Source organism: Xenopus laevis, chromosome 7L, assembly GCF_017654675.1.
Source record: "Xenopus laevis strain J_2021 chromosome 7L, Xenopus_laevis_v10.1, whole genome shotgun sequence".
Taxonomy (NCBI): Eukaryota; Metazoa; Chordata; class Amphibia; order Anura; family Pipidae; genus Xenopus; species Xenopus laevis.
This window is the reverse complement of record NC_054383.1, coordinates 108,739,083-108,880,151: the sequence shown is the minus strand read 5'-3', so window position 1 is coordinate 108,880,151 and position 141,069 is coordinate 108,739,083. Positions and strand designations below refer to the sequence as shown.

The 141,069-nt window shown below is 37.9% G+C and overlaps 5 protein-coding genes across 7 annotated transcripts; 3 read left to right on the top strand and 2 right to left on the bottom strand.

The window, feature by feature from the left end:
• Window positions 1–28,331: 28,331 nt before the first annotated feature.
• Window positions 28,332–51,974, bottom strand: sbk2.L (SH3 domain binding kinase family member 2 L homeolog). The gene is made up of 4 exons (XM_018226206.2): window positions 51,870–51,974; window positions 36,014–36,191; window positions 35,594–35,796; window positions 28,332–33,263 (listed from the first exon to the last, which is right to left on the bottom strand). Exons 2-4 carry the CDS (start codon window positions 36,177–36,179, stop codon window positions 32,700–32,702), a joined length of 933 nt encoding a protein of 310 aa, XP_018081695.1. The 5' UTR covers window positions 36,180–36,191; window positions 51,870–51,974; the 3' UTR covers window positions 28,332–32,699.
• Window positions 51,975–62,600: 10,626 nt separating this feature from the next.
• Window positions 62,601–82,875, top strand: LOC108696652 (toll-like receptor 12). Of its 3 annotated transcripts, none has more exons than XM_041569472.1 (4): window positions 62,601–62,701; window positions 72,110–72,341; window positions 74,943–75,141; window positions 79,024–82,875. In XM_041569472.1, the coding sequence occupies exon 4, from the start codon at window positions 79,042–79,044 to the stop codon at window positions 81,850–81,852; it is 2,811 nt and encodes a 936-aa protein (XP_041425406.1). In that variant the 5' UTR covers window positions 62,601–62,701; window positions 72,110–72,341; window positions 74,943–75,141; window positions 79,024–79,041; the 3' UTR covers window positions 81,853–82,875. The 3 variants fall into 3 exon arrangements, with proteins under 3 accessions (XP_041425406.1, XP_041425405.1, XP_018081681.1); XM_041569471.1 differs by having other exon boundaries at window positions 74,892–75,141; XM_018226192.2 differs by lacking the exon at window positions 74,943–75,141.
• Window positions 82,876–86,375: 3,500 nt separating this feature from the next.
• tlr12.L (toll-like receptor12 L homeolog) lies at window positions 86,376–91,793 on the top strand. The gene is made up of 2 exons (XM_018226701.2): window positions 86,376–87,275; window positions 88,707–91,793. Exon 2 carries the CDS (start codon window positions 88,748–88,750, stop codon window positions 91,553–91,555), a length of 2,808 nt encoding a protein of 935 aa, XP_018082190.1. The 5' UTR covers window positions 86,376–87,275; window positions 88,707–88,747; the 3' UTR covers window positions 91,556–91,793.
• A 4,042-nt stretch (window positions 91,794–95,835) lies between these two features.
• LOC108697026 (toll-like receptor 12) lies at window positions 95,836–98,844 on the top strand. The gene has a single exon (XM_018226700.2). It carries the CDS (start codon window positions 95,836–95,838, stop codon window positions 98,644–98,646), a length of 2,811 nt encoding a protein of 936 aa, XP_018082189.1. The 3' UTR covers window positions 98,647–98,844.
• A 16,802-nt stretch (window positions 98,845–115,646) lies between these two features.
• sbk3.L (serine/threonine-protein kinase SBK3 L homeolog) lies at window positions 115,647–124,880 on the bottom strand. The gene is made up of 4 exons (XM_018226191.2): window positions 124,349–124,880; window positions 121,844–122,029; window positions 118,019–118,221; window positions 115,647–116,543 (listed from the first exon to the last, which is right to left on the bottom strand). The coding sequence occupies exons 2-4, from the start codon at window positions 122,001–122,003 to the stop codon at window positions 115,806–115,808; spliced, it is 1,101 nt and encodes a 366-aa protein (XP_018081680.1). The 5' UTR covers window positions 122,004–122,029; window positions 124,349–124,880; the 3' UTR covers window positions 115,647–115,805.
• Window positions 124,881–141,069: the final 16,189 nt, after the last annotated feature.

Genomic DNA, 141,069 nt, shown 5'->3' with positions numbered 1-141,069 from the left:
GTCTTCGAGGTATCCAAGATCCCCTTCCTAGGATACATTATCTCTCCAGAGGGATTTGAGATGGACCCCGTGAAGGTGTCGGCCATCCAGGAGTGGCCTCTCCCACTGAGTACCAAGGCAATCCAGAGGTTCATCGGATTTGCTAATTATTATCGACAGTTCATCCGGGGGTTCTCTTCCCGCATTGCACCTATCCTGGCCCTCATCCGGAAAGGGGGTAAACCCAGCCTGTGGCCTCAATCCGCCATAGAAGCCTTTCAGTCCTTGAAAGAGGCCTTCACGTCCGCTCCTGTTCTCCGACATCCCAATCCTGCACTACCCTTCTGCATCGAAGTCGATGCTTCTGAAGTCGGAGCCGGAGCTATCCTGTCTCAGAGACACTCCACTGATGGAAAATTGCACCCCTGTGCGTTTTTCTCCAAGAAGTTCTCATCCGCAGAGCAGAACTATGATGTCGGAAATCGAGAACTCTTAGCAGTCAAGCTTGCCCTTGAAGAATGGCGTCACCTCCTGGAGGGCTCTGAAATTCCTGTCCAGATTTTCACAGATCACAAGAATCTGGAGTTTATACAGTCCCTCAAGAGGCTAAATCCCAGACAAGCCAGGTGGGCCCTTTTATTTTCCCGTTTTAACTTTGTTTTGACTTATCGCCCAGGTTCCAAGAATCTGAAAGCCGATGCCTTGTCTCGTAGCTTCACTCCGGTGGATCGTGACCCTGAGAGGCAGGAGCCAATCATTCCACCAGTCAAGATCATTGCCTCTCTGTATCCCCAATTTGCCGACCAGATTCTGGCTGGGCAGTCCTCGGCTCCTCAAGATACTCCGATTGGCATGGCCTTCGTCCCTCCAGAACTTCGCCTGGCCATCCTGCAACAAACCCACTGCTCCAGACAAGCTGGACATCCTGGTCCGGCCAAGACCCTTGAACTCTTGAGGCGCCTAGTCTGGTGGCCTGATATCCGCAAGGATGTAAAGGACTTTGTGGCTGCTTGTAATGTCTGTGCCACTTCTAAGCCTAGCCATTCCCGCCCCAGCGGGTTGTTACAGCCTTTGCCGGTTCCCTCTCGTCCGTGGACGCACCTCTCTATGGACTTTATTGTCGAACTTCCTCCCTCCGGTGGGAATACTGTGATCTGGGTTGTCATTGACCGCTTCAGCAAAATGGCCCATTTCATCCCTTTGAAGAAGTTACCCTCTGCGGTGGAATTATCCCAACTCTTTATTAAGTACATCTTCCGCCTGCATGGTTTCCCGGTGGAGATCGTCTCCGACAGAGGCACCCAGTTTACCGCCAAGTTCTGGCGTTCTCTATGTAAAGACTTGGGAATAACACTTAAATTTTCATCTGCCTACCACCCGCAGACGAATGGGGCAGCTGAACGTGTGAACCAAGCCTTAGAACAGTTCCTGAGGAACCACGTGTCTCTTTGCCAGGACGATTGGTCTGACCTCCTCCCGTGGGCAGAGTTTGCTCATAATAATGCATGTCATTCCTCCACAGGAAGGTCTCCATTTATGGTGGTGTATGGACAGCACCCTCAAGCCTTTCCTCAGGACTTCGTGTTGTCGGACGTCCCGGCTGCAGATGATCTGACAGCCCATATGCTTGCTATTTGGGCTGCAACCAAGTCTAATCTGGAGAAGTGTGCTCTAGTCCACAAGACTTTCGCGGATCGCCGTAGAAGGCCCTCTCCTCCCTACAAGGTGGGTGATAATGTCTGGCTCTCTTCCAGGAATATTCGCTTGAAGGTGCCATCTCCCAAGTTGGGTCCGAAGTTCCTGGGTCCGTTCCCCATCTTGGAGATAATTAACCCTGTAGCCATCAGACTTCAACTCCCACCAGAGATGAGAATCCCCAACGTGTTCCACGTCTCCCTGGTGAAGCCCACCGTCTCCAACCGTTTCTCTGGTGTCCAATCTCCTCCTCCTGCTGTCTCTGTGGAGGGTCAACAAGAATTCGAGGTGGAGAGAATCCTTGATTCCAGAATCTCCAGAGGGTCCCTTCAGTACCTCATCCATTGGAAGGGCTTTGGCCCCGAAGAATGCTCTTGGGAGGGACATCGTGATGTGCATGCTCCTCGTTTGGTAAGAGACTTCCACTCCAAGTTTCCCCAGAAACCAAGTCCCGGTGGTCCTGAGGCCCCCCGTGAGGGGGGGGGTACTGTCAAGACCGCCGGGAGCGCGAGGAGTCGCGTCCGCTCCCGGCGGCGAAGAATTCAAGATGGCGGCGCCCAGTCAACCCACGTGGGTTCCGACGCCAGCGCCGTGGCGTCAGCGTGGCGCGACAGTCGCAGGCGCGCTGACGCTGGCGCAAGGGCGCCAAATTCAAACATAAAAGGACGCCTGAGACGCCAAGATGGCGCCCGAAAATAGGATTCTGTTCCCTGAGAGTTTCCTGGGTTCCCTTGCTGTTTTCCCTACTTATATCTGCCTGATTCCTTGTTGTGACCCCTTGCCTGGACCTGGACTTCGCTGATACTCTGCCTGCTATTGACCCCCTGCCTGGACTTTGGACTTTGATTATATTCTGCCTGCCTTGTGACCTGTAGCCTGAACCCGATTACCCTTTCTGCTTAATCCCTGGATACCACGATCCTGATCCCTCCTGAGGGGCTTCCTCCTAGATCCGGACTACTCCCCAGAGGGGGCTCCCGGCTCCCTGACAACCAACAACTGGATCTTTCAGTATGTTAACATTTTTTTAAATAAATATACATGTGAATAATTTAAATACAAATGGTTGTTATAGTACGTGTATAAAGGAAGTTACTAGTTGCTGTAGACAATAGAATTTGCTTTTCATACTCAAGCATGGCCTTTTGTTAGATATAAAGTTGTCAGAACAGAATCCTTGGCCTCCTGCCATGGTCTTTCTATTGCTTAATTGTACAAGAATGTAAGATTATTGTGGGAAGAAGTGACTAGCAAATGCCAAGCAGTGATCTGTCTGTACTTAAAGCTGCATACAATAAATTTGATAAATTAACTCACCTTAGTTAATTGTTACTGAATGTTCATATTAATTCACCAGTTGCCAAATGAGCATATTATTGGCCAGATGGTGGGTCAAATTATACTAACCTGATTTTATTGCCCCCTGTTACATATTAGGGTCCTGGGATAGTTGTATCCACGACATATTGACAATGGTCTCTGTGGAAAGGATATATTGAAGTGGCCTTTGGTTCACTCTAGCTAGTATGGTATCAGTTATTTTAAGGAAATATAAATGTGCCACTGTCCTAATTGAAGCAAGAAACCCTTGAACTGTGAGAATGGACTCAAGATCCCTAACAGTCCTTCTACATTCCTGGGCCACCCAGCAGTTGGAGAGGCTGTTGTTACACCCCTGTTTGCTTCGAATGCCCTATTATTTCTGAAACCATGATAGGATTGCCAGTTTGTCAGTATTACCGTATACCTCCTAGTAAAAGTGATGATTTATGTCTAAAGTTATTAGATGAAAAACAATAATATTAGGATGGCTGGCAGCTTTTACTAAACTGTTTCTTATGACCATTGTGGTTTTTCCAATTCAGCTGTTGAGTCTCTACATCTGACGGTCTTTTTTTCCCCCTTCTACTACTGTTTTCCCATTGATTCCTTTAAAAATAAACGTCAATTGATTGGCTGGGCCAAATCGTTTTATAATCTGATACAAATTGCTTAGAGAATATCTTTAATATCTCCAGTTCAACTGTATGAAAAAAATATACTGGGTTGGAAACAATACAGTGTTGCCACAATGGAAAGGAAGAATGGGAATATATTCTGGTGCAGAGACGTGCAGAAAAGAGTAAATGCTGACACCCTAACACAGCTGTGACTCCCATTACAGGACCTCTGTTATGAGTTTTGGTGCTGTCAAGAGCTTCTCATGCAAGTGTCACATAAAATGAGCAGCTTGTGTCACACATTCTCCCATGACCCCAGTTTGACAGCTTGGTAAAATCATATGATCAACATCTACTTGTAAATTAGGTGATGGCTTACCGACCAGAAATTGAGTTACACTGTTTCTGCAGTAAATGTATCTTTTTTTTATACTTCAGTTTCCCTTTTTTATGTAGTTCAAATTATCCCTTGCAAATCCTTTTTCCTAATAAATATAAAAGGGGTTATTTACTAAAACTGGAGTTTATCTATTTTTTTTATTAAAACAAAGTCGACCATTCATGAAATAAACTCATTTATCAATAATTCTTCTTTAAAAAGTTGGAGCGAAAAAACATCCCAATAAAATCTAGTGTTAATTCGAATCATATCAAATTGTCGCAGGGAAAACTTTAGCAGAGGACTGAATGAAAACAAAGACTTTATAGGATTATCGGATTACCGGTCAAACTGGCCCGGTGGGACACCGGGAAAAAACCTGGTGGGCCCCAGACCTCACGGCCAGAAAAACAACAACAAAAAAGAATTTGCGGCACTGTATGCGGCTTTCGCACATCCGTTCTGGCGTTCGCACATGCGCACCACACGCCAGAGGTTTGTTACCCCGGTGGGCCCTCAATGTCCACAAAACATAAAGGCAGAAGGCGCACACTCCCCAATAGAAAATCAAAAACTAACCAAAATAAACATAAGCGAGGTGCTATGCCTCCAGGACACTACCCATCTGTAGTTTCCAAAAGAATCATGCATGAAAATCAAAAAAGAGGAAAGCACACTCTATAATTAAATAAAAACGAATTTTATTGCATGCTAGTTACCCCACATGGCAACAGCATGTCGCCCTCAATGTCCAGTCTGACCCTGTCCACATTGTCAAGAAACAACTTCAGGGACATCTGCCATTGACTTTTGCATGATCCTGACAGGTTTTAGATGCAGTATTTTCAGATTAGGATCTTTGGAGTATAATAAATCTCTAAAAAGTCAAGTTTTTTTTCTCTACAAATTTGAGTTTTCTCCTTTAAAGACTCAACCAGATAAATTAGAGGTTTAATAAATGGGCCCCCAAACGTTTAATGAAATCCATATGTTAAAACTGCTATGGAAGGTGTATCCTTCTAATTGCTGAGCTTTCTTATCTCAGTTGCTCTGCTATAAGGATGAAGGAGTGTTGGCTCCTTTGCTCTCAGCCTATGGCATTTTTGCAGGCAAATGAGAAAGCAAATCGGAGCTGGGGAAGGGAGCGGATCCACTTCTGTCAATCTGCAAAAAATACACTGACTGAGAGCAACGGAGCCAATGCTCCATGTGCCCTGGCCCTAAGGCCAATGGCTCATTAGTAGTTCTGTTTGCTGTCATATATCCAACAGTGAAAAAAACACCTGTCACCTCCGGGGCCACCTGCTGGTCGGTGACAGGTGGTTGTTATTCAAGTCAAAGGCAGACAGCATGGGCAGTCTGAATGCTCTGTTATAGAAGCTTAGCAATAAAGCATGAAAGCATCATTAAAAAAAGTTTTATCTAAAATTTGTATAAAAATAAAATATATTGCTTTCAGACTCAGATGGAGCCATTAGTTGGTGACCCATGACAAAGACTGAAATGAATGCCCAAAGCAATGAAAAAAAATCATTATACGTTGCTTTTCTAACAACTCCACGATCCATTTATTTCGCATAGTTACTGAGCAAAATGATATATTGTTAAGATGTTCTATTTGCTGTACTTGGTATGGTTGTCCTTTGAAGGTTATTCTAGGACTGGTAGGTAAAAAGCAAGGCAATTACATGGGTATATTTATCCCCATATTTATCCTCTCAATTTACTTGTATAATACAAGTATAAGATGTATTATTCACAATGCTCAGGACCTGGGTTTTTCTGCAACAGGGATCTTTTTATATTTGGATCTCCACTTAAGTCTACTAAACATCATTTAAACACTAAATATACCCAATAGGATTGTTTTGCCACCAATATGGATTCATGCAATTTAATTGCCATTAAGTACAAGCCACTGTTGTATTATTTCAGAGAAAAAGGAAGTAATTTTTAAAAATTAGAATTATTTGATTAATACAATTTCTTCTCTCCTACAGGATGGTCTTGTGGCTTTCACAAAATAGTTCTCTTGGATCCAGATAGTTTATCACATATCAAGAGATGATTGGGCTGTTCCTTTTTTTCAATTGGTCCTCATCTGACTCTTTCCAGCTTTCAAATGGTGCTTTGAACCCATCTAAAAAAAGGTTACACATGTATTGTTAATGCTACTTTTTATTATTCATCTTTCTATTTAGGCCTCTCCTATTCATGTTCCAGTCTCTTATTTCAATCAGTGTGTGGTTGCTTGACCCCCTATCAGATTGCTGACATTGCAAACTGGAGAGCAGCTGAATAAAAAGCTAAATAACCCAAAAACCACACATAAAAAATTAAAACTATTTACAAATTGTCTTAGAATATCACTCTCTACATCATACACATTATAGTACAAGACATCATTCACAAATGCAATCAAGTCCATTCTGATGTTTCTGTACCGTTGTATTGCTTGGAACCTTTTATTACTTATCTTACTTTTAAGACTTTTCAAACGACAGTCAAGTTGCTAGTGGAAATTGGGTCCTGGCTACCAGATAGCTGCTTCAATTCCAACAAAAATAACTGATGAACAAAAAGGTAAATAATTAAAAACAAATAAAGGTAAATAATTAAAAACAAATGAAGACCAGCTGCGAATTGTCTAAGAATGTCACTGAGTACATCAGTGTAAAAGGTAATTTAAAGATGTACTACCCCTTTAATGTAATAGAAAAGCAATATGTTTTTGTTTTTTACTTTGTTCTGAAATAGGGGTATAGCTGCTTTCATTTAATTCACTTTTTACAGGGAGAGAGAATGGGGGCACTGCACTTCAATTGGGGAGGAGCTATAATAAGAGCTGCAACAAATTACAGTGAATGTGCTCAAAAAGCATCCTTATATGAGACAATGTGCATACATAAAACTTGTACAATTAGTGGAACATAAAGCATATGCAATAGCATTATGGGGTTTACCTTGACGTGGTATGGTGGCTTACCAATTTTATGATCATAACTTTGTAACTAAAAACCCTTGTCTTTATACACACATGTACTTGCATGTATATTGAATTATTTGTGAGACAGGGGACTGTGCATTGATTAATAGGATAAATCAGTTGCACTTCCATTGTATTTAAACGTATTATTTTTTATCTGTAGCCTGGAGTGCTTCCACTTTCTCCCCCTTTGTAGTTATGTAGCCAGAAGCAGGCGATGCTCTCAGTGGTTTGTAATAGCACCCCCTACCCACCCCTTCAACTAAAGTGGTCCCATACCTTTAAAAATGGGTGTTGGTTGGGGAAATCTCTCCCTTTAAAAGCCACAGCAGCTAGTAGGAAGGATCTAGCCCTCTCTTTAAAACCAAACTCAAGGTCAGGAGACACTGATCCCAAGTACTACTGCTTTTATATTATTGACCAGAGGAAAACAGTTAGGGACCACTGTATGGGGTTTACCTTGACGTGGAATGGTGGCTTACCAATTTTATGATCATAACTTTGTAATTAAAAACCCTTGTCTTTATACACACATGCACTTGCATGTATATTGAATTATTTGTGAGACAGGGGACCAGGGACTGTGCATTGATTAATAGGATAAATCAGTTGCACTTTCATTGTATTTAAACATATTATTTTTTTCTCTGTAGCCTGGAGTGCTTCCACTTTCTCCCCCTTTGTATGCAATATCATTACCCTGAATCTACCCCTGTCCCTTTATGTAATAAACTGCCCATTTCTACTTAAGCATATCTTTAAAGGATAAGTAAACCTTAAAAATAAGTGAATGTAAAATTGATGAGGGTGCTATTCTAAACACTTTTGCAATGTACATTCATTATTTTTTTTTTTTCAATTTCAAGATATTAAGGGATACATGTACTGTTAATATGAATGAATTTTGTTAGCACCACCTCCTGGTCATTTTCTGACCAGTCTGACCACCAAGTAGTCAAGGAAGAAAGAAATAAGCTGGTCTGATTTTTTTCTGGTTAGGAAAGATTTTTCCTAACCAGAAGAACATCAGAGCAGCCTCTTTCTCCTGACAACTTCCTTGACTACTTGGTGGTCAGACTGGTCGGAAAATGACCAGTAGGTGGCGCTGTTGTAACAAAATTCATTCATGTTAACGGTACATGTAACCTTTAATATCTTGGAATTACAAATAAATAAATAATGAATGTACATTGCAAAAGTTCTTAGAACAACACTTTCATCAATTTTACTTATCTGTTTGTAAGGTTTACCTATCCTTTAACTCTTCACTTCTCAACAACATCACCATCACCCTCTGTAGGCCTTATACTTCATAAACATGTTCACCCTGATCCGCGAGTACCTTCTGCCTTATTGGAGCATTATAGGTGTGTTTATATCAGTAGCACGTACCCTGTGCCCCCCAGATTGGCCAGACAGAGCTGAATTACTGTTGTGTGCAGACCTTATTTCTACGAGACCAATGGGGGGAGGAGTCTACCATAGCATGTAAGTATCAGTGGGCAAGGTGAAGTTCATGGTTATAAAACATTTCAAAACACTAATCTAGATATAGCTGTGCCCTATAATATGTTTATTTGTCCCGCAGCCTGTGGTGCACTAGGTATTTTGGAAGAACTACAAGTTCCTCTGTCCCCTGCTACATCTGTGCACAAGAACTTTGTAATTCCATAACATTGGGGGCACTGCTTTAGGTCGGTGATCATGCAACTTGTAAAAGAAACCTATTACAGTGTCCAAACCAGTGATCCCCCAACCAGTAGATCGAAGCAACACGTTGCTCACCAACCTCTTGGATGTTGCTCCCAGTGGCCTCAAAGCAGGTGCTTAATTTGCTTATTTTTTATAATTCCAGGCTTAGAGGCAAGATTTGGTTTCATAAAAACCAGATGTACTGCCAAACAGAGCCTACTGTAAGCTACCAGTCCACACAGGAGCTACCAAACAGCCCTTATTTGACAACCCATGGACTTTCTCATGCTTGTGTTGCTCTCCAACTCTTTTTACACTTAAATGTGGCTCACGAGTAAAAAAGATTGGGGACCCCTGCTCTAAAGGGTAAAACATTCTTCTTTGTTTCTAATAGGGATGCACCTGATCCACTATTTTGGATTCGGCCAAACCCCTGAATCCTTCACAAAAGATTCGGCCGAATATCGAACCAAATCCAAATCCTAATTTGCATATGCAAATTAGGATTCGGTTCGGCCAGGGAGAAAGATTCGGCCAAATCCGAATCCTGCTGAAAAAAGCCGAATCCTGGATTCGGTGCATCCCTAGTTTCTAATTTAGTAAACAGATTGACCTGACTGAATGCTGTAAATTAACATCTGTATGTTATTCCCTGCAACTTTAACACATCCTACTTCAATAAAGGATTTACCCTATATCCTTTCACTAAGATATAAATCATGTTATTTTTAAACCCCATATGCATAGCCTTGCAATTATCTACATTGGATCTCTGTACATCTGTCTGTTAGATGCCAAACCATCAATCTGTCAAGATCCCCTTGCAGACAGGACACCTTTTGCTTGTATGCTATTTGCCTTCATGCTTTGTGCAATTAGCAAACTCATATAGATCGCTCTTATTACCTGCTTCTAAATCAGGAAAATGAACTTTGGGTTCACGGACTAAGCCCCAATACACTGATATCTCCTCAGTGCTCAAGGTACTTGAACTGTGAATGACTATATTAGGCAGGATGGGATTCCGTCGTTTCCACTGAGGCAATTAATTAGAGGCCACTGTTGAAGACCATTCAGATGAAGCTTTCCACCAGCTGTGTACTGGCTTTTCCTCCAGCATGTGTGTCCTTGTCATAGAAGGTTTGTTCACCTTCAACTCAACTTTTAGTATGATGTAGAGAGTGATATTCTTAGACAATATGCAGTTGGTTTTCATTTTTTATTATTTGTTGTTTTTGAGTTATTTAGCCTTTTTATTAAGCAGCTCTCCAGTTTGCAATTTCAGCAATCTGGTTGCTGGAGTCAATTACCCTTCACAGTGGTGAGGTAAATCATGGAAAACTGATAGTGTGTTGACTTTACTGCAATATAATGAAAATCGTCCACATTCCTCTTCACTTCTGTTATAGAAATGAATGATTCCCGTGGCTTCTAGAGGAGCGTCTCAGAACCCACCCACCAAGTTCCCTTCTGCTTAGAGCAACACTTCTGTATCCTCATTTCAACTCTTCACTGGTAAAGACCGGACTGCTCTGGTGGAAGGCTGGGAACATGCATAAATGACAGTTGAGAACTTTGAACTAAGCACCAGATTGTTGCTAGTATTTTATTCACGGCCTAAACTGTAAATCACATTTATGTGGAATAAAATAAATGTTCTCCATCAGCACATATCATTGTATAAAAAACGGTTACACTGCTTAAATGTTTATATCTGAAATTCCCAATGAGTGAGATCTCTCCTTCCTCGTACTTTCTGTATATAATAATGATCAGTAGGACTTGTGTTGCACTTGTGTTGGGTCCCAGAAGCCTAAAGGGAGCCCATAGGCAAAAAAGTATTTATGTTTAACATTATTGACTACAAAAGGAAACAAACTAAAGCATAAAGGTGTTAAATTTAGGCATTGCTAAGAAATGGGATTAAGAAACTGGACCCCATACATTGTAAAACACCATATTGATTGAAAGGCTCCCATGTAGTCTTTAAAACAATTTAGTACAGGTATGGGATCTGTTATCTGTTAACCCATTATCCAGGAAGCTCAGAATTACAGAAAGGCCGTCTCCCATAGATTCCATTTTATCTAAATAATCCAATTTTTTAAAAAAAGATTTCTTTATTCTCTGTCATAATGAAACAATACCTTGTACTTGATCCCAACTAAGATATAATGAATCCTTATTCAAAGCAAAACCAGCCTATTAGGTTTATTTAATGTTTAAATGATTTCCTAGTATGTTTTTAATGCTAGGATTCACTGGCATCTGTGCACAGTATACTTTGCACTTGTATCACCTCAAATATATTGTTTTTGTCAATAATATTCATATGTGCCCAGTTGGAGCATAACTGGATGGTCCAAATGGCCTTTGTCTGTTTTCAAATTTTATATTTATGCTTCAGCTGTGCCTTTTGAACGTGATGTCATACTCTAACTTTTAACTAAAAGCCAGACTTAGAGGTTAGTTTCTTGGCTCATGGGAAGCCCAATAAAGGTACCAACAATCTATCCCTGAAGCAACAAAAATATTAACCCTTCCATCGTGGACAATGGTTTCAGTAGGATCGCTTGCAAAACTTTTGCTCCCTTTAAACCTACAGTTTCCGAGAAATGATCTGTGAGCAGCTTAATCGTGTCTATCTGAGACATAATTGAGCGACTGATATTTATGGTTAGAAGAGCCTAAAAGAATTGCATGGTGGGGACCAATAACTGGTTTTGATTGACTATTTTGTCACAGTCTTTCTGAATTAATTCTTCTCTTCTGATGCCTTTTTGTGTAGTGTTTCAAGAGCAAAGGGATGGTGAGACAATTTTCATTTGTTATTATTTGTGGTTTTTGACTTATTAAGCTTTTTATTCAGCAGCTCCAGCAGTTTCTTGGTCCAAACTAACCTATTAACCATGCACTGATATGAATAAGAGACTGGGATATGAATAGGAGATGACCTGAAAAGATGAGTAGTAAAAAGTAGGAATAACAATAAATTTGTAGGCTTATAGAGAATTTATTTTTGGATGGGGTAGGTGACCCCGTCTGAAAGCTAAAAACAGAAGAAGGAAAATAATTCAAAAACTATAAAAAAGGAAAAATGAAGACCAATTGAAAAGTTGCTTAGAATCAACCATTCTATAACATGCTAAAAGTTAATTTGAAGGTAAACAACCCCTTTAAATGGTTGGTAACCAGAAAATGGGACCCTGTGTGACCACCTTAAAGGAGAAGGGAAGCTACCAAAGCATTTTATTGCCAATAGCTTTGTCACAATAGTGCAAGCTATAAGACTATATTTATTTTGCAGAATGCTTTACCATACTTGAGTAAAAAGCTCTAGAAGCTCTCTGTTTGTTTAGGATAGCAGCTGCCATATTAGCTTGGTGTGACATTACTTGCCTGAGTCTCTCCCTGCTCACTCATAGCTCTGGGCTCAGATTACAGCAGGGAGGGGGAAAAAAGGAGGGGGATAGGGAGAGAGGAGCAAACTGAGCATGCCCAAGCCCTAGCCCTGGAGGTTTCTGCTTAAAAAAGGAAGTCTGATAAAGAAGCCTATGAATACACAATAGAAGGAAAGAAATGTGATGTTTCTTTTGACAGAGGACTCAGAGCAACCCAACTTTGAGGGTTTACTGGTATATTTCTAATAAATCTTACTTAATTTTAGCTTTTTTTCTTCTCCTTTAAAGAAAAATGTTAATAACTAAAGAGTGCCATTCTATTGGCCACCCACAATGATTACATTGGCTGACCCCAGCCCAGAGCTCCTCTTTGCTGAAAAAACATGCTGGGCCACCGTCTTCTTGTATATCCCAGGTATTCCTTGCAGCTGGCCTGTGCACATGACCAGTAGAGTAAAATCTGAACTATTGTTCCAATCCTTGTCCTTTAATCACACAAGCAAACTTATTGCACAGCAATCCAGCCATGCTTCTATTCATTTTCATTCTAGTGCTTCAGGGTTTTTAAAGAAAGACTAAAGGATGAATAACTGATGTTGCACAGTAATTAAGTAAGAACAATTCACAGTAGGATTCAGCTTATAGTTCATTTGCTCAGGAATCCACATCCTGACCTCTGAAAAATAAGAATTAGCATGTCTATTAACGACCTTTCTGCCTGTGATGTTTCAAGATCTATGTGTTGCAGCTGCCTCAACTGTGTATCACATGTCAATTAGTTGTGAAAAAACCCTCCCTTTTCTGGAAATCCCTCTGGAAAGGAAAGCGTTCTGTTAATTGGCAGAATTACCCAAACAGGACTCTTAATCTGTGCTATTTTACAAAGAGGAACATGGCTTTGCGGTTGCAGTGGTGATGGAATGCAAACAAGGTGCATACTTCTAGTGAGCAGAGCACTTACTGGCTCATAGATTGAACGTCTGTTTAAAGGGAAGAGACTAGATCCATGCAGTATAAAAAGGCACTTTTTCAATACATTGTGTACGATTCTAATGTTCCCAAAATAGTAGGCAGTTTAAAGCTTTGTGGATTCAGGGTCAAAGGGTGAGTAGCATGTACTTGAAACCCAAAATATTTCTTTTTAGCAAGGGAGGGAATTTCTTTTTAGCAAGGGAGGGAATCTTTTGAGCAAGTGAGGGAATACAGGGTTATGGAAGATAGCTCATAGTACAAGTTGATCCAGGGATTAGTCTGATTGCCATCTTGGAGTCAGGAAGGATATTTTCCCCCTCTGCGGCAAATTGGAGAGGCTTCAAATTAGTTTTTTTTGCCTTCCTCTGGATCAACTGGCAGTTAGGCAGGTTATATATAGACTTAAAAGGTTGAACTTGATGGACGTGTGTCTTTTTTCAACCTAATTTATTATATTACTATATGTATAAGGATGGAGCCATTGCATCGGACCCCAGATAATAATGTAAAAAGATCAAATATCTGGAGTACCATTTCCTTCCTTGTACTTAGTTTTAAATGAGTGCAATATATAATAACATTAATCTGTGGGTTAAGGAGAATAGAGGTAAATAAAAAGATTGAAGTGCCAGCCTTCCCAAAGTTAAAGGAATACTGTTTTTTTTTCTCAAAATGCATCAGTTAATAGTGCTGCTCCAGCAGAATTCTGCACTGAAAATCTGTTTCTCAAAAGAGCAAACAGATTTTTTTAATTTTGTTAATCCTACATGGGTCTAGACTAGACGCTGATAAACTTCATTCACTCCTTACTGCTACACTGCAAGTTGGAGTGATATCACCCCCTCCCTTTCCCCCCAGCAGTCCATCAGCAGGACATTGGGAATATAACAAGATAACAGCTCCCTGGCAGCCAGAAGAATCCATCTCCCACTGAGACTCCTTTAGCTACATTGTGTAGGAGAAACAAATAGCTTATCTGAAAGCAGTTCCATAGTGCAGCACTGGCTCTTTCTGAAAGCACATGATCAGGCAAAATGACTTGAGATGGCTGCCTACACACCATTATTACAACTAAAAAAATATGCACTTGTTGGTTCAGGAATAACATTTGATATGGTAGAGTGAATTATTTGCAGTGCAAAGAGTGTAATTTAGAAATAAAAACTACATCATAAAAATCATGACAAAGTCTCTTTAAGCAGAGATGCCAACCTGGATCGGATGGGATCTGGGTTCATCTTGACCCCAAACCTGCCCCTTTTTGCCCTGTCCCTGCCCCATCTCACTCTGGCCCCACTCCCCTATTGTATTCTACTGCTTGTGTTGTCCTATCACCTCCTAATGCCAGTAGTGACATCACCATAAATAAAATGAGTAAGCTGATCAGCTGACCCACAGCAGCCCCAATAGCCAAAGGCTGTTATGGGGCATTGGGAGTTTTTTAAGAACAAAATATGGAGTCTTTCTAGTTGCCCATCATTGGTAATTACCGGGGTTATAAAGGAGTACTGACATCATTGAAATATTGTTTGTAGTGGCAGGCTATGTTTTGCTAGGTAGGTGTTATTTGCCGTAGGATATATTAGAAACTGATGAATAGATGTGCTTTGTAAACGGACACGGGGGAAATGCTTCAAGTGCACTATTCTCATATGTCCTCTCTCTCAGCTGGAAATCTATCTCACATAATCTCAGGATCATGCTGCCATGAAAGGCTTATGTCTATCACAAACAGGCAGAGACAGACAAATTCTTGGGACGCAAGACACATCGCTATTATCGCTTAAGTGGTTAACATGGTGGTAAAGCTATTTAAAGTCTAAAACACGAATGGGTTGTGATTAAAGGAGAGTTGTCCGTCCACCCTCCTGCGTGAGCAGCCAAGATCTCTCCTTCAAGCTACTGGGCAGCAAGCCCCTTTCCTCCCACACACATAGGTATACAGAAGCCCTGTAAACAGGATTAACTCGCCCACGTAGAGACCAACAGATGGCAATAAACAAACATTGTGTGAGGCATAGATACATGCCAAGGAGCAGACATACAGGTGTATCAGTCAGGCAATGCGTGTGTGTTTTTTTTTAACTTTGTGTTGTGTAACAGTACATCTAGTAGCAATTCTGTGCTCCGAAATAGAAGCACTTGGCTATCCAGAGATATAACAAGGATCTGCATGCAACCGATACCCTAAGTTCCACTTGTATTCTGCTTCCTTGTTGTTTTGCAATCTATTCTTACTCACTACAAGCACATTGATTTATGCTCATGAGCATGTACATTTGTTATTTCGTACAATCATTAAAATAAAATAAACCAATGTTAGAGAAATACAGTGACTTGCAAAAGGACAATTCTCTCCGTTTACTGAATTAAGTATCCTACTTACAAATGCTGTTTTCTAAACCCTAAAAACCAATATGAATAGACATGCACTAGCCTAAAGGTTAAGCACATCCAGAACAGTTATGATCTAGGCTTTCAAACGTCTCTAGTGCTCACCATCTTCGTTTTGTTACGAGAGTCAGTGACACTGCACATGCTCAGTGTGCTCAGGGCGGCTGTTGAGATAAGGGAACAGACAGTGCAAATCATCAAGCAGAAGACGAGGTTCACCTGTCACAGATGTTTAAGCTACAGGGCAACAATTTGGGGTAAGTATGTAGCAGCATTCACACTATTTGGGGTGATTCTTTTCTTCTTGTTGGCAGATTAGCTCCAGGTTCCTTAGGTTAGTCTGGTGTTGAGCTTCTCAATTTTCAAATAGTCCCTCTGATTATCATTTGGATATTATCTGGGCTTTGGCTGGGTTATTATAGCGCAGTCATCTTTTTGTCCTTTAGCCTTGTATCTACTGGATCTCCTGATGAAAGCCTAAGCTTCGACCTTTTTTGCTTACTGCAACAGGTTTTGTTGTAAAAGTTTCCTCTTGTTTTTCACCATCCTTTCCTAATTCTATTTCCATCAGTCTATGATGATGCCCCACAAGAATGACACTCACACCACCAAGTCATATGGAGTCAAGATGCATATTTTTTAGAGACATGATATCCAATGTAATTTTTTATAACTCTTGCTATTTGAATTATAATAAAAAGATATCTTCCATTGTGATACACTTTCCCCCTCTTTTTTTTCTCCTCATTTGGTAACCAGTAGGGTAATAAAATAATGAATTTCTTAGGTATCTTATGAACTTGTATGTGTTACGGTACAAACTTGATAATTAGGGCTCATGTGCAGTGAGCAACGTGTGATTTTGAGTGCAATCTCCATGCTCATTTCCCACAATCTAATGTTTTTCCCCAGAACTCCAGTGTCATTGTGGGCCAAAAGGGGTGTTGAATCTGGTGCAATGAAATTGAGTGCATGCTTGTCACAAATTGGTCTCAGTTGCGGCAAATATTTTCAAAGTCTGTCTGGCATCATTTCCGGCATTTGGCACGTAAATGAAGCGTGCACCTTATCTTGGCGCAACTGTGCTGCGGTAATTGATGCAGGGCACTGTGGGAACCCTGAAGCTATTTTCTGGTCTGGAGGTGGCGGTAGCTCCATGTTTCCTCTGCATCAATAAGTGTAGCAGCGCTTTGTTTGGAACAGAAGGCAGGAATGACTGAGCAGCACTGAGCACAACTATACAGAAGTGTAAAGAGCGTGCAAGTACCTTTCATGAAAGTGGTTTAGTGTCGGACTGGCCCGGCGGGACACCGTGAAAAAACCCGGTGGGCCCCGACCCTCATGGGGCCCCGCCAGGCCAGACCCCCTCTCTCCATTTTGCGGCACGCATGCAGCAGCGTGCCGAGCACGCCTGCATGCGTGCGCGCGGGCCACGCTTCACAATAGGGGCCAGGTGGGGAGGCGAGGGGGGCCCTGGACAGCGGGCCCCCCAGTCCGACCCTGAAGTGGTTTTAGGTGCAACTCACTGCGGGGAAAAGCACAAGTTGCCCACTGTACTTGCAGTTGTAAACGAGCCCTTATTTGTTTTGCATGTTTTTATATGGCATATTATTATTTTAGAAACAAGTAAACTATATTGGGGAAGGGGACTTGTCATTTTTTCCTTCTATATAAATGTGTGTTATCATTTAAGCCTATGATTAGGTGCGTAGCACAAAATGTCTGTTGCAGGTTTTAATATATTGTGCCAAAGGAGCAGGCCTGGCAATTTCATTATTAGCAGTTGCTTCCCTATGCTGTGAGTATGGGGGCAGCTGCAACCGATGCACCAGCTTATATGTCATTAAAGTGGACCTGCCACCTACACATAAAAGCTGTATAATGAATGTCCTTTGCAAATTAAACATGAAAACTAAATTCTTTTTTTTCATTAAAATATCCATACTGGTTATAAAGGTGTTTAAATATCTGAGCTGTCAATCAAAATTATCTGCACCACCTCTTTGCCTGAGACATAGAGGTGGGGCAGTCATTTACTTTCCATTTAGCACTTCCTACTTCTCATATTTCCCCTTCCTTTCTCACACTCTGTAATTATATAGGGCACTGGACATGAGAATTAGGTTCTGGTGCATACACAAGAGTTTGGGGTGATACACAATTTATCTTAATAACAGTGTCCACAAAATGGCTCCTGCCTGTTTGCTGTGATAGCGTAATTCCAAGACAGAAGGAGAAAAATGTAAATAATAAATATAGTGCAAGTAAAGTTTATTTTACTCAACTAACATGATAGAACATAATTTGGAATTATTTCTTAGGGTGACAGGTCCCCTTTAATACTAACCCTTACTTGGCTGGATGTTTTGCTGTTGGTAAATTTATTCGGGAGAGATGGGGCTGCAACACATGCCGGACCCCATAGAACAATTTGGTGGGTAATTGTACATTGTACCTGAAACCTCTTTTCCTCTAAAGAAAAGTGTGATTTTTTAATATTAGTTTGTTGTTTTAAAATAATAAATGTGGCGCCAAAAATGAACACATGCATAATATACATTACAGGAACTGAAGCATGGAGCATAGAATGTCATATACAGGTATGAGACCTGTTATCTAAAATGCTCGGGACCTGGGCTTTTCCTCATGACGGATCTTTCTGTAATTTGGATCTCCATACCTTACAGAAAGTCTGCTAAAAGTCATGTAAGGGGTAATTATATCTTAGTTGGGATCACTGTTTTATTATTACAAAGAAAAAGGAAATATGTTTTAATATGTTGAATTATTTGATTAAAATGGAGTCTATGGGAGATGACTTTCCCATAATTCAGAGCTTTCTGGATAATGGGTTTTCAGATAACCGATCCTATACCTGTATTATAAGAATGGAAATCTTGTAACTCTCTATATATATATCTGTAGACTGCTTGGATTGCGGTGCACCTTGAAGCTGGAAGCGCCACATTGTTTGTTATGGTGTATATTCTGTGATAAAAAATATCTATTAGCTTTGTTATAAGTACTGGCAATTTTTTTACTACAAATGTATGTGTCAACATATGACATTCATTTGTAGCCACTTAATGCTGTTTTGTGTAAGTGCGCAAGAGGTTAATTGTTGTGTAACAGAGACCCATTTAGTACTTCATTATCACATTACGGAGCTACCAGCAGAATCTTGGGCTGCCCGCCAGCGTCTGTCAGTTAGAGGACACCAAAGATGTTGATTGTGGTTTCTTTAGAAATCAAATGGTTGAAATCTGCTTTTTATTTTATAAATCAATTCTGACTATATGATTAATAAAACTCTCAGCAGTAACTGGGTATTTTAATACATTTAATGTTGTACTGCAATTTTATTTGGTTTGACATTTTAAATGATAAAAAAGGGACCCTGACCCTGAGAGGGGTTATTTTATGAAATGTAACTGAGCAATGCAGTTCAGTAATAGAAAGTGACATAGTATTATCCTTAAAACACACTCCAAAACTGACTTTTAACAATATGCAATCATACATTATACACCACCACAAATAGAACCATTGTATCTACCCAAAAACATGCTAGAGCTTCTTTAGAATGCTTTGGTCCTGTCCCAGTAAGAGACGTGGATCCAAAGGCAATACCATAGTCAGAAACATCAAATAGTAGGTAGTGCAGGATAAAAAAGGGCTTGCCCTGGACTGTGTTCTCATTGCTTCCACAACACTAAGGTATATCTAGTAGAAGTAAATCGAGAGCAACTGGACTTGCTGAGTAATCATTGAAGACGTTTCACTACTCAATGGAGCAGCTTCTTCGGTTCCACTTGGGTGAGTAGTGAAACCTCTTCAATGATTGCTCTAGATTTACTTCTACTAGTAGTACCATGACCTGGATGAATGAAAACCTTTATAGACAGCTCTAATGTATAATTGGCAATATACTTGGAATACAAGGTCTAAGAAAGTCACCAGGAGTAGTTGCTTGTACAACAGCTTTGACATGCTCAGGGTCAGGCAATAGTCCATCAGGCAATATTATATGTCCCAGAAATGGCCGCTTTGCTTGTCTAAAGTGACATTTAGATATGATGTCACAGTTTTTGCAGTCCTGCAGACCCTGCTTATCATTAATATGCATAGTTGAGCCATAGAAAATTATATTATCCAAATAGTACTAGACATCAAGTATTTCTAAAGGGGAAAGAAGATGTGAGACTTTGCAAACAACTTGGTGCCAAAGTTAGTCCGTGTGGTACATGCTAGACTCAAAATAAACTGTCATGGGTGATAAATGCCGTGAGATCTTTCCTCATGCAGCAACAATAGAAAAGTAGGTATCCAGGGTAGAAAATAATTTGGAGTTCTGCAAATATTTCTCCCTTATTCAGGTTCACAGAGTTCAACACACAATTTAATACCTCCAATTTTTCTTAATCGTTACCACAATTACCGAGGATTCTGTTATTTTTCATTAGCATCTCCATCATGTATTTATATAGTGCCAGCAAGTTATGCAGCTCTTTACCATTGTTTATAAGAAACAGGGGTCTTACAATAATTTAGTGAATGGTTACAGAGTAGAAAATAGGATCAGAGGGTCCTCCTTGCAAAAGCTTACAATTGAAATGATTAGAGTGCATTGGAAACATAAGGAAGATTAAAACAATTCTTGATTTATGATGTCTGATCAGTCTACATGCATTTCATATGTTTCCCTAAACAGGTGAGTCTTTAGATACTGTATGGAAGGAAGGGGAGAATCTGATAACTGGAGGCAGAGAGTTCCAGAGACAGGCAGAAACCCAAGAGAAGTCTTGCTGTCAGGAATGGGATGAAGTGATGAGACGAGAAGGTCAGAAACAGAGCATAGGTTTCATGAAGGAGTTTATTTTGAAATCAGTGCTGAAATATAGGGAGGGACTTCATTTTTAAGGACCTTTAAAAATTTGATTTGAAAAGAGATTGGGAGCCAGTGAAGGGATCTGCATAGGGGAACAGCTGATATGGAGTAATGATATAGATTAATGAGTTTACCAGCAGCATTTAGAACAGTTTGGAGTTCATTGCATTAAAATTTGAGACAAAGGCTCATATGGCAATTTGCTAACTGCACGTTTAGTGCAGTAAAAAGTAGAGCAAAATTGTGATCCTAATTACTGATTTAATAAGAACTTAATAAGCATCCAGGGTCAGTGTTGAAGGATCCCATTTCTTGGCAATTTAGATTTCTAGGCCAGCTCACTTACCAAGGTTTATATTCAGAGGACACAATGTAAAAATCATGACTAAGGTTTTTCGTTTTTACTACAGTTTGATTTTTATACATATATAAAAAAAAACAAATACCTTAAAAAACAATCATGGGGAAAATTTGTGTTGTAGGGGAAAAAAAGCAATCAAAAACATTTGGAGGCTAGTAAATCAGCCCCTAAGTGTTCCAGTGGTCTGCTCATGAAACTGTTAGTCATCAGAGTGTGCAGCCAGTCATTGACACTGCCAAGGCAGAGTGGTACAGGTCAGTGGTACGCACTTGATTATACAAGAAAGGTTGGTTCCTAATGCAAAACAAAAAAAAAAGCCACAGTATGTTATATTAAAATAATGTGCTTGCATGTCTGTTATCTATCTCGGGAATGTATTTAACACTGTATCCATAACGCCAGGATCTACTCCGAAGCAATAACTGAAGGGTTCATTTAACAAATGAGAAAAAAAAAAATTAAACAGTTCTCAAAACCACATGACTTTTATTTTTATCCATTGATAAATATTCCATTAAATTGCCTTAGTTTGCAGGAATAGAGAATTATAGACAGCAATTAAAAAACTTCTGCAGCCTATTATTCTGTTTGGGGCTGGTCCACAGATAATGAGTGCTGATCAGGAAAACCTCAAAAATGTCTACTTGCTATGCTTGTGTGCCTCCTAGGCACCTCTACTTATTTAATATTTGTCACTGTTTTGTCTTCTACTGTTTACTGTCAATGTCTAGCTTCCTTCAACAGGCACATCCTGTAACATTTTCTTTGAAGTGTCTTGAGTAACAATCCTGCTACATACTAAAGTAAGAAATAAATCCCATAACATATCTACTGGCGTGGCATTTCACCCATAGGTCAGTGCAATCTGATGACCATAAACAAAACAAGTGTCTAAGAGAGAACATCTCATATGTCCAACTCATCTTTAGTCTAGTTGACAATACTACAGTTAGTAGCGTTACTGACAGTCTACCCTCATAATTTAAGTCTTCCATCCCTCTAACAGTTTAGTTGCACTTAAGGACTGGAGTCCAAAACTGCACTGCATACTCCAGATGAGGCCTCACCAGGGACCTATAAAGAGGTATAATTATGTTTTCATCCCTTGAGTTAATGGCCTTTTTTATGCAAGACAGAACTGTATTTGCTTTAGTAGCCACAGAATGGCACTGCCCAGAATTAGACAACTTGTTATCTACAAAAACCCCAAGATCCTTCTCATTTATGGAAACTCCCAAAACACTGCCATTTAGTGTATAAAATGCATTTTATTATTTTTGCATAACCTTGCATTTATCAACATTGAACCTCATTTTCCAGTTTGCTGCCCAGTTTTCCAACTTAGACAAATCACTCTGCAAAGTGGCAGCATCCTGCATGGAACCTATAGTTCTGCACAATTTAGTATCATCTGCAAAAATAGAAACAGTACTTTCAATGCCCACCTCCAGGTCATTAATAAACAAGTTGAAAAGCCTTGAAATGAAGCATTTCCTTTTGTTCCTTTTCAACCTTCCTCCCTCCGACATTATGATGTGTCTCCTGGTTTTACACTTCTCCCACTGATGGAAGACATTTCCCTACTGAACTCTAAAAATCAGCATACAGATATAGCAATGCAGTGGAACCCCTGTAAAACGCATATCATGGTGAAGCTGATTGGATGTGGATAGAATTGCTTCTCAGGGAAGCTAATATATATAAAGCTTGTAAGCACTGCTGTATGGTATTTGAGTATCACTGGAGAGTCTGCTATCGCTTTATTTTAATGCAAATATTTAGCATGGGTTATTAATCTTCTTTCTATAATGCCAGCATCTATCCCTGACCCTGTGGAGCTCATAAGTTGACCTGACCCTAAACAGTAGGGGCAATTTAATAAAACTATTGTCCTAGGTTGCACTGGAAACATCCATTTATACCAAAGAAAGCATTTAAAGTCATTCTTTTATTTTTCTATTGCATATTAAAATTGCCACATGCATTTATGGAAGTGTAGCAATAATGGCACATAAATACATGACCTAATACCAACCATGTCAACCAATCCTTTGTAAACAGATTCAGTCTGCTCGGGTTTACAATGATTTACACTGCTGTGCCCATACTAGTAGCACCCGGATTATATTGCTGCGCAGAATGTCACAGGTAAGCCTCGTTTGCTGATCACTCACTTGCTTGTCCACCCACTCATTGCCTCTTGCAGGGACCTTATGTAATGTCCCAAGAACATGATAGATTTAGCTGAAGAGTTGCCCTTTAACTGTACCAGGAGCAATGCCAGGCAAAAAACCTTGTTAAGTGCCAGTGTGTATACAAATACTAGCTTCTTCTCAATGACAGCATACCAACAGCTGCTTGTAGGAGTTTATTACAACCCTGAATTGGTTTCAGCCTGCCACAAGGACCTAAAGAGTGTATCTGAATTGATTCATGTCTATTCCGGGAGTGTGTGTGTGCACCGTGCACATGTTATTTTAATTGGAGCTACCTGCTGACAGCATCCATGCAACACATTCTAATCTCTATTTTCCTTACAGCTTCTGTAACCCACTCATTCCTTTTAATTCATATATAAATGCATATATATATTTATACTATCCTCAGTAACCATCATATGGAAGAAATTGCAACACTTCAAAAATGACAAAATATGATATTAATCATAGAGTATATGTAGGATCATTGCTGTTGAAGGTATCTATTGCACAAAAGAAGTCACTAGAAGGACAGGCTGATGTAACAAATCAGGTAATGGAAGGGCAAAAAGGGAAAAGGCATGGGTACTGCAGAAATTATTAATGAAGCTTTAGTCATCTTTAAATAAATTATAAATATTCAAACAAATTGTATTTTTCTGTGTATACAGTCTATAGCTACAGTGTTCTCGCTGGCAGTTTAAAAAACACTTACAGTGTATTTATGATATTTTTCTTTATATTGGATGGACAAGATCACAGCTATAAATGTTTTTGGGATGTACATGACCCGTTTCTAATAGTAGCTTTTACTATAGGTCTGCTCTGTCTCACAGGGTCATTAAATATATGAAGAATATCACAGCTATATAAAGCCCCACATCGCCTATCCATCACATCCACCCACCATATGTAAACTCCCAAGAGAGGCGATGATGAAGTTATTAATAAAATACTCTCTGGCTTGTCTTCAAAACATATGGAGACCATAAATACGATAGCTTTCTCTTATTGCAAATAAAGTGGACTAGATCAACACATTACACTTTTCTCTTGGGAAGCTCGGCCCATAAACTAATTTGGGAAACCTCAACTTTCACTCACCCTGTCCTTGGCAAGAGGCCTCCGTATCAGGCAGTGCTGAGTATGTGGAGATAAAATGGTATGCATACCATCTGAAGACACTGGAACTGATTTGGTCATGTGACTGGCAGTCTACACCTCATGGAAACCGCTAAATTAACTGAAGTCTCTATAGCCAGCTTGTTGATTAGAATAGAATGTGTGCAAATTCTCTGATGGGATTCTGCTGTCTCTGTCATGTCAACACCCTTGCAAGGGAAAAATACAGTGAAAAAACAAAATCAATCATAATAACTTAACTCTGGACTAATATAGCAAACACCATATCAAAGAAGCTAATGCACCACAAAATAATGCAAAATATCATTAAAAGAATCTTCATAATATGGAGCTGTCTAAGCTGCTGCATTTTGAATTGAAGCTCCCAGCATCCCATTTACAGCTGAGGGCTAAAGCTGGCCATACACTGGCATCAACGTTAATGGACCCCATGTTAGGGCCGATAAGTTGTCAACTGAGACCAAAATGATCATGTCAATAGCATTTGTCAGCCTGCGAATGGCTGCCTTTAGTTGTATGGTAGCAATATCTTAAAATTGTATTTTTTCAATAAGATAAGTCCTTGTCCTTTATTGGTGTAAATGAGACATTAAAAGTAATCACCCTGATCCATGATAATAAAAATAGGCTTATATTTCATTATATTTACTTTATTATGAAGGTGTCCCCCCCAACCCCCAATATATAAGGGAGGGCTGGAGATTCAATAGTTTCTTACATTGGTAGGTTTATCAGTAAACCACAAACCATTTAGTATATGTCATGTTGTAGCATAACCTTCAGTTTTATCTTATCACCAAAGTATCCACCAAACCACTTTTGTAACAAGCTACTCCTCAACACCTCCCTCATTCCCTCTTATGCACAGTCAAGTGTTTGCTAGATCTCCATCCCTTTCCTAGTATTCCTCTCCACGCTCTATCAGACTTTCAGCCAGTCTTTAAACAATCTCCCACAATACATTTCTTTAGAGAAGCTTACCCTCACTTAGCCTAGCATGACTTCATGGTACACTTTAAGCCACTGCCACCTGCTAAGTGCAATACTCAGTGCCACAATCTCTCACTTTGCCGACCCTTGATTTTGACCAACTAACAGCTTGTTCCTCACCCCTTGTTATTTTAGGTTAGAAACCCTAAAATTTTTACCTCCAATATTTGTATTATTTGTATAAAAGTATCTGTGGCATCTTTATTTCTTGTATATACACCTTTACATTTCCCTGCATGTAACGTAATAAATATTGTTTATCAGATAGGTATGCCAACCCCCTCCTTCTGGAGCTGTGGAGATGTTTTCATTCAGTTTTCACAGAACACAATGTCGAGTGACAGGGATTGGTTTGAGTTGTTTTTAGGCAGATTGTAAAATGCTAATTACCCCATGTGCCATAGGCCCTACCGGTATTGCATTCTACAGCTAAGTACCCCTAGGTCGTTCTCCATCAGGGATTTGTTGTAGACCCAATAATGGTATAAATGGCTTGCTGGCCAGTTCTCTGTTCATGTACAAACCGCTTTGCAAAGATCAACATACATTATTTTAAAACAAATATTTATGTATCACTGTATCAAAACCTTTGGCAAAATCCAAGAAGATAACACCTACTGCAACCCCACTCTCAACAACCATCTCTTTACTACTAATGTACTTAAATATCTGGGTTAGCATTTATCTTTCGATTTGACGCAATTAATTCCTAATATTCTATTAATGCCTTCTAGATTGCTGCGAAGCATCCACCCCCTCTGAGTTTATTAATTTTTAAAGCTTTCCTCATCCTTCATATTAACTTCCTTACATCTGAGTTACACCTCATAGGTGGTCTGTAATTCTTTAATATTTATTTCTTAAGGGATTCAATTAATAACCTTAATGGTTTAATATTTTATATTAACACTGTGGGGAGAATGCAATACACGCTTACGAACGTTAGCGACCATGTTTGCATTCATTTTTGACTGATTAAAGACCTCAATGACTTCATCGCAAAATTTGCAAACAAATAGTTTTTGCGAACGTTCGCAGTGGATGTAATACAAAAAATGTGCAACAAAATATTTAATGAAACTCCAGAGCAGGTGTTAACTCCAAACCTTTGCTAAGCACTAATGAACAATGTAATATTCGCCAATGACTGATTTTACATTGCGAGCAGTGCTTAACATTCATAAAGATACCATTTTAAATAACGCTTGTGACTTTTAATTACATTCCCCTATATGTAAATTATGTTAACCAAACCAAGCCCTTTTTGAATCCAGTTCCTCTCCCTTAAAATGAGCCTGTTATCAGAGGCTTGTGAACAATAAAGCTAAATTAACTGATAACTTCAGATGTGATTTGCTTTGATACATTGAGTAATGGGCATAAATGAAAATATTTATACACCATTGCTTTGATTAGCAAACTGCATACACATGTAATATTTTGCAATGTAAATACTTTATGACAGCTGCATGCATATGTAGCTGGGAATGTAATGCTTATGCCCTTATGTAAAATCTGGCCCCAAATAACATTTCTAGTGTATGACGAGTGGGTTATGGTGAAAGACATTCTGAAAGGCTATTCTCATTGATTGACCACAACTGTGCTTTTGGAACAAAGCAAGCTGATTTCACAGCAACAGCAGCACAAGGAACCATACTGATCCTGTTCTGTGTGCTGGACATCTGGACATTCTTTGGGGAAGCCGTTGAGCAGGTGGGTCTGGGTAGCTATGACATCATTTCATTTGCAAAGAGACAAATGGCTGCCTGATTTTTTGGTTGCTTCTGTGTTTTTACTAAACCATTTCTGCATCATTCAAGTGAAAAACATAAATTGGGCCCTTGTCTAATGTGAAATGTTGCAACTTATACAGATGCATATAATTTGCAACATATACATATGGAAAAAACTTTTTGGCATAACAGCAATTATGGTGTCAATGACACAACATTAATAATGATCTGTTTTTTGATTTTTGATTGAGTGATATGGTTGGACATGGCAAGGCTTGTAAGCCAAGTGTCTTGATTGTTTGATCCTTCTGTAAGTTAAAATGTCCATAACATGTTATCCAACGTGATGTGTAAAATGATGCAGAATGAAAGAGCCCTCAACATTTCCTTAAATGTATTTAGACCATTGATCATCAAAGATGGTAATTAGATGAATTCCTTAGTTTTGGTTTGGGTGACAGCAGTTGGCATGCCAAAGTACACTGGGAGCCTTTCTTAATGCAGGATTTGATGTAACTTTGTCCTACAAAACACTTTTTCGGATCACTTTCTTGTTTCTTTCTTGTTTCTTAAAAGGCTGTGGAGCAGTTCACCCAAATAGCTAAGTACTGACCTATAGGAATACTCTTCTTTCAAAACGACCGGATGGAAGCGAGTAAAGTGCATTAGACTTATTTATGCAAAATACAAACGTTTTTCCAAAATCCCTTCATAATGCTTTTCTTATAATTTTTATTTAAAATTCCCAACAAATCCAGGCATTGTGATTCAAACACATTACAAACAAAAATGCATTATCTATAAATCTATGCCATGTCCCTATCTAAGATGTATAAAATAAAAGATCCTCCAAGAAAACAATTCTCTATCCCACCATCCCAAAACTAGATTTGTTCAAGAGGGTGATATTTGGCACCTTTTGTTGGACATAAGTTTTTATGTCAGTAGCACTTGCTGTATTATTAAAGACAAAATATTTATGGTGAAGGACGAAGTGTAACATAAGGTATCCCAAACTCAGAACAGCCAACTTACAGAGGACGAAGATGGATGCGTGGAACTCCGCTGGAAGAATCTGCGCAGAGGGGTAAGTATGGATTATGGGGCATTTCCCCGGGGGGTAGTTAGCATGGGGGGAGGAAGGAGGGGGGTCTACCTGGGGTAGGGGGTACAGGGTTTTTGTAAAAGGGTTTCCTTCTCTTTTAAGGGACTTTCTAAATATATATAAATATAATCAATGAAAGATACTGTAAATTTTCCGAAATAATAATTTTTTTCTGCACTATTCCTCTCTCAACATCTATTTCTCTTCATTCTCTCTTTATGCAGAAGTTGGGTGTCCGATTTTCTTTTCAATATTGGTTTGCCATTAATGTTTTTCTTTTACCTCTCACCTTGTGCTTTGTATGCCCTTCCCTTTCTCTTGTACATTGTCATTCAATCTTTAGCTGGGAAACTCTTTGCAGATCTGAACATACAATTAGTGTTTGTGTGTCTGAGTGAAGGTGAAGGTATCTCCTTTGTACAAAAACAGATTCCTTGGGAGAAAAAGTGTCCATGGTCAAAGCAGACACAAATTTGGGAAACTGGCAGATCCATATAATTTATTGTAATGTTATTACACAAGATCTACATATTTGACAAATATTGCAACAAAAAGCTTAATAATAAAACACTTGTAATAATCTCAACACACAATTCTCCTGCAACTATGATCTGGTTGTTGACCATTTACAAACATAAAGTCCCTGGTAAGTAAGGGCGTGCAGGTTGGTGTGGGGTATATTATTGGGCTGAAATTTCTGTTCACTAATGGAAATGTATCTTACATTTTCCCTGGCTGGTTTGTGCTGTTATGTGCACCCTTGCATATACCTGCATCTAAAACCCAATGTTTTGCAGTGGGTGGCTATGTGTAGTAGAGCCATAACCAATTAAACAATAAAGATGCACAGTGAAGAATGTTTTTTTATTTTTCAATTACTAATTCAATTAGTACACTGCCAGCAAGCATTCTATTTTCAAACAACTTGACTGTGAAGCTATCATTATTATTGTCGTAATAAGACTTATTTTTCTCCCACCCTGTTCTTATATATATTTATTCTATTCTGACATTTTGATTATCACAATGTTTTAATCTGTTTGCAGATAAAATATATAATTAATTATGAATCAACAACAAAAATTAAAAACAATGACAAATTAGACTGCTGCTATCTACATCATACAATATGTACTACAAATGAATTATAAGCTTCCCTTTTAGTTTAGTAGTCTGTACAGGGAGTTTTGCCTTCCTCATCCCAGTGAAGACCACTTAAGGCAGTATATAGGAAACAAACAGGAGCAAATTATTAATGCTGTTTTAGTTAGCAATAGTTAAATATTAAAAATATGGCAATTAAAAGGTGCACATTTAGTCTGGTGCCATAACCCATAGAAACCAGATATTTGCTTATCATTATTGTCGCTTAACTAGGCTGGTTTGCTGCTGTGGTTTATTCCACTGAGCAATTTATGTAATGTGACTGCTTCACCAAATATGTGCACACACACATTTCTACACTACATGCTATACATATTATTCTGCAAGTGCCCAAAACTCTTTATTAATAATAAATAATAATTAATTACTGTTTTTTAAATAGTTAAATAAAAGTTTAATGTGTTACTGTTTATTTAAACTCTATTAATTTGTAATTAAAAAATGTATGAATTGTCAGAACACATCATGTATTTGTGGCATGTTGTACAAGCCTAACTTCTAACATAGGCCATCAGTGCAAATTAGAACATTGTGTAGCTCAGTACTGTGTTGGCCCAATAAGATGACATACTACATGGCCTAGAGCATATCAAAGTCATAATGTCGGCATAATCAGGGGCCATAAATATATATTGGAGAGTAACAACCAACCCATGCCCCCCCCCCGGTACCTTTTTCCTGACCTCTTTCTGCATAAACTGCTTGGACTACAAATGGAATAGCCTTATGATGACTTATATGATGACATATTATGTTTTTTGTTTAGATATACATGTCAAAAAGAAAGGAAAAATGAAAATACACCTCTATTCTCAAAGTTTGCCATTATTCCCTGAAACAAAGAAACGCTTGATTCCTCCAGGTTCATGCTAAGCTTATCTTGTAGCTTTGGGAAGTCACACAATTCTGTTATCTGACACAGAGCAATGGTGGAACCTTGGCAGTGTTTTACAATTAAATATCTAGGTGATGAAGATTTAAATATGTGTCTGCAGAGCCTAATGTAATCCTCAGAGTGTACTCAATGTGCTCCATCAGCTGTTGTGAACTAGACATTAATTGATAGACCTGTTTTATCAACGTTGTGTTAGTAACATTAGCCTCAGCAGCTATTCACTTTTTGATTGGGAACATTACGCTACTGGCTATTGGCAAGATAAATACATTATGTGAAAGGTAACTTAGAATCACACATGCACTGCACATTGTAGAACAAGTTCACTGCTGCATATTATAGTATATCAGATATCATGTTGGATATATATCTTGTGCCTGATATATTCACTTTTATAGCAAAACAGGACAATGCTCTATAGCCTAATCTTGCTGTCAAAGGTTTATGACATTCCGTTTATTTATCTTAGTATAATAAACCTCTCTTGGGAGCTGAGAAAAATTCTCGATTTGTATAGCACTTCAAGCTTGGGCTCTTCAGCTGTCCCTAATGTTTGAGGTAATATATAAAGTAAGGGTTGATGATAATTTACAATTTATTGACCCATCTTCCAATAAGTATACCCCTTTGTTCAACATGAGTGCAATGAATTGGGCATATGCTGAACATACTTTTTGCCTGTTGTTTTAATCATGAAAATTCTATGGGTTATTTGTTGAGCTGCTGCACAGTAGGAGTGGAAGAGAGGTTGGACTGCAATACTCTATGTTATTCAACCACTTGGTCCACAAGCCATACAGACAGATACCATACAAATGGGCATACACATGTGTGTCCAATTCAGATAACCCACCAGCACACCCTGGCCTCTCCCGTCAATTTTCGTCTGGTTTCTCAGCAAAGGAGGGGATCGGCACCCCCAACAGCATAGATAAGAAGAGAAATTACGTTTCGGGGCGTACCCCTTCGTCAGACTCTGAGTCTGATGAAGGGGTACGCCCCCGAAACGTTACGTTGAATAAACACGCAGGGCTTGGCCCGCTTGCATCAAAGTCCTGAGTGACGGTAATTTCTCTTCTTACATACACATGTATGGTCACTTTTCCATTGGCATTGCATACTGTTATATTCCTCTTTAGTATTTAGGTTGCATCACTCTACTTAGTGATAAAGTGAACCTGAGGCATGCACTCGTATTTGGCAATGTGCCCTTTAATCTGTCACTGACTTAATGACAGCATGGCATCAGCTTACAGTGAATAGCCAGAGCTTTGCTATCTTTTATTCAATATGCCGTCATTGATGAGGTCTACAAATATAAATATCGACCACACTTGGTTGTATTTGTATCAGACTAACTTTGGTCTGTGTTTTATTTCCTTGTTTCCATAAAATAAAAGTTATGCTTTATTAGTTGGTTTAATTACAAACCATCTTGCATTCTTCTTTTTTCTTTATGGTATACTTAGAAAACATATCAAAACCAATAAATGTAATTTTCAAAACCAATAAAAGTCAATTTAAAATAGGTGGACGCCAGCCCACTGCATCAGCTGGGATCAGAGCAGCTACTGTATTCCTTGACTATTAACTAGGCTTTTATATTTATTTATTTTTTGCAATTTAACCCCTAATTCTTAGAATCCTACCTAACACCCTGTCCTTATGCCCTGTATTGTACAGCTAAACCATGGCATCTAATGCCCTATTTGTTTAATCACAAACATTGATAGTCCTGATGCACACACATACAGTACTTCATTATTGTAACAAGCTTATGCAGGTAGAAATATACTATAACATATTCAATTTCTTCCACTTGTTGGGACTTGTACGATTGCCATCTTGGAGTCAGGAAAAACAAATTTCCCCTCTGATGCACTCCGTGATGAAGATGCTCAAGTCTAACTCAATCTTAATATAGCTCCAACAAGTTTTATACTTTTCATATAATACTATAGTATAATATTAATAATATATACTTTTCATATAATACTTTAATTTAGACTAGTTTAGTTCCCTTAAAGTCAGAAACTGAATATATCTTTAACAGTTCATTCAATATGTGGTTCTGAAGCTCAAGACAAATAATATAGAAATGCGCAATTCTGAATACTATGTATCAAAAATAAATTTTAGACCTTCATTCTACTTTTAAGAATAGCTTGACACCTATACAAGTATTAAGAAAGGCAGAATTTCACTTTTCTGCGCGTTACAAGACAGAAAGTGTTTACTGTACAAATACATGGTGATTGCACCAAGTTATCCTATTGTATTGCAATAAACAACTACGTAATTATAACCCATAAAAAATATCTTATAACATGAATCTGTAAAGCTGCCCTCTTTGGCTGCTTAGTATTGTTTGTATGGGATTCATTTAAAATGTCCATTCAATGTGTTTTTCTTAAACATTGCATATTTTCTCATCTCTCTACAATTACAAATCCAGTGGCAAGTTTGCAAGACCTACCTTCTATTGCACAATCTATACTGAAATCCTTATTAAATATGAACAAATAATGTGGACACCATCATAACTTGAGACAGTGTAGGTTTAAGTGTGACTGGCTAGAATGCTGTACATCTGCAGGAATGGGTAAAATAATGACTGCCAAAGAAACAGCCAGTTAAGGAAAAGTAATCCAGTAAAATCAATGTAGGAGAAATGAAGCTAAAACTCCTTTTAACTTGGACATAAACTATAATAGCCCTTGATTAATGCATATCAGGTTCAATGAGGCCATATTATATTTAAATTGCAGATGAAGGAAGCCATTAATCCAATCCTTCTATTGCTCTCCAGTTGTCAACTCTCCATGGATAGTCCAAATATTTTAAGGCCTTGTTGACGGGGCTTCTCACTGTTGGATTCAGAGCCATTAAGTTGCTGAGCATGTCCATTGCTTCTGCAGTCAATTTCTTCCAGTGACGGGATAAGTCTTCGCTATTGCCTGTTTCTTGCCACACCACATAGTCTTCAAAGAATGGGTCAGAAGGAAGTGTTTTTTCCCAAGGAAAATATCCTGTCATTAGACAGAAGAGAAGAACTCCAAAAGCCCAAGCATCAAGAGTAAAATCAATGGGCACTCCGTCCCCATTCCTGGTGTTACTCAGTTCTGGTGCAGTATAAGGGATTATCCCGGATATCAGTTTGAGAATTGTGCCTCTGGGCCGAGTTAAACCAAAGTCTGTGAGTTTGATGTGTTGGCAGTCCCTGCCAAAGAGTAGCACGTTCTCTGGTTTAACATCTCGGTAGACCAATCCTCTGCTATGAATGAATTCAAGAGCACTGACCAGTTGCTTAGTACATTGCTTGCCTGCTTGTTCAGGTACTCCTTCCTATGGGGAAGAAAAAAATCTATATATGTACTGTATATTATACTGAAAAGATGTTTTTAATGTATTAAATGTATTTCTTAATATTAGTAGGGATGGGCGAATTTGACCCGTTTCGCTTCGCCAAAAATTCGCCGCCGGCGAAATATCGCAGACGCCCATTAAAGTCTATGGGCGTCAAAAAAATTTTGTCGCGCGGCGAAACTGTTTTGATGCGCGTCGCCATACGAGTCTATGGGCGTCATTTTTTCGGCGAAACGAGGCGAAAAAATTCGACCATCCCTAATTATTAGCGATCTCTTAAAACACACTTATTTCGAGAAGCCTACCCTCACTCTGTTTAGCTACCAAATGCAATACCATATGCTACATCTCTCACCTGCTGATTTGTGATCTTGCCCACTCCCAACCCTTGTGTCTCATTCCCTTCCCCTTTAGATTGTAAGCTCTTTTGCACAGGGCCTTCCTCACCTTTTGTACTGGTACTGGTTGTTATGTATGTAACTCTGTATGTTCTATAAAAGTAATACATGTGATTTCTTTGTATAAACACATTTATTTTACAGTGATGCACAATATGTTGGCACTCTAAAAATACATTAATACAGTTAATAATAATAACAACTTAAAGAAGAATTACCAGACTAGTTATTGCTTTTTATTATTCTACTACTGTAAGACTCATAACTAACTATTTTTGCTTTGAGTTACTGGAACTGATCAATCTATGTAACTATCTGAGCCCTAAAAGACACTATGGGATAGCTATCTACCCAACTATGGACCATGTGCCGTTTTTCTGCCCCACGGTGCGAGAAGTAAAACCATGTCCCATGCAGTTGCTGGCTATACATGTTCTCTTGGCTTCTTGCTCAGGAAGCAAACTATAACATGCCTCACGAATATTTTAAAACCTCTGATCAAGAAAAGTGTAGGAAGCAAGATTAAATCATCTGACACCTTGAGCTGTCTAGTTACCATAGAACCCTACTTGTACTTGCATGCCAAGAAACCTAGCTACTTACATAACGCTACTTACATAAGCTACTCTTCACTATATCCCTCTCAACATCTGGCTTTTTTCATTCTCTCATTCATGCAGTCTGGAGTCAGATTTAGATTGCCAGATCGAATACATCTTTTGGGGGGCTGCCTTTCCTACTAGATTTATTAAAGCAAACTCAACTAACTGATTCCGGCAAAATAAAATAACTGACTTTGGCACAAATCTTGCATGTAGAGAGACACGATTTCTAGTAATTTTGAAAGAGTGAGCTACATCCTGCAGGCAGAAAAGCACCCCTCCCACCAAAGGCTGTTTTAGACCTAAATGTAAATCAAAATCTGACTCCAGACTCGTGCATAAAAGAGAATGATGAGAGATAGATGCTAAGGTGGGATAGTGAAGAGTAACTTGATTATTTCAGAAACACTACAAAATGTATAATTGATTATATTTAGAAAATGTCGTATTTAAGCATGATAAAGCTTTTATTACTGTAGAAATAAGTCAAATCAAATGGACATGCTGTTTTTTTTTTAAGCCGTTTCTCCAGTCATCTGACTGGCTTTCTCAATTCAGAATGATTTGTAAAAAAGATCTTTCTGGAATAAATACACTGGAATGTTACTCCAATCAGCATAATCTGTTCAGCAAAAATCTCATGAAATTAGGTGTTGATTGTATTAGCGCAAACTTTGAGGTGTTATTAAACCTTCCAGGGAGAGGTGGCAAAACAGCATTGTATGTGGCAGACAATAGATGTCGCACCCCCCTCTGCCTCTATTCAAACTTGGTTTTTCCGTTTTTACATTCATGGCTTCTTTAACACCTCTTTTGAACCAGTCGTTCTCTCAGTCTAGAATCTGGATTTAGCAGTCTTTTCCTTTAGATGTAGGTACATGGCTTAGTCCTGACTGTTCTGTGCTGTGCCATACGCTGGTGTAACTGTTGTTTGGTTTCTTCCACATACAAATCAGAATACTCCTCACTACACTGCACTGTATACACAATGTTACTCTTCTTGTGCTTTGGGTTTGGGTCTTTTAGGTGAACCAGTTGCCTCATTGTGTTGCTGGGTTTAAAGCAGACAGGGATGTAGTGTTTATTAAAAAAATGGAGCAACATTATTCTAGAAAGATCTTTTTACAAGTCATAATGAATTGAGAAAGCCAGTTGGATGACCTGGATGAATGAGAATCTTCACAAACAAGCTTTTATTACATTTTCATTTTCGCTTATAGTTCCCCTTTAAGGAACAGCATATTATACATGCAGTATACTGTATATTGCAGGGTATATATTTGTGTGTATATATTAGTGTGATTCTTACTTTTGGTTTAATAATGGAGATTAGATCCCTCTGTAGAGCAGCTTCATACAGAAATCCATAATGTTCTGCAGATTCAAATGCAATTCCGAACATGCCAATGATGTTTGTATGGGCTGAGAGGGTGAGTGCCACACAGTATTCATAGAGGAAATTTTGCTTTTTGATGTGCATCTTTGGAAGAAGCTTCAGGGCCATTGGTGTTCCTTAAAGAAAAAGTGTTATATGTAAGAAGAAGAAAACATATAAGACTCTCAGAAACAGGCAAAGAGTTAACATTCTATGATTTGATTCTATGATTTGTTCATTTGAACATTAACATGACATTGCTTTCTAGTTAGACCATTCAAAAAAAGCAACATGGTAGTCTATTTCACTTTGGACCATGAGATGAACATTAGCCATTGTTGCATTGCATGTTACCTCGCTGACGATGGATCACTAATACCACCTGTCCATATTTTCCCCTTCCTAGTTCTTTTATGACTCTGTAGTGATCCGACACCTCCATCCTGGACAGAGTTTGGGCAGTCAGTTCTATCATCTCATCCAACATACTGGCTGCTTCTAGACCACTGTTGAGATTCATTGTCGATGTGTCCTAGTAACACACAAGAAAGTTAGTATTGACATGGACATTGCTCCAACATCTTTAATTTACCAGTGTTTGCATAAATACTTGTGTCTGTCTATGCCTCTTTGACTAGCATGCAACATTCCCACATCCTTACCCTTCAAAATCCTTTTATCACCAAATTAAAACCACTGAGCATACAGTATGCAGGTACGTTTTGTTCCTTTCATTCATCAATGTTATATTTAATTTTTAAGTTGGTTCATCAGTTCCCATATGTAGCCAAACCACTGGTGAAATAGGAGCAGCTTGCATAGATCTTGTCATGTAGAATCATTTATGAGATTTGTCATGTCTGAGACATTCCTTTCCGCACCTGTGGCAAGGTCAATCACGACTAAATTATGAAATTATAAAAGTGTGTCTTTGTAGGGGGAAATCCTAGTGATAACACTATTTCACTACTAGTTTATAGTAATTAACATGCAAAGCGAAAACCCTATATGAGTCATATAAAAAGTGCAAGGCAGAGTGCAAACTGCAAAAACTGGTCCAACTGGCATGTTTTTTTGCACACTTGCCCTTTTCTGAATTGCCAAAGATCTCAATGCTGCAAAATGGTAAGGACAGGACTACGTTAAGCCTACTGGCATTGCATTCACCAATCCCACGCTAGGTGCAGAATTGCCTTTATCTTGCAACATTATACTGAACATCCCTTTGCGATTTCTATTTATTATTGCAAAGCAATAGGGATATATTGACTACTTCGATGTGACATCACTATGGAATGTTACATGTTTGGTGTGAGAGAGGGGCGACATGAAATGGCCTTTGCATTGGGATTGGGTTGGGGGTTGTTTTTTTTTCCGACTTGTAATGGGAACTATTTACATTGGCACATTCCATTTTCATGTGCTAAATTGTCCAAAGGAAGGTCTTAAGGAAAACTTTGTTTTATAGTCTGTTTATTGCACAGATAGCTAAAAATCTCACTGATTGGTTTCAGAGCATTACACACAGAGACATCCGATAGCTCTACTGAAGTTTACTTGAGCCCTTTAAGTTCACATTCATTATTCGTTCCACATATTTGTTCGCTGCACAAGGACACGATTTGGACAAGCTGTAATTACATTACTGACACATTCAGAAATGTGAAGAATGAAGCACCGTTTCAGTGGGGGAACAGGATTATGTTATGTTTCAGTAGGTGGTTTCATAGATTGTATTTTTCTTTTTTATTTCAGTTTCCCACTATTTCTATAGCGTGCTAATCTCCCATTGTCTGCACCTGATCATTTACCATCTTTCTTCATTCATTTCAAACTCTTCATCTAACACTCTAAAGCTGATCATATGTGCCTAGATTTGGTTGGGCAGTTTGGACCTTACTGCCTTAACATCTTGGCATGTTTGCCTGATCTGGTGCCATTTTGACACACTTGTGATCCTCTTCAGCTGCAGATGATCTCATATGTTTGAAAATGTTATCTTCCAATGCTCCATTGGTGGATCTGAGAGGGTATTTCCAAATATTTGCTGGGGATCCATAGATACAGTATATATTTACTCATCTGCCCCTGACCAGCTAGATCAGGGGTCCCCACCCTTTTTACCCGAGAGCCACATTCAAATGTAAAAAGAGTTGGGGGGCAACAAAAGTATAAAAAGTTCCTTGGGGTGCCAAATAAGTGCTGGGATTGGCTATTTGGTAGCCCCTATGTAGACTGGAAGCCTACAACAGGCTCTACTTGGCACTATACTTCGCTTTTATGCAATTAAAACTTGCTTCCAAGCCAGGAATTCAAAAATAAGCACTTGCTTTGAGGACACTGAGAGCAACATTCAAGGGGTTGGAGAGCAACATGTTGCTCACGAGCTACTGGTTGGGGATTACTGAGCTAGATAGTGGTCACAGTTTACTAAAATTTTAGCACAGATAATGCAACTGATTATCCATATACAGTAGAAGCTCACTGGGCGTCCATGTGGCTGCATAAGTCTCATGATCTGCCTCTGTCCAAAGCTGCCATATTGCTGGACCAAGACAACAATTGTGTTTAAAAAGCCCATTAATACTGAAAGCATAATTCAGTAAAAGCATTGGTACATATGGTTGGCGTGCATAAAATATAATAGCAAAATGATGTCTCATTGGTTTTCTCATCTATAATTATTTTCACAGTTGCCACTGAAGAAGCAAACATTTAGGGGCAAATTCACTAAGCGCCGAAGCACCTAACGCTAGCAATTCGCTAGCGTTGGTCATTTTCGTTACTTCGCAAATTCACTAACGAATGCTGGCGTAAATTCGCTAGTGTTACTTCGCACCCTTACGCCTGGCGAATTTGCGCATCGGACGTAACTACGCAAATTCACTAACGCACGCATTGTACTGAACGCTACCTTTTACGCTAGACTTCCTTCGCCACCTCAGACCAGGCAAAGCGCAATAGAGTAGATAGGGATTGCTTCAAAAAAAGTTCACATTTTTTCTAAGTCCCAAAAAACGCTTGCGTTTTTTCTATATTATGGGTGATAGACTGAAAAAGATCGAAATTTTTTTTGGGGGTTCCCTCCTTCCCCCCTACATTTCCTAACTCACGGCAACTTAACTATACAGTGGGCACATGTGTAGGGCAAAATAACATTTTTATTTGATGTTTTGAAGGTTTGTGTAGTGATTGTACGTATTCCTCCATTGAAATTTGAATTTGGCGCCGTATGCAAATTAACCATCGCTAGCGTAACTTCGCTTCACTTAGCGAATCAACGCTAGCGCAACTTCGCAACCTTACGCTACCCCTGAGCGCAACTTCGGATTTTAGTGAATTTGCGGAGCGCTGGCGAAACTACGCCTGGCGAAGTTCCGCCTGGCGCAACTACGAATCTTAATGAATTTGCCCCATAGTAGGCAAGTACTTAACACATCATATTTACAACATTTGGGATGGAAACATTTGTGCTCTTTATTTCTTATTGGCAGGCACCTCATCCTCTTTAAAATGAAGATGATGTCCTCGTGATTTGCCAGATTTTGTTTCCAACTGCAGTAAGAGCAGCAAGTGAATGTGATTGCTAACAGGCAAGAAAAGACATGTCAAGGACTCCAGCTGGGATTTCTGCCCAACTTGTGTTCCTTTCTTTCTTGCTTTGACGTGAATGCCTCTGATAAGGACACTGACTACAGATGAGCAAAAGATTTTGCTGCCTTTTGCTGGGAAAAAACACCCATAGACTCTAATGTATAGTAAAAAATGTCATATAGTTTGAAAAATGTTGCAAACCCAAAGCGTGCAATATAGAGTTTTGGGTTAATTAATGTGGGGGTTACATTTGGGTTGTTTGCACCTCGTCCAAAAGTTTTGCATATTTTGCTCTATTGTTGGAGTGCCCTCCGCTAAGCTGTATTTTTTGCTCCTACCTTCATACTCATTTCATGGAGTACTGCCTCCCCTGTCACAGTGGTGGGTGTACTCCATATAGCGAATAGGAACAAATACTGTGTGTGTTTTATTACTGTATTCCTAGTGGGGCCACCCGTAGGTACATTCCCGGATCCCACTAGGTGCAGGCACTGTGCTAGTAAGTACCAGGTACCCAGTCTCTCCCAATACCACTGCAGAGTGGCTCAGGTTTGTCCGTGCCATTAGGTAAGCGCCACATGTGGAGTGTAACACCGACAAAAGGCTCTTGAGATGTTTACACATTTACCACATTTGGTTACCTACAAGCAACCTAGATTTTTTCCTATTCCCTCTATTCCCACATAACAACAGCAAATTCAGTAATTCGTAACAACTTCATCTGTGCTACTGTTCCCTCCCTGAGCTGACATCTTATCTGTGCACACAAATGTTCTGCTCCCCATCTATCTAAAGTGATCTCATTGACTTTCCAGACCACCTATTCCTTTTCCTCCCCATCGTGCACACTTCCAGCCAATTTTCTCTTGCTCTAGGGATCCCTTTTCTTTGCCTGAACAGAATTACACAGTTAATTGGCTGTAGAACGCATAGCTAAAATAGTGACTTAATTGCTATGAAAACTGTAAATCTGATATCTCTGGCAAAACAGAATCCAGCTGCTAAACGGAAAGTGTTTCACTGCAAATCTCAAACAGTCATCTAAAACACAAATGAAACTGTCTAATTTTATAGACAGAATAGCATGCAGGAATGCCTGTGTAAAATACTTTTATGGGCAGTTAGATGACATTTGTAAAGTTATACGGTATGCATAATGTTTATGGGAAAAGGGACTTTCATAATGTCTGGTGGGTTTAAAGCTGAATATTGCAACTGTTACCGAAAAGGTAAAATAATATAATCTATTGCACAAGAGCTTGTTCAAATAATTCATAACTCTTTTAATATGTATACCATGTATTTTAAAGGGACCGTTGTTGTCCTTAGCACATTGTCTTGAAACAGTGTGTATGTCACTACTATTAAGAAATATCCCAACATCATTGCACCAAACAGGGAACACTGTATGTGATATGTCTATCTAACTAATACAGGTATGTATCTTATTGTCATCTTCTACAGGCACATATGATAGCTGCAACTGCCGACACCTTGTAGCTCAAGACATCCTTGTGCCTTCAGGGAACGTTACCTTTCTGTGCATGCAAAATGGTAGCACAGCATTCCGAGTGATGCAATGCAATATCAAATCACAAGGACTAAATGTATGGGAACTGCAGGGAACACACAGCTGAAAGACCCATAAGCAGAGCAGGCTTAGCTGTGATCAAATCAATCCTGAAGTTATCCGTTACATTGAGTAACAACCTTTTGGGTTTAAAAAGTTGAAGTAGCAATTGTAGTTCTTGGTGTAGGTTACACATACCTGCACACATTAGGGGCCATTAAGGGACTATTATGCTGTTTAAAATAATATTCGTAGAAGAAACAGTGTAAAAAGTTGTGTATAATAAACAGTTAATTTAGCAAGGTGTGTTTCATTTTATGCCATGTGAATGGCAGATTTACAGCTGTTATGTTACATTGCTTCTGCCATAAGTCACTGTAAGAAAAAATGCATAAAAAATGTACGCCATTTTTTACACAGCAAAGCCTGCTGACGTGTGGTGTATTTTTTTATACCACATAATAAATATGCCCCTAAATTTTTTCTCATTGTTTCAATATTAAAAGCTCGACCAAACTCTCATCCTCTTTTTTATTGATAAAATTTATTGGATTGGTAAAAAACAAGATAAAATCTAGCGAAAACCCGAATGGTACAATTTTTCGAACTCTTTGTACAATACGGCTTAAAAAAAACGGCTTTTTTTTCTTAGAGTGACTTCCTCCGGAAGCAATGTAAAATAACGGCAGCAAATCTGGATCTCACATGACTTAAAATTACACTACGCTGATGGGTGGTGTATCATCCCGCCATTTTTTTCGCCACATAATAAATATGCCCCTAAATGCCCACTTTTTCATTGCCTCATCCAGTGTGCATCGATTTTATCTCATTATTTCAAAATTAAAAGCTCAAACCAAATTCCCATTCCCTTATTTATTAATAAAATAACTGAAATAAATTGGATTGGTAAAAAACTAGATAAAATCGAGTGAAACCCGAATCGTACAATTGACAAGTGAGAAGTGACTTCCGCCAGAAGCAACTTCGCATGACTTAAAATTACACACATCTTGATAAATTCACCACGCCGCACGCTGCATCTTCATCCGACAGTCGGAAAAATGTAGTTTGTACCTGCGATTTCAAGTTCAGTTCCATTATCTTCTTCACATCCGAGTCTTCATATGGTGACAAATCGGACATCAATGCGCCGTGGAGTTCAGCCCTTATTTTACACAGTTTTTTTGGCAAATTTCATTTTACACAGTGTAATAAATATGCCCCTTAGTGTGACTTAGTCACTAACGGAACAAAAGGATGGTTACTAAAGGTTAGTTAAAATCACTCAGGTTTTTGCCCGAAAACCCTAAATTTTTCGGATTATGGGGCTAAACCCAGTGCAAACCACAATATCTTCAAATTAGCATAGGGACATCTCCCATTGACTTATACATGGCCTCAACAGGTTGAGATGGTAGATTCTGGGATTCAGGCTTTTTGCAGCATTGGTGTATAATAAATCTTGAAAAAAAATCAATTTTTTTCAATGTTTTTGCCCCAAAAATCCCGACCAGAAAAATTGAGGTTAAATAAATAACCTCCGTAATATTCCAACTTCATTTGCTGGACTGTTTAGAACATTTGTAAACCATTATAATGCGAACTGAATGTAATTTATCATGGGAGACAATTTCAGTGCTGGCCACGGTTTCCCCTTGTTCATGATGTCTTCAGTTTAGATTTACTGCACATGCCAACAACACGTTAGCCACAAATCCTCGTGAAATCTGAATATGAGCAGTGTTTGTCACTGCAGCTCCTGCTAAACATGCCTGATTAAGCAACCTGCTCTCAAAGGCACAGAGGTCTGTTACGCACATGCCCTGCATTTTATAAATGGGATTGAAAATTCGGTAAAAAAAACAGTGCTATGAGAACACCAGATTGGTCACCATTATTTTATATTGCTTCCGGCGGAAGTCACTCTAAGAAAAACTGTGTAAAAATGTTACGCTGATTTTTATGCCATTTTTTACACAACAAAGCCTGGCAATGTGTGGTGTATTAACCCCCTGTTTTTACACAGCATAATACATAAAGAATGTTCAAGGGTACTTTGATATTGACAAGCCATACAACATGAAAGCTTTTTAAAAACAGCTCTGGGTGTGATATCAAAGGAAAGTGTTTTGCTTTTAAACACTATTTTCAAATACAGGTATGGGATCCGTTACCCAGAAACTCATTATCCAGAAAGCTCCAAATCACAGGAAGGCTGTCTCCTGTCTCATTTTAATCAATTATTTAACATTTTTAAAAAATTGTCTCTGTAGTTATAAAACAGCACCTTGTACTTGATCTCAACTAGGATATAATTAATCTTTATTGAAGGCAAGACATTATTTGGTTTATTTAGAGGCAGATTTATCAAAATGTGAGTTTAGAACTCACCCACATTCTATTTATTCCTATGGGTTTTAAGAATCATATTTATCAATGGGTGAAAGTTAGAACTTACCATTTGATAAATCCAGTTCTAAAAATAGATTTCATTTATCAAGTGGTGAACTCTAACTTCCCCCATTGATAAATATGATTCTAAAAATCCAATTGGAATGAATAGAAAGTTAATACATTATTCTGGGGTGAGTTCTTATCTTACATTTTGATAAATCTTCCCCTTAGCCTAGAACTACACTGTGCGCGTCCTTCTGATCTGACGCGATGAGAGGAAGCACAGGTGTCATGTCGGATGCGCCGAATCTAAATGATACAAATGTCGCATCTTCAAACTGATTGCATCAAACGCGACACGACTGTTGGATGCGTACACTGCAGGTTGCGTCTTCATCGTGTCGGATGCAATCAGTTTGTAGATGCGACATTTGTATTACTTACATCTGCGCATCTGACGTGACGCCTTGGCTTCCTCTCATCCCATAGGATCTGAAGAACGCGCACAGTGTAATTCCAGGATAAGAGTATGGAGATCTAAACTACTATCTGGAAAACCCCAGGTCCTGAGCATTCTGGATACAACGCCCCATACCTGTAATTCCTTGTTTTTATCAGGAAAATCACATTGACTATTTTCTCCACTTTTTTTTCCACTATAAAACCACGGAGATCCGATCATCAGGTTGTTTCTTTATACTTAAGATTATTTTCAGTCAGGGGCAAAAGAACATTCCACACACGCATTATTTGTAGTAATTGTTTCTTTTACATTTAAGAAACCTTGGCTCCTATGTAATTTGCAATTACACTGCAAGCTTTGTATAAAGTTGCATCATTATTCTTTTTGCACAAAAGAACTGCTTTTGCAAAGGCAAAATTATTAGTGCCGAGGAAACATTTATGTGTTGTGCATATTTGTATCACATAGTTGGTTTGTATAGTATATAGGGGGGTATGTAATAAACGGCATTAAGTTTGCCCAGGAGCAGTAACCATAAGCAACCAATCAGAAGGTAGCATTTACAGGTTACCTGTTTAAAAGCAAACATCTTATTGGTTGCTCCTTTTTTCTTTCACTTATTGGGTTTGGTCTCTTACTATTGTCACTTATTACTCTCTCCCTGAACAGTTGAACTTTCCCAACTGTGCCAAGTAGCCAAACCTCACTAGGACTAGAATAATATATTACCTTCAATGTCATAAGCTTTTCTATACAGTATATTGCAAGCTATTGCAAGTATATTGGTAACATTGGTAAAATTATTTTGTTTATAGTATACATATTACTATAAAAGCAATATGTAGTACTAATATTATATGCATTGTGTTTTATTGCATATATAGTGAATAAAGTACCCCCTCTTGTAAAATATAAGGATATTATAAGTTACCGAGGAGTTTCATGACCTGTATAAAAACACTCGGCCTTCGGCCTCGTGTTTTTATATAGTCATGAAACTCCTCGGTAACTTCTAATATCCCCATATTTTGCAACTGGGGGTACTTTATTTATTATAATACACAAATTTCAGTGAGTCATGTGACAGAAATGACATCAGAACTCACCGTTTATAACTGATGACATCAGACCTCACCGTTTATAAGGATATAATTTACAAGATATTCATAGCTTTTGTGTATTATATAGTAATATTTTCACTTTATATAGTTCCCGACAAACAAAGGAGAATAATGTCATGTCAGCAGCAGTAACATTAACGTGGCAATATAAACATCAAGCAGGTGAGCTGACTGTGTTTCTTATAAACCCAAAGAAAAGTACTTAACCGCTAAAAGCTCTGAGGACGTAAATAACGTATTTAAAAACAAAATTGCTGGCAGATATATATTGCCACTTAACAAGTCATTTCCCATAGTACAACACAGCTGAATGACAGACTTGCATTAACAATCATCTCACAGTCTCGCAGCTGCTACTACTTTAAAAGATATGTTTGCACATAATTATAATGGTATGTACAAACCAAGTGTCCTAAATGCTCTAGAATTTGTATCCAAGCAATCTATGAAAAGCAAAGGAGATCCAATACTTGGGTATAGATAATGAGGAATCATATCACAAAATACCAGTTATTTTAAGGAAGAGGATATTAATGATCTCACTTTCCAAGGACTTAAATGGTTCATTAATGCTTCTTGCATATATGAACATAGTCTATTCCCCAAAGGTAAAATTGTCACAGATTATGTTATTCTTAATTTTAAGGAAATAATAAAATGTTGGTTCATTGCCTATTTCTTATGTCTTTGTTTTCTTTTTAAGCATTGATATGGACATTTGTTTGTGTAAATAATCAATATTTTACTATATTTTTCTATCTATGTATCATCTATCCACATATGTATTCTTTGTTAGTATGCTCATTTTACACGTACAAGCTTCTAATCCCAAAAAAGGAATAAGCAGCTAAATAACAAGAAGGAATAGAATACATAACTTGGGTTATGGGCCTACATACGTTTATTTTATTGCATGTCAGCAGCAGACTGCTTGGAGCATTTAATAAATACACTTGGATAGATCTAAATAATGACAGTAACTGAAAACAATAGAGTTTATATTATACATTTATCTTAAATTAATATTTTTTTTAGAGCCATATCTGGTGCAGGTGCCTGGGTCATCTGTAACACCTACACACTTATAATGATAGACAAGTGCCATTGGATATTTTTGTTCCTTAGTCCTGTCATCTATTAAATTTCGTTAAAGGACTTAAACGCCATGTGCAAGTGTGTTTCTCGAGGGGGTGGAACCATGTGGTATAAAAATAGCACCATGCCCATATTAACCTCTATAACACTGTATATGACCATCCTGGTTATCTGTGACCAAATATGTTGCTACGCTTATTACTCATTTTTTTGTGTACTTGACCATTCCCTTTATGCCCTGGAAAATGGTTCCCTACAACAATTTTGTGATAATACAGATTTTATCGCTTTACAAAACAGTGTGCCTTTTCCCCTTGCACGCATTGAACCTTTATTGAACCTTTAACATTGGTAAAATACGGGTAAAATTGAACTTTAATTAAAATGTAATGTTCTTTAGCCACAAATTGTTTGACAAGTCTTCTAATGTGCAAATGCAAAGCTGTAGGGAAGGAAACGTAACATTTAAAAATAGATACAGTTAAATACACCCATAATCCATACTCCTAATGACCTTCTGCTCCCACTGTCATATAGCTGCACTAGCAATTTCAAGGATTACCGTGTCAATCATATAGATGTTTATGTGGGCGAGATTACCTGGTTTCCCATATTATATTATTTATGTCTTCACTAATAAAATAAATAATGCAAAAATATTGTTATATTATTTAAATCAAGGTTGACAGCAAGGTTAATGCCTAAGGGTAAAGTTTATCCCTTGATTTAGGGAGCAAGTCTTTATGAACTAATGAACTAAACACTGAATTATTTGCCTATGGGTATTACTAGTGAATACTGTTATATCTTTATTTCCATTCCATGCTCATGTTTTCCCATGTTCGGGACCTGGGATTTTTCAGATAATGGATCTTTCCGTATTTTGGATATTCATACCGTAAGTCTACTAGAAAATAATTTAAACATGAAATAAACCCAATAGGCTGGGTTTGCTCCCAATAAGGATTAGTTAAATCTTAGTTTGGATTAAGTACAAGATATAGTTTTTTTTACAGGGAAAAAGGAAATAACAAATACAAATTTGGATAATTTAGATAAAATGGAGTCTATGGAAGGTGGTCTTCCAGAAATTCAGATCTTTCTGGATAATGGGTTTCCGGATAACAGATCCTATACCTGTAATTACTTGGTTAAATAATATGCCCTGCAACATCACTCTTTTTTTCTGTCATTTCTTATGAAAATTAACATTTTAACCCGCCATTTGCTATTTTTTTTCCAGATTCCTACAATGTGTGTATTGGTGTTGCATTTTGATTGTGCTTATTTTATATAACTCAATGTACTCTATGTGCTTTTGACCTGGCAACTTATTGAATATCTGCCTTAATTCTTGGCTGATTCACAAGAGCTGGAAAGCCAACAGTTTAATTCCTTAGTCTATTCTATAACAGTCCCATGGGCCAACAATGGCAATGTTTTCTAAGTGTCTCTAATCCATACATTTTAGGGGCAGATTTATCAAGGGTCGTAGTGATTTCAAGGGAATTTACGAAGTAAAAAAATTAGAAATTCGAAGTAATTTTTAAATTTTTTAATTTGACCATCGAATAGGATACTTCGAATTCGATTCGAAGTAAAATCATTCGAATATTTGACCATTCGATAATCTAAGTACTGTCTCTTTAAAAGAACTTCGACTTCAATACTTCGCCAAATTAAACCTGCCGAAGTGCTATGTTAGCCTATGGGGACCTTCTAGAGCATTTTCTAAGTTTTTGGAAGTCGAAGAAAAATCATTTGATTCGAAGGATTTCATTGTTCGATCAAATGATTTTACTTTGACCGCAAATGGTCAAATTCGATGTAAAAAAACTTCAACTTCGATATTTGAAGTCGAAGTATTCCAATTCGATGTTTGAATTTCAAAGCTTTTTCTACTTCGAAATTTGACCCTTGATAAATCTGCCCCTAAGTGTAAACAACTGGCAGTATTTTCAGTGTTACTCAAGTTAGCGATTCATTATTACATTAAGCTTGTTTAGATTACCATTGGATAATGTTTCTTTGCTCTATACCAGCTTGTAAAGCAAGTCTGTTGTTACTCTGGAATACTTGAATTTGAAAACCACTCTAAAAAAATGTATACAGATTTAATTTGCCTATTTTGCAAGCCCAGAAAAACTAAAAATGATCCATCAAACCAATGTTATAAATTAAAATTAAAAAATAATACAGGTATGGGACCTGTTATCCAGAATGCTCGGGACCTGGGGTTTTCCGGATAACGGATCTTTCCGTAATTTGGGTCTTCTTGCCTTAAGTCTACTAGAAATTCATTTAAACATTAAATAAACCCAATAGGCTGGTTTTGCTTCCAATAAGGATAAATTATATCTTAGTTGGAAACAAGTACAAGCAACTGTATTATTATTACAGAGAAAATGGAAATCATTTTTAAAAATTTGGATTATTTGGATAAAATGGAGTCTATGGGAGACATTCCGTAATTCGGAGCTTTCTGGATATCGGGTTTCCGGATAAGGGATCCTATACCTGTACAAGTCACTGTATTATTATTACAGAGAAAAAGGAAATAATTTTAAAAAAATTGGATTATTTGGATAAAATTGAGTCTATGGGAGCCATTCGGTAATTCTAAGCTTTCTGGATATCGGGGATAAGGGATCCTATACCTGTACAAAGACTAATGTTTGTTTCCAAAAAACTTGGCAACCTAACAGAGTTTACTGATCTAGTGTATATCAAATTATAGGTACAGTAGAAGGACATTTATTTTCTTTGCATTGTTTTCTACATGATGAGCATGATTCATGCCATTTTATTGGTGATTTGTGGTTATGCAGGTATGTGACCTGTTATCCAGAATTCTCGGGACCTGGGGTTTTCTGGATAATGGATCATTCCATAATTTGGATCTTCATACCTTAAGTCTACTAGAAAATAATGTAAACATTTAATAATCTCGATAGACTGGTCTTGCTTTCAATAAGGATTAATTATATCTTAATTTGGATCAAGTGCAATGTTTTGTTTTATTATTACAGCCTGTTACAGTTGTTTTTTGTTATTACAGTTGTTTTTTGCCTTCCTCTAGATCATCTGGAAGCTAGGCAGGTTAAAAAAAAAGTTAAAAGGTTGAACTTGATGGACGTGTTTTTTTTTCAACCTAGCTTACTATGTTACATCGAAAAAGGAAATCATTTTTAAAATCTGGATCTGTTATGGATAACAGATTCCATATATATATATATATATATATAGTCCAAGCGAACGTGGAGCGCACACCATAAGTGGAATACAAAAGCTGGGTGCCAGTCTGTAGAAATATACAAATGTCCCATAGGTGACGGCACTCCAAAAGTAATCAGGATACATAGGTCATCTAGTTATAAATCAGGTTTATTGGTGGACCAACGTTTCGATTCCGTATCGGAATCTTCGTCAGGGTGAGGGTTCTCACCCTGACGAAGATTCCGATACGGAATCGAAACGTTGGTCCACCAATAAACCTGATTTATAACTAGATGACCTATGTATCCTGATTACTTTTGGAGTGCCGTCACCTATGGGACATTTGTATATATATATATATATATATATATATTAGCATTAGTCGCTATTTAGTAAAACTATAACTCGCAGCTTAGCTTATTGAGGGTATACATTGTTTTGGAAAAATGCCTTGGTTAAAGAGTTAGTACAAAAGCAAACTTATCAGTGGAATGTTCCATGAATAGAATTTCCATTGTGGTGTCCATGTCAATACAACACAGAGGCACACCAGTCCTGAAAAGAACATGATTCCTTATTATTTTATAAAGCTGTTCACTGACAAATAAACAAATAAAAGTCACTGGTGCTGTCCATTCGTTTATGCTTTTCCAGCAGCCTCATATGGCAGAGGTGACTCAGTAAGTCTGTATTTTATTTTCCAAACAGCATAGTTTGATTTATTTTAAATATAATGTAATGACATAGTTATTAGGAGGAACTGAAACAGTTTAGAAACTTGAGCTATGTTTATTAAAAGGAGGTAAAACACAAATTTACTTTTTATTTTTACTATTAACACTGATTCAGAAACTCCTAAAATACCAGAGTGCAAATATGGGAAGCTAAGAAATGAAATGGCACTAGAATAATAATAATTAAATACATAACCTACAGTTCATTTTCTGCTTCATTCCCACATACCCACTTTTACACAGCACATATAAGATATATATATATATATATATATATATATTATTATCATCATCATGAAAATAATGATGTATTTACAATGTTCTATTGGCTATTCTGTCTGTTATTTTTGCAGGTTCATGTCATGATTTCACTGTGTGACTGAGCACTTCCTGTGTAGGCCTCTCTGTCTCTGCCTTTGCACTTCCTGTCTCTCTAAAGCAATTGCATCTTTTCCCAGACTTTACTTTTTCTCAAAAACTCCATCTAGACTCTTTGTTCCTCTAAAAGCAATTTTGAAGTGTAATGAATCACCTCCCCTTTTTGTCTTTTTTTTATCCAATAAAAACATAAAAGGCACTATTTCAAGATCAACTAATATCTTGCAAATATTAAAACTACTTGTGATCATTATATTCAATGTTTTAATATCCAAATCATTTTAGAAGTTTGCCATTTTATCCCATAAATTAATAATTCAGTCATATTTAATTTATGGGATAAAATGGCAAACTTCTACCACTTCAGTGAATATCTTAAGGGCTCTTTTGAGTGGTTGTTTATAGGGGCATATGGCCTCCATTTGTGTGACATTATTTTGACACAAGAAAAAGTGTAATGCAAGTAACACTCATCTAAATCCCCTGATATAAATGAGCCCTATATTATGTTTAGGGCCTTATTTATCAAAATCCACATTTTTCTGACTATTTTAATTCATAAAGTCTGACCAAACTAGAATTCACGATTGGAGCTTATTTATTATTAAAAAAGCACAATTTAGTCAGTGACAAATCCCAAAAAATCAAGTGAAAATCCAAATTTTAAGAGTTTTTTCCTTAATCGCTCAATTTTTTCAGATTTTTGCCCAAAATAGCCAGATTTTCAGGCTAATTCTAGCTCACACCACAGAAAATTCCAAATAGGATAAGGGCCTCTCCCACTGATATATACAACCTCAGTAGGTCTGAGATGCTGGATTTTCAGATTCAGACTTTTTCCATCTGAAGGGTTTTTTTCCACTAAAAACTTCGGATTTTATAGTAAAAAAACTAGAATTTTTTTTCAAGTTTTTGGCATTCGGCTTTAATAAATAACCCCTTTAATCTGTATTTTTTTTTAAAACACAAGGCAGACTAATAAACAGGTGTTAAAATATCCACTCATGCACATTCTCTGAAACTTTTTCTTTCCCTTGGTTGTCACGCCAGGATTTCTGGAAAACCAGGAATGCTGATTTGCAGCTGACAAAATGATTCCATTCACACAATTCCTATTTCCCTTAAAAATGAAAACACGCGGTAACGATTACTGATGTTAAAAAGCTAAGCACATTTTCATGTGGGTTTTATGTAGAGTTGTAACATATGGGCAATTACATACTATAGCATATTTATGCAAGCAGGAAACCACTTCGCATCACAAAATTCATAAAACGTGACCATTTTAAATTTCATTAATTTCTACCATTTCAGTTGGCAATAGAAGACCAGAAACAGCCCCTGGTGCATGTTCATTATTTTCCAACTCCAAAGAAATTTTAATTCACGCTGTTAAATGCATAAATCATTGGCAATGTGCTCATTTGCGGTATATAATTATGCATGCTTTCCTTAAATCGGCAGCCCAGTACCTATTGCAATAACACTAATACACCATTCCTCATGCCACGTTATTTGCTATGGGTTTTCTTAGAAACACCTGCATGTTCTTGTAAATTGAAATGAAAGCATGCTTCAGTAGTATCTCCCCGTCGCTCTTACTATATGTGTGTATGTTTGTGTATGCAGTCGCCTCTCTCACCTTTTCTCCTGGGGTTCAAAGGCTGTGCTGTGACTTGGCTTGTGCTCTTGTGTGTCTGGTCCTGAGAGTGACTTCAATCTATCTTTCTAAAGTGTGCATTCTGGTCTGCTGCCAGCTTTACCCAGGGAGTGAGGCTACTGACCAGCCCCACCTCCTTTTGCCCATGATTTGATGAGACCCTGTTTTTCAGTTCCTTCGCATGCCACTTTAACTGTGAGGATGCCGAACGGGCAGTTGCACGCATGGAGCAATTTCCCTAAAATTATATGTAATAAAAGCTGGCGAATAAAAAGTGACGCCTACATATGTTCAGAGCATCCATAAACAGCTGTCCCCTAGACAAGAAACGTTAGACAATGGGAATGGCCAGAGGCATCTGTTATCAGTTTTGTAGGCTGTCAAGAGATTTCTGGGAATCGTAGTACAGCAAGAGCTGTAGATCTAAAGGTTTGACATCCCTAAATTATGTATTAACCCCACCCAAAGATAAAAAGCCAAATCCCTCTGCACTGCTACCGCATCTTCTATAACTGAAACCCTGACCAGCAGTTATACAATAGGAATCCAATTTCATATCAGCAGTTACATGGCCTAGTTTTTGGTAAATTTCTCACTGGGGCCAATAATGCCATGTGCTTGAGTAGGAAAATAACCCCAAACTCATATACAAAACACATAACAATAGCTCCATTAGGAATGTTTACTTACAGGCTGCACAAAAATTTTTGGAGTCTGCAGCATGTGCCAACATTACTTTTTAATTAGCAGAATGTGGATTTCTTAAATGTCCACTTTTATAAGGTGAGTTGCCAAATCAGTAAATGCCTAGTCAATAAACAAAGGGATATTTCCAGCTTTAAATTTTAGAGTCACTTTAACTGCGTGGATGCGAAATGGCCCATTGCACGCATGGATCAATTTATCTACCTAAAAAAAATGATAACTACATATGTTCAGAGCATCCATAAACATATATCCCACTAGAGAAGAAAATTTAGACAACGAGACTAGCCAGAAGCATCTAAGCTTTAGCAGTTTGAGAGCTTTCATTTCAGTAGTTACATGGCTGAGTTTTTGGTCAATTTCTCACTGGGGCCAATAATGCCATTAAGTGAGAAAAAACTGCGCAAATACAAAACACATAAAACATAATTACATCTCCATTTAGGATGTTTACCTATGCAGCTAATTCAGATGACTAATAAGCAGAATGTGTATTTAATATGTGTCCACTTTTATAAAGGTGAGTTGCCAAATCAGTATCTCCCTAGTCAATAGACAAAAGGACTTTTTCAGTTTTGGATTATAAAGACCTCATTAAAGGGGTGCAAGTGTGGAACTTAGATGCTCAAACCACAAGGAAATTTGGCCCAAATATCCAGGTTTATTCACACGTGGGGCTTAGATTTGATAACATACCAGTTGTTCCAACATCTCACATTTAAAATCCAGGGGAAGGTTTGCAAGTGAGGCATTTGCCCCTGCTACTCCTATATCAGATAGGGAGATGGCACCATTAGTGTGTAACTTGTTTATTTTGAGTATGTATTCCATATTGAATTTCAATATTATCCTGCTTGGTTTTGAACATTTATGTTGATGGGTGGGTAATGACCACTACTTCCTGTGGGCCACTGTGTTCTCTTTGCCTTAAACCAAGCATTAGCAGCCCTGGCCGAATAAAATCACACGTGAGTGCTCGCTTGCTGTAGACTTCCACTGAAATCACGCATTATTATAGCAATGTAATGCAACTGCATAAATTTGCTACTCGCATACTTCCACTTCATAGATGCCACCTCACCCCTTAAAAACCAGACACAATTTAAATGAGGAGTGAACTCCTTGGTGGTGCGGATTATTTAAGCCATTCCCATATGGTCCCAGTTGCTTTCCCAGTCTCCCTGGAATGCGAGCAGCAAGTCTGTTTAATAAACAACCCTTTCTGTTATATTGAGCCAAAGTGGTGCCATCTTTCTGTGCTGCCATCATTGGCTTGGCACATAGGCGTGTTAGTATGATAGTTTTGAGCAATTTTATGGATCTAAGCAATAGAGATGGCACAGTCCAGAGAGACCTGGTTACCAACTATCCCATAGCTAACTTCCCACTGCTTGCATTGGGGTGAAGTGGCATACATTACTTCAATTTTTTCATCCATATATATAGACAAATTGTAAAAACATTTAGCAGGTGTCCTCAATTCTTTTTTTTACCTGTGAACCACATTCAAATGCAAAAAGAGCAACACAAGCACGAAAAAGTTCCTCGGATGCCCAATAAGGGAGGTTATTGGTTATTTGGTAGCACCTATATGGACTAGCAGCCTACAGGAGGCTCAGTTTGAAAGTGTGCCTGTTTTTTATGCAACCAAAAGTTGCCTCTAAGTCTGCAATTCAAAAAGAAGTATCTGCTTTGAGGCCACTGAAAGCAACATCCAAGGGGTTGGGGAGCAACATGTTGCTCACAAGCCACTGGATGGGGATCACTGATCTAGACAGTATATTAATTGCTTTAAGGGCAGTGTGACTCCTGGGTTTCACCATTCCATTGTGGCCCTCTTCAAACCACTTTTTTGATGTGATGTACATATGGAGCTCACTGTCCGAGAGTGCAAAGTACAAGTGCATATCTTACTACTTGCATCCCTGCACAGTGAATTGCTCATTTGTTACCCCAGGGTGTCATTAGGTCATTGGAAATTGAAGGCAAGTTGGAACAGGGGCTGGAGGTGGTACAGCAACCCTATTCCCTATTATAATGCTACAGATAAGAAATTTAATCTTGGCATAAGTAGTCCATTGACTGATTGGCTTCAGGATTTACACTTGTGTGAAGCTACCTACCAAAGGTATGCTTAGATATGTCTCTTGTATTTGAAATTTAATTTATACAGTGTAATGTTTCTTGCATGTTGTATATTTCTCAGATCTGTCTAGATTTTGTTGCCAGAATATATTCTGTAATTAGGGCATAACTGAAAAGAAGGAAACATTAATTTGTGTGATTTTTTTTTATAAAATGAGTTTATGATCTGGTATAGATTATAAAACTTCTATAGCATTCTCACTGAGAAAAACAAAGTGATCAGAAGCAAGACCATTTACTGTAGCTACGAAGGAGTACACCACTCAAATATGCATATCAGCCAAAGTTTAATGGCGAAAGCATGGGAAGGCATAGACAGCACTGGATGTAAAGAACAGAATATGCTTTAATTTCTAAATTGATATATTGATAAACAATGCTATATGTACTTCATGGTAATTAAAATGCACAAATCCATATTGGCGGCAAAACAATCTTATTAGGTTTATTTCATGTTTAAATTATTTTATAGAAGACTTAAGGTATGGTGATCCAAATTCTGGACAGACCCCTTATCTGGAAAACCCCAGGTCCCGAGCATTCTGGATAACAGGTACCATACCTGCACTAACCTACCTCATTCAGCTTCTTTCTTCCTTTATCCCTCATCCTTTCATCCCAACCAATTTTGCACTTTAAATCTCAGAACTAAGCAATTGCCCAATAACAACAAGGATGTACTTATTCTTGAAAAATGTTTCTTTAATTTCAGTTCAGTATAAACGACATGGTTACATGTGGACGTGTGTTGTATGATTCAATAATTGTTCCAATAAAATAATAACAATTTCTTTATACAAATTATATTTGCTGTTTTATATAATCCAGGGGTGCCCAAACTTTTTGCAACGAGGGCCAGATTTGGTGAGGTGAAAATGTGTGGGGGCCGACCATTCAGCCTGACATTCTTTGAACCATTAACATGAAATTACAGGAATCGAGTAGTCGTGAAATGAGCTGACACTTGGTCTATACTGCTGCCTGTGTGCTGAAGGTGTTAGTAATAGACACGTACTGGCACGTAGTGATGCCATACTTCTTTAGTTTACTGTACCTGCACGTCAGTATGTCTATTGACACCTTCAGCCCTAAAGAAGTATGGGAAAACAGCGCATCTCTACGTTCCAGTACGTGTCTATTGCTAACACCTTCAGCACACAGGCAGCAGTATAGACCAAGTGGCAGATCATTTCACTGATGTGCCTTAATATTACTGCTATGTGCAGTAATATGATCGCACTGTGCTGGAGGGCCTCATTATTATTAATTTCATGATGGAGGCTGAGGGCCGGTGCAAATTTGAAAACGGCCCGCAATTGGCCCCCGGGCCATACTTTAGATATGCCTGATATAATCCATTGTACAGAAACCTGCCACCAGTTAAATCTTTATTTGCTGTAGCTGCCCAGTTCAGACTGTGATTTTGCTGTGTTCTCTTGGCAATACAAATTTAAAACGCATTCAAAAATAGTTTCGAAAATACAATTGCTAGCCTATATTGGGCAATACACTACTGGGATATTGCCCCTGTCCCCAAAGCACCACTTATCTATATTTCACAAAAAATATCCTGGAGCTCAAAATCTATAAAAATCCATTTTTATTTAAATATCAAAAGAATTGTTTGCATACTGACCCCATGACAGGACACCTTACGCGTTTCGTACATAGGTGATAATATGTGAATTGAATTGAATATTTAAATTATTATATATGTGCTGCCAGTAACAGGGATTCTCCAACAACTATACTTTCGGTACATTCCATCCCTGAAACAACCCTGAGCAATATGGTTATATTAAAGAATATTTACTCCAATTTCTAGTCTGTAAATATGTATATTATATAGCCGCCCCTAAATCTCCAGAAATGGCTCCCAGTTAACTGAATGACAATGTGCGGGTGCTGTCCAGCAAAATGAGTCAGCGTTTCCAGGCAGACAACTCAAAGCACCTGCACTACCACTAATAGGGAATTTCCACAGAAAGTGATGGGACAATTTCAGAATTCTGCTGTTCGAAAAAACATGTATCTCAATGCATTTGTATGTCTCAGTTGTCTATTTCAAAAGCTCAAAGCTTTCTTTAATTCTGAATATAGCATATAAAAACATGAACATGAGTCAAAAATGAAACAGAAACTTAACAACAGAAGAGCAACAATAGATCAAATAAGGCACAAAAATAATTTCTCACATATCATACCCGGTGCTTTTATTCCTGAGCTGTAATGCAAACAGGATTTGATAAAGTGCCACACAGGAGGCTGTTCATTAATATCAGGAAACTCAATATACGGGGAAACAGTTGCGAGCGAATTGAGAGTTGGTTGAAAGATACGGAGAGGCGAGATGTTGTATATAGAAAGCTGCCAAATTCAATTAGGGCTGATAGAGTAGAGAGTATCAAGATTCACTTCTAAACCCATCTGCTTTTTATTAATGACCTTGAAGTGCTTTTATAAAGTGATTTTGCTTTTTTGGCATTTTGTAATTTATCCTTTAAAGGGATACTGTCATGGGAAAAGAAAAATTTCCAAAATTAATCAGTTAATAGTGCTGCTCCAGCAGAATTCTGCACTGAAATCCATTTGTCAAAAGAGCAAACAGATTTTTTTATATTCAATTTTGAAATCTGACATGGGGCTAGACATATTGTCAATTTCCCAGCTGCCCCAAGTCATGTGACTTGTGCTCTGATAAACTTCAATCCCTCTTTACTGCTGTACTGCAAGTTGGAGTGATATCACCCCCCCTTCCCCCCCAGCAGCCAAACAAAATAACAATGGGAAGGTAACCAGATAGCAGCTCCCTAACACAAGATAACAGCTCCCTGGTAGATCTAAGAACAACACTCAGTAGTAAAAACCCATGTCCCACTGAGACACATTCAGTTACATTGAGAAGGAAAAACAGCAGCCTGCCAGAAAGCATTTCTCTCCTAAAGTGCAGGCACAAGTCACATGACCAGGGGCATCTGGGAAATTGACAAAATGTTTAGCCCCATGTCAGATTTCAAAATTGAATATACAAAAATCTGTTTGCTCTTTTGAGAAATGGATTTCAGTGCAGAAGTCTGCTGGAGCAGCACTATTAACTGATGCATTTTGAAAAAAAACACGTTTTCCGATGACAGGATCCCTTTAAGGATAATGGAATGCAGAACATTTTCTCATCTGTCAGAGAACACCTGAAATCACCCCAACGCCTCCCCTTCATTTGAATCAGAAATGCCTGATATTGCGAGAACTGGGGCATTTTTTGGACTTTTTCTGTAAGGACAGGGCAGCATTATGAGTTGGTGTTCATGCCCGAGCCTCATTCACTAGCACAATGGTATCCCATTGGCTGCCAGGCAGAGATGTAGGGACCAGGCATGCACAGTAGCACTTAAATCCACACTGCCCTTAATGGGCTGGTTCACCTTTAAAGTGATACTGACACTAAAATATTTTATTAATCTAAATTAAGGGGCAGATTTATCAAGGGTTGAATTGAAAAATTTAATTTTTAAATTCGAATTTCGAGCTAATTTTAGTGTACTTTGACTTGAAAACTCGAATATCGAAATTTATCAATTTATCAACTTCGACTATTCGCCATCTAAAACCTGCTGAATTGCTGTTTTAGCCTATGGGGGACCTCCTAAAACCTATTTGGAGTCAATTGGTGGACTTTGAAAAATCTAAGTTTTTTTTAAAAAAAATACTTCGAATTCGAATTTGATCGAATACTATCCAAATTCGATTCGAACAATTAAATACAGACTGTTCACTCGAAGTTAAAAAATTTAATTTTTTAAATAAATTTCGGTTGTTCTTTTTCTATTTGAATTTTGAATTGATGGGAGTTTAAAAAACTCCCATTACCTTGAAATTTGACCCTGAATAATGATAGTTCTGATTTTGTAAGTAATTGTTACTTGAAGTTCCTAAACCTGACTGTCCCATCTCAGCCTGTCAGTTACAGTTTCAAATGCTAATGGACTCCTGCTGCACAAATATGGCAGCCCCCTCATAGACCAGCACGGGGGTAAGAAAGAGAATGTAAAAGCATCACACAAATACTTTTATGGCAAAGTTATAAATAGCATTCAAAGACAATGTTATGACAAATACAAAAACAGGTTATTTTCTGGTGTCAGTATCTCTTTAAGTTTACTTTTAGTATGTTACAGAATGGCTAATTCTAAGCAACTTTTCAACTGGCCTTCATTTTTTATAATATTGGAATAATTTGCTTTCTTCTTTTGACTCTTTTCAGCTTTCAAATGGAGGTCACTGACTCCATCGAAAAAAAAAAATGCTCTGTAAGGCTACAAATGTATTGTTATTGCTACTTTTTATTACTTGTCTTTCTGCTCAGGCCTCTCCTATTCATAGTTCAGCCTCTTATTCACATCAATTGTTAGGGTAATTTGAATTCTAGTAACTAGATTGCTGGAATTGCAAACTGGAGAGCCGCTGAATAAAAACCAAAATAACTCAAAAACCACAAATAATAAAAAATGAAAACCAATTGCAAATTGTCTCAAAAATTCTACATCATATTAAAAGTTAATTTAAAGGTGCGCAACCCCTTTAAAGAAGATTTGTACCAACTGGCGATTTCTACATTTACATAGTGGAGAAGTGGGTGAATGACCCCCCTTTTCTAAAAGTGAAGCCCAATGACAATTTGTGATAAGTGCAGAATTTGATGACTAATAAAATTCAAACAATCCATTTTTGATAAATTCATGTATTTCAAAAAACGGCTTCTTTTGCAAAGTCCTACCACTTTGGCCAATTTTTGTGCATTGTCCTTTTCACCTTGCAGGTTGCTTTTTTCTTCTGAGACAAAGTAGGGGAAAGAACATTGGTTAAGCTGCACAGTTCTGGCCTACATTTGCCTTTGATAGTGGATGCTTTCTGGTTTTCAAAGGATACTATTTCATGCAGATTTAAATCTGAAAAATAAAATTATGTGATTTAAGAAATCAGGACGAATCATGTGTTGAACATTTCAAGGACAACGTTAAATATTACTAGGCTTTATCTCTTCTTTTTGTTATAAGTTATAAAAATAAAAAACTTGCTCTGTTTGTGCTTATAAAAATGTGGGGCTCAATTTCCGCAAAAGAATGCGGTAAAAACTTCTAGTATTACTTGAGCCTTATTTCTTTTAAAAGGGTCTACTATGCAAAAACTATTTTTCCACAGTGAAATTCTAAGCAACGTTCCAATATACATTCATCACACATTTCTTTTGGATTAAAAATTATTTATAAATTCACTTCTTATCGAAAGTTATATTTGTCTATGTTTAAATTTTCTGTGTGCCTGGGGCTGATTTCTGAAACTGTGGGGCAAAGCAGCTTATTAAAGCTGATTAAAGGACCTGGAGTTAATAATAATAATTGTTATAAGAGTCAGACCCAGAGACCGGAAAGGAATAAAGAAATACTACTTTCAATGCAATTACATTTACAACTTCCTTTAAAACCACTGCAAATCTTTAAGGCAAGTATATTGAAAAGTTGCTTAGAATTATGCAACAAAAAAACATTTTCAGGATAAAAATAAGTTATCTCTGTTTTATATATTTGTTATATATTTGTTTTTTAATTGCAGTGGTTCAGATCATTAATATGATTAGAGAATGTGAAGCCCAAAACTGCTTTTATGGGTCTTAATTGTATCAGTTACTGTTCTCCCAAACATTGACCATCTGTATTGACCAACTCAGTGAATACAATGACACACTCTTGTACCCCTTAGTCGATTTTTTGGGGACAGAAATATTGGAATGCACAGTATTTGAAAATAAAGTGATTATTTGTGCAAGATTAGTGTGGATCATAGAATGCTTATCTATATGTAGCATATGTGTGTGTATGTATGTGTATGTATGTACAGTATGTGATATAGAAATCATCACACATATTATGTACTGTAGTGGGGACTTCTTTGTAAAGAAAAATATGCGTCTTGATCTAGAATGCATCTCCACTTTGGGCCCTGTGATATTATTTTGTAGGGGAATGGGGGCCTCTGCTGGTCATTTCTACTAACTGGTCTCATGAAGGGAGTGTCTGGGCATTCTTCTTTCTTAGTAAGTGGATCGGGAGGTAAAAGATAGAGAATTGCAATTTGTGTCTGTATACATTGTCCAGGAATAGCTAAGGCAGTAAATAAGTGTTTACCCCAAATCTCACTCTACTTGACCATCAACCTTCCAGCAGTATCTAAGGACACCCACCCAACCAAGGCTCTTGTTCCCCCTAGTAGAGCCAGTCCAACAGTTTGGGAACCACCATGCTAGAGGGACTGGAACTGGATGTGAAACAGCTCTCTGGTGTATAGCACAGTGGGGAGAAAGGAGTGGATGAGCATTGAGTTTCTATTTCTGGTATATAACGTTTGATGCAGCACATTTTTCTATGCGATGGTATAGTTAGTTCCATTGTGGCCTTCAGTATGCACATTTAGGCAAAACTTACAAAGATATATTTTCTAAATATGAAATGAATATTTAGGTTAAGAATGGCACTATTGCTCTGGTCAACCTTTAATGTGTATATTGGGTGATTTATTAACAAAGATGTTAAATGCTTCAGTTGATTGTCTTAATGTTCTAGTGGAATATATCTCCTTTTCTAGTAGATCAGCTCCATAATAATAATTCCTGGTTAATAAACAATTACCTGAAAAAAACTCTCTAACTATTAACTTTTAGTATGCTATAGATTGACCTGTTTCACTTGCTCTTCAGTATTTGCTTTTTATTGCTTATTTATTTGCCTTCCTCTACTGTGACTCCACACTTTGCAGTTCTGCATGCTATTGTTTCATGGGGTCAGTAACACAGACACCCAAACATTGATTACCTGTGAAATCACGTCTTTGTTGTTATTGAAACTCAAGCTTGAACCTTGAAAGTACACAGTTAAACGGGAACTAAAGTCTTTACTGCTTTCGCTACTTGTACTTACTTCATGACGCAGCTGTTTGCAGCAAAGACACAAAAGGGATTGCAAGTGCCCCATCAACTACTGTACCAGTGGTGTGACAATTTCATAAGAAATATTTTTAAAATGCAACTTCCAGAAAGGTGACAAGCTGGTGTGTAAGAAACTGTGCCTGAAGGGTTGTCTATATGGTGACATATACATTAATAACACTGCTCCCACACTGCCATTGACACAAACTTGTCAGTATCACTTTAATCTTTTGCATTGTTTTGTCTTTATAATTAATATTTTAATATGCTATGCATTGTGTTAGTGTATAGTTGAGAGCTGCATTTTGCTTTTCTGAGCTTGTAAACCACTAGGTCATAGCACAGTGCACCGTATATTTTTCTTTTTCTCCTATATTTTAATTACATAATTCACAACCACAGCACATTCCTTAGACCAAAGGTCCCCAAATTGTTGTATATAATTAAACACCATGGTTTGTGAAGCATATTAGCCAGTCTAGGGTTTGATATCTTTCCCCTTTTTCCTTAATGCTGCTAAATTGTACCTCTAGTACCTGGGACAGGCACCCGAATGGCGTTTCAGAGTAGGGGTTGAGAAGGCTGTAGAATCCAGTAAATTTATGTCACAAACCTTGAGCTAAAACAGTACTCTGTCTTTATTTGTACATAAACTCACTGTGTAAATTCACAGAATAGATAAAAATAGATATGTCAAGTCGCCAATCACTAGATATGGAAAAGGGGATTTCTGTAAATGTCATGTTTATAAGCTAATTTCCAATGCCACCACAACAGTTTCAAATTTTAAAAGGAAATTTAAAAATGGATCAGTAATACTTGCTTGTAAGAATGATGTCATCAACTTCCTTCTCTATAAAAAGTCAGGAATTGCTTGCTGCAACACAACTTTTTCCATATAGTATATTGTTGTTTACTACTTAGGCTGTTTCTAAGAAAGCTATAAGCAGTTAACTGCAAACCAGGGCAAACACGGGTCCATAAGGTAAGATTTTAACTTTCTTTTGCACTTACTACTGTTGCCAACATTACCGTTTTTCTATGGGTACAACTAAGTTTTATTTTCCATCAGAGAAATGAAATGGTTAATGATTGCCCACTAGAAAGAGAAAACACAGCCTCTGCTCTCAGTTTTGCAACAGTTCTGAAATTATTAATATAGAAAGAGGACCACAGGCTTCTAGATGACAATAGCAAAGAATTTAATCACATCTTAACTAAGAGAAAACACAGCCTCTGCTCTCAGTTTTGCAACAGTTCTGAAAATATTAATATAGAAAGAGGACCACAGGCTTCTAGATGACAATAGCAAAGAATTTAATCACATCTTAACTAATGTCGAACTGTGTTTTAACACTTAGGTTTTTTTTTCACTAAACTCCGAATGCAAAAACCCCGATAAATTTGTGATTTTTATTTTTATAAAATCAGACTTTTAAAAAAATCACAAATTTTTCAGAATTTATTAAACCCAGAGGATGGAAAAGTCAGAATCTGAAAATCCAGCATCTCAGACCTGTCGAGGTTGCATATAAGTCAATGGGAGAAGTCCCAATAATTTTTTGATGTGCGCTGGGTTTCTGAAAAAATCGTGAAAATCTGATGAAAAATCTGCAAAACATTGTGAAAATCAGTTTTTTTTCCACAAAGCAAATTTTCGGGGAAATGTAATAATAAATAAGTGTAAAAAAACCGAGCAGATTGAAGTTTGTAGCAGAAAATATTGAGATAAATTCAAACTTTGATAAATAAACCCCTTAGGGATTGAAACTCATTATCTTTGCTACTATGCTATTTTTATCTAAAAGATTCTGCAGTCCCTTTTCTATATTACATAATGCAGTTTTTGCTAATTATTATTGTTATTGTCATACATTGCCAATTTCTGATATAAAACTAGTAGTGACATACTGTATAAACACGTGCATATAAATGTCTGGCTAGTGGTTGAACTGGTGTATTGAGCATTAAAGCATTCAATGGGCAGATGCTTCTCTTTTCCTTTACATGATAGCTAATATTCACTGCATATTTTATTTTTCAGTAATATTGTTGGTTTTTCTGATTGTTAGTTTGTAGTTGTTTTTTTAAAGGTGAAGGAAAGCTACGGAGGCATTTTATTGCCAATAGATTAGCTGCAATAGTGCAAGCTAGAATGCTATATTTATTCTGTAGAATGTTTTACCATACCTGAGTAAAAAGCCTTAGAAACTCTCTGTTTGTTTAGGATAGGAGCTGCAGTATTAATGTGGTGTGACTTCCTGCCTGAGTCTCTCCCTGCTCTGGGCTCAGATTACAGTAGAGAAGCGGGGGAGGAGAGGAACAAACTGAGCATGCTCTTGCCCAGGGCAATGAGGTTTAAGCTGAAGGCAGGAAGTCTGATACAGAAGCCCATGTGTTCACAATAGAAGGAAAGAAATGCAGTGTTTCTTTTGACAGGGGACTCAGAGCAACATTACTTTGGGGGTTTACTGGTATATTTAGATGGACCTTTCTGATAAGGCTTACTTAGTTTTAACCTTTCCTTCTCCTTTAAGATATTATGATCTGTCATTAATGGCTATTATACGAGTTGTAAGAGTCTGAAAACAGAAATAGAATAAAGTAAGACCACAATAAGACTATGAAGATTTTCATTCATCCAGGTCATAGTATATTTAATATAAGTAATTAAAAAAAACGAAAAAAAAAACAACTGGCTGAGTCATTTTATTGAAGACGTTTCACTTCTCATCCGAGCAGCTTCTTCAGTTCAGCTGACTGGTGTGGGAAGTTCTCGGGAAATAGACTCTTCCACTAATCAAATCACAACGGCACATTGTAACTCTTCAGAGAGGTGACATCTGAAATTCACAGGGGTGTTGATTCTGTGTAGTTACTGTGATAGGATTACCAATGTGTCATGCAACTCCTAGATACAGGTGTTACTTGTGAGAGTTGCATGAATGGATGTGTGAAGTGTTCTGGGGTACATATGTTAGAACAACATTGTATGTAGCAGACAGGTGGTGTTGAAGGACCTAGCAACACACTGAGACAAAAACTGGTACACCCAAAGGATCCAACGCCTAAAGAAAAACAGAGCAATGTGGTATATGCAGTCCAGTGTAGCGAGGAGTGCACTGAGACTCGGGTGTCTTTCTACACCTAAAAGACAAGGGACACTCCTTTGAAGATAGAAAGGTCCAAATCTTGAATAAAGAAGACCGCTGGTTTGAAAGAGGCGATTCATGTCAAGGTGGAGAAACGATCCCTGAACAGAGGCGGGGGCCTTCAACACCACCTGTCTGCTACATACAATACTGTTCTAACTTCTGTACCCCAGCAGTTTCAGAACACTTCACACATCCATTCATGCAACTCTCACAAGTAGCACCTGTTTCTAGGAGTTACATGACACATTGGTAATCCTATCACAGTAACTACACAGGATCAACGCCTCTGTAATTTCAAATGTCACCTATCTGACAAGGTAACAATGTGCCATTGTGATTTGATTAGTGGAAGAGTTTATATGCCGAGAATTTCCCACACCAGTCAGTTGAACTGAAGAAACTGCTTGGATTAGTAGTGAAACGTCTTCAATAAAATTACTCAGCAAGTCCAGTTGTTTTTTTTTTTTAATTACTTATATTAGATAAGACCACAATAAGTATGAAGGACCTTCAACTGAGTTGATTTTGGGTTGTATAATAAAAATGGAATCCTAGTGACAACCTTAAAGTAGGCAAATTGGCAATTATAGGTTACTGATTATCCTGGTGGTGCAAGTCGCACTGAATGATATATAGCGCTGAAGCTATAAACAATATTTACTGATTGGCTTAGAATAACAAGAGAGTAAAATTAATAATAAAGGTATTAATTGTTCAATATGTAGAATATTTCATTCTTAAAAGCTGTATTACATTTAGCATTGTAGTCAGATCTTGAAGAGGAACCACCTTTTAGTGGTTCATATGAAATCTAGAATATTTTGGTCAGGTAAAAAGGAATCTATCACAAAAAGATTGCTTACTCTATGCGATGTGTGTGCTCCAGCACTGCTAACTGTGCCAGTGTCAAGGATTAGGTTGGGGTCGCTGTGGAGACTGATGGGGAAAGGGCGAGTCCTTGAGGCAGGAGCTGTATGTGCCTAGGGAACACGTAAAGGGAAGGCAGGAACAGGTTGATGAGGGCGAAGAGTCAGACTGGATCAGGTGCAGAACAGGACAGAGAGGGCGAAGATCAGGACTGGACTAGGCAGGATGAAGAGGCGAGGACTCAGGACAGGAACAGACTGAATGGAGCAGGAGTGGAACAGAAACAGACTGGATGGGACAGGACGGTGCGGGTGTAGAACAGATCAAACTGGGGATAGAGTGCAGAAGGAGACTAGAGCAGATAGCAGGAAAGGACTGGAGACCAGGATAGCAGGAGAGAACTGGAGAGCCAGATAACAAGAGAGGACTGGAAAGGCAGGGCAAGATGCAGAGCGAGATGAGTGGGTACAAGGCAGGGTCAGGAAGCAAGAATCAGGAACAGGCGAGGCAAGGTCAGTACAAGGTGAAGTCAGGGAAAGGTACAGGGTAGAACAGGAAGCAGAAATCAGGAACAGGCAGGGGTCAGGTCAAGGTCAAGGCTGAAATAGGTCAAGGCAAAGTGAAATGTAGAACTGGGAGGGAAAGACCAGACAGGAACAGAACAAGGAAGGATAAGGAGGAAAGGTTCAAGGTAGGACAGAACAAGGCAAGAAGGCAAAGGCTGAAACCCTTAGTTAGGGACAATGCCACACTGCTAATCTGGGAAACAATGCTCTGGCAAGGTGTGTTTGGAGGGCTGACCTTAAATAGGGCAGAGTCAGCCCTGATTAGCTGATTGCAACTAATCAGGCTGCAGCTGGGCTGGGGCTGCAGAGGCCAATCAGGTTGGTAACATATAGCAAGTAACCCTACAGGCTGCTCACCTGGCCAAATGGTTAAGGCATTGAGCCAGAAACCCAAAGGTCCCTGGCTCGAATCCCAGCAATACTTGACAGCCAGGAACTCACTCCAAGTGTGGAGAGCTGAGCACTCAATAGGGTGCTATTCTTGCAAAAAATACTATTGTTTCACCCACACGGAGTGCAGACTCAGTTGACCCACACATCTGCTGTGTTTTGTGATAGTTTCCCCCTTAACAGATTTCAACATACTTTGTCTGAACTTTTAAGATAAACTCTTCACAGAATCTACTGGTTTAATTTCCTTCCTTTCCTGTAACATTTTGCAGCTGCTGTCTCTTCCTCTTTCCTCCCACAACTTCTGAAATTCTAGAACAGGGAAGTTTTTTTTTTGTTCTGACAAATTTTTCTATAATACATTTGTTAAGAAGCTGCAATTGGCTGACATGAATGATGTTCTTAAAGCGATACTGACGCGTTTCTATAACAATCACAGATATGTGTCAGTATGAAGTAAATGCTGCACAGAATAGTTCCCCTGCAAAACCCCCTGCAAAGTCACCCCCAGCCTCGTGCATCTGTGTGCAGCAGACCAGCTGACAGAGCTAAATGATCTTCCGGGTTGCTTCGGTGACGCAGGGCTGGGGGCGGAGCGATCCTTCCATAGGCTAAAGACCTGTTTTGATTCGTAATCAGCCTATGAAAGGATCGTGTCGCCTCCCAGCCCAGCTTCACTGAAACGGTTGAGAAGATCATTTAGCAGTGTCAGAGGGTCGGGCGAACGCGGGTTTACGGGGGCGGGTTTACGGGGGCGGCTTTACAGGGAAATATTCCGGATGCAGCATTTACTTGATACTGACACGTTCCTATGTTTTTTATAGGAACGTGTCAGTATCGCTTTAAGGATTTGCAGGATAATATCTGCACAAAATGGAGGGATGATGATGCTTATGAATAGCACACAGGCTTTACTGATGATTGTGACCGTTTTCTTAATCTGGATTCATATGAAAAGTAGTACAAATTGTTTGATCATCATTTTAAGGAAACCCCACATGGGTTTACTAATCACACAGGGTTATGTGCCTAAAAACCCCTCTACAATCTTCGTTATTTTACCCTAACAGGCTTTTTAAACTAAGAAAAACGTTGGCACCTAAAAGCTGCTGAAAAGGCATGAGCAATCTTGAATTGGCCCTTAAGTGTATTGGCGGATTAGAGAAGTGAAGAATGAGTTGAAATACATTGTCTTGGGTGAAGAAACAGAACCTGAGATGATTAGATAAAGCCTGTGTCTGTATATTTTTATGTGCCTCTGATGAAGACCTCCTTGCTGGGGTTGAAAACATGTTGAGTTATGTCTTTTTGATAAAAATGTTTTATCTTTCTGCTAGAGTGCCCTGTTCCTCTTAATTTTTGATAGTATGAATGTGAGGACTAGCACCCTTACATTGAGCACCCAGCCAACCCTACATAAAGTTGCTGAGAAAGAAATTGTAAGAATCCTGCTTAAAAAGGCGGAATCCTGGCCGAATCCTGGATTAGGTGCATCCCTACAATACAGTAAACAGTATACTTAGTGCCAACATTCTGCTGCCTTAGATAAGGACATCTGATGGTTTGCTTGACCATGATTGCTGTTAATTTCTTGATGTTTCCTTGCTTACCCAAAGGAATGTACAGGGTGCCAAAACACCAAATACAGGCTGAAAGCAAATTTTTGATGGTTCTTATGCCGGATTATGTAAAATTATCAGTCTGCCTAGGCTGCTAGTATTGTTGAGAGGATTCCATTAAGGGGTGGTTCAGTTACATTTTAGTACAATGGCCAATTCCAAGCAACTTCCCAATTGGTCTTTCTTAATTATTTTCATTAGTTTTTATATTATTTGCCTTTCGCTTCTGACTCTTTCAAGCTTTCAAATGGGGGACACTGACCCCATCTAAAAACAAATACTCTGTAAAGCTACAGATATACTGTTACTGCTAGCTTTTATTACTTATCTTTCTATTCTGGTCTTTTCCTATCCATATGGGAGATGGCTGTACCATAATTTGGAGCTTTCTGGATAGTGGATTTCCGGAAAACTGATCCTATACCCGTACAAGAATTATACCTTGATTGAGTTATTACAAGTATCTATTCCAAAAGGGGAACACATTTTGAGAGTAAGGTTATGGAACAGGTTTGTAGGCTTCACACGACAATTGTAACAAAGAAGTGAAAGTGTCTTTTGTTTTAGTGATAGTCATGGGTAATCTCAAATCCAAAACCAGTCAGGATTCAGATTCTAGATTGCCTGATTATAATGAACCGTCTCGCCCTTTAAAGGATAAGTAAACCTTTAAAATAAGTAAATGTAAAATTAACGAGGGTGCTATTTTAAGCACTTTTGTAATGTGCATTCATTTTTTATTTTCTTTTTTTCCCAATATATTAAGGGAAATATGTACTTTTAATACTTGGTGGTCAGACTGGTGAGAAACTGACCACTTGCTGGTCAGTTTCCCACCAGTCTGACCACCAAGTAGTCAAGGAAGTTGTCAGGATAAAGAAAGCGGATGCTCTGATGTTCTTCTGCCTAGTAATAAAATTAGAAATCTTTCTCAAAGCTTTCCTAAGCAGAAGAACATCAGAGCAGCCTCTTTCTTTATCCTGACAACTTCATTGACCACTTGCTGGTCAGACTGGCGGTAAACTGACCAGCAAGTGGCGCTGTTGTAACAAAATGGATGGGAGGTACAACATCGAGCTGGCCACTGGTCCTGTATGAACTAAAATAAACAACAATTGCATATACATTACCTTACTGACCACAGGCATTTATATATTGGTAGCCCTTTTATAATATGAAATTGTGCCTAACCAAATTTTGAACTGAATTAAAAAAAAAAACATGAAAACTCTGAAAGAACAACTGGTAAGAAATTGTTGTTTATAAACCAACTAAGCTGGTTTTCTGAACTACTATGTGTTGAAAGCTTTAATATCCAAGGATTTAAGGCCAGCATTCTTTCTTTGGCACTATTAGTGGTGTGCTTTCAATTATAAGATCCAGAGCATCAAACTGCAGCTATATAACAACCTAGCACTCAGTGTTGGCAAATCCTTGTATGATTTATAGGCACTGATGACAGTTCCCTTTTCAGTTAACATGTAGATAACTTAATAAGTAGGGATCATTATACAGTAAGCCAGCATTGATGGAATAGAAAATATACTGGCAACACCTGTTCCTGATTTGTTATAGAAAAAACAAAGCTCTGCACTGAATGCACACTATGATCCTAAAACAACATTAAACTATTTTAAATGGATGCAAGAATGCTGCAGTTGTGCAAGGCCTTGTGATTAAGAGCTAAGAGTATGTCCTGTTTTTTTTAATTGCTTCTCAAGAAACTTGTGTTTCAAACCAGGGATAACTTTGACATAGTTGGCCATCATAAATATAGTGCAATATGTGGACAAACAATCCCTGTTTTGGTTAAATGGGAAGTCATTTTAAGTAGTTTTTTGCACAAAGTTTTATAGTGTACAGGTATGGAATCTGTTATGCAGAAAACTCCACATTTCGGAAAGTCGGTCTCCCATAGACTCCATCTTATCCAAATAATCCACATTTTTAAAAATGATTTCCTTTTCCTCAGTAATAATAAAACAGTGCCTTGTACAAACTAAGATATACATTAATAGATCCTTATTGAAAGCAAAACCAGCCTATTGTGTTTAATGAATGGTTAGATCATTTCTAGCAGATTTAAGGTATGAAGATCCATATAACAGATAGATCTGTTAGCCTGAAAACCCCAGGTCCCAAGCATTCTGGATAACAGGTCTCATACATGTACTATAATACAGTGATATGGGTCAGCACAAAGGACCTTTTATTCTACTTTTTGATTAAGGCCTTGTTTAATGCAGTAATTTTACCTGTCAGATGGGTTTGGATGTAAATAACTGATGGTTCATGTTTCATTAACATCTGCTATTTTATATAGAAAGCATGTTACAGGACAACCCTTTTGAAATAAAAAAATAACAGTGGTATAAAGGTGATACCTTTATTGGTAACTAATATAATCATAGCAAGCTTTCAGAACCTTTTAGTTCCTTTTTCAAGCTGATTACAATGAAGCTGTGGTGTTCTCTGGTATATATACAACATTCAGCTCATAGCTCAAATAACCAACAAAAAGGAATATCATTAATGTGTAAGGTGTCAAAGTCATATAAATTAGGGCTGAATTATTGGAGTGTAGAATCAAATTAATTCCATATGATCTCTTAGTCCATATCCAGACATGTTGGTATTTCTGACCTGGTGCAGTCCTTTCTTAGTCCAACAGAAATACCAACATGTCTGTTTGTTATTTTTTATTTCAAAAGGGTTGCACCGTAACATTTTTACTGGCTAACACGGTACAGCAACTTTATCTGCATATAGAAAGCATTAAACCACAATAATCAGCAGATTTTTTGAACCAAAAAAAAAAATGCATATATACGTATGAAGTTTTTCTGTTGAAGTCTTACTGGTTGATGGTCAACTTTAAGTGTGATTAAACCAAGTCAAACCCTATGCTATAATACAGCGATCCCCAACCAGTGACTTGTGAGTAACGTCCTTGGATGTTGCTCCCAGTGGCCTCAAAGCAGGTGCCAATTTTTGAATTCCAGGCTTGGAGGTAAGTTTTGGTTGTATAAAAACCAGGTGTACTGCCAAACAGAGCATCCTGTAGGCTACCTGTCCACAAAGGGGCTACCAAATGCCCAATCACAGTATTTTGCTCCACCCAGGTTGCTTTTGCTTTTTACATCTAATGTGGTTCAGAGAGAAAATGTTTAGGGACCTCGCTATAATATCTATATAAATTAGGAATGTTGAAACCTGCTGCCCTTCAGCCTTCATTTGGTGCTAGGAGTTGTTGTTGGTCCTCTATTAAGCTGTCCCGGTTAAGACAAAAATACCATCTTGTAAAATAGTCACCATTATGCTCTTCTCTATCGACTTTCCCCCATATTCTTCTACTTGCAGCTGTTTTACTCTGGGGCCCAGTTATGTTTGGAACTCAGAGCAGTGACTCCCCCCAAAGAATTCTCACAATGGAGTCAAAATATCCTCGGTTTAGAGATCGCTGTATAGGATATGGTTTATAGTAAATGTCACTATATACCAGACTTACTCACAATACTTTTTGTTATGTGGCATATTAGAGAAGAGCAGTTTTTTCCCAAACTGTTGGTCTGCCACCCCTGGGGCTGTAGAGCATTGGAAGGGACTTACCTTAAAGGCTAGTTTGTGTGAAATCTGGGTAGAATGTCTGTTGGCTTTCATATATACACCAGAAAGCCTGGCTTGGAGGTCTGTTTGGGTAAATGCTTATATCTTTGTTTTATTGTGTCTCAGATGTGTTAGATATTATAACTAATACACTTATAAACTGAAAAGTCTTATTCTTGCATATTCTCAGGTTGGGAACACCAGCAGACTGTGTGTTAAAACATGAGAGCAACATTACACAAACTAAAAACAGAACTGAAAGAAGTCTAACAACATACACCAACCCTACTTTGATTTCAGAACAGTTTAAAAGTGATATTCCATCTAAAGCAGAAATATTTTGTTCCTACTTTAGGCTAAGTAGGAAGACCTGCAAAGAGAAAGGCTACAATCATTTCAGCCACTGAGCTCCTCTTTATACGGTAAGAAATCATTAGCAAATTGTGAAACTTAAATCTTTGTATAGCTTACACTGGCCACAATGAGCCCCTGTTCCAAAGAGCTAACATGCTGGGTTTTGTGTGTTGGGTGATATAGCATTTTTATCATTTATGAATATAGGTGTGATATACTCTCATAAGGGGAAAGGGAAAACAGAATCTTGGTTGGCAAAGAGTTGTGCTATTCTGTGCTTTAACTTGAGGTACATCAGTCCATTGCTTTGCAGAGACATGGTTATTCCTTTGCACAGTTCCTAATTAGTGGATTTTAAACGTTTCCTGATCATAACTGCTATTAGAGGACATTCTGTTACAGCTAACTGTTACTTACTTATCAGCATACTATGACCCATTCCATATAAGCAACAGAACAAAGTGAGAGTCTTATCTTTGTTTCAGACAAGACATTTATGTTTGCAATGACATAATATATCATGGCAGATCCTTCATTTTAATGAATTTGACATCTTTTCATACAAAGACCCTTTAATAAAATGCTAATAATTTAGGGTGCTTGTAATATGAAGCTTCACCCAGGCTTCTACTGCCATTAGTGGTTTAAAACCTTGTTACCTCTGTATCCTCTGAATTAACCTTTTTCATAATCTTAATCATTTTTCTTTCAAAATGCATCAGTTAATAGTGTTTCTTCAGCAGATTTCTGCACTGAAATCTGTTTTTCAAAAGAGCAAACAGATTTTTTTTATAATTAATTCTGACATGGGGCTAGACATGTTGTTAGTTACTCAGGTGTGCTCATTCATGTGACATGTGCTCTGATAAACTAAAGTCACTCTTTACTGCTGCACTGCAAGTTGGAGTGATATCACCCCTCTCACTTTCCCTCTAGCACATGAGAATAGCACTCAATAGAAAAAATCCAAGTCCTTCAGTTACATTGAGTAGAAGAAACAACAGCCTGTCTGAAAGCAGTTCCATCATAAAGTGCTAGCTGTTTCTGAAAGCACAGGATGAGTCAAAGTGACCTGAGATGGCTGCCTACACACCAATATTACATCTTAAGAAAATACTCTTTCAGGAACAACATTTTATATGGTAGAATGAATTATTTGTGATGTAAACAGTGTAATTTAGAAATAAAAACAACACCATAAAATCATTGAAATTAGTTTTAAGGCAGTCTATCCATGTATGTAGCATGAAGCATACTTGTATTATATTATGTGTGTGATCTCAATCTCAGTAAAACACTCCTGCTACAGGTATGGAAATTTCTTAATCCAATAGGCTTCTCTCTGTAGTAACCCTTTTTTCATATTACCACCTCTATATAGGGGACTAACTACCTCCAAAACAGCTTAATTGTGACTGATCATGGTTAGCAGTATTAAAGTGTCTAGAAACTGTAGTGTCTGTAGCTGTTCCCATTTATTTTATAATTCCGTATGTTTCGTTAATGTGGATCTAAACAGCTCTTGCTGTTTGACCAAGCAAATCTGCAAAGATAAATCACATTACTTGTATCACAAGTTGCAGAAGAGTGTTTTAACTTAACCGGAGTTCCCCGTGCAGCGTGTCGCATTCGTTTTATAATAGAGGAACAACAGTTACAATTTAGGCAAGCATATGTGCCTACCTTTGAGTTCCCTTTTTTGGGGGGGAGGGAGTTAACCTCAGATGGGCAAAGGATATTGCAGTGGGACCTGCCTTCTTTGTAGCTGAATACAGGGGGGGGGTTTACCAACACACTCTAAGGGCAGAGACACACGTGGAGATTCAAAGAGATTAGTTGCCCAGTGACAAATCGCCTCTTCTTTGGGCGACTAATCTCCCGGCAATGCCTTCACTCCAGCTAGAATCGAAATCACCGGCAGCTAGGGACTCGTATGCTTCATTTACCGAAATCACCCGAAGTTTCCTCATGAGGCAACTTCGGGCGATTTCAGAAAACGTATCGCTCTGAGTGCCTTCCTGCTGGCGATTAGATTCTAGCTGACAGGAAGGCAGTTTGGGGAGATTAGTCACCCAAAGAAGAGGCGATTTGTCGCTGGGCAACTTATCTCCCGAATCCCCATGTGGGTCTCTGCCCTTAAGTGTTTTATCTTGTTGCAGCAATGGCCAATACCTGTAGATAATGTGCTTTATCTCTTTACACTGAGCACTGTATTGGCTCACAAATGGGAAAACTTCCCTGGTACTTTTTGGTTTGTATGTCAATAGCGGTTTTCTGGCCATTTTGCCCACTTCATTAGCACAACTTTCTGTCTTTGTTTTATATCCTCTTTATAGAAATCTTTGTTTCACGGTCTACACGAGGTGTAGTTTTCCTCTTCAGAGGAATTTCTACGTGCCCTTATAAATTGACCCTTAGGTATTGCCCTAATTACCTTTGGGGCATGAAAACTAAAGGCCAGTAAAATATTGTATTTCTCTGTATTCTTACGAAAGAGGTTAGTAGTGATGTTATTATTTTTAAGCGTTATTGTGACATCTAGAAAATGTCCTCCCACTTCTGTGGTGTGGTTAATGGTAGGGTGTGCCTCATTTGCCTTATGTACCATTTCTGTAAAGGCTACATCTGGACCTTCCCATAAAACCAAAATATCATCCACAAACCTGTAGTGTACAACCAAAAGGCTTGAATGACAGCTGGAGCTTGAAATGCCTGAGCGCGCTGAATACCACCCGATTAGATGGGACTGATGCACGATTCAGTAGAGAGGGTGGCGATTACACAAGGGTGATCCTGCACGCGGGGGAGGTAGCACAGACATCTAGCACTGATCATTGAGGTGAAGGTTGGATACCGAACACGGAGGAGGTAAGCTGATGTATTTTGGGAGTAAAAACACCTTTTAGGATTGCTTATAGATTTTTATCACACTATATGCACTTGTGGAAAGATTACATATGCAAATTGGTTCATTAATATGCAATGGGGCTAATGGATTTCCGACTTGGATGGCAAGGAACAGGTTATTGGGTTATTGGCTAAGCGGTGGAGAGATACTTTTGTTTAAATGTTCCGACAAACAAACAGGCGATCATGCTGATAAGAGAGTGACTGGGAAATGTTTTTTCCTTGATGGATATTACAATGTAAATTATGTATATATTTTGATGATGCATTTAATCTAAATAAACAAAGGGGAACACGTCATAGTGGGAGGGGATTGGGATTTCGTGCCATTGACCTGGTATTTAGGGGTGATTCAGATGGCATTATGTAACTTTGACAAAGGCTGATTTGCAGCTGAAACGTTAGTTTCTAAATAAAACATTTATACCTTTTTGATAAGTCCTGCGACTGCGGCTTCTTCATTGGAGGATTATATATATATTCTCCTGACGAAGATCCCTGTGGGGGATCGGAACGTTGAGTCTCCAATAAAGTATCACATTTGTGATTACATGTTTGCTGGCACCCGGGCATTTACACAGGGAACGGAGTGCACCTTTGGGACTTGTGTATATATATATATATATATATCAGTCCACGAAAGCACTCACGGCCACGATCATCAAACTTATATCAAAAGGTTTTTATTTGTACATGGTGTATCAATGAGTTTCGACCAGAAGTGAGATGCATCATTAAATAACCACCCTATCCAATGATGTGCCAGATAAAATTCTCACACCCATTAATAGATTAATATCCAATAAATGTGTAACAACATTTATATATACAACTATTGTGAAACATCTAAAAATAGAATTCTAGATGCTTATAATGATCAAAAATTTGTATCAAATAGTAAAAAAAAGTTACATCACCATAATTGTGTCTTTGTTTAGGGTGAAGTGAATTAAATTTCTTGATCCACCACATCTTTCTCTGTTTTAATCTTAGTTCACGGTCACCTCCTCTCTTTAATGGAGGTTTTGTCTCTAGCACCATGAACCGTAATTGATCAACGATGTGACCATTTTCTTTAAAGTGTCTAGAGAGTGGTAATGCCAAATTTCCCAATTTTATTGTTGATTTATGTTGGGAAATATGTGATTTAATTTTTTGGACCGTTTCCCCAACATTTATCTAGCCACAGAGACATACGGTCACATATACTACAAACTGAGACAAACAGGTATATTAATCCCTAATCTGAACTGACTCTCCTGTGTCTGGATGTACAAAGGTCTTCCCTCTAATCACATGTTTACATTGTATGCAGTTGAAACATGGATACATAACCGTATTCCTAATACCCAAAAATGTGTTACTCTGAGTCTCATCCTTCTGTACTAGGGTGTGAGGAACTTCCTGGTTTCAAACCAGAGACCTATTGTGTTCCAGGCGCTGCTGCTCCTCCTGCTTGAGCCACAGGAGGCAGTGAGGAGAGGCTCCAGGTCAGCCTTTCTCAGTACACGCCCCCAATCCAGATGAGGGCAATTACTCATTTGAGGGCTACTTAAACCTAATTCCCCAACACCCCTGGATTATTAGCCCTACTGCTGATGCCAAGCCCTGTGGTATCCTGATCGTGTTATTGATCTTGTCCCTGCCTTGTTTTTTCCTTTGGACTGTCCCTCAACTGTTTTTGCTGCCATTTGAATCCTATACCGGGACATGTTTTTGCTGCCGTTTAAATCTTTCTGCTAAGGTCTGTGCACATTTTTGGTTAATAAAGACCTTGAAGTTATTCAGCACATAGGCTCCTATCTGTGAATCCATACATAGGGATCTAGATATTTTTGACCCAATTGTTTTGCCCTTTTTGTATGATATCAATAGAGGGGAAGCAAATTCCCCCACCATGGGATATACCCTACGTAATATATTCCAATGTTTATGTAAAATCATGTTCATCTGCATACTAAGTGGCCCATATTAGGTAACAAATGTAATCCTCTGCCCCTATATTTTTTTACCCTTTCTGTGGTTCATGATTTTTTCTGCTCTTTCCAACTCTTTCATTTGTTTGGTTTGAAGTTCTCTCATTCCAATTGGCTAATAGGTATTGATTGTTTTTTATGTAAAGGACGATTACTCTCAAAATGCAATATCTGATTGCGGTCAGTAGACTTGGAAAATAATTATGGGCTATTTAAGCCTCCCTCACCCTCCAGCCTGTGTTAGATCACTGCATTCCCTTGGTGATTTAACCCTTCTACCAGCACATATGAAGTTGAGGGTCCTCAGCCCTGCCCCATATATATCTTCCATCATTTGATTTCCTGTGTTGATACCTGGCCTGTTTTTATAAAACAGAGACTGTTTAAAATATTCATTGCAATCACCAAACCTGAAAACGAATACAGGAACAACAGAATAAGTACTTTTCATGCCAAGATCAGTAGAGATAGCCAACAAATGAATGGCCAAAACACAAATAAAATGTGAAAGTAATTGTAAAAGATTATTAGGGCTAAACAGAATAGCATTAAAGACTAACTGTGCCGGGCACATGCTGGGGTTTGAAAAGGAATAGCGTCTTACTAAAAGATTACATACAATATATATAACACCTAGGGGCACATTTACTAAGGGCCAAAGTGAATTTGAAGTGAATTTTCGAATTCAAAACTTCGAATTTCTAAGTAATTTTTGGGTACTTCGTCCATCGAATAGGCCAAATTCGACTTTGATTTGAAGTGCAAATGCTTTGACTATTCGAGCATTTGATAATCAAAGTACTGTCTCTTTAAAAAACTTCAACTTCGACACTTTGCCACCTTAAACCTGCCGAATTGCTATGTTAGCCTATGGGGACCTCCTAGAACCTATAGCCAGTATTTGGCTAAGTTTAGAGAAGTCGAAGGATTTTTTTGTAAAATCGTACGATTAAATCGTTCGAATCTTTAGATTCGAAGTGCGATCGTACCATCTTAAAATCCTTCGACTTCGAATGTCGGACTAGTTTTTTTCACTTCAAAATTCGACCCTTGATAAATCTGCCCCCTGGTGTATTCTGCAGAGATAGCCAGGCAAATTTGCCTCCTTCTCCTAAATAATACATATGTACTTGTGATGTGATATGTACTTGTGATGTGGTAATGCTAAAAAAGTAGGGCAGAATTGTTCTCTATTTAAAAGACACAAATTCTTTTGATTCTATAAATACAGTACAAGTTTGGGAAACATGGTACCCCAGTGGTTAGCATTGCTAGGGTTGGGTTTATAGTTAAAACTCCAGCCATGGTTCAGTTTGCAAGGAGTTTGTATGTCATGCCTGCATCAGGTTTCCTTCCTTACTCCAAAAATCTTACAGGCAGATTGATTGGCTCCTCATAAACTTGACTCTTGTGTATGAATGTGATAAGAAATTTAGGATGTGTCCTTTAATGGGGCAGGGACTGATGTGAATGGTGTATAAGCAACACGTATACCCTGGCACTATATACATATGGTATGGAACCTGTAATTCAGAATGCTCGGGACCTGTGGTTTTCCAGATAAGGAATCTTTCCATAATTTGGATCCTCATACCTTAAATCTGCTAGAAAATCACGTAAACATTAAATAAACCCAATTGGCTGGTTTTGCTTCTGATAAGGATTAATTCAATCTTAGTTTGGATCGAGTACGAAATACTGTTTTAATATTACACAGAAAAAGGAAAAGATTTATAAAAATTTGGATAAAACAAAGTGTATGGAAGGTTGCCATCCCATAATCTGGAGCTTTCTGGATAACTGCACAGAACATATTTTGACAAACAATAAGCAGGTTTGGCCAATAACTCTCCTCTTTTGATTTTAGGAAGATCGAAGATCGACCATGGGTTTGTGTCTTAAACGAGAACATTGGAAGAACAGCTACTATTTAATTGTCTGTATTATTTTTTTCCTGCCATCTGTTATTTTAGGGTGGACTGTAAAAAAATGCAGTGTTGCAGATAGTTCTGTGCAACTTCGTGATCCCAATTTTGGCAAACGTTGTGCTTTGTATAATAATGCAACTTCCCTGGCCTTGTGTGCTAATGTTACAAATATAACTGCTGACATATCAGATGTTCCCTCAACAATTGAAATCCTCTGTCTTTCTGGCAGCAACAAGTTCATTCAAGGTGGCACCTTTGCTAATTTTAAGAGGATCATATACTTATTCATGAAGATGCCTTTGGCAGGAATTTACCCAAATGCCTTCAAAGGACTGGATAATCTGGAATCTCTCTCAATCTCATTTCTTGGCCGTTCAATGTGCAATAATCTCTCTTTACCCACGGATGTCTTTAGCAATTTACACTCTTTGAAACAGCTCACCCTAGAAGGATTTAAATTGTTCAAAAGCATGAGAATCAATCTGCCTTCTTTTACATTTCTCTATTCCCTTGCACTTCCTGCAAACTGCATCACTGACTTGTTTCATGTGTTTCATATCTTCCAAAACGTTGTCTTTATACATAACTTAGATGTGGGTTCTAACAAAATCGAGAGTGTCAATATTCAGCACATACAAAATATAAGTCTGCCAAACATAACAGAGCTTGTATTGGAGAAAAATCCCTTAAAAGTCATCCAGCGAAAAGCCTTAGCAAGATTTGATATACGTCTTTTGAATCTTGGTTTTACAAAGTTACATTTGGAAGACATCTTGAACTGTGGAACAGAGAAATTACAAAGTTTGAGTCTTACTTCTGCCTGTAGGAATGCAATTAACAAAACACATATTTTGTGCTCAATAGCGGATAGATTTCAGCTCAAATTACTCAGTGCACCCGTCAACCGATTCTCTGGAATTTACACAAAAGACTTTTTAGGTTGCTCTTCTCTTGAATTCCTCAACTTAAACCATAATCATATACATATTGTAGACCCTGAGTTACTATACATATTGCCAAAGTTAAAACAGCTTCATTTGTCATTTACCCTTATTCCTATGAATCTATGCCCATTATCGTATAAAAATAATTTTACATCAAGTCTAGAAGTGCTGTATTTTATTAGCAACAATATCCCTGTATTAAAAAACAGACAATTCTTTTGCATGACTAAACTTACAGATTTAATTCTAGCTACAAATGGCATAGAACACATTGAAGAATCCGCTTTTTGGGGGCTGAATAATTTGCAATTATTAGATCTAAGAAACAACAAACTTACCTCTTTACAAATTAGCTCTTTATCAGGGCTTTCTAACTTAAGGGAACTCTATATACAAAACAATGTGTTGGAAAGTATCCAAAGATTCTCTTTAAAAAGGCAAACTAAACTCCGCCTTGTGAAAATGGACTTTGTGTCTGTTTCTGTTAGTTTTGAACTGTTTCCAAACACAGAGACATTAGACATCCAGACAACTGGTAAATATATAACTGTATATATGAATGACACTGCAGCTTCCTCTTTGAAATCACTGAGTGTGAATGGAAGTCAGGTCATTTTAGATATTAAGTGTGGCCATCCATTTTTTTCCACCATAAGGGAACTAAAATTATTTACCACTAATAAATTAATTTCATGCTCTCATCATGGCCCCCCGCTGCAGCACTTTAAGAATCTGACAAATCTACAATACCACTTTAGTGGCGTACCTTTGACTGGAAGTGTCAATTTTTCAAACCTTCCTTATCTGATAAGTTTAGAAATAGAAAACCTTGCGACAGCTCTTGACCCCAAAGTCCCTCATAACGATCTTTTCCATAAACTATATAAACTGGAAATTCTCAAGCTTTCCAATTGTGGCTTTAAATACTTCACTGCCATGCTTTTCAAAGACATGATATCTCTCAAAGTTCTTGTGCTGAAGAATGAAATGATTCTGGCAATGGACCCAGGATTACAGAATATACTGAGTCCAGTTCAATTCATATATTTGTATGATGTGACATTTCAATGTGAATGTGAAAATTCTTGGTTTGTTACCTGGGCACTGAAAGACAAACATACATTTGTATCAGGGATCTGTTCTTTATTTTGCCTTAATCTTAATAAGAAGTATAACCTGGTGGATTTTGACGAAAGGAGCTGCAGACTGGAAATGGGGTTCATGTTATTTATAGTAACATTAACTTCATTAGTTTTGTTTATTGTACTAACTTTGCTCTACAATATTTTCAATTCAGAAATCATCCAACTTTTTTACGTGTTTCAAATTTGGCTAAAGAAGCTTAGGGGTAAAACAAACAACCCCACTGCATATGAATATGATGCCTTTGTTTCTTACTGCAGCAGGGATCAAGGCTGGGTTGTAAAGTACCTTGTCCCTAATTTAGAAGAAAAGGGAAGAAATACTGTAAACCTGTGTTTGCACAACAGGGATTTTCTGGTTGGAAAAGATATTGTGGATAACATAATGGACAGTATCTACAAGAGTAGGAAGACCATCTGCTTAATTAGTTACAATTACTTACAGAGTGACTGGTGCTCTTTAGAAATGAGGATGGCCACCTATAAGTTACTGGCTGAGAAAAACGATGATCTGATTTTAATATTTTTGGAAAACATTTCTGATTATCATTTGTCGGCATATCACAGATTAGCCAGGATCGTGAGAAAGAAAACGTACATAGACTGGCCTCAAGAAGAAACCGAGCAAGCTGAATTCTGGGAGAGGCTGAGAATGACAGTTCTGGAGACTATGGAAAATTAAGCGAACTGTATGGGGATATGCAGTTATGGCACCTGGATGGACAAACATTTCATATCCATGGGTGATATAGGGTTTCTCTTAAATTACATCAGTCAGGATTTGCTGGGTTTCAAAATCTGGACTCTGTGCTGAGTTACTTGTGTACTTACCTGTTGTTGGAGGTCGTTAGTGGTGTCTTATTCTTATTGTTCCTGTTATACTCCTGTCTTCTATTTTATCTCTCCGCTCATCTCATTATCCCCATCTGTATTTCATTATCCAATCCTGCCCCTTTATACGCTTGACCTTTGCCCAGTGCTTGGTTATTAAGCTGATCTTGCCTCTGGTTCCTGTGTTTTCTGATCCTGTTCCAAGTTCCTAGTTCTCGTGACCCCCTCTGGTTCCTTGTTCCTGATTCCAAGTCCTTTTCTAGTTCCTGCCTTGTTCCTGTACCCTTTTGTATTCCTCCTTGCCCTGCTTTTGGATTCCCCGGTTCTTAATCCTGGCCTGTCCCTAGACTTTGCTTGTCTGCCGCCTGCCTCAACTCTTTGGCCTGATTCTGTACTATGTCTCTGCCTGCCGCTTTCTACTATTTCAAGTTTGTACATACATTGCGAGCACCATTACTTCCATGAGTTTATTAAAGTATTCTTTCACCATTATCATGAATTCTGACCTCAGTAATGCTGTGTATGGTTACACCCTGGGTTACCCAGTCTTTAGACTCCCAACTTCCTGGTTCTCCATGATGTCTCCCCAGGGAAGATATGATGATATGCCTAGATAACTGCTCTATCCTGACCCATGTACTGCTGAGTTGTTATAGACCTTTATATGATATTAATATACAGCAATGATGAAAAATGATGTTTCTTGTCTAGTAAATGCTTAATTTTGCTGTCAGTGGACCTAATTTGGCTACAGAGCATGAAAAATAGGAATAGGTTTTGGGTGGACAACCATCCCTCCATCAGACCAGTAAATGTTACCTACTGATTGGTAGCTATAGGTTACTAGACCAGTAGCAAACTTAAAGGATAGGTAAACCTTAAAAATAAGTGAATGTAAAATTGATGAGGGAGCTATTAAAAGTACGTTTGCAATGTACATTCGTTATTTTTTTTTTAATATCAAAATATTAAAGGTTACATGTACTGTTAACACAAATTAATTTTATTACACCAGTGCCACTTGCTAGACATTTTCTGACCAGTCTGACCACCAAGTAGTCAAGGGGGCAAATTAACTAAATGGTGATTTACTTTGCTGATTTACTAATGGGTACCTACTCTAGCGCTACTTCGCACCCTTACTCCAGGCGAAGTTGCGCTATGATGAAGGGACGTAACTACGCTAATTCATTAACTTGCGGATTTTACTGAACGTTACCTCTTGCGCCAGACTTGCCTTCGCCACCTCAGACCAGGCGAAGTGCAATAGAGTAGATAGGGCTTGCTTCAAAAAAAGTTGAGATTTTTTCTAAGTCCCAAAAACGCTGGCGTCTTTTACTTTTTTAAAGGTGATCGGCTGAAAAAGATCTTGAATTTTTTTGGGGTATCCTCCTTCCCCCCTACATTTCCTAATATATGGCAACTAAACTATACAGTGGGCAAATGTATAGGGCAAAATAACAACTTTTTTATTCTATGAAGCTTTCCTAGGCTTGTGCAGGGGAAATTTATTTGATGCTACATATACGTCCATTGTACTTTAACTTGGCGCGGTATGCAAGTTAAGCATCGCTAGCGGAACTTCGCTTTGCTTGATGAAGTAACACTAGCGCAAATTCGCTACCTTTCGCCTCCCTGAGCGCAACTTCGGATTTTGGTGAATTAGCGGCACCCTGGCGAAGTGCGGCGAAGCCCAAGCTGGGGCAAATTCGAATGTAAGTAAATTTGCCCCAAGGAGTTTGTAAGGAGAAAGAAAGAGGCTGCTGTTTTTCTGGTTAGGAAATATTTGAGAAAGGTTTCTAAATTTTTTTCCTAACCAGAAAACCCCCAGAGCAGCCTCTTTCTTTCTCCTGACAACTTCCTTCACTACTGTGTGGTCAGACTGCTCAGAAAATGACAGCAGGTGGGGCTGTTGTAACAAAATGTATTGATGTTAACAGTACATGAATCCTGGAATTAAAAACAATATATAATGAATGTACATTGCAAACGTTCTTAGAATAGTCCCCTCATCAATTTTACATTCACTTATTTTTAAGGTTTACTTATCCTTTAAGAAACTTTATTGCATTGCCCCCTTTTGTGCTTGACTAAATCTAAAAGCATAAATGACTAATGTCACGTCATATATATTTATATGTATATTGGTTGCCAAACTAATTTCCAAATGAAGAACAAACTTGGTGCAGCACCAGGAAGTATTTGGTATTGTATATACAGTGTTTTCTCTGACTGTTTTTTAATAAAAAAAAAAAGCTGTGTTACTTATTCATACTGTATGTAGTGCTGTTATTTCCTTCCTAGGGAACATTGTGTCCAAGTGATCTCTCTTAATTTAAAAGACCCTGCTTGGTTGTATATATAAGGCTGATAGATATTCTGACTGTCTGATTGTTGCAAATGCATGATCTGTTCTATTTTTTGGCTGCGATGCATAGTAGCTAGGGATGTAGCGAACGTCGGAAAAAAAGTTCGCGAACATATTCGCGAACTTGCGCAAAAACGCGAGCGGTTCGCGAACGGTTCGCGAACCCCATAGACTTCAATGGGAAGGCGAACTTTAACATCTAGAAAAGACATTTCTGGCCAGAAAAATGATTTTAAAGTTGTTTAAAGGGTGCAACGACCTGGACAGTGGCATGCCAGAGGGGGATCAAGGGCAAAAATGTATCTGAAAAATCTGCCTGTGTGTGCTTGGAAGAGATAGTGTAGGGGGAGAGCTGTTAGTGATTTCAGGGACAGATGATAGTAAGTTTGCTGGCTAGTAATCTGCTTGATACTGCTCTGTATTGGAGGGACAGAAGTCTGCAGGGATTTGAGGGACATTTTAGCTTAGGTAGCTTTGCTGGCTAGTAATCTACTGTTCTCTTTAAACAACTGCCATACGTTGACCTTGTAGGCATTGTTTGCCCAGTTTTTTTGGACGCAGCCACTGAAGCACAGTTGCCAGAAAAAATATGCCATATAAATGCTGAAAATAGTAATTTTTCGCCATAACGTTGACCTTGTAGACATTGTTTGCCCAGTTTTTTTGGTTGTAGCCACTGAAGCACAGTTGCCAGAAAAAATATGCCATATAAATGCTGAAAATAGTAATTTTTCGCCATACGTTGACCTTGTAGACATTGTTTGCCCAGTTTTTTTGGTTGTAGCCACTGAAGCACAGTTGCCAGAAAAAATATGCCATATAAATGCTGAAAATAGTCATTTTTTGCCATACGTTGACCTTGTAGGCATTGTTTGCCCAGTTTTTTTGGTCGCAGCCACTGAAGCACAGTTGCCAGAAAAAATATGCCATATAAATGCTGAAATAGTCATTTTTTGCCATATACGTTGAGTCAACGTATGGCAAAAAATGACTATTTTCAGCATTTATATGGCATATTTTTTCTGGCCTCTGTGCTTCAGTGGCTGCGGCCAAAAAAACTGGGCAAACAATGCCTACAGGGCAAATAATGCCTAAAAGGTCAATTTATACACTAATACAGCGATGGATACGGATTACGTAAAATATATTATGGCTGCTTGAAAAAAGTCACTCCGGTGTTTTTTCTGGAGACGGTAATATTATGGATATTTAGACAGAATGTGAACAAGGTCACACAGCTAGATGGCGGGTTGAAGAAAACAGTGTGCAAATAATGCCTACAGGGCAAATAATGCCTAAAAGGTCAACTTATACACTACTACAGCGGTAGTAAAAATAAAAAAAAGTAAAATAAAAAAAAAATGAATATTAAAAAAAAAAATTAAAGTTGGTGCTGCTGAACTACTAGGAGCAGCAGATTAGCACACCAGTCCCACTCCCCAACACTGCTAGACTAATAGCACTGGGCTCTTATAGTAGTAGTAGTAGTAGTAGTAAAACAACAAAAAAATAAATAAAAGCAGTCCTTACAAGGACTACTGTTATTGCAGCAGTCAGCAGATGAGATCAGAAGCAGGACAGCTGCCCACAGCAGCTACATACAGAGCACTGCAGTAGAAGGTAGATTACTAGCCAGCAAAGCTACCTAAGCTTAAATGTCCCTCAAACCCCTGCAGACTTCTGTCCCTCCAATAACAGAGCAGTATCAAAACGATTACTAGCCAGCAAACTTTCAACTGTCCCTGAAATCACTAACAGGCAGCAGCTCTATCCCTACACTATCTCTTCAGCACACACAGGCAGAGTGAAAAAACGCTGCAGGGCTTCGGTTTTTATAGGGAAGGGGAGTGGTCCAGGGGAGAGCTTCCTGATTGGCTGCCATGTACCTGCTGGTCTGGGGTGAGAGGGCAAAAAAAAGCGCCAACAATGGCGAACCCAAAATGGCGAACGTCGCGCGACGTTCGCGATCTTCCGGCGAGCGCGAACACCCGATGTTCGCGCGAACAAGTTCGCCGGCGAACAGTTCGCGACATCTCTAATAGTAGCTTGTGTAACCATGTGTGCAAGATTAAACAAAGAATATGTTAATTCCAGGGCTTCCTTGCATCTGTACACCTTGCACTTTGCAACTTACTAAGAAAAGCAGATACAACTGACCATTGTGTGCAAGGAGCAATTATAGAGGAGCACAGACTGTTGCAAGTACCTTTGAGAATGGGACCTCAAAGCAAATAGTCTATAATACACAGTAGGAGTCTATAACAGAGGTGTCAAAATGCATTAACTCTTAACAACCAGATAGAGATGTAAGAAATATGTAAAGATATCCATAGTATAGGATATGAATGTTACAGTGGTTCCGAAAATTAGTTATTGTGTGGTCAGCAGAACTTTCAAAAGGTTATTTTTGTATGTGAACAGATACGTCTGCAAAATTCACTTCCCCTATAATTAATTATGGGATGATAAAAAATACAGAAGCAGTGGAGAAGCTTCTGGCACGACACAGAACAACACAATAAGTTCAGAACTACATTCCCTTATATTGGGCTATATACTTAAATCTGCTCTGTCTGAATAAGCAAAGATGAGGCTGTGAAATGAAATAATATGAAGAACAAGTTAATCGAAGGAACAATATGAAAACCTGGGCGCATCTTTCTTTGGGATTTGGCTGGGGGGGCTACAGGATATTATCGATGACATCCAGAGTTGAATTGGTACTGTGATTAAAAGTAGAACTTCCAGTGGACAGCAGAACAGCTTGAAAAGAATTGCTATGGATAGTGATACTCTGGCTAAAGTAGCTGTAAGAAATTACATTTTATGTTCACTTTTAGTTTAAGTAGGAAGACCAGCTAAGAGGAAGGCTGCAATCATTTCAGCCATTAAGCTCATCTTTCAAGGTAAGAAACCATTATGAGCAAATTGTAAATCTTAATCTTTGTATCGCTTAAACTGGCTAGGTTTTGTGTGTTAGGTGATATAGCATTTTCATTGTATCTGGGAGATATGATATAATATACAGTATAGGTGTCATATACTCTCATTAGAGAAACAGGAGTCATGGTTGAGAACCAAGTGTGCTACTCTGTGCTTTAACTACATTGTGCTACATCAATCCATACCATTTGCAAAGACATGATTGATCCTTTGGACAATTCCTTATTTGGTGATTTTTACTTTTTCCCAATTATAACTGCTATAAGAGGACTTTCTTCAACAGTTAACAGTTGTAGACTTGCCAGCCTAATATGAACCGATTTCGAATGTTTTTTTTGGCTACTTCGACTACGACTTTGACTTCAAATCGAACGATTCAAACTAAAAATAGTTAGACTATTCGACCATTAGATAGTCGAAGTGCTGTCTTTTTTAAAAAACTTTCGACCCCCTAGTTCGCCACCTAAAACCTAGCGAAGTCAATGTTAGCCTATGGGGAAGGTCCCCATAGGCTTTGCTAGATTTTTTTGGCCGAAGAAAAATCGTTCGATCGATGGATTAAAATCCTTCGAATCGAACGAATTGCGGTAAATCCTTTGACTTCGATATTTGAAGTCGAAGGATTTCAATTCGGCAGTCGAATATCGAGGGTTAATTAACCCTCGATATTCGACCTTAAGTAAATTTGCCGCTAGGAGTCGAAACGTTGAAATAAAATAGTTTTTTTGCTTATAAAAGACCTGTGAGTGTGATTCATGTGCTGTTTGGAGATATATATATATATATATATATATATATATATATATATATATATATATATAATATATATATATATATATATATATATATATATATATATATATATACATATACATATAAATTTATAGTCTTTGAATTATTTGCCTTCTTCTTCTGACTCTTTCCAAATGGGGATCTAAAAACAATGCTCCGTAAGGCTACACATTTATTATTATTGCTACTTTTTATTACTCACCTTTCTATTCAGGCCTCTCCTATTCATATTCCAGTCTCTTTTAAAGACCACCTTTAAAGGAACTTTTTAATCCTGTTACAAATGAAACTGGGTAAATAGATGGTTTAAATATAGTTAGCAAAAATATAATCTATAAAGGCTGGAGTGAACAAATGTCTGATAAAAGTCAGAACATTACTTCCTTTCTTTCATCACTTTAACTTGTTAACCTGCTTTTGAATCTGACCTGTGTAAAAAGTAAACAGTTATATTCCATGGGGCCCCCACATCAAGGGTAAGAACCAGCAATTTGATCACTGCCATAAAGAGATAGATCAGGAATTGTAAAAAAAAAATAGATCTGTTCAGTAACTTGCAATAGTTGGAATTTCAATGACTGTGTTTTATTTTATATTTGCAGTGTATTCTTCATGATATGATTTTAGGAAGATCAAGTGGACCATGGATTTGTGTCTCAAACGAGAGCATTGGAAGAACAGCCACCATTTAATAGTCTGCATTCTTTTTTTCCTGCCATCTGTTATTTTAGGGTGGACTGTAAAAAAATGCAGTGTTGCAGATAGATCTATGCGCCTTCATGATCGAATTTTTCCTAATAACTGTGCTTTGTATAAAAACGCAACTTCCCTGGCCTTGTGTGCTAATGTTACAAATATAACTGCTGACATATCAGATGTTCCCTCAACAATTGAAATCTTCTGTCTTTCTGGCAGCAACAAGTTCATTCAAGGTGGCACCTTTGCTAATTTTAAAAGAGTCATAAACTTGTTGATTAAGATGCCTTTGGTGAAAATTTACCCAGATGCCTTCAAAGGACTGGATAATCTGGAATCTCTCTCAATCTCATTTCTTGGTCGTTTAATGTGCAATAATCTCTCTTTACCCACGGATGTCTTTAGCAATTTAAACTCTTTGAAAAATCTCAACATAGAAGGATTTAAACTGGTCAAAAGCATGAGACTCCATCTGCCTTCTTTTACATTTCTCTATTCCCTTTCACTTCCTGCAAACTGCATCACTGACTTGTTTCATGTGTTTCATATCTTCCAAAACGTCGTCTCTATACATAACTTAGATGTGGGTTCTAACAAAATCGAGAGTGTCAATATTCAGCACAAACAAAATATAAGTCTGCCAAACATAACAATGCTTGTATTGGAGAAAAATCCCTTAGCTGTCATCCAGCGAAAAGCCTTAGCAAGATTTTGTATCCGTCTTTTGAATCTTGATTCTACAAAGTTACATTTGGAAGACATCTTGAACTCTGGAATAGAGAAATTAGAAAGTTTGAGCCTTATGTCTGCCTGTGGGAGTGCAATTAACAAAACACATATGTTGTGCTCAATAGCGGATAGATTTCAGCTCAAATCACTCATTGCACAAAATAACAAATTTTCAGAAATCCACACAAAAGATCTTTTAGGTTGCTCTTCTCTTCAATTCCTTAACTTAAACCATAATCATATACATATTGTAGACCCTGAGTTACTCTACATATTGCCAAAGTTAAAACAACTATATTTGTCTTATAGCCATCTTCCTATGAATCTATGCCCATTATCTTATCAAAATAATTTTACATCAAGTCTAGAAGTGCTGTATTTCAATGGCAACAATATCTCTGTATTAAAAAACAGACAATTCTTTTGCATGACTAAACTTACAGATTTAATTCTAGCTACAAATGGCATAGAACACATTGAAGAATCAGCGTTTTGGGGGCTGAATGATTTGCAAGTATTAGATCTAAGAAACAACAAACTTACCTCTTTGCAAATTAGCTCTTTATCAGGGCTTTCTAACTTAAGGGAACTCTATATACAAAACAATGATATGGAAGATAGCCAAAGATTCTCTTTAAAAAGGCAAACCAAACTCCGCCTTGTGAAAATTGGCTTTGTGTCTGTTGCTGTTAGTTTTGAATTGTTTTCAAGCATAGAGACATTAGACATCCAGACAACTGGTAAATATATAGCTGTGACTATGAATGACACTGCAGCTTCCTCTTTGAAATCACTGAGAGTGAATGCAAGTCTTGTTGAATTATCTATTAAGTGTGGCCATCCATTTTTTTCCACCTTAAGAGAACTAAAAGTAATCAACACTAATGAATTCATTTCATGCTCCCATCATGTTCCCCCACTGCAGCACTTTAACAATCTGGAGAATCTACAATATCGCTTTAACAAACCTTTGACTAGAAATGTAAATTTTTCAAATATTCCTCATTTGAGAAGTCTAGAAGTAGAAAACCTTGCAACAGCTCTTTACCCAAATGAACCTCCTAATGATCTCTTCCATAATCTTCATAAACTGGAGATTCTCAAACTTTTAAATTGTGGCTTTAAATACATCACTGTTGGGTTTCTCAAGGACATGAGATCCCTCAAAGTTCTTGTGCTGAAGAATGAAATGATTCTGGTAGTGGACCCAGGATTACAGAATATACTGAGTCCAGTTCAATTTGTCTATTTTTATGATGTGACATTTCAATGCGACTGTGAAAATTCTTGGTTTGTTACCTGGGCACTGAAAGACAAACACACGTTTGTATCAGGGATCTGTTCTTTATTTTGCCTTAAGCTTAATAAGAAGTATAACCTGGTGGATTTCGATGAAAGGAGCTGCAGACTGGAAATGGGGTTCATGTTATTTATATTCACATTTACTTCACTGGTTCTGTTTATTGTACTAACTTTGCTCTACAATATTTTTAATTCAGATATCATTCAACTTTTTTACGTGTTTCAAATTTGGCTAAAGAAGCTTAGGGGTAAAACAAACAACCCCACTGCATATGAATACGATGCCTTTGTTTCTTACTGCAGCAGGGATCAAGGCTGGGTTGTAAAGTACCTTGTCCCTAATTTAGAAGAAAAAGGTAGAAATACTATAAAACTGTGTTTGCACAACAGGGATTTTCTGGTTGGAAAAGATATTGTGGATAACATAATGGACAGTATCTACAAGAGTAGGAAAACCGTCTGCTTAATTAGTTATAATTACTTACAAAGTGACTGGTGCTCTTTAGAAATGAGGATGGCCACCTATAAGTTACTGGCCGAGAAAAACGATGATCTGATTTTAATTTTTTTGGAAAACATTTCTGGTTATCATTTGTCGGCATATCACAGATTAGCCAGGATCGTGAGAAAGAAAACGTACATAGACTGGCCTCAAGAAGAAACCGAGCAAGCTGAATTCTGGGAGAGGCTGAGAATGACAGTTCTGGAGACTATGGAAAACTAAGTGAACTGTATGGGGAACTGTTGTCTTAAATTATATGCCTAGATAACTGCTCTATGTCCTGCTGAGCCAGAATATTTTTATCAATGTTGCTCATGTTTTTTGCGCTAACAAAACATATTACATTCCCCCTTAATCAGATACTGACATTAATGCTGTTTTTTTACATTCATCATGATATTGTCTTTCCATGCTATTTAAAATTTTGCAATAAAAGTTTTTTCCCAGTGCTTTTACATTACCTATCTGATTATCCACGTTCTTTTATCAGGGGGTTGCCATATTTGTGCAGCCGTAGTCCATTAGCCTTAGAAACTCTAACTAACAAGCTGAGATGTGACAGTCAGATTGGCAAAACAGTCAGCTTTAGAAATTTCAAGTAACACTTACAAAAGCAGGCCTATCAGGAAAAAATGATAAACATGATCTATAGGTAATTTTGAATGTAAAACCAAGGAAAAAAAGAAAAAAATGTAGACTGCATTTCTTCATAAGATAAAAAAACACTATTTATTGTTACATTAAAAAACACAGGTGAAATGGCCACCTAATGTGTTTCAGGAACACCCCTTAATCATAGGCTAAACGACAATAGCTATAAAAACATTATAAGGAATACAACATACTATATTATGAAAATACACCATTGTATTAAAAGGATTTACAAAGTGAGTGACAGAGGGAAGAAAGGGGACATGTGAAAATTATTATACTTACTGTATATACAAAGTATATAAATTATATTATGTAGATAATAAGTCACACACTGGGAACAAATATCCCATAAAATTTTTTAAAAAGATAATATAGAAAAAGCTCCTGAAGTAAGAGGTACAAATTATACATTATGGGGGTTATTTTCTAAAAATCTAATTTATCTGGTCGAGCTTTTTGAGGCTAAAACTAAAATTTTTGTGAAAAAAGAAAAACCTGAATTTTTTGAGATTTATCAAACCCGATGCTGCAAAAAGTCTGAATCCAAAAATCCGTCATGTCAGACCAGTCGAGGTCATGTATAAGTCAATGACAGATGTCCCTATCCCAATTGGAAGATATTGTGGCCTGCACTGGGTTTAGTCCAATAATCCAGCAAATTTGGGGGTTTTCGGGCGATATCCTAAAAAAATTGAGCGATTCGTTAGAAAGTCACAAAAAAATGGACGATTAGGGTTTTTGCTAGATTTTATTGAGTCTTTCTGTGATCTGATTATTTTGGGTAATTTTAATGATAAATAAGTTCAAATCGTGGATGAGAGTTTGGTCGAGCTTTCTTTATTAAAATAATGAGATACATTGGATTTTAGTAAATAACCCCTACATCAAATAATATAAGAAATATCCCATCTGGTATTCAAACCTAAAGGCAGGGGCGTAACTACAGAGGAAGCAGACCCTGCGGCTGGAGTGGGGCCCAGGAGGTATAGGGGGCTTCATGAGTCCCTAATTAATGAGCCATTTTCAATTTCATATATTGGTAAAACAGGGCAACTTCTGGATATGTTGGGGGCCCTAAAATTAATGCTGTGGGTCAGAGTATCATCTAGTTACACCACTGCCTAAAGGAGGGTGTGTACTTAGCTCAAACATCCAGAAAGCTTCTTAAAAAATTACCTCCTCTTATTGGGGTCTCGATTTTCTCTGTTATTTGTACTTATAAATCCTTTTAACCTCTCAAATTACACCTTTTGAAATGTTTGTCTATAGGAGAATTAGAGCTGTCCTTACCAATAGAGTAAATGTGTTATCTTATTCTATTGTTTAGGGGATGTAAACTAATCCCTTGTTCCAAAAACGCATTAGGCTGCCATTCAACAGAAGCCAACTCTGTTTTTTAATGTAACAATAAGCAGTGGTTTTATTTTTTGTGGAAGTGTGCTCTACATTTCTGTCCTTTTTCCTTGGTTTGGAAGTTCTACACTAATGCAGGCGCACTGAATCCTCTGCAGTCTGTATAAAATATCCAGTAAAACGAGCAAGGGTGAGTCTGTACGTTATTACATCGCCCCCTTTTGTGCTTGATTTAATCATGTCTCTTAGTTATATACAGTATATGTATATGTATATTAGTTGCCAAAATAATAAAGGATTTTCAAGTGAGTGCACACCTTTTTTGAACTTTTTCCGTATGAAGAATAACCTTGGTTAAGCACCAGGAAGAATTTGGTACTGGATATATACAGTACTATGTTTATGACCATAATGCTGTTACTGTTTCTTTTTGATAAAAAAAAAGCTGTGTTACTTATTCATATTTAGTGCAGTTATTTCCTTCCTAGGGTCCATTGCTCCCAAGTGACCCAGTCCTGACAGTGCTAATGTTTGCCCTAAACAAAGAATTTCCTGTTTATTTTAAATGAAATAGACGGCTGGTAGGAAGGTAAAGTGACTGCCGCACTTCTAAACGAGAGAACTGCAGCAGTCAAAAAATGCCTAACATGCTTTTTATTTAAAAGTCCCTGCTTGGTTGCATATATAGGCTGTTATTCTGAAAAATTTGGGCAGCACACAAATGAGGTCTCATATAAAAAGCAAATGCATGATCTGTACCAGCAGCGTTCCTAGAGGGGGGCAGGCCCTGGTTCGTGATGCGCAGCCGGGCCCCGCCCCCTCCTTACGGCGCGCTGCCGGGTTGATTTCAGTAGCGTGCGGCACTGCCGGGGGGCCCTGAGGGGGTGCAGGCCCTGGCCCGCTCGCACCCCCTGCTCCCCCGGTAGTTCCGCCATTGATCTATACTGTTTTTTTTTGTGCCACAATGCATTGTAACGTGTGTAACAATGTGTACATGATTTACCAAAGCAGATGTTAATTTCAGGACTTCCTTGCATTTGTACACCTTGCACATTGCAACTTACTAAGCAAAACACACAACTGGAATTGAGTGCAAGGAGCAATTATAGATGAGGGCAGACTGATGCAAGTACCTTAGAAAATGGCACTTTAAAGCATACAGTCTATAATACACAGTAGGAGTCTATAACAGAGGTGTCAAATGCATTAACTCTTAACAACCAGATGTAAGAATTATGTAAAGATATCCTTAGTATAGGATACGAAAGTTACAGTGGTTCAGAAAAGTTATTCTGTGGTCAGCAGAGCTGTCAAAAGGTTACGTTTGTATGGGAACAGATACGTCTATATAATTCACATCACCTAAAATACATTATGGGATCATAGAAAATACAGAAGCACCCGGGAATCTTCTGGCACGACACAGAACAACACATTAAGTTCAGAACTACATTCACTTATATTGTGCTATATACTAAAGTCTGCTCTGTCTGAAAAGTGAACCTGAAGCTGTGAAATTAAATAATATCAAGAACAAGTCAATGGAATGGACAATATAATAAACCTAGCAAGGAAGCACACCTGGACACATCTTTTTTTGGGATTTGGCTGGGGGGGGGGCTACAGGATATTATTGATGACATCCAGAGATGAATTGGTATTGTAGTTCAATGTCGAAGAAGCTCTTCTAGTGGACAGCAGGACAGCTAGAAAAGAACTGCTCATCTTTCAAGGTAAGATTTTCAGCAAGTTATTCAAGTCTTAATCTTTGCATAGCTTACACTAGCTAGGTTTAGGTGTGTTGGGTGATACAGCATTTTCATTGTATCTGGGAGATATGATATGATATAATATACAGTAATGTCCAGGTGTCATATCATCTCATTACAGAAATAATAGTCATGGTTGATAGACAATCAAATGCACTATTTTATGCTATAACCTCATTGAGCTTCATCAGTCTTTCCATGGCAGAGACATGATTATTCCTTTGAACAGTTGCTAGTTTGTGGTTTTTTAATGGTTTCCAATTATAAGTGCTGTATGTGCTATATATATACATATAGGTGTATCCGTGAAAAAATTAAAATGGGCAAATAGATAGGCTGTGAAAAAAAAAAAAAAGTCAATATAGTTAGTTAGCCAAAAATATAATCTATAAAGGCTGGAGTGACTGGATGTCTAACATAAAAGTCAGAACACAAGTTCCTTCTTTTCATCTCACTAACCTAAGTCAGTGATTAAAGGGTGGGGGCACATGGGACATAACTGTTCAGTTACTTTGCTTTTGAATCTGAGTCTGACCTGCGAGCTCAGCAAACTAATTAAACAGTTATGTCTCATGTGCCCACCCCATCAAGGGTGAGTACAATTTGATCACTGCCACAATAAACTTGGAATTGTTGGCATTGTAATGATTGTGTTTTATTATACTTTAACAGTGCATTCTCCATGATATTATCTTATCTTTTGATTTTATGAGGATCGAGTGGACCATGGATTTGTGTCTGAAACAAGAACATTGGAAGAACAGCTACTATTTAATAGTCTGCATTCTTTTTTTCCTGCCATCTGTTATTTTAGGGTGGACTGTAAAAAAATGCAGTGTTGCAGATAGATCTGTGCAACTTCGTGATCCCGTTTTTAGCAATCGATGTGCTTTGAATAAAAACGCGACTTCCCTGGCCTTGTGTGCTAATGTTACAAATATAACTGCTGACATATCAGATGTTCCCTCAACAGTTGAAATCCTCTGTCTTTCTGGCAGCAACAAGTTCATTCAAGGTGGCACCTTTGCTAATTTTAAGAAGATCTTATACTTATTCATGAAGATGCCTTTGGTGAGAATTTACCCAGATGCCTTCAAAGGACTAGACAATCTTGAATCTCTCTCAATTTCATTTCTTGGTCATTCAATGTGCAATGATCTCTATTTACCCATGGATGCCTTTAGTAATTTACACTCTTTAAAACATCTCACCCTAGAAGGATTTAACCTGGTCAAAAGCATGAGAATCCGTCTGCCTTCTTTTACATTTCTCTATTCCCTTTCACTTCCTGCAAACTGCATCACTGACTTGTTTCATGTGTTTAAAATCTTCCAAAACCTTGTCTCTATACATAATTTAGATGTGGGATCTAACAACATAGAGAGTGTCAATCTTCAGCACAAACAAAATATAAGTCTGCCAAACATAACAGAGCTTGTATTGGAGAGAAATCCTTTAAATGTCATCCAGCGAAAAGCCTTAGCAAGATTTAATATATGTTTTTTGAATCTTGGTTATACAAAGTTAAATTTGGAAGACATATTGAACTCTGGAATGGAGAAGTTGGATAGTTTAAATCTTAAGTCTGCATGTTGGCATGAAACACACAAAACAGATATGTTGTGCTCCATAGTTGATAGATTTCAGCTAAAAACACTCAGTGCACCAGCCAACCGATTCTTTGGAATCTACACAAAAGACTTTTTAGGTTGCTCTTCTCTTGAATTTATTGATTTAAACCATAATCATATACATATTGTAGACCCTGACTTACTCTACATATTGCCAAATTTAAAACAACTGCAATTGTCTTATAACCGTCTTCCTATGAATCTATGCCCATTGTCCTATCAAGATAATTTTACATCAAGTCTAGAAGTGCTGTATTTCAATGGCAACAATATCCCTGTTTTAAAAAACAGACAATTCTTTTGCATGACTAAACTTACAGATTTAATGCTAGCTACAAATGGCATAGAACACATTGAAGAATCAGCGTTTTGGGGGCTGAATGATTTGCAATTATTAGATCTAAGAAACAACAAACTTACCTCTTTACAAATTAGCTCTTTATCAGGACTTTCTAACTTAAGGGAACTCTATATACAAAACAATAATATGGAAGATATCCAAAGATTCTCTTTAAAAAGGCAAACCAAACTCCGCCTTGTGAAAATTGGCTTTGTGTCTGTTGCTGTTAGTTTTGAATTGTTTTCAAGCATAGAGACATTAGACATCCAGACAACTGGTAAATATATAGCTGTGAATATGAATGACACTGCAGCTTCCTCTTTGAAATCACTGAGAGTGAATGCAAGTCGTGTTGAATTAGTTATTAAGTGTGGCCATCCATTTTTTTCCACCTTAAGAGAACTAAAAGTAATCAACACTAATGAATTCATTTCATGCTCCCGTCATGTTTCCCTGCTGCAGCATTTTAAAAATCTGGAGAATCTACAATATCACTTTACTGGCATACCTTTGACTAGAAATGTAAATTTTTCTAATCTTCCTCATTTGAGAAGTTTAGAAGTCAAAAACCTTGCGACAGCTCTTGACCCAAATGAACCTCCTAATGATCTTTTCCATAATCTACATAAACTGGAGATTCTCAAACTTTTCAATTGTGGCTTTAAATACATCACTGTTGGGTTTCTCAAGGACATGAGATCCCTCAAAGTTCTTGTGCTGAAGAATGAAATGATTCTGGCAGTGGACCCAGGATTACACAATATACTGAGTCCAGTTCAATTCATATATTTGTATGATGTGACATTTCAATGCGATTGTGAAAATTCTTGGTTTGTTACTTGGGCACTGAAAGAGAAACACACGTTTGTATCAGGGATCTGTTCTTTATTTTGCTTTAAGCTTAATAAGAAGTATAACCTGGTGGATTTCGATGAAAGGAGCTGCAGACTGGAGATTGGTTTTATGTTGTTTATAGTAACATTTACTTCACTGGTTCTGTTTATTGTACTAACTTTGCTCTACAATATTTTTAATTCAGATATCATCCAACTTTTTTACGTGTTTCAAATTTGGTTGAAGAAACTTCGGGGTAAAGCAGACAATTCCATTGCATATGAATACGATGCCTTTGTTTCTTACTGCAGCAGGGATCAAGGCTGGGTTGTAAAGTACCTTGTCCCTAATTTAGAAGAAAAACGTAGAAATACTATAAAACTGTGTTTGCACAATAGGGATTTTCTGGTTGGAAAAGATATTGTGGATAACATAATGGACAGTATCTACAAGAGTAGGAAGACAATCTGTTTAATTAGTTACAATTATTTACAGAGTGACTGGTGCTCTTTAGAAATGAGGATGGCCACCTATAAGTTACTGGCCGAGAAAAACGATGATCTGATTTTAATTTTTTTGGAAAACATTTCTGGTTATCATTTGTCGGCATATCACAGATTAGCCAGGATCGTGAGAAAGAAAACGTACATAGACTGGCCTCAAGAAGAAACCGAGCAAGCTGAATTCTGGGAGAGGCTGAGAATGACAGTTCTGGAGACTATGGAAAATTAAGTGAACTGTAGTCATAGCATCTGGATGGGCAAAGGTTTTACATCCATGGCTGATATAGCGTTTCTCTTTAATTTCACCCATATAACAACTCTATCCTAACCCATGTCCTGTTGAGCAAGAATATTACTATAGGCATGTAAATAATATACAGACAGACCTGTGTAGTGATAAAGATTGATGTTAACAATTTAGTGTTGTCTCCTAAATGCTTAATTGGGCAGTCAGTGAACCTGATATGGGTAACTGTTAAGTTAAAAAAAGTGCACACTCCCTTTTAAATTATACAGACATTTTGGTTATAATAGAAAACGTTTATCAAGATATATCGCCTTGATATTGGTTTTAGATTATTATAAGTGAAACATTAATTGTTCGCCATAATAATAAAAAAAATATTAAGTGAGTTGCACCTAGAAGTATTTGATAACATTTGTTATCACAATTTATTTACATAATATATATATGCTCCAATGTATTATTATTCTGCTGAAACTACTGTTCTTTCTCAATAAAGCTATGTTTCTGATTCATAGGTAGTGTAGTTATTTACATCATTGGGACGTTGTTCCTGACTGAGCCAGACCTGACAATCTGATGTCTCAATGACATCAAACAAGGTCACAGTCTCATTTATGAAACCAATGCATGATCATTTTTTGGCCACAATAAAAAAATGAAAGCAGTTGTTAATGCCAGGGCTTCCTTGCAACTTGATTACATATAAGTAAATACAGATTTGACTGCTCTAGACTCACCCAACCGCGCTATACCCCTGTGTTCAGCTCCTTGAAGCTCCGTGTGCATCTTGCTTTCACTTTTTCACCGTGTACTTTACAACTTGCAATTTAGCAAAAAAGACACCACCCTGTGTGCAAGGAGCAAGTATAGAAGAGATTGGGATTTTGCGAACTGGTCTTTGAAGCTATTAATCTTCAAAACACAGTAGAGGTCTATTTGCTAACAGAGGAGCCAAAATGCAGTAAACCTTAACAACCAGAGAGAACTGTGGTATTCAGAACTGTACAAAATATGCAAATATATCCATAGCAGCCAAGACCAAAAGTAACGTTGGATATGAAAGTTACAGTGGTTCAGAAAAGGTATTCCTTGGTCACCAGGGCTGTCAGAAAGTTACGTTCATATGGGAACAGATACTCACGTCTGCGAAAATTCACATAACCTATAATATATTATGGGGTCATGTAAAATACAGTTGGGGTGGGGAAGCATCTGGCACAATGTTCAGAACTAATCTTTGACCCACTTGAAATTCCAAACTTTGGTCATACTCCCCTTAGCTCATGAAATGAATATGTATGAAAATATTATGGTGTATCAGTTGTTCAGTCATGGTTTGAAGAATATCTAGAGCAGCAAATACTTATTCACCCTAAATCTCAACATAAACATTAAATTGGGCTTTTAGCCATATCTAGGACAACAAATGTCTATTTATCCCAGTTGTCAGTCTAACTAGCCTTCAGGCTGAGTCTCTTCCACTGCTCCTAGCCCCCCTCCCCGGGAGGATCAAACCCTCAATCTGGAAACCACTGCTATATTGTAACTGTAATAGGTATGTCATGTAACAGTGTGGAAGGTCATTTCAAAACAGGTATAGAAATCACAAAATCGACATTGAAATCTACTTTAAAAAGTCAGACACTTTATTCAAAGTGAATCAGGAACGCTGACCTCAAAAGCATGATGCTTGTTGGGTTTTTCAGGTAGTTATGGATCTCTGGACTGTGCAAGCTAGTGATGTGTGGTCCAGGTTTACCCAGGTCCGGCCGGCTCTTGCACAAAATCTTTGGGTTGCAGGTGGGTCTGGGTTGAGTTCTTCTCCTGCTCTCCCGCCCGCAACCTAGCACTGCCAGCCTCCCGCGCCTAAATTTATAGACTTGTCCCCCCCCCCTTTTGTGACGTTTGAGCAGGCGCAGATCTATAAACAGAGGGGGAACAGTTACAAACACTTAATCATCAGTGGGCTGGGTCAGATACTGGTTGGGAGGGGACGGTAGGTTGGGCACGGGTCGAGAATTTCTTGACCCACACTCCACTATAACAAACCCTTTTTCTATTTGACAAACAGGTCATAGTGAACGCGCTTGCTGAAGACCCTAAGTTTATTTCCCCAGTGCAGACCCAACAATGAGCCAGATTAATTTCATGGTTTATCATGTTAAAGCTCATGGACAAATACAGTTCATTTTTTTTTCCCGTAGACTTCAATAGAGTTTTCATGCGATAAACAGTGAGAAAACTTTCTCTGAATTTAATTGCATCTCATCCATGAGTTTTCACACAATCAACCTTTTTCTCACTGAACTGAATCTGGTCCAATGTGTTCAGATTTCAAGCAATTAAAAAACCAAAGAAACTTGTACAGAAAGCATTGGATAAAATAAATGTTTGGTCCTGATGAAAAGTATTTACTGACATTTCATTGCTGGGTGTGAGTAGCAGAAGCTCCTGTCAGTACCAAATCCCCTTCCTTAGGCCTTTGCCTAGATCCTATATCTGACCACTGAGTCAGTGATTACTAATCACCGTAGACTTATGATCTGATAATCCCCGTGAGCCTGCTAATGTATGTTGCCTTGTAAACAAACACTTGTTTTCTGTCCGTGGAGTGTTCAAATATATCCTGCCGCAGTCTCAGCTGTTGCCGAGGTTGAAAGCAAAGCAAGTGAGACCTGAAATACACTGCAGAGCAATATTACTTGGGCCAAGCTGACAGTGGGCGAGTCATTGTTCCATCTAATGAAGTAGAGAAGCCACACAGGTGCCGGCCTAGTTAACAATGCTGACAAATACAGTTTTAATCCAATGAGTAAAGGTATCATCTGTCTTTTTCTAATATTTCTCTAATATTCAAAGATAATTCTCGTTCTGTCAAGCTTATCATGAGCATTCATCCTCTTCTTATATATTTTATCCACGTAACTTAAGCACACAGGCCAAAATCACATTTTCAGTCACTTGCATCCACTTGGTGCCAGCCATTTCTGGGGTGCAATTGCTATTTAACTTAGTCATGGAGGCCTATTTATCAATAGTCTCATTTTAGTAGTTTTAGAGTTTTTTGAAACCAAGACTAAACTCTAAAAGCACAAAGTCATTATATTTTAAAAGATCCGAACTGATACAGCACGAAAGGGAAAAGTCACGGAAAATGCAAATCTTTCAACTTGTCGCACAATAACTACGACTTTTCCATATTGTCACACAAAAGCCAGAAAACCCAAAAACCTCTAAAACCACAAATCCAAGAAAGATCTTCCAATTGTAAAAGAGATCTCTGCCATTGACTTCTACATGATTTTGACAAGTTTTAGCAGGAGTATTTTCTGATTCGCAATTGTCGCAGTTTTGTTGCATATTAAATCCCAGAAAAGTCACAAAACTCACAACTATTTGCCTGACCAGCAAATCAATCGGCCCCTCAGTGAACTAGAATGCAGGCAGTCCAAAAAAGCTGATGTGTCCTCTTTTTTTTGTCAAGTTTTTATTATGCATTCATTTAATTGCATGTTTTCAGGCTTATTTACCAACCCTGTGGAATGCAGCAATATTTCCAAGGCTTTACGACCTACACATGCAACTCATTTGCACTTAACAGTTTTCCAGCTAATGCCAATTTTGGCACTGCATGCATTGGTTCACCAGAAGTGACAACATTCTCTCACACAATGAGACAGAGAACTCTGCTGCAACTTGGGCATAGATGCTATTTAACCAGATTTTGTAAAAAATGAGTAGGGTTGCCACCTGTCCATATATCACCCAGACAGCCCAGTTTTTGGTGAAAAGTTCCTGTCCGGATTTCCAAATTAGAAAATCTCTGATCACTGCGTTATCAGTTCCACCCCTGATGCCACCGCCCCGCCTCCCCACATCACCTGACCCAACATCACTGACCCGCCCTCCGACGTCACTGGCATGCCCACCTACTTCACAGCCCAGCCCCCTGCCCGTTTTCATCCCAAAAAAAGTGGCAACACTAATAAAGAGCAAGTAGGCTCTTGTCTGCTATGATGCTGAAATCATGCCAAAAATGTTCCTCTTTGGGCAAAGAATATAGTTATTTTGGCTATTTTGCTACTCAATAAGCCATTTCTGAATATAGTTTTGTGTGTTCTACGGGGACAAGTAGAATAAAGATGTAGGTCAAGAAGAGATACCGGCAAGAAGAAGACAATATTTTTAATCATGATGATTCTACTAAAAATCTAAATACAGTATGAATGAAATCAAACCATATAACTATTTTATTTGCTCTATGCTGTATGTAGGAGAATTTCTTTTAAAAATATTTTTATTTTTTTCTGTATTAATAAAACAGTAACTTGTACTTGATCCCAACTAAGATATAATTAATCCTTATTGGAAGCAAAACAGTCATATTGGGTTTATTTAATGTTTACATTATTTTTTATTAGACTTTCAGTAGATCCAAATTACAGAATGTTCCCTTATCCTTAAAACCCCAGGTCCAGAACATTCAGGATATCAGGTCCCATACCTGTATATGGTTAAAGCAAAGTGGACAGGTATCAGTCTATGGGGCAAATTCACTATGCGCCGAAGCCGAAGACAGACGCTGGCGTAACTTCGCTAGTGTAACTTCGCACCCTTACGGCTGGCGAATTTGCACAACGGACGTAACTACGCAAATTCACTAACGCGCGCATTGTTCTGAACGCTACCTTTTACGCCAGACTTCCTTCGCCACCTCAGACCAGGTGAAGCGCAATAGAGTAGATAGGGATTGCTTCAAAAAAAGTTAAAATTATTTCTAAGTCCCAAAAAACGCTGGCGTTTTTTTCTATATTATGGGTGATAGGCTGAAAAAGATCGAATTTTTTTTGGGGCTCCCCTCCTTCCCCCCTACATTTCCTAACTTATGGCAACTTAACTATACAGTGGGCACATATGTAGGGCAAAATAAAAATTTTATTTGATGTTTTGAAGCTTTCCCAGGCATTTGTAGTGATTCTACGTATTCCTCCATTGAAATTTAAATTTGGCGCCGTATGCAAATTAACCATCGCTAGCGTAACTTCGCTTCGCTTAGCGAATCAACGCTAGCGCAACTTCGCAACTTCGCAACCTTACGCTACCCCTGAGCGCAACTTCGGATTTTAATGAATTTGCGGAGCGCTGGCGAAACTACGCCTGGCGCAACTACGAATCTTAGAGAATTTGCCCCATTTATGTTTTCACTTTTCACTCATTGAGCTAACAATTTTTGAACAATTTTTACTCACTATATGCATCTTTTATTGAAATAAGTAAACGTTCCATGGCTCCATGAAAGAAAATGACATCAGTAACTAACACGCTATAAGCAGACATAAAGCAATGACTGAAGCTGGCAACCTTAATAATGAGCAAGTAGGCTCTTGTCTGCTATGGTGCTGAAATCATCTAAATATGATTGAAATCAAACCATATAACTATTTTAGTTGCTGTATGTTGTGTGTAGGAGCAATGGTTATAACTCCAGGAAACATGGCACTGTGAAAGCACATACAGGTCCCGCTATACAGAAACCCATTATCCAGAAAGCTTTGAATCACAGGAAGGCCTTCTCCCATAAACTCCATTTTAATCAAATAACTAACATTTTTAAAAATATTTTTATTTTTTTCTGTAATAATAAAACATTGCCTTGTTCTTCATCCCAACTGAGATATAATTAATCCTTATTGCAGCCAAAACAGCCCTATTGGGTTTATTTAATGTTTAAATTATTTTTTAGTAGACTTACCGTAAGGCGATCCAAATTACATAATTTTCCCTTATCCTTAAAACCCCAGGTCCAGAGCTTTTCAGGTCCCATACTTGTATATGGTTAAAGCAAAGTGGACAGGTATCTGCCTATATGTTCCCACTTATTGAGCTGTTGTTGAACAATTTTTACTCACTATAGGAATCTGTTATTGAAATAAGTAAACGTCCAATTGTAGCTTCCATGGCTCCATGAAAGTAAATTACCTAAGTAACTAACCAGCTATAAGCAGACATAAAGCAATGACTGACGCACTACTTGCAAAATATGATTAAGGCAAAACCTACAGCCAAGATCACAACCCCCTCAGTACCATTTAGAGGTCAACAGCAAAATATAGAAGATGACAGATTGAATGCAGTGTGTAGGAAAATAGTAAAGGGAGTGAATGTGGTACAGAATATATTGACTGAGGAGTGTGTGGGTAACACTAGATGAAGAAACACTGGTTCTTTCCTTCCCATTTTGTCATACTCACTGATTCATCACCTATTTGCTCATCGTCAAAAGCTGCATATATTCTATATAATTTTCGTTCCATATACTTTTCATAATATGGAAATTCAGTTACAGAACTGTGAGAGAATATCTCCTAGGGATGGTGAGCTTGTAATGAAGACCGTGGAGGTAATTAAGGACAACCCTTGACTGAGTAGCACAAGATGTAGCAGTGTTATATAATACTACGGAGAAGCTGGTCAGTGAACCAGGCTGTGTGGTCAATAGAAAAAAGCAAAAAGTTAAACTGGAATGATTTCTCTTTAGCCTCAAAGATATTTTAAGATGGAAGTAACAACACAATTCAGAAAGCTCTGGTTCTGTTGCATAAAAAGCTTGTTGGTGCTACAGGTTATCCTTGAATTTAAATGTCTAATTACCTCTAAGGGGCCAATTTAAAACATGTTTGTTTCTCCGATTCAGGGTTTTTAGTGCAAACTGCCATATTTTTTATCATAGTCATACTTTATCATTTTTATCATTGTTTAGTAATTTATTAAGGGCCCAAGCAACAAAATCCACAAATACAAAAGTACACCAAATAATAGCTGTCGGGTCATGTGAAAGCTGTCATTCTTTCCTTGCAAAAATCTGTCTTTCGTTTCGTGGTTTTTTGAAGATTAGTTTGTTCGTTCGTTGTTCTTACAAAAATTTGAGGTTTAGGGAATTTTTTTCGGATCACTCAGTGATCAGGGATCTTTTAATAACTTTCGTGGCATTCATGGGTTTAGAAAAAATAAGTTTAATTATGGTTTCAAAAGGCTCAAATTCCACTAAAACTTGACTTTTAATAAATGGGCCTTCTAGTGTTCTTATACAGCACAATGCACATAGACCACAGGCAGGAGATTTTGTGCTGAGAAAAAATGTCATGTACCATAGGCATTTTTGAAACACACAGTACTAATTTTACTGATACTGATTCTACAGAGACTCTTTTAGCTTAGAGCTTTTTTTACTCTTTAAAGGAGAACTAAATCCCTCCAACAAGAAAAGCCCCTCCCTGCTTCTCCCCCACATAGTTCATTACTCCTGAAAGTGTCCCAAATAGTGATGGGCGAATTTCTCCCTTTTCGGCTCACCAAAAAATTCGAAACGCGAAAAATTAGCGGAAAAATCGTGAAATTGGAAAGTTCATGAAAAAATCGTGAAATGCTGACATTTTCACGAAAAATCTTGAAAATCGCCCATTTTACACGTAAAAATTGCGAAAATCAGACATTTTCAGGAAAAAATCAGGAAAAAATGTAAATTGATGTCAGCGAATTTTCACAGGAGATTCACCGAAAATTCACAGCAAATTTGTGCCAGGCGAATTTATTCACCCATCACAGAGCACATGAGCACCATCTTCCGGATCTTCGGTCTTCATCTGTAAGGGAGCACCAGATTGGCTGATGCGCAGTTGAAGCATGAGCCAAAACTGCTGTGAAAAGACCTGAAGTAGATCGAAGATGGGGAAGATGGCGCCCATGAGCTCCGCTGCGCTTACTCTGCACCGATATGTAAGCAATGTATTCGGACACTTTCAGGGGTAATGAACTATGTGGGAGAGGGGGGAGCAGGGTGGGGGGACTATCTAGGGTAGTAGGTAGGGGCCTTTCTTATTGGGTGGGGGTGTAGTTCTCCTTTAAGAAGCTTCCAGGAATCCTTTCAGTATGATTAAGGTCCATTTCAACAAGACTTTGTAATATTGACTATTTAAAAGCATATTTACTGCTCAGTTGTCTGCATCTAGTGTCAGTGGAGCTCTGTAAATGTGTAGAGAAAACCCATGAAATATATGGGAAAAGGAATGGGGGGATCAGTGGATGTGTGCTTTGTGGGTTGCGGGGGGTCAGTGGTTCTTGATGGGTCACCATTAAATGGAAATAAAGGCATTATCATTTAACATTGGAGGACTGGACAATTACAGTTTCTTTGAGCATGGAGTTAGGGGGGCAGGCACCCATGTGATTTTCTGATCAGAGGGCCATAATAATTCAGGGGGCTGAAAATAACTTACATTACAGGTGGATTTTTGATGGTACCCCTAACAATACAGCAGGAGATATAATGAGGTTAAATGATATGGTGCAGCAAATAATATACATCTTTGAACATCAACACTTTTGCATTACTTTTTATTAAATGTTTCACCACAAGAGGGCTGTCAAACCATGCAACTGAGATGACTGTAATTCTAAGCTTTAGCAGGGACATTGTCAATGAGCCTTCTGTGCATCAAGGCACATACGGTTTCAGAAGATATGCATTGAAACAATAATGGCCACTGTCCAAAAACAAATTATGCAAATTATGCAGTTTTTGATACATTCATTGTAAAGTATCACTAATTAATTAAGACCCAAAATAATTACAAGCATTTACAGGAATAGGCAAAGCTGGGAGGCAAGCATTGGTGACCTGTTGCATGTAGCAGTGGGATAATAATAATCTCTAGAAAGGGACTGTGGCTGTGGGATAGCAGGTATAGTAGGAGAGATGGTGTCTATAGTAACTGTGGGATAATAGTCTCTGGGAAGGGACTGTGGCTGTAGGATAGCAGGTATAGTAGGGAAAGATGGTGTCTATAGTAACTGTGGGATAATAGTCTCTGGGGAGGGAGTGTGGCTGTAGGATAGCAGGTATAGTAGGGAAAGATGGTGTCTATAGTAACTGTGGGATAATAGTCTCTGGGGAGGGAGTGTGGCTCTGGGATAGCAGGTATAGTAGGGAGAGATGGTGCCTATAGTAACAGTGGGATAATAGTCTCTGGGAAGGGGCTGTGGCTGTGGGACAGCAGGTATAGTAGGGAGAGATGGTGTCTATAGTAGCAGTGGGATAATAGTCTCTGGGAAGGGAGTGTGACTGTGGGATAGCAGGTATAGTAGGGAGCGATGGTGCCTATAGTAGCAGTGGGATAATAGTCTCTGGGAAGGGGCTGTGGCTGTGGGATAGCAGGTATAGTAGGGAGAGATGGTGCCTATAGTAGCAGTGGGATAATAATCTCTAGAAAGGGACCGTGGCTGTGGGATAGCAGGTATAGTCGGGAGAGACGGTGCCTTAAGTAACAGTGGGGATAATAGTCTCTGGGAAGGGACTGTGGCTGTGGGATAACAGGTATAGTAGGGAGAGATGGTGCCTATAGTAACAGTGGAATAATAGTCTCTGGGAAGGGGCTGTGGCTGTGGAGAAAGCAGTTATAGTAAGGAGAGATGGTGCCTATAGTAGTAGTGGGAATAATAGTTTCTGGGAAGGGACTGTGGGTAAGGGATAGCAGGTATAGCAGGGAGAGATGGTACCTATAGTAGCAGTGAGATCATAGTCATTTGGATGGGACTGTGGCTGTGGGACAGCAGGGATAGTAGGGAGAGATGGGTCCTATAGTAGCAGTGGGGATAATAGCCTCAGGGAAGGGACTGTGGGATAGGGATAGCAGGTATAGTAGGGAGATATGGTGCCTATAGTAGCAGTGAGATAATAGTCTCAGGGAAGGGACTGTGGCTGTGGGATATCAGGTATAGTAGGGAGAGATGGTGCCTATAGTAGCAGTAGGGATAACAGTCTCTGGGAAGGGAGTGTGACTGTGGGATAGCTGGTATAGCGGGGAGATATGGTGCCTATAGTAGCAGTGGGATAATTGTCTCTGGGAAGGGACTGTGGCTGTGGGATAGCAGGTATAGTAGGGAGAAATGGTGCCTATAGTAACAGTGGGATAACAGTCTCTGCGAAGGGAGTGTGACTGTGGGATAGCAGGTATAGTAGGGAGAGACGGTGCCTATAGTAATAGTAGGATAATAGTCTCTGGGAAGGGAGTGTGACTGTGGGATAGCAGGTATAAAAGGGAGAGATGGTGCCTATAGTAACAGTGGGATAATAGTCTCCGGGAAGGGAATGTTTCGTGCTGTGGAATCCTGGAGCTACCACCACCCTGACCATTGATGTAATTTCAGGGTTCCCATAGCAGCTTACATCAATTTTGTGAAACACAACACTTGAAGACTTTATTTTAATGCAGTGTGGCAGAAATGACGCAACTTTTCGCAACTTGCATTTGATTTGCTACCACTTGCAAGCACAATTGTGGTGAATGCAACACCCTGTGCTACCACAATTACATAGGAATTGAGGGGGAAATTGATGTATTATGGGTAAAACTGAACTTAGCTCACTGAAGTTGTGTAAAGTAAATAAGCCTTAATTACATGTTTCTTCCTGTATAGCAGTGGTCCCCAACCAGTGGCTAGTGAGCAACATGTTGCTCACCAACCCCTCGAATGTTACTCCCAGTGGCCTCAAGCAGGAGATTATTTTTGAATTTCTGACTTGGAGGCAAGTTTTGGTTGCATAAAAACAATACTGCCAAACAGAGACTCCTGTAGGCTGTCAGTGCACATAAGGGCTACCAATAGCCAATCATAGCCCATATTTGGCATCCTCAGGAATTTTTGTCATGCTTTTGTTGCTCCCCAACTCTTTTTACATTTGATTGTGGCTCACAGGTATAAAAGGTTGGGGACCGCTGCTCTATAGTTTCCCCTATATAATGGTGCAATGTGTATCCATTTTATTGTATGAACACTCATATACTGTATGATATTTAGAATGTGAAATATATTTAAAAATAAACTATTGTGTGAATGAAAGGACATACATTGTGACATCATTACAATGGTGAAGCTGAACTCCTGAACTGGAGAGGTAAGTTCCAAGTAGCGGTTATCCAAGAAACAGTTAAGAATTAGATTCCCGATAAACCCACATTTGTAACCTGGAACAAAGTGTTTTTTCTCTTGCAACAAAATGCATTTATGACCCAATGATGGTGGTGACTTTTTTCACGGCAGACAAAAACAATGGGAGACTGTTGGGCAGAAAGTAATAGTTTGCAGTCACCCCATCCTGATGTATCATGTCTGCCCTGGACAGTAATTGTTCTCATTGATGGAAAGCACACAGTACACTAATGCATTTGCCTCTGTGTTGACAGATGAGACCACAGCGACTTTCTCACTTGCTTGTTTCCATGACTAATAACAATCATAATAATTCCAACATTCTGCAATGAAATGGTAGCATGATGGTCACATTAAATGCCTCATAAATAAAATTAGTCACCAGTAATTTTTCCCATTTTCTAGCCTTCCTCTCTCACGGGGAAACATTCCATGGGCTCAGAATTGATCTGCAGCTAAAATAAAATGATGTTCCTTCATACAATAGTACATTGTCTCTTATATAGACTTACTTTTATGATACAGGGGAATAGTATGACAATGGCAAGTATTGCTCCGGGTCTAATAACACATAGCAACTAACCAGTAGGTAATATTTACTTGATTCGTAATAATGAAAGCAAACAATTGGTTGCTATGGGATAACAGACCCTAAGCAAACTTTGCACCTGTTCCTACATCCCCCACTTGATGTATTTTTAACTGGCTATTTGCAACAGTAAGAGAAGGGTTTTGCAATGAGTAAGAAAGGGATGCTGTAAACAATTTCAAACGGTCTTATATATAATATCGAAATCGGCGTTTCTGAGTAGCCTGTATTTATTTATGTATATACCCTTATTCTGATGTACAGAACTGCAATAAATGTTGACACTTATTTGCTAATAATAGTATAGGTATAGAATCTGTTATCTGTATTACTCCATCTCCAATGGACTGCATTTTAATCAAAATTTTAAAAACTGTTTTTTTTCTCTGTAATAATAAAACAATACCTTATACTTCATCCTTATTATGATATAATTAATCCTTACTGGATGCAAAACAATCTTAATCCACATTATGATATAACTAATCCTTAAAGGAGTTGTTCAGTACAAAAATAAAAACTGGGTAAATAGATAGGCTGTGCAGAATAAAAAATGTTTTCAATATAGTTAGTTAGAAATGTAATGTATAAAGGCTGGAGTGACTGGATGTGTGACATAATAGCCAGAACATTACTTTCTGCTTTGCAGCTCTCTTGGTTTCCACTGATTGGTTACCAGGCAGTAACCAATCAGTGACTTGAGAGGGGCACATGGGTCATAACTGTTCCTTTTGAATCTGAGCTGAATGCTAAGGATCAATTGCAAACTCACTGAACAGTTATGTCCCTTGTGGTTCCCCTTCAACTCGCTGACTAACTCAGAGTTAGAGAGCTGAAAAGCAGGAAGTTTTGTTCTGTTCTGTTATGTTAGACATCCAGTCACTCCAACCTTTATACATTACATTTTTTGCTAACTATATTAGAATCATTTTTTATTTTGCACAGCCGATCTATTTACCCAGTTTTTATTTTTAAACTGAACTGTTCCTTTAATGGATGTAAAGCAATCCTAATCCTCATTACGATAAAATAAATCCTTATTGGATGCAAAACAATTCTATTTAATTTATTCAATCATGATTTTAGCAGACATTACAGTATAAAAATCCAAATTCTAGAATGATGCCTTATCTGGAAAACCTCAGTTCCCAAGCATTCCAGATAATAGATTCCACACCTTTAATAGCATTAATAATAATGTTTGCATTCAATATTTTAAATGCACAGGCTCACTAAAACCTAACTGCTGTATTTTTTCTTTATTGTGCCTAGCAATACAGAGTGAATAGGCTGGGAAAAGCTACAGAGACATTGTATTCCCAATAAATTAGCTGCAATAGTGCAAGCTAGAATGCTATATTTATTCTGTAGAATGTTTTACCATACCTGAGTAAAAAGCTCTAGAAGCTCTCTGTTTGTTTAGGATAGCAGCTGCCATATTAGCTTGGTGTGACATCACTTTCTGCTTGAGTTTCTCCCTGCTCACTCATAGTTCTGGGCTCAGATTACAGCAGAGAAGGGAGGGGGGGAGAGGAACAAACTGAGCATGCTCAAGCCCTAGCCCTGGAGGTTTAAGCTGAAGGGAGGAAGTCTGATATAGAAGCCCATGTGTACATAATAAAAGGAAAGAAATGCAGTGTTTCTTTTGACAGACTCAGAGCAGCATTACTTTGAGGGTTTACTGGTGTATTTAGGTGGACCTTTCTGATAGGGCTTATTTATTTTTAACCTTTCCTTCTCCTTTAAAAAGTCATACGTATACTTTCTCGATAGTCAGTATCATTTTAAGGGGTGGAAATGACGGTTTCCTGCATCCTCTCGTTCTCGGTCGTGCCCCAAAGCTGGAATCTTTTATAAGATGGACTACACCTAGGGGCACATTTACTTACAGTCGAATATCGAGGGTTAATTAACCCTCGATATTCGACTGTCGAAGTTAAATACTTTAAATATCGAAGTCAAAGGATTTACACCAATTTGTTTGATCGAACGATTGAAGGAAAATTCGATCGATCGAATGATTAAATCCTTCAAAACGAACGTTTCGAAGGATTTTAATCCATCGATCAAATGATTTTCCTTCGATCAGAAAATTGTAAGGAAGCCTATGGCGACCTTCCCCATAGGCTAACATTGCACCTCGGTAGGTTTTACTTGGCAAAGTAGGGGGTCAAAGTTTTTTTTTAAAGAGACAGTACTTTGACTATCGAATGGTGGAATAGTCCAACGATTTTTAATTCGAATCGGAGTAGCCAAAAAACTTTTTTTTCTTCTATTCCTTCACTCGAGCTAAGTAAATGTGCCCCCTAAAGTCAAGGGCAGAGAAAGTATTGGCTCCACTGCTCCAAGCCTGTGTATTTTTTTCAGGCTAAGAGAAGTGGATCCACTCTGTGCCCCATCTCCATCAATTTGAATCAGATCTGTTTGCATACCATCGGAAGCGGTTCAGTTTTTATGGCACTGAACAGATTCACTTCTCTCAGCCTGAAGAAAACATAACGCTCTGTCTGCCCATGGCCTTAGAATGAAAGACAGGCATTGGTCCCTGATAAGAAGCATTTTGGGGCAAACAAATAAATCACATGGTTTATATAGACTTGTACATGGCTACATTATTCAAATGAGTACGGGAGTGAAAAAAGTCACTGGTGGGAGAACATAGAGATAACTCTTAACAGAAAAAGAAAGAACTGCTCTTACAGCCAAACAGGTGTCTCTGCCCTCAATGTTAGGGTAGTAGTGACCAAGGCTAGCTTGAGAACAGAATACATCCAAGTCAAGGGGCGTTGTACGGGGGAATCTGCCAACACAGAATCTTGTTATATATATGACTATATTCATCCGTATCTGATATTTTCTTTAGTGGATGTTCTATCAACTGACGGAATTGCCTGGGCCTCTTCTGTAACATGTCAGTTACAATATGTAAGGCTGTTAGGGTTGCCACCTGTCCGGTTTTGACCTGGACAGTCCGTTTCTTTGAAGGGAAATTAGGAAAACAGGCAGGATTCCCTATGATTGACGCGGCAATATACCAATTGCAGATCACCACATCATAGAATCCACTCCTGACGTCATGACTCATCCCCTACCGTGTCACAGACCCGCCCCTGCAGCATCACAGACCCGCCCCCTGCCCAAATTCAACTGGGCCAAAAGGAGGCAACCCTAATGGCTGTGCAGGTATGTTTTACATAAGCATGCCTCCCCAAAGATGGCTGCTAGCTATGCATTGGCGCAGTGATGTCATCATTCTGCTGCTTCTATTCAGGGCTGTGAAAAAGGATCCTCCCAGATTTAGAGAAGAATTAGGAAGTGAGAATATGAGGAGGAGATAGCTGGTGTGTGAGATTGATTGAAAAAGGAGCAGTTGGTATTAACCAGAACTGTTCCACGGAGGACTTCATGTTTGCAGTGATTCCACTGTTAATACACATTAAACTGGATCTGCTGTGGATTAGTCTGTGTACTATTAAATATCAATAAGGATACCTGTGCTGAAAAATCCTAAACAGAGTAGAGGCTCCAGTGCTACATTCACATTATTTCTTGCTATCGTAATAATCTAGAGGTTTGGGCCTACTGTTACCAAACAGTACAAACATTTCACAAACTACTGTGCATATACATTGACTACCAGAGTTACAACTACGGTTACAAATGGCCAGGAAGAGTTCTGTTAGGTGCAGTCTTTCAAATGTGACACAATCATTACTTTGTTCATAAATTCTCTTTATTGGTATACTGTATATCAACGTAAAGTTTACAAAAAATGTACACAAGTAACATATATTCTGCAAGCTAGACACTTATTTAATCAGCACCAATCAAACTTTATATGTAACCAATTTCTTTTACAGTTTGAATTTAACCTTAATGTCAATAGAGCTAATTAAATCCATTGAGCACCAGTGAAATCTCAGTTCAGAACCCCATGAAAATTTGGGGAAGGGGACTGATTTACTAAATCCACTAATTACTTATATATATACTAATTACTTATACATACACTAATTACTTATATATATATATATATACTAGTTACTACTTGCTACTTTATCTAAATTCTAATTTACTAAACATACAGTAGCAGTGTCATAACTAGATATTACTGGAACCCACAGCAAATTATTTTGCGGGACCCCAAAATGTTTAGAGGTTGACCTGTTTTACCAATATTTAATTAAATTGTATATGAATTAGGGCATCATGGGGCCCCCCTAAAGCCACAGGGTCTGCTTCCTCTGTAATGACGCCCCTGGCATAGTCCCATAGCACCCTAAGCAACCAGTCACCAAAGCAAATACCTGATTGCTATGAATCACTGAAATGGTGCAACTTAACTTTTCTCTCTTGTGCATCAGTCACAACCACACCAAGGCCACTATATTTATGGGCATCACTAATTGTCGTAGACATGAGAGGTCATGTGCAACTGCGGATGTTTTTTGCATTTTGTACACTGTCTTCCTGCTGTAAATGACCCCTATGCTCTTTTTATATTTTGTATATTTTGCTGACTTTTGCCCAGTGATGCAGTTGAAATGATTTGATCCTATGAAGATGTTGAGCTGAAATAAACAATTTTCTCAGTAGAGGATGGCACACTTCAAAAACCTAAATAAATGCTCTTTGAACTACAGAGATCTTAGAACAATAATTCCAGTTATAGTTGAATATAAATCTTTTATGCACAGTAATTTAATAAAACACACAATAGCACCCTTAATAGCAAACACCCAATGGACAGTCATACTTTGCTACAGATTGCTGTGTCAGGCTTTCTAACATTTAGATCTGTACAGAGGCAATGCAATGAAATAATAGATGCAATATTTCCTCCAAATAATAGCAAACAATATACCACTTACTAGTCTGCTGTTTTAAAGCACTAGATCAGGAGCAAACATAGTATCTCTTATTACATCACCCTATATTAACTATATAGTTGATACAGTTAACTACATAAAAACCATCTATAAAATAGTAAAAACATATAAAAATATATATTCAAAATATACTAAATCTATAGTATTTAACATATTATTAACAGCTTTATGAATGTTGAGAAGAATTTTTATTTTTATTTTATTGGAAAATTGACTGTGCAGACTGTTGTACACATCCCATATCAATTGAGGTTGGTGGAGGTTTGTTTGCACTGTGGCAATTAAAAATACAGGGGACCTGTTATCCAGAATGCTTGGGACCTGGGGTTTTCCGGATAATGGATCTTTTTGTAATGTGGATCTTCATCCCTTAAGTCTACTAGAAAATCATGTAAACATTACATAAACCCAGTAGACTGAGTTTGCTTCCAATAAGAATTGATTATATCTTAGTTTACATCAAGTACAAGGTACTGCTTTATCATTACAGAGAAAAAGGAAATTATTTTGATTATTTGGATAAAATGGCGTCTACGGAGCTTTCTGGATAACGCATTTCTGGATAAAGGATCTCATACCTGTTTAGCAAAACCTAAAGGGCTGAATATTTCACCTCCCTTTATTACTCTAACATGTTCATTGTGTGTTGAAAAGATGATATCCACTTCCTCTGTTCATTCATCTAGACTTGGTCTTTGATCATCCCATGTTCCTCCTTGTGCTGAAGGGTTTATTGGAGAAGAGTCTTCTGATATCATTGAAGAGGTTTTAGTGGATGTGCTTTCATTACCAGCATTGACCTGCAAAAAGTTTATGTTGTCAACACTCTCTTCCAAGTATTTTGAGTTGTCCAGCATGTTACTGTTATCTTTAATGCTGCCGATTTTCCATGGCACCTTCAGATATTTCTGTACCTCGACGGCTGGTCTCCTTTTGTCTGGATTGACCGTCAGCAGTTTCTGGAACATATCCAAAGCCTGGTGTGTAAATTGTTTCCAAGGAGAGGGGATATCCAGGTAATCTTGGTTGCTTTGCCACAGGGCAAAGTCTTCATATTGCTTGTCTTTACATAATGCTGTATCCCATGGGAAACAGCCAGATGAAATGCAGAATATTAGAACACCAAAGGCCCACACATCTAAACTGGAGTCAAGCTCAAGTGTCTCAGATTCTTCTAAACTACAAAGTTCTGGGGCAGAGTAGGGAAGGGTTCCTGACATGGGAGAGAGAAGAAACCCCTCAAGTCTTGTAAGACCAAAGTCTGCCAATTTTATTAAATGGCAATCTTTGTCAAAAATCAGTATGTTGTCTAATTTAACATCTCGATGAACCAAAGCTTTGCTGTGCATAAAATCCAGAGCTTCAGCCAACTGCATCGCGCAGCGTTTCACCATGGTCTCAGGCAGTCCAACCTGCACAGAAAGACAGTCAATTTGATTAATGGTTTCTAAAACTCTGAAATATATTTATAGCATTTATTGATTGATTCACTATGCTGGACAGTTATATTTCCACTTAAATCGATGGAAATGCTCAACCATAAGACAAGAGTTTACTGATGTTTTTTCTTCCTTTCAGGTTGAATATAATTCATATTGAATATTCATGCAATCATAATTATTTATATTGTGAAGAACTGTAGCTTAAAAATTACTGTCAGAAATATGACAGTTATCTCGTTTGAAGTACCAAAAAAGGTTTACGACTCATTCTACCCAAAAAGAGAACAACTTCTGTATATTGCTCTATAATAATTAACTCCACAAGGAAGCTTGATCAAGGGAATACTTCAACACGATATATAAGGGTGTAGAAATATAACTGATAGATTTGCTTATAGTTACACCATTGACAATGTTTTACTACTCATCCGAGCAGCTTCTTCAGTTCAACTGACTGGTAAGGGAAATCCTCTACATATAAGCTCTTCCAATAATCCAATCACAATGCTGCAGTGTAACTATCCAAAGAGGTGACAAGGGAAACTCACAGAAGTTGTGAATGTTGTGTAATTGTGATTATTGGAAACGTTTATATGCAGAAGAGTTCCCTTACCAGTCAATTGAACTGAAGAAGCTGCTCAGATGAGTAGTGACAAGTTTTCAATGATTAATCAGCAAGTCCAGTTGATTTAGATTTACTTCTACTTGCTATACCATGACCTGGATGAATAAAAAACCTTTATTGACTATAGTTACACAGTTACAGTAACTTCTATTGGGTCTGATACCACTCTTGCTGCCTTTAGGGCAGAACTATACAGGGCATGCAGTTGGATGTCCTTGCATTGACAGAATGCAGTCTGCAAGTTAGATGTAGCAGTATAAACAAATCTAATTCTTGTTAAAACCTGAAGTTTTGGCATCAGACATCTGATTTTTAGCATTCCACTAAATCTTGTGCTTTCTGATTAAATTGCATTAATTTTGTGGGACAGATAAGTCTATAGGACCAAATTCTCTCATGTAGTTCAGCCCTTAGTTCAGCCCATGCTCCTTTATATAGTAGTAGCTATCCGGATCAGGATGAGATATAGACAGGGGTATGAAGCAGGGAAAAAGGGAAAAGGTTAATGGGTCTAGCAAGAAATTATGTTGAGGAAAGCAAAAGGTGGCTTGAGGGTGAATGGGTCAAAAGAAGAAGATGAGCAGGTGAAGCAGAAGAGAGGGCTACTGCAGGGGTTGTTGGTATTTGTCTACAAAATAACTACAGAATAAAAGCACAACTATACCTATTTTGGCCAGTTCTGCATAATCCTATAAACTTCATCCTGTAAATGGAACCTGCTTTTAAGTGATACTTTGTTTTTACCATAGAACTGTTTTAGCCCATTTAGACATAGAGTAGTTCCTTTCTGTGGGCAAAAGCAATCGCTTATATCACTTACTCCAGGTTCTAGAATGGAATATAGATCTCCAGCTGTTGCTAGCTCCTGTGCGAAGGCATAATATTTGTTGGTTTCAAAGGCCACTCTAAGGGTTCCAATAATGTTGGGGTGTGATGACAGGCACAGCGACACACAATACTCCATTAGAAATATTTCTTTCTTTGTTGACTTCTTCCTCATTAGCTTTAGGGCTATGGCTTTATCTAATGGAAATAAGAGATATGGTATGTTAGTAAATAGGTTTACTACATTATTTCTAACTCATGCACCTGTTGTAATATAAAGCACCATAATAATGCTGGGATTCATAGTTTGCACCTGTCTAAGGACTGCGAGGGGTAAATAATCATTTTAAACACACGTTTTTTTCCTCACCATGAAAGGAATACTAAGGGCTCTTGTGGAACTGCGCAACCGTACAGAAAGGTGATAAAGTAATCAGCAAATTGACAGCTGCTGAAAACCTGATCGCTGTTCCTTGAAATAGCAATAATTCCCATCCTCATGATCCCAGCAGAAAACAAGAGGGAAGGATCAGCTTGAGGTACAAACATTATGATGGTTACAACCTCTGATGCCCTATGGTTTACCGTGGACTCATGTAGCAAGCAAATAAATCTGAGGTTCTCGCTCTCACCTCTAATATTGTGCTCTACCCAGAATTCTCTTATGTCATCACTTCTATACTGTGCAGCTGTTCTCTACATCCTGGATGACGAACATGGGAGAATAAATCAATAAGAAAATGCTAGCCAACACATTTCACAGCTTGCCTACTGTTACCGTGCAATCAAGGATTAAGCAGGGCACAACGTGTGAGGGTCCAGATGTTTAACTTGTAAACACAGACCAGTTGTGTTAAATATGAAACCTGCATATGAAAAACCAAATGCCTTTTCAGATTGATAGAATATACAATCTGTAATGAGTAAACCCTGAGGTTGCAATTCTATCGCACTGGTGTAGATCATTGGCATAATTCCCAACCCCAGGGATCAGTGTAAAAAATAATTCAAGTAATTCCCGTCTCCATGTTAAAAGGGGGAATACAGAGTTTTATAGAACAATTCCCACCTGAAACATCTGAAGAACCTGTCTCAGCAATTCAAACTTCCAATGGCACCCATTACGTCCTGACACCATATTAGCTGGGGAATTACAGTGAAACTATGCCCCCATGTAAACTGATCTCCAGCTTCATGAAACACAAGTTGCACTCATCATGGGAACCCCAGATGAAATCAACTATAAAACAAATCCCTAACTCCCTTCTAACTGGTGGATTGTTATGATTGCCTGCCCCAAACTCGTGCTTTTCTCTGCATTTTGTGCATGCATACTTCGCTATGCACTTTAAGCTGTTGTTTAGACCAATCATGCAAACTCCAAACAAGAGTTGCCTTAATTCCAACAGAACTTGACATATGGGCTTTTTATGTCTCCCTTTATAAAGGTGAATGTTGCTGTATCATGTTGCCTTTATTTACGGGATCATCCATTTAAACAACACATTAGAAGCAGTCAATGGAGAGCAGCAGAATTTAGCTGAAAAGAGCATATTGAGTATAAAGCAAAGCTAGAACAACTGCATTCAGCAGATGTTCTGACTCATGCACAGATGTATATGCTGTAATTGCATAATTTGTCGGTTACAAAAATCCAAACTGTCTATCATGTTCAACCAATTATAGATCTAGAATAAGCTTATCCAGATGAAACAAGCAAAGTAAGATAAAAACTTGGAGTTACCGACAATTGTATTTACATGGGAAAAACCTGACTTTCAAAGTGACCCTAGGAGTTTAAAGTGCTTAAATCTGGGATATAAATCCCTGCAGTGGCTGATGATTGGCAAAAAATAATATGCATATCATAAAGGATCCAAGCTCTATAGAGTAATACAAATCCCCCATTTGATATCTTGCTTTGATATACTCACTATAGACAAGCAAACAAGTTATGATTCGTGACTCCTGCCCTAGAAGAAGGACAAGAAAAGTCTAAAATCATGCATTGGCCAGCACAAAGGCCCTGCTTGACAGTCACAGATAGACAGTTTGCTTATATTTTGATGCAGTATTAATGGAATTGTCCTGCTATAGTTTTACTTTACATTTAGTTTGGCTTAAAGCTATTTCTCTACTTGGTATATATTGGTACAATCACCTTGGATATACAAGTGTAACTTTTTATTCCTTCCCTTTGCATGTTTGGAGTGGATCATGCACAGATAAACATTCTGTTGGCTTGCACATGTTACATTGGGAGGCCCACACATCATTAAACCTTTTTGAATTTAACTTGGGCCATGTGGCACTGGTTATATTGGAGGTCAGTATGTCATTGCTAACCCTATCTGGATTGACTTTAGCTATGAGGCATAGGTTGCAAGTGCTTTGTTGATAACCCTATTAAGCCCATGTTTTTGTTTGTGTGTCATTATAGCAAGTCTTGGGTTCTCAAGGAAAGATGGTGCCCTCATGTACTCTAAACACCAAGATGGGAAGATAAAGGCTCTATAAAGAGTTTTTAAAGTCAAGATCAGAGCATTTTGGGAGCAGGTGGGTGTGAATTGGGTTCTGTGTGATGTATTGGATTTCCCCTATCTTTTAAACCTACTCTTAAACTTCCATCACTAATATGGCATGCTGACCCTACAGCAGATACTCAAGACTCAAGATTCCACTTTTCTGCTACAGAGTCCCTTTAATGCAAATTGTAATGTACTTCCAGTTTCAAGGCCACTACACTAGGTTTTATACTTATACAAATATATGTTTAAGAATGTCCTAAAAACCTCTTTTATTATGCTAATGTTCCAAGGTATTTTAAAAAGAGGAGCAGTATTTCTATCAAAATACACTAGTTTGTTTAAGCACAGGCACTGCACTGTAAGAGGTGCAAATAAGATCACTTTGGCCTCAAACCTATTTGCCATATAATACTGAAAATAGTAGTGGGGAGGACATAAACACTTTTTGCACCCTAGTTGGGTGAAGTGGGTGTAATCTAGGCCAGTAGAAAGCACAGAGGAACAGTGAAAAATAGCAGTAGACCATGGATAGGTGAGTGTGTGCAGTGCAGTTAATGCTACAGCTGAGTACAAGAAACTTTACTCCAAGTACACTCTGTCCTAAAATCCTAGGCTTCATTCATGCCACAACCTTATACTATTGTTGATTTATGCTTGGCAGGCCTTAAATAGTGTGCTAAAATGTCCTTTATAAATCAAATTGTGATATATTCCACCATGGCAATTATTGCAATTTGGACATGAAGGTCATATTAGCTTGGTGAACCTATAGTCGAATCACTACCTATGTATGTGAAATGAGTGCCTACGACACTTTTTTATTAACTTGCCTTTTGATTAATAACAGATCTGTTGTTGAGTTTTTTTCTGTTAGCGGGAATGGGCTTAATTCTAGTTGACTTCAATAATAACATTAGTGCGTGGTTGACTGTAAACAAGCCAATTAAGTGCGTAGGTGCAACTGCATGAGTGAACCTGGGATATATCAACACCTCAAGTTAAGGGTTTATTTCTGGGTCTCCGTTGGTTCCATAACCCCCAAACTTTGAATCTTGTGTGCAATTTATTAAAGCTGGCTGAACCGGCACATTGGTACTCATTGCAAGGGCTTAGTGTGCATTTAGCAATTTGTAACAAACATTGAGCCAATTTAGGATTACAGGAATTCAATCCAGAGAACACCTGGATAGCCCAGGTCAATGAATGTGTTATGTATTCACCAGATATTGGTTGAAGGGTTATTATAAGCACTTGTACTTGCCAATTATTTAGAAATTCTTCTGATCTCTCACCTTGTGCTTTATGCTCAACTTGTAAAACATGTCCATAAGAACCACTGCCCAGCTCCATGATAACTCGGTAATGTTCCTTCATTGATATGTGCCGCAGGGATTTTGATGTAAATTGGATCATCTTCTGTAGGATCTCCTCATTCTCATCCATCTCATTCATGTTTATTGTCTCAGGTATGCCCTTAACTGAAAAAAAAAATGTATGGCTCATTTAGTTACAGCATCCTCATTAAATGTTATTTCTGAACACTCCTGGAAGTTATTTTACATTTACAGCAACTTATTTTGTGTATTTTTGTGTATATTTTTTGTTGTAACAAATGTGTTTTGTTTATCAAAATTACATAATATTATATCTACAGCAAAAGTCTCCCACTATCCAGCCATTGAAGAACTTCAAGCTTTAAGTTGCCAAGAGGTTGCTGGGAGCTGTAGTTCAATGACAGCTGGTTGCCAGAGAACTGCTGTACAACAAATGTCCACGCTTTAACCCCCTTCTTAAACTGAAAGTCCCAAAGAATGATGGGATTTGCAGATCAGAAACAGCCTAAGGACTACAAATTAGACATCAAAGGTCTATGATCTATGAGGCCATTTAAATCAAAATATTGGAAGTGCAGTAACATGACTATATATTTACATCCTCATATAAAGTCATAAACAAATACATTGTAGTCTCTCTTTAGGGCAGAGAGACACGGTCATATTCAAGGAGATTATTCGCCGGGCGACAAATCTCCTCTTCTTCGGGGCAACTGATCTCCCCAAACTGCCTTCCCCTGCCTTTCCAATAAAAATCGCAGGTGGAATGGCAGTTGGAACACTTCGTTTTCCAAAGTTGCCTCATGAGGAAACTTTGGGCGACTTCGGAAGACGAAGCGCTCCGAATGCCATCCCGCCGCCAATTTTCATTCTTGCCGGCGGGAAGGCAATGGAAGGCTGTTCGGGGAGATTAGTCACCCCAAAGAAGAGGAGATTTGTTGCCGGGCAACTTATCTCCCCGAATCTGACCGTGTGTCTCTGCCCTTACAGTTGCAATTGATTTAGATCTGTTCCAAGTACTAAATCTGCATTTGACTTTATTATGTTAAATACAAGGCTGATTTTGTTCTGGTGTTGCAATAAACATCTTATTGACCTTACTAGCATTTGTAAAATTCCATCCATCATATCATCAGAATCCATTAGACTGAAATGATGTACACTGTGTAATTAGCACCACCACTAATAAATAAATTGTATTAAATTGTATTATAATCCAATAATCAACTTGAATAAGTTTTACATTGAATTTATTATACTATGTTACAAATATTTGCTGTAGCAGAATAGTATCTGAGTAAACAGTGTAAGGACAAAAAAAGATACGTCATGCAAATTCAATCTTTCCCTTCCTTTTTACAGTAGATTATAATTTGTGTTTATCTTTGGAATTCCAAAATGGCAATCATACCAGTCCACATAACAACACTGTTATTTACTAAAAAGTCATCCAATCCTTCCTTGAAACTATCCACTGTATCTGCCAGACAGAGCTCTGTTTTCATATTGAAAGAACCAATACATAATAAAGATCATTTAAAGACCTATTTGCTTGAAAGTTAGTAAATGAAACCGTAAAAATGTTCAGTAAATATCACTGTAAATCAATCAATTCTAATGCTAACAATTCCATAATTATATTTGAAATCATTCAAGAAATGATCAAATTTGACTGAATCAGCTTGATTCAACTTGAAACCCATAATCTGATCAATATAATTACTTATCAAATAAAACATTAAAAAGAAACGTGATCATTGCCCATAAGTTTCAATGATGAACTGGTAAATATTTATATTCTTTAATGTTCATTGCATTTATTGAACTAACCAATCAAATGAAATGGGCAGTTGGATCATTTCCAAAAAATGTCTATTAAAGTTTCTTCTATTGAATTCTATGAAAAATCTGCCCCAAAATGTATTGCATTTTTATAAATGTTTTGAAAAAATTAAAAAATAAGCCTTATAGTCTATACTTGTTTATAGCTGGGAGAACGTCAAAACATAATTTATAATATGTCACATTCATAGGAATTCTATGATAAATCTGCCTCTAAATGTAAAAAAATGAATATTTAGCAATATAGAGGAGCAATATGGATGTTAGATATTTTAATTAACACAGCAATGTATCAATGTCAAATTAGCTTTATGGTAGATAAAATTGTAATCTGGAAAAGAAAAGATATAGATCAGCTGAATATACTGTACATTCTACAGGCATTTTCATATTACGAGTCTTTCTTATAAATAGCGCATCTTTTAATGCTTCACATATGAAAACACAAGAGAATACAAACAGAATAATATCCATGGTGCAAGAAAGAGCTATCAAATGTGGAAGGATTCAGTTCTGCGATATCGTATGACATGTCACTGATTTGTCACCAAATGGGTCAGCCAAAGCAAATACTATTAATGGTTACATAGCAAATTATGCAAACCTTCAAAATGCTCTTACCTGACTCACTGAGAAAACGTCTTCCGAATGCAAACCAGTTCTATGGAAGGCAAATGAAGTACCAGGACTCTGCTATTTTCTACGGATGCAGCAGGGAGAAGTTGTTGGAACTGTAGAGGGTCTACACTGCACTGTACGTGTGCCTCGCTGATTCAGGCAATTTCATGGGTGGTGCTGACTTGGCTAATATATAATAACCTTCACCTGCAGCAACTGTGTGCCACTAAATGTTTTAAACTTCCAATGCTGCCTTCTTTCCACTGATTTATTTTCTCAAGTGACCGATTGTTTTCTGTATGGCGTTACAGGCAGCACAATAAATGCACAGGGCTCTGTCCTTCACATCCTGTAATTCCTACTCTCTGGCTCCGTCTCTTGTCTCTGCATGTCACAGTTTGCACTCAGGGCTCTGCACTCTGTCCTTATATCTCCTGTAGCCAACCGAGGCTTGGGCTGTCTGTGTGTGCGTAAATGTGTCCAACACACTACTTCTCTTTTGTCACCAAGACAGTCCCTTCGTCAGAAAGTGCCATTCACAAAGCACTTCTGTTTGATTTCTAAAATTAGACTGCTGCACAAAATGTGCCCTGTCACATCACTCCTGCTGACAACAAAGGAAAGGACATTTAACAGCAGCTCTGAACTAACCTGTAAATCTTAGAATATCTGGCATGAAGCTAATTTAACCCCAGCCATGTAAAAGTCAATTTTTATGTGTTGCTTGTCCTCCGGTCCTCAAACTATACATATGGCCCACATCTTTACTTGGTGACAGTGTATTTCAATCTAATGTTTACTTAATAATTAGTCAAACAGATCTTGAGGGCAAGAAATATTTTATTTATATATTTGTTCAAATATCTTTATTGAGAATCACTGGCCTAATCCTCCACTGTTAATGCCACAGAAAGCTGCTATGGTGCAGAATTCGTATAGAAGGGACATAGGTGACCTTGACTGATTTAGCTCAACGGGATCAGTTGAGATGAGGGATGTTCTGTCTATAGAAAGTGGATACAGTAGCAAATCCAGAGCAGAATCAGGAATGGATTGGGTAGCTTTCAACACAGGTAAGAAACTGATTTATGGAGAAACACCAGTGCCCTTGAGATGTTTTTTTTTTATTTCGAAAAAAACGTTCTCCCTTTTGAAGAATTTTTAGGCTTTGTGATCCGAAAAGAAAAAGTCCTACATTTTAGAGTTGTTTGTCATCAAGGTATCCAACAACCATGTGATCAGAAAAAAAGTCCCACTGTCGAAAAGAATGTAATTGGATTGGTTCGCATTATATAAAGTCAATACAAAGGAGGCATTAATTAAAGGGGTTATTTATTAAACCTCGAGTTGTTTTTTACCCAAAAAAAAACAAAACTCTAATTTTTGGTGTTTTGGTGTTTTAGAAAAAAAAAAATCTAATCTTTTCAAGATTTATTATACCCCAAAGCTGGAAATAACTAGACTCCAAAAATACTCGAGCGAAAACCTGTTGAGATCACGTAGAAGTCAATGGCAGAGGTCCCTTGAACCATTTGAAGATGTTTGTAGCCTTCATGATGTTCAGGTTTTTTTTCTGTGGTGTTTGCTCAAAAACGTGATTAATCCAAGCAATTTGTTTTTTTTTCGCTGAACACTCCAATAAATTTGAGTATTCGTGTTTTTAACCCTGAATTTCAAACCATTTCAAGTTTTTTCCATTCATTTTTTTTTATAAATCAGAAAACATTCGAGTTGTGAATTTATTCAAGGTATAAAAAACTTCACAAACCTCACAAACTCGACCTTTGATAAATAACCCCCTAAATGTTTGCATACATTCCAGCCCAAATCTGCTATTCTCACATTAGTCACACCAAGCCAGCATGTGTTTCTATACATATACTTGGCTCCTTTGCTTAGTAAGCATGGTTCCATAGACTGGGATGGGTGAGACTTCATTGCACCCACATTTTCCCAGAGGTTAATTAGCAGAGCACCTACATTTTTAAAGTTATGCTTACATATAACTGTGATTTCTTTGTACAGGTGTGGGACCTGTTATCCAGAATGCTCGGGATCTGGGGTTTTCCGGATAACGGTTCTTTCCATAATTTGGATCTTCATGCCTTAAGTGTACTAGAAACATTAAATAAACCCAATAGGCTGGTTTTGCTTCCAATAAGGATTAATTATATCTTAGTTGGGATCAAGTACAAGCTACTATTTTATTATTACAGAGAAAAAGGAAATCATTTTAAAAAATTTGGATTATTTTAATAAAATGGAGTCTATGAGAGACAGCCATTCCGTAATTCGGAGCTTTCTGGATATTGGGTTTCCCGATAAGGGATCCTATAACTGTAGTAGCTGTGAGATATTCTGCAGACCATAGGAGGTATTGTTCAGCACTTTTCATGGTTCCTACCCCTGTGGAGCCTTTTCTGTTTATGGAAGGCTTTGGGGTTTATTAATTTAGGGGCAAACATAGGCTTTAACGTTCTTTTTGGCACTAAATACTTTCCCACCATTTCATTTGGTGGGATGCAAGGGTGTGTTTGTTTTTTGCATCTGGACTTCACCCTTTACGGATTACATGGAATTAAATAGTAGCGCTACAGCCAATCAAAGTTTTGTTGATAAAAAAAAAAACACATTACACATAGAGGGGTTTATTGTATATCGTCGAACATGGGCAATGCGTCTAAGTTTAACCAACTGTCCATATGAAATCAAGGGCAAACCTTCCAATGACACCTAAAACAAGTGGAACCAGCTTAAAGACACCTGTTCAACTGCCTTTCAATTAAAAAAAGACCCGCTAATCTTACCCCTGTGTGGAAACAGTGGCACATGATATGAGTCACATGCACTGATCACCTTAAAAATACATCAGACATTGTTATTTTTTAAATGCAAATAATTACCTTACTATTGGGAATTGTGATCTTATCATTTAATCCTTTTACTGTACCAAAATACTTCCTAATGCCTTGAGTCTACTTGATTTAGTCTGCAGCCAAATAATTCTGCTCTCAGTAAATTTAGTTGGGCTGCATTTTCATTAAAGTGTTAAATAGCAATGTAGTGAATTGCTACATTCTAATATTTTTGTTGGCGTTTGATTTTATTTGCCTCTTTTAATAGTCCCTCCACATCAAACTTAAAAAAAAATAGAAAGATAAAGAAGTATAAAACTTTTTAGTCATAACTATGTGGAGCAAACACACATCCATTGCATTTTCTTTAATTAAAAGCCTATAGAAATATAAATGCAAATGATTTAAGAACGTATATCGAATGTGCACTTTGTAAAAATAATTATGCTTCAATGTGTGTTAAAAATTTAGCAATATGTAATATTCAAAGTAACTGAAATATGTTTATGCTGATTCTTCATCCACTGGAACGATAATTCAGTTTTGTACATACAGATATGGGATCTCTTATCTGGAAACAAATTAACTAGAAAGCTCTGAAATAGGGCAATAGCAACTCCTATTCTTTTTCTCTTTAATTTAATCTTTAATAAGACAATGGCTCATTGTAATCTAAAAAAAACGATCAATCTATGCCAATGTTCAAATGTTTGTTAGTAGCCTTAAACCTACCAGCATACAGTCCCCTTATCCAGAAAACCCTAAGGGGCTGATTTATTAATATTCATAAAAGGGGATGAGGAAAATATATTTTTTAAACACAATTGTGTTTGAGTGTATATTTTTCTAATCAGGTGCATTATTTTGCAATATATTTTTGATATAGTATAATGTTTATATTTCAATCACTTTTTTAGAATAAGAAATTGCCAGGGTGACAAGATTGTATTGAAAACATGGGATCACAGTTAAATTTAGTGTGAAAAGTGTAGAAAAAAGCACAATTTAAAAATAAATCTGATATTTTTTAAATGGCTTGCCCCTTTCTTGAAGATTAATGAAGCCGTTCTTAGATCTCAAGCATCACAGATTCATTCATTTATATACATACAATGTTTGATGCAACACAGGACTTTCAGAAAAGTTTTATCATATTAAGCGCATGACAAGAGCCAACATTTCAACTTTGAAATTTCTTGCAAGTGAGATCTTATGTACGAAACAAAATAAAATGTTTATATTTAAAATTAAATTTAAGTCCCGTGTTCTACCAAACTTTGCCTATCACTATTTTGTGCACCCAGGCATTTACAATATTTGTCAGACTGTCAAAAAGCCGAAAAATTTGTGGTTTTTTTTATTATAAAATCCAAATTTTGAGTTAAAAAAAAAAATCAAATTTTTCGGGGATGGAAAAAGTCTGAATCCAAAAATCCGGCATCTCAGAAATGCAGAGTTTGCATATTAGTCAATGGGAGAAATCTCAAAGATATCTTGCTCTGAGCTGGGTTTCGTGCAATAATCCGAAGATTTTGTGGTTTTCCTATGAAAAATCTGAAAAACGTGTACGATCCGAATCCGGGTTTTTTAGCCAAATGGGAATTCTTCGGGAAAATGTATACGTTTTAACGCATTACATTTTACACCGTTTTTTTTTTTGTGATTTTATATTTTCCGGGGGTTTAACATAACGTTTTTCTGGTACCCCAAATAATGTAAAATGGGGGTTATACTGTATATTTTTTCCTATATGTTTATACTTTATTTAATTTCCTATATAATTAACATGGAAAGCAATACTGACAAAAAAATGGCTCATATTACATTATGGCACTATTCCCACTGACGTTTATAGGGTAAATGCTTTGCCACTGGATACCCGTAAGAACATTCCACAGATTGTAATTAAGCCAACTTTAAAATGCAGGAAAGATTTCATTTGAATAAACATTGAATACTGTTTACTATAACCCAAATGTTCGCACACCCTGAAGGAGTAGATTAATAATTTTGCAATGGTACATGCAATAAAATTTTCATTCATTTAACGGAAAATACTTTTTGCAGAAACATTCATTTGGCCAGTTACAGTAGATTAGATTTTTACTATGCTGGTTACGAGTAATGTATACATATGTCAAAGGACGGCTGGAAGCACAGAGCTCATTTAGGTGTTGAAAGATACACTTAATTCGTCATGTCATAGATCTTTGCCAGAATATATCATATATGTATGTTCATTTTCATTTTCAATTAGGTTTGTTTAGGTTTAAAATCATTTCTGATTATTGGTGCTTTAATGATGTTAAACCTTGTTGTTTATAATGTATATATGCAGTTCAGAACAAAAAAAGAGATGAGAACTTTCCTTCCCTGCACCTTGAATCAGTAAGGGGCCGATTCACTAAGGGTCGAATATCGAGGGATAATTAACCCTCGATATTCAACTAGGAATTAAAATCCTTCAACTTCGAATATCGCGTCGAAGGATTTAGATAGTTCGATCGAACGATTGAAGGATAATTCCTTCGCTCGAACGATAAAATCCTTTGAATCGAACAATTCGAAGGATTTTAATCCAACGATCGAAGGAATATGCTTCGATCAAAAAAAGTTAGCTAAGCCTATGGGGACCTTCCCCATAGGCTAACATTGACTTCGGTAGCTTTTAGATGGCGAACTAGGGGGTCGAAGTTTTTTTTAAAGAGACAGTACTTCGACTATCGAAGGGTCGAATAGTCGAACGATTTTTACTTTGAATCCTTCGATTCGAAGTCGTAGTCGAAGGTCGAAGTAGCCCATTCGATGGTCGAAGTAGCCCAAAAAAAACTTCGAAAGAAGTTTTTTACCTTCGAATCCTTCACTCAAAGTTAGTGAATCGGCCCCTAAATGTATAATTATAAGTGCTCCTGCACATCAGCACACAATAAACAGCATGCATCTACATCCAAACTTGCCACTTTGTCATGTTATTATTTAGCTCTGATTGCATAAACCAAATTAAATAAATCTCTTGAACTAAGCTGGCCATCCACAAAGTTCTGCTCATTTCCCCAAAAAATCAGCTGAACTTATGTTTTCTGACTTGACTACTGAGTTCAACCCCAACCAGATGTGTTCCTTAGCCAATGGCATTTTCTACCTGGCATAGGGGAAGGTAATTGGCACCACCCAGGGGTACACTGATGTTAATTTCCCCCTGAATTCTTGCAATAAAATGGAACATGTGCAGGGGTTGTGCACAATTATATCATAATGACCTTTATTACTAAAAAAGTGTTGTTTTTTTAAGTTTAACAGTTTTTATTAATGTAATAATATTTTACAAAATACACAAAAGGTTTAGAAAAGTTGGAAATTCATGCTCTGACACCAGACTACTTGGATTCAAAATCTATGGTGTATATAAGTCAAGGGTATTCATTATAAAACATGTAAATGCCTTCCTAAACCTCAGTGGCAGCAAACTATTCTTTCTCTGTGAGCAAGGATTGGGCAAAAGCACAAACAATGTGCTTCCTGGAGAAATTCTACAATAAAGACCCAGCCAGAAAACATTGCATCCAACGATCACACGCCCCATAAGAACTGTTGGGAATCGGGTCTGGATCTGTAATCTGGAAATTTGATAGAGAACCCCAATATGCAGTAGTGCCTATACAGTGATTTCTATATAAATAAATATTGAACACTCCAAAATACAGTAATGACTATTTAATTCTATAAAAATGCATATCAGTGAGTCTGATGTCAAAATCTATGTTGAAATTATTTTTAATTGCCTTTGCACACTGAAAGATCCCTTGTTGGTAAAACCTCAGGTCCCAATCAATAGATCCCATACCTGTATTTGTTCAGTAGTGTCAAAGCCTTTACTTTTTTTCATGCCATTTCTATAAGGTGCTAAATAAAAGGGCTGCATTCACCTTATATTTTCCTTTTCTAAAAAGCATACAGTGCACACTTCTAGCTGGCTGTATTAAACCTGCCCTATCTGATCATACACTCTAGTTTATCAAGCTGAACAGTGAATGAAGGCACAGGGTACACATAAAATTGGACAAAGAGAACTCAGGCCACAACATGTTGCTAAGCATTATTTAGACGTGCGACTTGTAGCGTAGCATTTTTTAAAAAAAAAGCCATATATTGCATTTATTGCTTTCATATTCCAAATTGGCCCATATCTAAAAACATCTAAAAATACAGAAAAATGGTTGTCATTTAAAATTATATTAAATCGTTACTGTTCTCAATTTATTTCCTTAGGGCTACTGGAGGAAATTAGTCACTCAGCGACAAGTCGCCTCTTCTTCGGGCAACTAATCTCCCCTAAATGCCTCCCCGTCGGCTAGAATGTCTCCAGTGCTCAAACAGGACATTATTGTATTAGAGAGTGTACAAAGAAGGGCAACTAAGCTGGTAAAGAGTATGGACAATCTTAGCTATGAGGAAAGACTGACCAAATTGTGTTGTTCACGCTGGAGAAGAGGCACTTAAGGGGTGATATGAGAACTATGTATAAATATATAAGGGGATCATATAATAATCTCTCTAATGTTTTATTTACCAGTAGGTCTTTCCAGCTGACACGAGGTCACCCATTCAGATTAGAAGAAAAGAGGTTTCGCCTAAATATTCGGAAGGGGTTTATTACAGTGAGAGCTGTGAAGATGTGGAATTGTCTCCCTGAATAAGTGGTACAGGCTGATACATTAGATAGCTTTAAGAAGGGGTTGGATGGCTTTTTAGCAAGTGAGGGAATACAGGATTATGGGAGATAGCTCATAGTACAAGTTGATCCAGGGACTAGTCCGATTGCCATTTTGGAGTCAGGAAGGAATTATCCCCCTCTGAGGCAAATTGGAAAAACTTTGAATGCCTTCCTCTGGATCCACTAGCAGTTAAGCAGGTTAAAATAGAGTTAAAAGGTTGAACTTGATGTGTGTCAAAACAAACCAAACTTACTATGTTACTATATTGTCTGTTAATTTCCTAAAGCCATAAAATGCACTTTTATTATTGCTAGGTATAGGCTATTTTTAACTGATCTGGTCCTTCTCAGGGCTGGATTTACATAGCAGGTGCCCCTAGGCCCACTGCCGTTCATCACCCATGCCCCCCCTTTATTCAATCAAATTTTCATAATCGGGACCTGAGCAATGTGGATGGGGCACGGGAAATTTACAAAATTATTGTATCTTCTGCGCATCCCCAGTGTTTTTGAACCAATGTGGGTGTGGTTGGGCAGCATGCCGCCCCCTAAAATCCTGCCGCCCTAGGCCCGGGTCTAGGTGGCCTTTCCACAAATCCGGGCCTGATCCTTCTCCCTGCATCAACCTGTCTTCTTCACTACTTCAGTGCATCTCCATGCCCTAGACCACTCTCCATAATAATGCCACTACTCCAATTCATTCCCATTCTGCTTTGCCTGACTTTGATGTCCCCTTGCGTTACCACTATTCCTCCATCTGCTCTCATACCCTATAATTGTGTGCTCTCTTACCATCTACCCACTTCTTCCCATGTCCTCTTTTTCACCTAGCTCCATACCCTATAGTCATCCCTTTCTCTCTGACCCAATTCTTCTCCAATGTCTGGTGTATCTCCCTCTCTTTTCTTCTCTGTTCTCACAAATTCCTTCCCCCATTTTTCAATTGCTGTTGTCCCAGACTACCTGTTCAAGAAACAGTAATTTGCTAGCTATGCCAGATATATGCAATATTGATATATGCAAAGAGTGCAGAATTTAAGTTTAGAAAATTATAAAGTGGATGGGATGCCTTTATTTACTATCTTTTGCATGGCAGGTACAATGCATATATCAAATGTATCTATGTATGTAAAATAGGGATGCACCAAATCCAGGATTCAGTTCGACATTCAGGCAGGATTCGGCCTTTTTCAGTAGGATTTGGATTCAGCCGAATCCTTGTCTGGGCGAACCAAATCCGAATCCTAATTTACATATGCAAATTAGGGTCAGGAAGGGAAATCACAAAACTTTTCATCACAAAACAAAAAACAAAAAAGTAAAAACATTTTTTCCAGTTTTTCCCTTCGGCTGAATCCCAAATAGTGCCTGTAATGTAAAAGATAGGATATAAAGGCATCCCATGCCCTTTATCATTTTCATAGCTTATATTCTGCACTCTGATTCCATTTGCATTTTATTATGAAATAGATCCTTGTTGGTTCAGTAGTAGAACTGAAGGAAATGAGTGTCCTGATTTTTTTTAAATTAATTTTGCCAGGTCAAAAGGTTGTTACCATTTAATGTGTGTGGACAGTACTTATAAAGAAGTCTCTTGCAGATGTGTAGGCTTAAAATACATTCCAAGATGGTACAGTTTGTTATAACTTACATTTCATCATCAGTGTCACGTATATATTTAGTTTAGTTATGCAGCGATTTGCAAAAAACGTTAACAAACTGGGGGCTTAGATTGACAAAACGTGTCTATAGAACGAAACAGTGGGGATACAGGACCCAGTCAGTATTTTATCTACAAAGCAGTTCTTTAATAGAGGTAAATCTCTATTTACTTGAATAAATTAAATAAGGCTTGTGCTAAAAAAAATGTTTGTGCTAATTCTTTCTTAAAAGATATCCATATTTACTGATTCATTACTTTTATTAATTTAATCCTATGAGCACCCCTCTCGTCCTTTGTATCAGCAGTGTTAGAATCAGATATACTGTATTATAGTCAAACTGGGAAATCCTAAAGGAATTAATCCAGCATGGAAGAGTGTAATAATAAATATAGCTATACAACTAGCAGAGCAAACTGCATAAAAAACAGGTGCAAAGAACTCCACCTCTTCAACTAATACAGATTAGATTTACATGTACATTGTATTTAACCTTAGGGTTACTGGCTCTCAGCTGAGCCAAAAGCCTTGTATTAGCAGACTAAACTGGAGATGTCTATAAAACTGCTAAAAATTGAATATTAATGTAAATTGCAAATGTGCTCAGAGAAGCACACTGAGAAAGTTTACATCAATTGATTATTTGGTTTTAGATCCCCTATACGAACTGTATGTACAAGGCTGCATTGTGCCTATATACATTATAGATGTGGCATGCCGCCCCTAAATATTTGCCACCCCTTAAAATTTGTCCATGTCACAAATCAGGGCCTGGCACTATTTATTGCACTATTAAATTGCAACAATATGCAAAAACTCCAATACACATCCCAATAAGTGGGCTTAAAAGTGAAAAGAGTTATTTAGAGATATTATGGGTAATGATAAAGCAATATTTTCCATAATTAGGCTTTAATTAAATTAGCGTCAGTTGATGCACTTAAAGGGACAAAGGCTTATTTAATGGAGTACAAAGCACCACATTTTTTGCATCTTGCTGACACGTGGCGTAACTACCGGGGAGCCAAGGGTGTCCACACCTTCTTGGGGCCAGCCGAAGCCATGACAAACACATATCAAAGGTGGAATTTGTGTGTGTGTGACTTTGGTACAGGGAACATGCATCTGAAAGCCTAAGGGCATTAATCCAGAGGGTTGGGGGAGGAGAGCCGCTTGTTACTCCATTGCTGCCGGCCACAGGTTCAACTGTTTACACTCACAGCATAGAGAGCCTTTGTCTGTTTTCATATGTAGCACTTTGGTGGGATTTCTAATTCTAAAAGACGCATGTGAACTTTAGCGACCATTTTTGTGTCCTTTTTGACTAATTAAAGATCTCATCGCAAAGTTTGCAAACAAATGGCTTTTGTGAACATTCGTAGCATATGTAATTGATTTTCGCAAGCAAAAAATCTTTTTTGGTGGCAAAATATTTAACTCCAAAGCAGGTGTTAACACTAAACCTATGCTTAGCACTAATGCGCAATGTAATATTCAACATCGATTTTAGATTGCACATATCACTATTTTATCGCTTTTTATTACATTCCCCCTAAGTCTTTATCCATTTTTGCAGATGGCAGATCCAGGGATGTATTTATAGATAGTGCTACTCAAGTCTATAATGGAAATTTCCCAGCTCCCTCTAGCTCTGTACTGGTATGCTATTTTAGCTTCACCCTGAACCATAAACCTTGTGCAATAAAAATGCTATTAATCCTATATCTGGGATCTGCATTCACAATTTAGTAGCATATCCTATAAAAATATATATATATATATATATATATTTATCTACACAATAAAAGTATTTCGATTGACTTTATTTATTTATTTTATATCATTATGAAAATATTTAAGATGTATATATTTCTTTCTTTTCTGCTATGAAATGGGCTGGGCCTGAAGATAGCTACATTGATCTCTTTGATTCACTATACATGTTTGACCAAAGATGCACCATACATCAGATTACTATGTAACATGATGGGCGAATTTATTCGCCAGGCGCGAAGTCGCTGTGAATTTGCGCGATTCGCTGCCAGCGAATAAATTTGCGAAGCGCCCGCAAAAATTCGCCGGCGTCAAAACATTTTTTTTTTAGAAAAAACAGACGCCGGCATCAAAAACGGGCACCGGCGTAAAAAACGGGTGCCGGCGTTGAAAAAACAGGTGCCGGCGTCAAAAACGGCCGCCGGCGTCGAAAACTAGACGCCGTTTCGCGAATTTTTCGGCGCAAATTTGCCCATCACTGTGTAACTCTGTTTATTTATGGTTCCAACATTTAAATATAAATTTACATTTATTTGTCAACTCTAAATGAATTTAAGCAGCTTCTCGACCATAATTTACTTACATTTTTCTCCAGTATACTCTAACACATTATCATAGATGCTGGGATATATTATATTCTCAACAACATAGTTCAACAAAACTTTTCTACAGCTCCCCAGGGTCAGTGACCCAAAGAATGCAAGAGAATCCTCCAGAGGAATCCCATGTGATCTGTGCGAATCTGGCTCCATGTTCTTTGTTTCTACATTTGGTGCTGAGTTTTTATAGAATTAAACAAATAAACAGTAGTTTGTCCTTCCCTGTTGCCTGTGATGATGTGCAATACTAGGAAACCAAAATTTGCAATTAATGAAAGAAAGATGACCGACCATATGGTAAAAAGGGATTCTCACTTATGGGTATAATTGCATCAACAATTAAGTCTGAGCAGCCTACTCTAGAGTGCTGTTGGCTTATAAGTAGGATGGGGGTCCCCAACCCCAAAGCAACACCATAGTAAAAAAGTCCCTGGGGGGCCAAATAAGGACTGTGATTGGCTATTTGGTATCCCCCTAAGTGGACTGGCAGCTTACAGGAGGTGGTTCTGTTGGCAGTGCACCTTGCTTTTATGTAACCATAATTTGACACCAAGCCTAGAATTCAAAAATGAGCTCCTGCTTTGAGGTCACTGGGAACAACATGCAAGGAGTTGGTGAGCAACAGGTTGCACATGAGCCACTGGTTGGAGATCCCTGTAGTAGGTATAACTGTTTTACTGTTTCATTTAGTCTTTCTTCCAAATACCCCTATATAGCCTCAGAAGAAATATTCTGAAGATAGTACAGATGAATACTTATTCTGACAAAATATTATGGGAGCTGGTTTTCTTATGGAGGATTCCATGTAATTTAAGGATCTGTTTAACTGGCCTCAACCTTAATGATAAATACTATGCCCCACGGGCTGCTAGGACAGTGTAACGATGCACTGGAACTTGTGTCATAATGGTAGAAACCTATGTAATGGTTTTTGTTTTGTCAGATCCTGCTCAAGTCTGTTACTGTATTCTTGCTGGTTTCTCTGGTTACTGACCTTTGCTTGTCATTCACTACTGTCTTCCCTGACCCCTGGCCTAACCTTGACTACAACTTTGCCTCATCCCTGTCTATCCTTTACTGTTACAGTAAGTCTGATATCTGACTCTGTTAGGGCTGCCACAAGTTCTTGGGCCCTCAAAAGAGCTTCTGTGAAGTACATTGCTGGAAGAGATCTCCTGCCTCATGGAAAAGTAAGACTACAACTATTTGCGCACTTTACTACAAAATGAATTGTTACCAATGGCCTGTGTATAGTGCCAAAAGATGTGATATATGATAAAGGCTGTGCCAGATATAACCCAACAAAGGTGGAAAATCCAATCTGGGGTGTATGTGGTCCTGTTCTAATCATCCATAAGAGATCTGATGATTTGGCCTGGGGTCCAAACAGTCAAATAAACTACAGCTATGGGACCTGTCATCAAGAAAGCTGGTAAGGGTGCTTTCCATAATTATAATCTCTGTGCCTTAAAGGAGAACCAAACCCTTTTTATTAAAATACCCTACCCCCCTATCCTACATAGACCCAAATGTCCCTAACTCTTTACTTACTCCTTGCAGATTCAGGGCATCAGAGTTCACGGGCGCAATCTTCTTCTCTAAGTAATCTTTGGGTCTTCTCCCGGCGCTTCGGCAATTTCCGTGGTTTTCCGCGAAGCGCAGTCGGCCGAAGAAAAGAATATAGCGCCCAGTGAACTTTGATTCCCTGAATCTGCAACGGGGGGTAAGTAAAGAGTTAGGGGCATTTACCCAGGGTAACACCTAGCAGGGAGGGGGGTCTATGTAGCATAGGGGGGTAGGGGATTTTAATAAAAAGGGTTTGGTTCTCCTTTAAGTCTACTAGAAAATCATTTACATATTAATTATAACAATTGGATTGGTTTACCTCCAATAAGGATTAATTATATATTAGTTGGTAACAAGTACAAGGCACTGTTTTATTATTACTAAATTATTTATTAAAAAACTGGATTATTTGATTAAAATGGAGCATATGGGAGATGGCCTTGCCGTAATTCAAAGCTATCTAGATAACGGGTTTCCGGATAACGGATCCTATACATGTACCAGGAACCCCACCAGACAAGAGTGTATAACAATAAAAACAATAAAAACAATAAAGCTTACAAAATGCAGCCCAATGAAAAAATGTCAGTCTCTTAGACTGACATTTTTTCATTGGGCTGCATTTTGTAAGCTTTATTGTTTTTATTGTTTTTATTGTTATATTCTCTCATAAAAATGTTAGCTTTTAGGAACAACAGAAATTATGATTTGGAGGAAATCTTCCAAACCATAAATATAGACACCAGCGACCCATCGGAGCTGGTTGATATGGAATTAGTAGATCAGTTCCAAGATCTGGAAAAACTAATGTTAAAAGAAATACGTGCATGGTGGGATAAAACCACTCTACAAAAATATTTAGAACACAAAATCACCCCGAGGGGTTTACGAATCAAAAAGAATGCCACCTTTGGAACTGACAATATAGAATTCCAAAGAGAGTGGGAAGAAATTTTGGAGAATTGCACAAATAATTTAATCAAACTCATTATCAAACAAAGGAACTTGGAACTGATAAAATATGATAAGGAAATTAGTGAACTGCAAAAGAAAATGAGTATACATGAAAATTCACGGGAATATGAAGTGTTGGAACAAGGAATAGTGAAGAAACTAGGTGAAGAAGAGAGAAAGATAATAGGCATAAAACAACACAAGTTTAAAAGGGATAAACACGATTATAGTAGTGGACAAATAAGGGTATGGTCACAAAAGGAAGGCACAAATGTAGAAAAAAACACACAGAGGGCAAACCAAATCCCTGGGGAAAAGCATTTTTTAGGGTACACCAGAAAAAGAGACACCAAGAACAAAAGTTATTACAACGACAAGGACACAGTAGGGAAAGAGAACAGAATAAAGAAGGGGATGTCACAAAACCAAGAAAGGTGGGAGACAGTCACAAAAGGGAAAATATATCAGAGCACACCAACACATGGAAGAAAACAGACACCTTGGAAGGAACAGAATCACTGGTACACACAGGAAATAAGGGAGAGGAGAAAGGACAGACATCAGGAAAATTCATGGTCAACACAAAAGTCCAGGGGGAGGGAGGAACCAGAAAAATGGGAAACACGGACACACCAAGAAAGGGAGACATGGAGATGGAAACAAGGAGGAGAGGAAAGAAGGGGGGCTCAAAATCAAAAAACCCCAAGACAGGAAATAAGGAGGGAAATTTATTAGGAATATTCAACCTAAGCAGCACTAAATTATCAGAATCCGAACAGAATGTTTTGAGTAAAGGGCTAACGTTTGCACCCACCAACAGGCTTAATGGATTTGACCTGTTTGTGGATGCAGAAAAACATATTAGAAAATTGAGATTAAAAAGAGCCTTTAATAACAGTGATATTATAAATAGAAACCCCCCCCCACAAAATACACAAGAAAAATTCCGATACTATCACACAGGCTTAAAAAAGAAGTCAGAATATATCCCAAAGGATGAAAAAGGCCCCTATATTCAAATATATGAAAAACTGATAAAACAGGACTTAGACCTATTGCAAAAAAAGTGGGCAAAAAAACCAATGAAATATAATATTACGAAAAAAGAAAAAGAAGCCCTCAGGGGCCTACAAAAAAACAGTGACATCACCATCAAGCCGGCAGATAAGGGGGGCGGCTTGGTAGTGATGGACACAGAAAATTACAAAACAATGTGTATGGATCTCATTTCAGATAGCAATACATATCGACTATTAGTGGGGGATCCCACGGAAACCTTCAACAAAAAAATAAAAACAATAATTGATAAGGCAGCACAAGAAGAAATTTTAGATCAGAAGGAGAAAGAATATCTATACATGAAAAATCCCAAAATTCCAGTCCTGTACTGCTTGCCAAAGATACACAAGAACATAAAAAATCCACCAGGCAGACCCATTGTGTCAGGCATTAATTCAATATCATGCAATATGTCAGAATACGTAGATAAAATACTACAAAACTATGTATTAAGTTTACCCAGTTATTTAAAAGATTCGACCCAAGCAATTAGAGATTTGCAGAATATAAAATTAAAACAAGGGACATTTTTATGTACCCTTGATGTTAAATCTTTATACACCTCAATTCAACATGAACTAGGAATAAGAGCCGTGACACATTACCTAGAAAAAGACCCGAATATGCCGATCAACCAAAAGGAATTCATAATAGAGGCCATTTCCTACATATTAAACCATAATTATTTCTGGTTTGGGGACAAATACTATTTACAGACATGGGGCACCGCCATGGGAACAAGATTCGCCCCCAGCTATGCAAACCTGTTCCTGGGACACTGGGAGCAGCATAATGTAACATCTAAGCTTGGGGGTGACTTGATCCTATGGCGACGCTTCATAGATGATATAGTATTTTTGTGGCAAGGGTCGGAAGAAGAAATGCTAAAATTCATCAATGACATAAACAAAAATGATCAAAATCTAGAATTCACCTTAATCTATAGTCAGGAGACAATAAATTTCCTGGACCTAGAAATAAGGAAAAATAAAAACAATGATTTTCTGGACTTTAAAACTTACTTCAAAAAAGTAGATGTCTGTAACTATGTATTAAACACCAGCAACCATAACCCCACATGGCTCCAAAATATCCCGTACGGACAATTTTGTCGTTTAAAGAAAAATTGCTCCAACCCGATTGAGCTAGAAGGTCAATTAAACTACGTGTCAGAACGGTTCAAACAGAGGGGGTATAAAAATAAACTCATCCAAAAAGCGAGAAAACAAATAAGAGGAATAGACAGAGCAGATTTATTGAAAGAGAAAACGAAGGAAGAATCAACTAATGAGCAGCCAAGCTTATCGTTTATCACCACATACACCCCTGGGGCACAAGAAATAAAAAGAATTTTAAATAGACATTGGAATATATTAGAGGGAGATGAACTCTTAAAAGGGAAAATCCCCCAAAGGCCAAAGGTTATATATAAAAGGGCAAATAACTTAAGCCAAATGATAGTGCGTAATTTCATCCCCACAGAGAGAACACAAGGCAAAAAACCAAAGGAGGAGTGGAAAGGTTTTTTTCCCTGCGCACTCTG

What these genes read in the sequence shown, in the direction of transcription:
- sbk2.L (XM_018226206.2), bottom strand. Translation starts at nt 36,179, where the DNA reads ATGAATCTCAACAGTGGTCTAGAAGCAGCCAGTATGTTGGATGAGATG. An exon ending in AGTGATCCATCGTCAGCGAG is followed by an intron (nt 35,797 to 36,013) that starts GTAACATGCAAT and finishes TTTTTCTTTAAG; the next exon opens with GAACACCAATGGCCCTGAAG. An exon ending in TCTCCATTATTAAACCAAAA is followed by an intron (nt 33,264 to 35,593) that starts GTAAGAATCACA and finishes TCTTCCCCATAG; the next exon opens with GAAGGAGTACCTGAACAAGC.
- LOC108696652 (XM_018226192.2), top strand. Translation starts at nt 79,042, where the DNA reads ATGGGTTTGTGTCTTAAACGAGAACATTGGAAGAACAGCTACTATTTA.
- tlr12.L (XM_018226701.2), top strand. Translation starts at nt 88,748, where the DNA reads ATGGATTTGTGTCTCAAACGAGAGCATTGGAAGAACAGCCACCATTTA.
- LOC108697026 (XM_018226700.2), top strand. Translation starts at nt 95,836, where the DNA reads ATGGATTTGTGTCTGAAACAAGAACATTGGAAGAACAGCTACTATTTA.
- sbk3.L (XM_018226191.2), bottom strand. Translation starts at nt 122,003, where the DNA reads ATGAATGAGATGGATGAGAATGAGGAGATCCTACAGAAGATGATCCAA. An exon ending in AGTTGAGCATAAAGCACAAG is followed by an intron (nt 118,222 to 121,843) that starts GTGAGAGATCAG and finishes TATTTCCATTAG; the next exon opens with ATAAAGCCATAGCCCTAAAG. An exon ending in ATTCCATTCTAGAACCTGGA is followed by an intron (nt 116,544 to 118,018) that starts GTAAGTGATATA and finishes CTTTCTGTGCAG; the next exon opens with GTTGGACTGCCTGAGACCAT.